This window comes from Schistocerca serialis, chromosome 4 (genome assembly GCF_023864345.2).
Source record: "Schistocerca serialis cubense isolate TAMUIC-IGC-003099 chromosome 4, iqSchSeri2.2, whole genome shotgun sequence".
Lineage (NCBI taxonomy): Eukaryota > Metazoa > Arthropoda > Insecta > Orthoptera > Acrididae > Schistocerca > Schistocerca serialis.
The window spans coordinates 354,876,600-355,020,778 of NC_064641.1; positions in this window are offsets into that span (position 1 = coordinate 354,876,600).

Genomic DNA, 144,179 nt, shown 5'->3' on the forward strand with positions numbered 1-144,179 from the left:
AGTCTGCGCGAAACGACAGGCCACCTGGGATATTTTTCTACGTGACTTCCAGGACAAGAGGAACGATTTGACACACGTTGTCACCAAAATAGCACCAATAACAGTTCTCAAGAACAGGTAACCGACAGATCTCATCCGTAAAGTTGAAAATTTTCCCCCTCGAACTCGAGAACAACACCAACGAGTTGTTGACCTTGCGATCAGGAGATTACGTGAGGCAAGAGAGAAACGGAAAGAGAGTTGGGATAGAAAAGCGTGCGAGAGAGAGTACCGAATTGGGCAAAAAGTGCTCGTTAGAACTTTCCGTCTATCTAACAAACAGAAACAGCTGTGCCACAAATTCTATCCCATCTATTATGGACCGGTCCGTGTCCGGAAAATCGCTCACTTGAACGCTCTGGAGCTAGAGACTCTGAAATCAGGGAAATCTCTTGACATCCACCATGTTTGTCATGTCAAGCCATTCGTAGAAGTGTACTAGTAGATTTATAGATCAGAGTAGGTGCAGTATGTAAAACGTCTCCATGGATAAACAGTTTAACGTGATTTAATGTTGATATTGTGTTGCTTAGCGTAATTTTCCACTTTCTGTATTTCGGTGTTATTTTGGTTGTTTGTCATTTCCATTAGTTTTCAGCATGAGTCCTTGTTGAACGTGGTCAAATGAGTTGCGTATTTGTGACATCTTCACGCCAAAACTTACTGAAAGGTGTCAGATTGAATTAAAATTCCATTGCCAGTTATATGTAATTCACCAGATGGAACTTTTTGTGGCATACCAAACCAAGCGCGTTGCAATACTGAGCGTTCCAAACAACTGAGTAATGCTATTATTTCTTTGGGCCTCACAATTGTTGTCCGATTTCCACAATTGAGCGTCGTACTCTGTCATGGCATTCTCGTAGAAGAGCCTTCACAATTACCGCCATGGTCGATGAATTTGTTTCTGTTTGGTTTCCGTGGTTTCTTGTACACTGTCCAAGGGACGCATCTACGTCACGTTACGTTTTTCGTGGTATCTAGACGGTAAATCGTGCCATAGAGCATGTGCGTTTCGACTTTCGGACGTGTTTCGTATGGTGTTAGCGGTCCACTCTTTGGGCGCGTGTTGACGCTAAGACTCATTGTGTTATGAGCATGTGAGTCTCGATTTTCGGATGTGTTTCGTATGGTGTTAGCGGTCCACGCTTTGGGCACGTGTCGACACTCAGACTGAGTGTGATATGAGCCATTGCCTGTCGTGCGATGTAGCCTATCTCGTGGTGGAATTTTGCCAGCACCATGTGAGCGCCGTCGGCGAAATACTGTGTATGGGGAATTAGCACTGACAATTGCAAGTCATGGTAGAGTGGTGAACCCCAGACCCGGATATAGGAAGCAGAAACGAAATGATGGACCATGGATGAGACTTAAATTAGAAAAATGTTTATACGTATACAGGGTGTTACAAAAAGGTACGGCCAAACTTTCAGGAAACATTTCTCACACACAAATAAAAAAAGATGTTATGTGGACATGTGTCCGGAAACGCTTAATTTCCATGTTAGAGCTCATTTTAGTTTGTTCTTCCACCTACGCTCAATGGAGCACGTTATCATGATTTCATACGGGATACTCTACTTGTGCTGCTAGAACATGTGCCTTTACAAGTGCGACACGACATGTGGTTCATGCACAATGGAACTCCTGCACATTTCAGTCGAAGTGTTCGTACCCTTCTCAACAACAGATTCGGTGACCGATGGATTGGTAGAGGCGGACCAATTCCATGGCCCGCCACGCTCTCCTGACCTGAACCCTCTTGACTTTCATTTATGGGGGCATTGGAAAGCTCTAGTCTACGCAACCCTGGTACCAAATGTTGAGACTCTTCGTGCTTGTATTGTGGACGGCTGTGATACAATACGCCATTCTCCAGGGCTGCATCAGCGCATCAGGGATTCCATGCGACGGAGGGTGGATGCATGTATCCTCGCTAACGGAGGACATTTTGAACATTTCCTGTAAAAAAGTGTTTGAAGTCATGCTGGTACGTTCTGTTGCTGTGTGTTTCCATTCCATGATTGATGTGATTTGAAGAGAAGTAAGAAAATGAGCTCTAACATGGAAAGTAAGCGTTTCCGGACACATGTCCACATAACATATTTTCTTTCTTTGTGTGTGAGGAATGTTTCCTGAAAGTTTGGCAGTACCTTTTTGTAACACCCTGTATAATGAAGATGCTTCTGATTCATTTCAGCAGCAGCGATCCCAACAGAGGAGACAGGAGGCATCATTGTAATATGTACAATTACGAGTACACAGTCATAAAATGCCACTTCGAAGTTTTCAGGCGAATCACCAGCACCTGAGTAAGTAGACGCACTTCCTGGCCACTTCAGTGTCAGCAAGCAACACCGATGGACATCGAAAAATAAAAGGGGAATATACAAGGAATCAAATGCATGAAAATTCGCTTCAGTAGTATTAGGAAAGGCATAGGGTAATACAATAAGTTAGTATTTAGTATTGAGAGAAGTCTGCACGCTGGTGGAGGTATAGAGATAGCGCCAGCATAAAAATTAGTGTGCATGACAGGAGTAGAACTAACCAAAAAGTAACAAAAACACATGAACACACAAACACAGACACCTCACACCATCCATACAACGGTAACAGGGCCCATCAGTCATTAAATTTATTTTTGGATTTGCGTCCTTGGTAACAAAACAAATAAATTAATATATAAATAAATAATTATATTAAGTAAAGGAAAAAAATTGCATTCACCATTACTTTCTCTTTTTATGTAAATGGATACATCGATGCAATGACATTTGTGAGAGAATATGGCACTCGATCACTCGTGAGCATTGTGCAGACTCTGACAGTGATGAGTGATAGAGCAGGGGTAAATCAATGAGCAGAGATCAGTTCATACTCCAGGACATTGTAAATTATTAGGTACATTAGACATCTCTGACCTCAGGATATGATGTGAATGGGTATATTTCTTGAGAGATAGAATCTTTATTACACATCATAGCTAGGAATAACATGCTCCAAGGCACAGGCGATTTAGATAAAGATCTGTAAGATTATTTCTGTTCGCTTGTTGCTGCGGGAAGCGACGCGGCTTTGGAGAAAAACATCTTCTCCCTCCGTGAAAACTTAAAAAGGCAAAAAATTGGCGGTTTCTTTTTTTTCTGAGTCACAGGTTTCTTAACTCTTGCGCTGGTTCGACATGTGTTTGTGCTGTCGTGTAGGATGGGATATTTAGCGCCTCTAAAGCCCTGTAACTGGCTCAAGGCGAAGTGAAGGCGGTATCGTTCGTGCACTTTGTGGAAAAACAGATTTTTTTATCTGGAGAGGTGCGAGGCTCTCAGCTTCTGGACTTCAGTCTGCAAGCAACTCCTGGTTAAAGCTATGGCATATGCGGTTGGTACTTGGGACTAGTCTTAAGACTGACTTCACTTGCGAGTAGTTAGACTGGAGAGTTTCCGGTGAAGTTCGTACTGTACCGACGGTGTGACTTTAAACGTATCGGACTACTAGTTTGCGAAGGGCACACTTATTAGTTTTTGGTTTACCGGTCTTGACGTTTGGCATCCTTATGCGCTCAGTCATATAAGTGAGCCAAACTGGTCCTTGGTATGACCAGCGAACGGGTGTGTCACACATTGAAATCTACCGTGATTCAGGACTCTAGTAGAGAGTAAATTGCGATGCGTCTGCCTGATCGCTAGATCGATGATTTTGCATTTCTTTCGTGGCCGCGATCGATTCACAGGTGCCACCTTTCGCGTCACCTCTTCCGCACACGACTCGCCAGCTGCAAGTTACATCACTGCACGAAGCAAACAAGGTAAATTACTGCTGCTCAAGCCTTGTGTGGGTGTAAAATTTTCAATCGCCAATTGCTCTCAGCTGCGCATATCGAGACTTCCGTAGATCATCAATCAAAGTCTGCTCAGCGTCAGAACAATTCAGATCGCGTTATACACATTTTTAGAGCCAGAGTACTTGACTCACTTTTTCCACCCAGGATCCTTGTCCATTGTGTTCTTAAACCATCTGTTAGTTGTTTACGATATTCTATCAGAATTTGTTTAACTTTAATTATGTCTTTGTTTTTATTTTTGGGAAAATAAATGTTGTCAGTAAACTAAATTTTGCTGACATTCTCAATCAAATCATCACTTTTACATAGTCACCTAAAGTGTTAACTATCATTGTGGCGTCCCATTCCAGGATAATTTTCATTGTGTACTATCCTGCCAGGATAACTTTCATTGAGTACGACCCTCCCAAGATAACTTTTCTTGGGTACGACTCTGCCAGGTTCTCAATCAGTCATTTTTATGCTGTCTACAAACGGGTTAACTTTCAATATATTGAGACTCTTATCTGGAAATAGGTCGTATATCATTTATTAACATTTTCATTTCATTTTGCAGCTACAGATTAATTATGCCGAATATTTTATTACTAACGTGTGCTGTTTGTGCATGTGTACGTTCCCTCATAGCACATAAACTTTCTGGTGTGAGAGAACGTTAATGTTCGTTTGCAGAATGAGTGACATGATAATGTTGTAAGAACCGCAAACCTGCACAATAAAACTGAGTTGTTGTTGTTGTTGTGGTCTTCAGTCCTGAGACTGGTTTGTTGCAGCTCTCCATGCTACCCTATCCTGTGCAAGCTTCTTCATCTCCCAGTACCTACTGCAATCTACATCCTTCTGAATCTGCTTAGTGTATTCATCTCTTGGTCTCCCTCTACGATTTTTACCCTCCACGCTGCCCTCCAATGCTAAATTTGTGATCCCTTGATGCCTCAAAACATGTCCTACCAACCGATCCCTTCTTCTAGTCAAGTTGTGCCACAAACTTCTCTTCTCCCCAATCCTATTCAATACCTCCTCATTAGTTACGTGATCTACCTACCTTATCTTCAGCATTCTTCTGTAGCACCACATTTCGAAAGCTTCTATTCTCTTCTTGTCCAAACTGGTTATCGTCCATGTTTCACTTCCATACATGGTTACACTCAATACAAATACTTTCAGAAACGACTTCCTGACACTTAAATCAATACTCAATGTTAACAAATTTCTCTTCTTCAGAAACGATTTCCTTGCCATTGCCAGTCTACATTTTATATAAAGTCGAAAGTTACGAATGCATGGAACAGAAGTGAAAATAAAGTCCTTGCAAAAGTGAAAGTAGGATAAGAGAAAACAGCAGTTTCTCAGAATGTGCAAACGTCTTTAGTCATAGAATAGGTCATTTCAGTAAGTGTAATCCCACTCTTCCACATTCCAAAAGAAATAAACTGTTGTTTTATTGAAGAAAAAATTGTAGCGTGGTTTCAGATACGATAACAAACGAAGAAATCAATATGACTGGGAGGGAAATTGAATGCCTGTGCTCCCTCACCGAGCCCAGTTTCCCGATCACATTAACTGCAAAGTATTATTATTCTGTCCTGTCTGTTTACTGTGAATTTTTCTACAACCTTTTTAGACTTTCTGTGACAATAATTTGACTAAACGGATAATAAAGCTTCCCGATACACACCCACGATTCGTTTTCCATCTGACACTCTGCTGTGTTCACACAGCTGACGCTTTCCGATGCAGTAGGTTTTCAGCCTTCGCGGTACATAAAACGAGAAGTGGTGATATGATTAAAAAGTCATAACTGAGACACACCGCGGACGGCCCGGACGGGCGGCGGTGACGCGGCTGGTGACCTGTGTCGCTGACCTTTGTCCAGAGGTGACGCCTCGGTAATTACAGCAGATGCGCAGCGCCTCGCCTCTGTTGAGTCGTTCGAGGCTTATCTCCCGCTGCCGTCAACACTTGTTTGATCAAAAGGCTTACGGGGCAAATAATCGACGGTGAAATTCAATCCACAGTGTCAGGTCCAATCAACCGCCACCAAGAGTACAAGAAGGCCCAAAACGTAATACACCGATACGAACTTGCAGTTCAGTTGAAACACATATCGTCCAACCTCCACCAGGAGTACAAGAAGGCCGAAAACGTAATTCACCGAAACGAACTTGCAGTTCAGTTGAAACACATATCGTGGATTTAATATTTCGATTTGATACTCCAATATGGCAGTGTATCATAAACACACAAGTAGCTTATAATATACATAAAAACCAAGATGATGCAAAAATAGTTGAAAATCGAGAAACTTAGACTGATTTTTATGAGAGTGTTAGGCATTGTTGCGAAGTTTCATGCTTTCGTTAGTGTCAGCGATAATTTTTTAAGCAATTTATTATTTTTATTGTGCGAACTAGTTATGAGCTCAATGAGATTCTCAAGGTCTAGGCAACGAAGCCAACCTGCAGCCGATCACGCTCCGCTGGTGCCTTTAATCAGGGGAAGAGAAAACAGATTTCGTGTGAAAATTTACTCACGTGGTTGCGTACGATACGAGTATTTCCCACAAACTGAATGCAAAGCCAACTTTAAAAATAATTCCATTATCTGTTGGAAATGGTACTTACCGTGAACGTGGAGGAAAGCCTGTTAACGACCTACTAGCAAATTTATAACTTTCTCATGGGTGTTGCATATCACACGTGTTAAGCAAGAGAGTGACAATGTGTCCCCAGAACAAGGCCCGGTTGAGGATGTGCTGTGGACGTTGACAATAGACAGACGAATTTTGTAAATGTTAAATGATGACTCATGACAGCGTAAAACTTTGCAATCTTATTTTTATTAAGCTAAGAGGTAGTCACTCGACGACTGTAAATTTGACAAAATGTTTAGCGTAGAAGGTGATGATGTGCATTAGAAGCAGCTTCAACATAGAAATGAATATATACACAGACATAGTATTTTTTATGTGAAACTTTTCGATGCTCTAGCTAGATAAGAAGAAAGCCAAGTTTATAATAAAAATATTTGTAAAGTATTAAACTTTGTTGGGACAAACTGAGGGACAAGGAGACAGGAAATGGATCGAAATGATTGTACCACAGGTACCTTTTACTGTTTTTTCTGAGCGGGCTTGTAATACGTATTCTGGTTGCTGAGTTCGGTGTGAGGAAGTGGTAGTTAACAGGAACTTACCTAACAGTCTTTCAGTATCATCATTATTATTTCATTTGCAAGTAGAATATCGTTAAATGAAGTGAAAAATATAACACTTGCGTTAAAGTGCTGTGGAATAGGTGACACATGCTGAAGTTCTCAGACGATACTGCTCTTCAGTACAGACAATGTGGGACAAATGTTTTCTTAATACAAAACTTGGATTAGATACAAACAAAACCAGCTGAGTGCTAAAGAATCTTACTAACGAGAATATATACTTTATTAATAACCAAATTGGGCAGGAAACACAATAATAGAATATCAGTGAAGTATAGAAGTTTATGTAAAAGAGTGACCAAACTGATGAAAGCATTTTTTAACAAAAGAGTTCCATAATTGGGAATGAAAAGTATAACTTTGCGTATTTTCTACAGTATTAATTTATTTTGTTAAATAGTCTCCTAGGTCTTAACACTATCGTTGTGAAAGAAGGTACAATATTCGTGAACAACGTTAACACTGTAGAATATAATTATATAACACTGTGCTTTTCATTTTGTAATTATGAAATGCTATACGAAGAACCGGCAGAAGTATCAACGGAAGAGTTTCACTTGTTTGAATAACTGACGTAGAAATGAAGAAGTTTCTGAAACAATACGTCTGCAATACAGTGCTGTGTGTGCGAAAACTTGGACGTGGCGAAAAAAGAAAATAAGAAGAGACTGAAAAGATTAGAACGCTACAGATGGATGGTAAGAAATTAATTGGCAGATGCAGAACAAAATGAACGAGTAACCGGAAACGCAAATGGAAATCTCATAGCAGAAACGGTGACGGGACAGATGCTACGTCAGGTAGCAAGAGAACTTTTGGTATCGAAAGCTGAGTGCCATAATGATATCGCGGAGTCGAGGGGAGTTAACGCTGGTTATCACACCCCAAAACGCTTAGACAATATGAAAATTTTTCATTTAGTAACCGAGTACCTAATAAACAAATACTCCGCTTTAACTTTTCTGCTGAACTTTTCAATGTTATAAAAATGTGTTTATGCAATACACAGTTGCAAAAGAGGATGACTTAATATTTCCGAAAGACAGCAGCCTTTCCAGTACTTGCACGAGCCACAGTCCGAATGATTGACTTACGTAGCTTTGTAACATTAGTCTGCACGGCCCCAATATGCGAACAGCTGAAAGCAAATGGAGAAATATTGCCGCTATGAACTGATGAGTCAAAACGTTATGATCATCTGCCAATTGGCGTCTTCCACCTCTTGGACGCAGCACAGCACCGATTCTGTGTGACCCGGATTCGACAAGCCCTCGGTAGGTTTCCGGAAGTATGTGGTACCATACATCAACGCAGAGGTTAGAAAAGTCCCATACATTACGGGTAGGTGGTTTTTGGGCACGGAGGTGGCGCCTCCCAACGTCCCACATGTGTTCCATGTGGTTCAAATTATGTGAATTTGGTGACAAGATATCAATGTGAGCTCACTATTAAGCTTCTCTAATCAATGCAGCACCATTATGGCCTCATAGCACGATAGTTTTCCTACTGGAAGAAGCCATCGCAGTCGTGGAAGACAGAAGGCATGAAGGGATGCAGTAGTCCGCAATAATATTCACGTAGGCCCCTCGTGTCATGGTTCCTTCGATTATTTATTTAACCTGATCTGATTGGGGACATGAGGCCTTCTTTTACTACTGACCAGGCTTTCTCTCTCTCTCTCTCTCTCTCTCTCTCTCTCTCTCTCTCTCTCACACACACACACACACACACACACACACACACACAGTACCTTTCTTACATTATAGTTACCTAAGAAATAACAAATAGTACAATAATAAAATGATTTGAGTGCCTTTACAGACAACGTGAATAAAAGTGCTAACTAAGAGCTAAGAAAGTTTATACTGGGAGTACTTTTATTGCTGCTGCTTGTAGTAGCAAAAGCAATAATAATAATGGGAGCGGAAGATGTAAAAGAATTTCTGATATAGCGAGTTCAGAGGAAGGAAAATTTACGGAGACTGCACCAACTTAGAACAATGGGTAATGAGGAAAATCTGTCTGAAAAGAAGGACGTAAGGGGAAACGATTGTGTGCAGAGACAATGGTAGTCATTTCGTTGCTTCAATAAATATGTCATTAACTCTCTTTTGAAACTAAAGATCCGGCCGCTGTGGCCGAGCGGTTCTAGGCGCTTTAGTCCGGAACTGCGCTGCTGCTACGGTCGCAGGTTCGAATCCTGCCTCGGGCATGGATGTGTGTGATGTCCTTAGGTTAGTTAGGTTTAAGTAGTTCTAAGTCTAGGGGACTGATGCCCTCACATATTAAGTCCCATAGTGCTTAGAGCATATGAATTGTTCAATTCTCCAGTACAATTAGGGAGGTTGTTCCAGAGTCCGTTTCCTGCCAATGAAAATGACTTCGAGAAAGTGGCTGAGCGATGAAGTAGGACAGAAAGGATTTTGTTCTGATGGGAACGGTTTTTTCTGCCATGTTGTTCACACAAGAGCGGTAAGGTCGAGGAGCGATATGAGGGACAATGTGACGTTGGTACGACAGAGGGCATGAAAATCTCTGTGCTTGTCTGCATGCATTCAGGATAGCTGTGCGTATGATGGTGAAATATGATCAAGGTGTTGTTCATGACAGATATGACGAAAATAGATATTCATGACCAGTTCCAGGTGCCATGTACTTTCCTGAGAAAGACCTTACATGATAACATCGCTGTAATCAACAGTCGGAAGTATAAGTGGTTGTACAAGTTTCTTTTTCAGATCAAGAGCGAAGATTTTTTGTATCTATGTAGGACACGAGAGATGCTGATGCCTCCTTGCACTCTGGAGTTAACGTGCTCAGTCCAGTTTTTCATCTACTCTTTGCTGAGGGACAGACGTTGATGTTCAACTCGTTTAGGATTAACGATAGGGATTTCTGGCTAACGAGCCTAGAGTTACCAATCAGTACTGCTTGGGCTTTTGATAGCTTGAGCTTTAACCTTCTGTTCTGGCACCATTTGATAGTGCTCACAGGTCGGTACTGAGTTCGTGATAGCGGTCTTAAAGTTTGTTGGTTTTACACTTAGATGCTGGAAGTCATCAGCGTCCATGTGGTATTTGCAGTACGTACCACAGGTCCCACGAAACCTGAGGTGAATGTCCCCCATAGCATAATACTCTCCACATCGGCCTCAGATAGTGACGGGATGCGTGTTTCGACTACTCGTTCGCCCAGATTACAGCGTATATGGACACCGTCATCAACCTGCTATAACAAGAAGCTTGATACATCCGATCGGTTCAAACTCGACGATTTCTTGTCGACTGCAATAGTACTGACTGTGCAGAGGCCCATTTTCGATGCAGTGCGTTGAACAGAATAGTTCCAAATAATTGTGCGTGGCAGCAGATCGTCGTAGATCCTGCTATGCAGTAGGAAAGCCAACATTTTGTCGGCTACACATTGTTTTAAAGTCCAAATCACTTTCCGTAGATTCTGAGGACAGTAGAACGCGATCAACATACCAGCCTCGCCGCTTCCGAAATGCTCGTTACTAGGCGACAGTCACAATAATGTGCCCTTTGTCAAAGTCTCTTATGTCAGTGGATTTCCCCATTTGCGGCCCGTATCATTCCTAGAATGATGTTCCATTCATATGTCCTCTGCATATACTTTCCTCCTCACGTGACGTGTCCACAACTCCAGCAATCAACATTCATTCTCGCTGTGGGCAGTGATGTTAATGATTTGGTTCGTCAGTGCGTTTCTGGAGGGCGCGCCACTCTAAAAAAATAGTTCAAATGGCTCTGAGCACTATGGGACTTAACATCTATGGTTATCAGTCCCCTAGAACTTAGAACTACTTAAACCTAACTAACCTAAGGACATCACACAACACCCAGTCATCACGAGGCAGAGAAAATCCCTGACCCCTCCGGGAAACGTGCCACTCTACTGTATGGTCTAAGGATAATGGGATCCTCTTGGATAAAATATTCAGCAGGTATTCAGTCTCCCCATTCGGATCTCTGGGTGGCAACAATACGGGAAAATGTAATCTTCAGACTGGAGTTACAAATGTTAAAGCCATTGATCGGATACATTGATTAGTAAATTTAAAAAGGTAAATTATAAAGTTGAAGTTAAAGTGGGTGAGAGGAAGAACAGGACTTTTCTCAAGTGTGTACAGGATAGTCAATAATTAATCAGATAGGAGTGATGAAGCATCTAATATAAACTACATTAAGAACTCATTTCATAGCCGAGATAGAAACAAAAATAACACCCTCCACAATAGTGCAAATTTACATACCAAGTAGCTACGCATATTGTGAATAGATTAAAAGAATTTGTGATCAAATAACAGAAATTATTCAAATTGTTAAGGATGACGAAAATTGAATTGTCATGAGTAACTGGAATTAGATAGTAAGAAAAAAGTAGTAAGAAAATATGGAGTAATGCGAAGCTGCTTCGCTCAATTTTTCAAAGAGCACCGTGTAATCATTATACATATTTGGTTCAAAAATGGTTCAAATGGTTCTGAGCACTATGCGACTTAACTTCTGAGGTCATCAGTCGCCTAGAACTTAGAACTAATTAAACCTAACTAACCGAAGGACATCACACACATCCATGCCCGAGGCAGGATTCGAACCTGCGAGCGTAGCGGTCGCTCGGCTCTAGACTGCAGCGCCCAGAACCGCACGGCCACTCCGGCCGGCTACATATTTGGTACAGAAATCTTTTCTTAAATGTGTTTGGTGTTTTGATCTCCACGTTATACAAAACACAGTTTCTTTCAATTTACACAGAAATCTTTCGACAGCTATGTGTTATCTTGTGTGGGTTAAATTTCTTTCTGTAAAGTATAATACAAAGTTTATGGTCGTTTATCTGTTGTAGGCCTCGGCTTTAATACCTGTTCATTTTGTTTGGTTTGTTTCGATTGCTCAACTGAAAATCACATTGCCAGCAAGAATGAAACTTTGGAGATCGGTACCTGTGCCCCTTTCGTCATTTTGATAGCATGTCATCTAAAACGCAGTAGAAATAAATTTGTGCATTTTTATGTACATTACTATACTTATATTTTTCGCCCTGTTGTGAATCTGTGGTGAATCTCTTTCTCTACTGCTATCGTGTACACCGTTTTCACGCCGATCAAAATTGACCAAACCTGAGGAAGGAATGCGATAGAAGATGAATGGGTGGCTTTGAGCCATGGTGTAGTACAGATAGCGGGGGAACAACTAGGGAAAGAGAGTAGACCGACTAGAAATGTATGATTAAGCCAAGACAAATTGAATTTAATTGACGAAAAGAGAAAATATTAAAATACAGCAAATGAACTAGTCGAAAGAAAAACAGATGAATTACGTTACTAGAAAGTTGGCTATAGCAGGATATAAAAGGTGTAAAATCATGCATAACTATGATAAAGACAGAAGCAGCCTACAGCAAAATTTTAAAAAGAGTAGTTTTAGAAGAGAGAAAAAAGGTCTGGATATCAAAAACTCAGATGACAAGCCAATATTAGCTAAAGAAGGAGAAGCTGAAAGTGGAAGAAATATGAAAAAGGGCAGTCAAATGAAAACGAGACAGGCGGATAAAACGAAAGTAAACTATTTATTTTTTCAAATGTAATCACCATAACTGTTAATACGGTTATCTCGCTGTGTGACTAGAACGTCAATGTCCACATGGAAAAATGTTCGTGGTTGTCTACTGTAACGGGACCTTCTAATGCTTACACCGACGTTGATCATTTTTAATTCTTACAACAAATGCGTCATTTATACCATACGACAATAGCTCACCTTCAGAACCTCGTGTTCAAAGAGATTGAATCAATAAATAAGTTGCAAATTGCGATACAGACTTCGAACCGCATGTACCAGCTCCAAAATTACTTTCTTTTTCAACATATTCCACTTTCAAACTGAAATACTGATCCCATACTTCAACAAGGCGCTAAAATACTGCCTCACAGAATTCTTGTGGCAGCGTTCGTATCTAACGAGTTTATTTGCTTCCTTAAATTTCTGCAACCCACAAGACCGATTTGTCCTGGGGACAGCGAAATATTCCTGAATGGAAAAATGAATATGTGAGAGAGAAAATGAGAACTGACGACTTCTCTTTCTTGTTTGTTTGTTTTGCACGTAACTAGAGCCGCACATCGTTCGAAGTTAGTCATTGTATATCCTTACAGAAAATACACTGCATTTTATAAGTAACAAAAATTAGTAGACCGCGTAACTTCTCCTCTTTTATGTAACCAGAGCAATTGCTTTTGATGCAAGTAGATCAAAACATAAAAAGTTATTATTCATATTTCTTTTGTTCTCAATAGAAAGTTATTCATCACGATCAAAGGCAAGATTTCCTTTTGTTGTTGGTAAGTTGGAAAGTTGTTTATGTAAACAGAAACATGTTTTATATAGCGTCGATGAAATATTGAAGAGATGTTTGATATGTTTGTGTTTTGCGTTTTTTTACATTTTAGCTTTCTTTGAGGAAATTGCTTTTTCTAGAGCTATATGATAAAATCTGTATTTTTTTTATTTGTACTACAGCATACCTCTGTTTCACGTTACAAATCAAGAATATACGAACAAAACCCGAATTAAACACTGGCAATTTCAATTTTGCTACAAAAGCTCTATTTTTTTAAGTGATATACGCGAGGGTAACTATGTAGAACAAAAATGTTTCATAGGTAGGTTAGACGGCCCTTTATGTATCTTCCCTCCGCTTCTAAGTCGTCTGGTGCTTATGGTTTCTAGAGGAATATAGCAACCGAAATGATATAACACCTGATAGGTACACAGCACGTCTAACATACAGGTAATGCAGTTACGATCTTAACTGACCAAAGCTGCTAGCAGAGCTATTCTAGTCTACGTTTACTTGTTACAGTCTACAGTACACTACAGTAGTCTTGCCACTGTAGCCATCGCTGGATGACCAGGGTGACCAGGATACTCCGTGTTTGTGACATGTTCTTTTCCTTTGCAGAATTCCTGTATCTGACTGAAGACAAATTTCCATGACATACCTTTCTAAACATATATGGGACGAATTTCGCTACGGACGTGCTCTGCAGACAGTCACTCGACTCACAGAAATCGCCTTGTTCTGGTCGGGTACACACTCATAGCACACGTGCCATCGCAGTGCGACTGCATATCATTAACCAATGGCCATGGAGTTCTGTGCATCGGCTACCTTCCACGTGACAGGTGGTGCCATCTTCTAGATAAGTATAGGCGAGAAATACAGAGCGTTATGCCGTGTTCTGGCGTTTGTGACTTATTTATTAACATACCCTCGCATTAAAAAGAGAGAAAGAGAGAGCTATTTTCCACTTACATTTAAACTTAATTTTCACTAAAGACTATTACAATGAATTCTGTCTACTCTCCCGCACTTTTAAGCAAAAAGGCTCTACAGCCTTTATTACACATTTCTCATTAAACTTTGTTATCGTGACTATTCTTTACAAAACAAGTGTTACAAAAGCATAGTAGCACACACTCCCTCTTGAAATGAATTTAAAATTAACATTTCCGCTTAATGCTTTTACATATTCTAGCATCACAGTGGCTTCTATGGCTTCTTGGATTCTATGTAGTATTTAATTCAATTTTCGTACTGTTTGGCACATATAAGGAGGACCTCTGCATCCTCTATAGTTATTCTCAGTTATCAGAGCACAAATATTTCTGCACTATTATTCCATCTAACTTTTTACCCAGTAGGACCTCTGTTAGCATACGTTGGAACGGCAGAAAAAATTGAGGCTTTCATATTTTCCTCATTCAAGGTATGGCATAATCTAAATAGTTCCTTAAATCTTAATTATAATCTAATGTCTCCTCTGTTCTCGAGTCTATAATTTACCAGCGTGAAGTAAACAAATGGATAAAACAGATATGCAATTTTCAAAGTGCTATTAAACAACTGTGGACCGAAAATTCTGTAACACCCGACCTGTCACTTATCAGGTTTTGGCGTGTGTTCAACCCCAGCTAATTGACTAACAGATACCCAGAGAGTGCAAAATTGCCGCAATATCGGATAACACAAAGAAAGTAATAAGGCCCTGTGACTCCTGATTGAACTATGGTGGCAATGTTGACATTAATTGATTCAGAATTGATCCCTTTTAATTAAAAAGGGGTGCACATTGATGTTATATTCAGCTATTGAACACCAGATGCAAATGTTGAACTTAAAATTAATTAAGAAAGTGACTTTTGACTTCAACTACTTGATTGAAAACCGATGCGGTCGATTAACACAAATTTATTTTAACTCACAACCTTCAGTCATCACACATTACATGACTCTCCTAACAGGCAGTGGCAATAAATTGCGTTTATGTGGAGTAAAGCGTGATAAATCAAAATTAATTCCTATCGACTGACCGAGGCGTAATGTGAAGTGCGAGAAGAATTCTACAATACATGGCCCATGAAACCCTCGTGGAAACTTTGCCGACATGATCCAACAAATTAATCAGTGGCCTAACTCAAGCCGGAGCGAGCGCAGTATCACCGAATTCAGCTTGGCGGGGCGTCGTCGTTGTGCGGACGTCGGCTTGCCTTGTGGTGCTGCAAGGCTGCACTCATCTATTCACTCGTAGCTATCTTGCTCAGTACATAGCTGAACGAAAACTTTCTATCCCCAAGCTCAATCGTTCCGTTTGCTAAGTCCTAAACTGCAGAGATGCTCACTCTCTCTCAGGAAAGCTGAGTAAAGAGCGCCATGTCCGCACTCTAGGCAAGCTGGGAACTGAAAACCTATACAGAGACTTATGCCAGTCCGCTCTTCGCCTCGCTTTCCCCTCCAGCAAAATGACCTATGCCAATTGCAGGGCAAGTCGCGTTAATTATGCGTTGCTTCCCAGCGCTGACCAATGCCTGCTGTGGAAAGTGAACAAATTCCCACAAAATTTCCCTTCCTCTCAACTTCTGCCATTTAGCTCCTCCCAGGCCACCCATCAAGGTTAGCATCTGCATAAAACACCAATTTTTCCGAAATTCTGACTTCCAGGAGAGTACTTCAAATTCCTTGGTCCTATTTTCCCATCAGAGGCCAGCATATTTCATTCTGTCGCTCTTCACCTGATTTATTTCAGACTCTGCGGACCTCGAATTCAGCGTGAAGTTGCTATAGTCACGAACACGCATTTTTCGGCCTGTGTTGACCGCTCCACCGTAGCTTTGCGCGGCTTTCTCGGATGTTTCACTCAAAACGCGACGACGCACATTTATCAACAGGCGTACAAGTTCTTCGTCTGCTTCCCGGTACACCAGCATGGCGTCAACCATCTCCTAACTGTCACTCATCATAAGGGAGCTGGATGCCGCGCCCCGTTACCGCTTTCTCAGAGTTTGAACTGCCCCAAGCTGCCTATTGTCGCTTCCCTTCGCTGATCCCCAGCCGCGCGCCGCCACCCGGCCGCGGTCAACTCTGAATACGTCCCTGGGATAAACTAACCTCCAGTAAATTGACGCGTTTCCACAAAGTTTTCATGCCGCATGAATTACTTTAAAACCATCACCCAACATTAATTATTCCAATACATCCATACTGTACCCTCTACAAGATGCATTGTGCCTTGTCAGCCATTTTTGTTCAGCCTTACTGTTAGCTCAACTTGAGTTCGGTGAACTTTAATGACTTCATGTAAGGGCATAGTTCTTGCCATCTTACAATTCCATTGCCACAATAACTGTGCAAGCTGTTGTTTGCTTTACTCATAAATATATATCAAAGTAGTGATTCTGAATGTTATTATTTTTGCTTAAAGAAAAGAATTATCTTCTCAATAACCTTCCAATTGTGAGCTACACCCTTAATTTTTATATATTATTGGTGAATTTACTGGTGGCTCTTTTGTTGGCTATGCTTGTGGCCACTTTCAGAACTCAAATTAATTACCATTAATTTAATAAGAATGACTCTTAAATTACTGGCATGGGGGGGGGGGGGGGGCGAGGGTTTGCAGTCTCGGCTCCACTAAACACATATACCTGTCCCAGCTTTTAACATGAGAATACATGGAGTTTCATAACCTCTCCATCATTTGTACAAAGGCTCCGTTTACAGGAGTCTCTCTTAAGTGGCTTTTCCACCCACTTTCTTCCAAGTGGCCAGCTTCACAATGGACTGCTGCCTGGCCAAAAAAGATGTTTTGTGAACCGGCGCCTTTGTGCCTGACCCTTAGCACAAGGAGGAGAGGGTTTCGACCAGAAGTCCCACTGCAGGTACGATCCAATGGGTTCTGCTTTTCCAGGGTCACTCGCAAATCCAGGTTGCTGCAAGCAATATTTATGGCCCCAGTTCACCTTTCTGCCTGTTCTCCGTGGGCTCCTCTATGGCCCCTCACTTACAAGTTCTTTCCCGGTTATACATGCAGTTATAGGATAATTCTGACTGCAATTCCCCTATGCAAAAAGGCATAAAAAGTATATACGAAGTGTAGTACTGAGGAACGCCGAGATTATGACCTAAAATATGAAAGTTAATCTGACTGATGTTGTTAAAGTGAGAGAGTGACATGCCATCCCTAGACATTACTTTGGCAATATAATAATAAGAAGAGGGTAAAACTGTAGGAGTAGACAGTGATTGCATTGATTCTTAAATGTAAACTGATTACTCGATAATATTGCACCTAGTATAAATTCAAGAATAGGGAAAGGTGACGGAGAGATTGAAAGACTGGTACTCTATTTAGTAGAGCAAGTTCACTTCTAATTTAGGCTGATGTTGGAAGAAAAAGGAACTGCTTTTGCGAGGCGGATACTCCTTGAGAAAGCATGTCACTCACGTACATGCATTCAGTGTATCATTACCGGCTTGTTTATGTCGATTGTTTTTCTTTTTCTTCTTGCGTCGACTCCAGTCAGCTCTGAACAACGTAAAACATTTGCTTAGAAGAACTTAGTAGAATCTTTCATTCTCTCGGTCTGCTATTTTCTTTTTATTCTCCTGCTCTGCTGTTTTTGGTGAAGCTTCTTTCATGACCCTTCTTTTTTTTCTTGAAAATCATTCATTCTTAATTTCACTCTGTTTTTAATATGTTCTTCAGTTGGATCGTCATACTCAGCATTATTAGTACAGTTCTTTCAGAAATGACACAACTTTACAGTTTGGCCAAAGATGAGAAAACTATACTCATTTTCTGAACATGTTTTGATGAACAATATTTAGATTAACATCTGTGAATAAAGTTAATTTCGTCTGGAAGAACTAGAGAGAGCAACTGCAGTGGTTAAAACACTGTAGTCGTTTCAAATGCTCGTAGGACTATTAAAGATTAAGTATTTTCCAATCCCAAAAAATCATTTCAGACAAATTGCGGAACAGTTCCTTCATGTGGTCATCGTTTGCAATTTGAGATTATGGGCCAGGTTTCTGAAGATCACGATGCTGATGAGATGTTACTCGCTGATATTCTTGGGAGAATTGTATATGAATATAAGGTCGTGGACCTCTTCAATAATGTTCAAGAAGATAAGTAACTGAGAAAATAACGTAAAATTGAAAAAGCGGGAGAAACGTTTCACAATTGGCATACACATTTGAATGTCTAGTGCCAACGTCAACCTCGACCCCATACTCGGCAGACTTCTGTGTAGCGCATAACAGAGGCTACTCCCATCGGCGCACTTGTTAGGGCTTCTTTTCATTCCGTTTCTGACATGGAGCTCATGAATAATGATATTTTAATGTATTATGTAGCACTTAAATGCTTAAAACTCAAAATATTCACAAATGCTGCAGGAAGAACAACTTGATGGCTCACAAGAACAGCAACAACAACAGCAGAAAATGCTGGGAAATTCTTATGATGGTCTCTAGTGTGCATTCCACCAAGTTCAAATGGTTCAAATGGCTCTGAGCACTATGGGACTTAACATCTGTGGTCATCAGTCCCCTAGAACTCAAAACTACTTAAACCTAACTAATCTAAGGACATCACACACGTCCATGCCCGAGGCAGGATTCGAACCTGCGATCGTAGCGGTCACGCGACTCCAGACTGAAGCGCCTAGAACCGCACGGCCACACCGGCCGGCTATTCCACCAAGTGCATCTAAATTAGGTCACTGGGTTGAAATAGTGGCCCGGAAACATAGTGCGTTCGCAAGTACTCTATCCTCCATCTATAAGTCCAGAGTTTTGTTAGCTGTTTTTTTTTTTTTCAACTTGATACACAGTATGTCTACATGCTTTTGCCCAATGATACATGTTTCAAGTTCCACGTTGACATGAGACATTTCTTTCTCTTTATCTAGTTTACTGAAGGTGTAAGTCTTTCTGTTTGTTTCAGCTACCCATTACACATTGGCAGTCACTACTGCTACATCTGTACTGCCTCGCTGTCTCCAATACCAGTTTTTATGTGAACATCCTCTAATACCAGGTTTTATCATTACTTCTGGATTTAGTATGTTTCTGTCGCATCTGACAAACTCTGTGTTTTCTTTATATTTATTACTTGTTAGGCTATCTACGCGAACATTTTCACAGTATTCGTGTAGATCTTGTAGTATCTTGGAATTGAAATTTCCAAGTACTGAACTATTTTCCAACATTTGTCCAGTTTTATTGTACACAGCAAAATATGTGGTAATAACTTCACTGAAGCAACTATCTCGTCTTTGTGTCGTGGTCGCTAACGCATGCTTCTGCGATGGCATTTCATTCAGAGGCAATCGATCCATCGAGGGTTACCATGTGATGCTGCCACTGGTAATCTGTACATTAGGCATCGACATGAAGCTGTGTGCCAGCACCATGACCAGCCCTCTGTCTATTCTCACTATCTATACTTAAACTACACAATACATATACTTACTGCATTAATCCGAAGGAGACAGTAAAACATCAAATAATTAATACATATACATTCGGAAGTAACACCGGTTAGATAGACACATACACTAACATTTGATTGATTCTGTATTGGTAATCGGTCCATTAGCCACACAAGCATTTTTCATACACAAATTTATCTAAAATGCACTCTGCGAATTTCAGATTTAATAAAACTACTGATCAGAGTAGTATAGCTTTGGTGATTCCCATACGTCTCGCCCCTGAGAGGAGCCACACCCCCTCCGACGTAACGTTGCAAGACTGCAGTAGCATACCCCCTAACATGTCATATGAAAATCCATTTTCTCCTTATCTATGACATGTTAAGCCATGCCTCTCCTCTCATCCTCTCCACCATTTCCTCATTCCCTCTCCAGTCCATTTGTGCTATTAAGAAATGTAAAAAAATGATGAAGGTGAACTGGCACAGTTGTTGTTTGTAAAGCTCTCCCCTCCTCTATCTTCCTATCAGAGCCTAACATTTTAGCCACCATTAAAAGGAAACAGCCAATTACAGCGTAGTATTTTAACAGCCATTAAAATGAAACAAAAGCGTAGCTCCAGAGCACCTGTCACAGTGGTATTCAAAAGTATCCGAACAATCTGAATCCAGGTGCACCACTAATCAAAAGTATGCAAATATCCTAAACTGTTTGCAACAATTGTGTTTGAGAATTTTACACACATAACATACAGCAAAAACACATCCACATGCACACCACAGACACTCACATACATGCACACACACACACACACACACACACACACACACACACACACACACACACACACACAACTTAAAAAGTATGTAACCTCAACCTGAATTGCACAAAATGGAGGTGTCACGTTTTTAAAAAAGCCTCATTCGCAAATATGTTTTCATTCTTAACCACAAAATATTGTTTGTGGGCTGTCTCACCAACCACATACATAAATGTAATTTGAAACCATGATTATAGCATTTTTATGGCATATGAAAATGAATATAAAATATACACTCCATAAGTAGTTAACAACAAATATTTCCCTGTTCAGTGCAATTAACGACTTAGAAATACGTAGTTACTGAAAATGTATTCTATAAGACTTGTAAATGCGAAATTCCTTTGCCCCTGTTGCTTGTCTTCTCCAGCTGATAAAAGTGCTCAAGTTCGGTCAGTGAACCTCACCAAGTGTAAGACACAAACCCCATAAATTTTCCACATCTAAGCTGTTCTATGATACTTGTCAAGTATCACAATAAGCTTCAAAGCCTAAAATGTCCGCAGAAATACGTTAGCAACCCAAAGAGATGCGATGTTTACGTCAAGTATTACAATGTTATTTACCAAAGTCAGATACCAGTTAATCTGATAATGTGTAATTTTAATCGGAGAAAACGTTGCTTGATTGGGGGGGGGGGGGGGTGGCAGGGGGTTGGTCATGAAATGTATCACATAACCTTTTTTACAAGTTTTTCAGTAATTTTTCAACTGAGCATGCATCAATTTAAAGGGAGGGGGCACAAGAAAATGTACCACTATAAAATATAATTGATGTATTAAGAGCCTGCAGAAATATCGCTTTTTATTTGAATTTGATCCAGGCTTGTTAGAGGTTAAGTACAAAGCGAACTGATGTCATATTTATCACCGGAACAATGGTGCCTAAGCTCTCTAAAGCGTTTATCAGTCAGAACTCTGATGTGGTGACTCTCTAAAACTTTATCCACACACACACACACGATGCAGTCAAATACCATTTTAAGATAGAATGAAGGAAGTGTTTTTGTTATGGTGTGTCATGTTAACTGCAGTATACAATGAGACTGCCGGCTCTGTTTATGCACAATATGGCCAAAGATAGTGATAGAGATGAAACATCACTAAAGATGAGTCAATAGCTACAAGGTAAACTTATTTAGTGAAACACATGCAGTTGACTGCTGTATTACTTATTAAAATTCATATGGCTTGCATATTTGCACGGCTTTAGGTTAAGCAGTTCTTGTTAGCAACCAAAGTTCTACTGCTATACCACACTTTACAAGCATAATGGACTTTCAAATTAAATATTTTCACATCAAAATTTCTTTACAACTTGTTCTATTATATTGGAAACAATTGTCCCTATATGTGTGTAGATATCAGTAATACTCCTTTTGTCTGTGAAGTCGTGTGTTTATTTATCTCGACTCAACTAAATATGACATACTAAGAGGTTCTATCGATGTGCAGATTAGAATAGGTTAGACTACATGTACTTTTCGTTCCAATTGATCCTTAATGAGTCGATCCTCTAGAATGTGTAACATGTCAGAAAACAAGAATACACAATAAATATTTACAAAAAAGAACAAATATGTTAAATACATCGCTTATTTATACATCACTTATTTATAATGGTCGCATTGCTCCACAAAATTTGTGCAGGAGTCAGATTGTACACAATATTCCCATTATGTGATATTATTAATAACATACACACACAGCAATTGATTCTGCTAAGAAATTCATCAATTAAGTAGGAGTCGGCCACCATTAAATCCTTTAGACTCTTCCAAAACTGAAATTTACTTTTAGTTACTCTTTGTATGGCTGCTGGTATGTTTATCGAAAATGTGTATTGCTGAAGAGCGCACACCTTCCTGAACCACAAAATAATCCCGTATGACACTATGGAATGAAAATAAGCATAATACGCTAGCTTTTATATTTTAATGTCACCTACAGTACATCTGACAGTATTTTCACAAGAAATAGAGATTTGCTTAGGCGTTTCAGGAGTTCAGTGGTGCTCCTCCCACTAAATTTATTATTAATCTGTAATCCCAAGAATTTATACTGTCAACTTCTTCTGTCTGCCTGTCGTCATATCTAGGCATATGCTGGCAGGAAATCTTTTACAGGTGTGAACTGCATCCAATATGTTTTCTCGAGGTTTAGTAATGGTGAACTGGCTATGAACCATTTAATAATGTCCATGAAAATTTCATTAGCATACATTTCAAGCGTTTTACTTGATTTATTACTTATTTCAATGCCTGTGTCATCTGCAAACAAAACAAACTTGTTTTTCACATAAAAAACAGTCCCAACCACATAAAAATATTTATTTACTTATTTTGCCAGTACAAAAAAAACACCTTTATTTGGTTGGGACTGTTCTACTAAATAAAATATTTTAACATATGCAGACTATCCAATAGAAAGAAGATAAAAATTTTCAAAAAATTTTCAAATTCAATTTCGGCATTTGGTAATGTTACACAAGAAAAAGTAAGTGTCCTAAGATGGAACCTTGGGAGACACCATATGTTATTGGTTCCCAGTTGGATGATGCCTGATACACGTCTCTTTCCTACTGACACCCATTGTTTTCTGTCAGAGATATAGGATCTGTACCATTTTGCAGCATTTCCTGTTACACAATAATACTCTAATTTCCTTGAAAGGATGTTGCAAATTACTCAGTCAAATGCCTTTGACAGATCACAAAATATACCAGTAGCCTGTACAGGCATTAGTAGGTCAAATCATGATTTCTACTATGTAACAAAAAAGCGAGGTTAGGCTTATCAACTCAAGATTATTCCAACAGTACATGGTTGGGCGCTTAAATCCGGACAAATTTCAATTTGAATTCCCTGGCACATCGTAGTTCCATCAGAGGTAGCAATTGGCGTAGTTGAAAGCCACAGGCATCAAGTAAACGGTCAGAATATCAAAATGGCCGAGATACTACGGACAACTGCGGAGTACAAGCGAAGAGCCGTGATTATCGAACGTCTTCGCTCTGGGCGATCTCCCACTGAAATAGTTCTATTTTTTGGGTACTCGAGATCAAATGTTTATGATATTGTGGCCAAGTACAATGCTTCGGAAATGCGTGGCACGAACTGCGGCAGTCATCGAAAATGCTCAGACGCTGATTTAGGAGGATCCGCGGCAATCGCTGAGGACATTGGCGTCAGTATTGAATGTCAGCGAGCGAACAATGCGTCGTATGGCAGAGGAGGACCTCATACGAGCCATTCAGTCCAAAACTGGCTCTCGGATAACGTTGTCATGTTCTGGTCAAAGAAGTTCTGACCCCCCAAATAGCCCGGATTTGAGCCCCCTTCACTGCTATGTTTGGAGCGTAGCCCAAAGAGTTACCAATAAGACGAGGCACACTAATGTCGCATCCCTGCGCACTGCTATGGAAGCAGCATTCGCTAATATGGATAGTTTTGTCTTAAAGAGTGCGTGCGATCGCTCCAGGACAAGACTGGACGTACGCATTGCGGCTGAAGGGGGTTACATCGAGTAAATTTACTCTTGAAAGACACCACTACTTATATGTAAAAGGGTTTTCATTTTAATTTGTATTTTGTTCTATTAAATCTGATTTAAAAAAGTTCCATTCCTTCGAATTTAAGCACCGCACCCTGTACAGCGGTTGTCAGATACTGGGAAAAACTATTCCTTTCATACCCTCTGTAATTTATTGTAATGTCGCTGCCTCATCAAAGTAAGCATTACAGAGAGAGAGAGAGAGAGAGAGAGAGAGAGAGAGAGAGAGAGAGAGAGAGAGAGAGGGGGGGGGAGTTACTGTGGTATATAAATCAGAAAGATAAAATTTACTGATTATGATAGTGATTTGGCTGATATGGTAATATTGACTGAAAACTATCTGACAAAGTTTGGATAGTTTTTCAATTTCACACCTGTGCATAGTATGTTGGTAGCTGTTCGTCGCCTTACCTTGTATGCTGTGTAGCAGACTTTAAAGCTGTGCGGATCAGCATAACGAAAAGGCGAGGGGTCTCGCTCGTTTTGTCCACGGCTGTACATAATGGATGTACGAGTACTGGTTGTACACTGGTGGTTGACGGCATATGGAAGTTTGGTTCAGGCTGTGAGTCGAGCTCGGATAACCAAATGGTAAGGCGACCACTCATTCCATTACTCAGCTGATGGTTCTCCATATTCGCAACTCCAAATAGATTTGATGTATTTCATGATGGCTCCGGTCGCCGCAGTGCCGGTTCCTAGGGACATTCATGCATGTGGGAAGGATATTCTAAATAATACAGTCACCGCAATATCTTACACTACGTGTCACTCCTAAAGTTACTTCTAAGACAAGCTTTGTGTGATTACAGTGCTCAAAGGCAACCTTCCTTCCTGTGTTCTACACTGAAAACAACGTGAAGCAAACATTGTATGTCGTACAATGGGAAGTGTGTTACATATTGCAGTGTTTGCTCTAGATAGTGTTTTTCCAATTTGTTTGGGTGATGACTTGTTCTGTGAATTTAATGTAACTAGATTCTTGCATTTCTTTGTTGAAACCACCACAAATTAGTGAATTTTAAATTCTTCAATTTTCTTTGAAGAGATTACTGTTAAAATTTAAAAAAATCCACATTCAGAATAATTTCTATCCACTGACTATGTTGCTATTCGTTATTCACATAGATACGCAATAATTTCAAACAGGTATGATGCGAATCCTTCAATAACTGATACAAAAGTGAACATATTAAACGAGGAATATTCGGAAATTAAGGGTCGATCGGTCGCGAAATGGAAACCCCAGTTAAAATCCGATGAAGATAGCACACTGTGTTGGGCACAGTGTCTCTAGTATGCCCGCCTATAGTGTCACGTGTCTCTTCTCCGTTCTGATTCACAGTGAGCGCGTAAATATGCCTAGAAAATAGTGCCTCCCATCACGTCTGTATGCCTGCCGTGAGATTTCTCCTGATTTCATGCAACCCCTCATAACGTAACTGTCATGCATTTTCATCTTTATCACAGTTCTCGGCAGCACACTGTAGGGGCAGTGAGTGCGATCCTGCAGCGTTTTCGATGGGCAATGTTAGATGACCCATCATACAGCCCGGACTTGGCTCTCTCTGATTTTCGTTTCTGCTAAAATGAACCTCTGTCTACGAAGGCAACATATTGGGACACATAAAGAGATGCAGTCCAGCGTAGAAAACGTCTGAAAACGCAGGAGGCTGCCTTCTATGACGAGGGTATTCGAAATTTGGGACACGGCTACGACAGATGTCTAAGTCGGAGCGACGACTACGTAAAGAAGTAGCTGCAAGGTGTAGCTAACTATCGACAGTAAAACAGTTTTGAATTTCACTGTGATTTCCATTTCGTGGCCAATCGTTCCTTATTTCCCGAACAGTCCTCGAGCAACAGATTTGTTGCAACGTTATACCTGCAGGTTCGACAACACATCATACGTTTCAGCGTAGGGGGTTGCCTATGAGCCAGGCGATCACGTCTCACCTAAAAGCAGATTTCCTGGTGTTCCAGTAGTCTGCCCTAGAAGCGTCGCCAAAGGTTGTGGGAACCTACTTGCTTCTCCGATACTCGTGACCGAAAATAGATCTCAAAGTATCCTGCGTTAGACAGAATTTAGGCCGGCGCACGGCCGTCCAGCTGCAATTCGTTCCGAGGTAGGACGCCATTTCAAACATCCAGGCTTACGCCGCCGCTACGTCCACCGTCGACCAGCCACCGCCATCTCTAAGAACAGTACCCTGAGTCGCTGCGACACCGCCAACAGAGCTGTCTTCGTGGTTGTGGATGTAGTAAAACTTGGCTTAATTTATTCTTGTTGTACACTGACAGTAGACTTTTCCAAGGGGAATTTAACTCCGCGCTTGGACGGAGGAACTTAGTTTTCTTGAACTTTAACTCTGTGCATAGATACAAGACTTAAGAACTGACAATCTGAACTGAACTTCGCTTCTAGACGGTCTCAGAGACACTAAGAATTTTCATTTGTGTGGCATACTTGTTTTCTAAAATACTTTCAACTTGTAAATCTTGAATTATTCTTTGACGGGACAGACAAACAGTGTTTCTTATTTCTGTAAATAAACTTTTTCAAGATTCTATGACTTTTTTGGGCCACCTACGGCAGATTCTTCAATAACATTAATTTTTTTCCCTATAAGATTTGGGTAGGACATCCACAACTTAAGTTCATAATAGATAATTAACCGATACTGATGTAAATAGTTTTTTTCCTTCAAAATCTCTACCAGTTTCGGACAACAATATGCCCATCTTTAGATTTACAAGGCTTCAAAAGGGAAAATAAGAGGTTGTATAACCAGACGGTAGCACCCTCATATTTGTAGTTAGACAGTGAATCTACACTATTATTAGAACAAACACGTGTTACGTCTCACACAATCTCTTATTGTAGCTTCATCATTCTTTCCTTCCCCAGTTCTGCACGCCTGAAGATGGGCTCGTAGCCCGAAATCGGTCTTATTTACAATTGAACGGGTTGAACATTTGACTCTGCGCTTTTCATTTCATCAATGTTCACTGAGACATTGCCAGTGCGATCACAGATCTCTTCTGGGCATTGGCCGTCAAAAAAAAAAAAAAAAAAAAAAAAAAAAAAAAAAAAAAAAAAAAAAAAAGGCTCTGAGCACTATGGGACTTAACATCTGAGGTCATCAGTCCCCTAGAACTTAGAACTACTTAAACCTAACTAAGCTAAGGACATCACACACATCCATGCCCGAGGCAGGATTCGAACCTGCGACCGCAGCAGTCGCGCGGTTCCGGACTGCAGCGCCTAGAACCGCGTGGCCACCGCGGTCAGCATTGCCGTCAGCTGACGCTTTGCTGCGTTCTGCTCTGTCACACGCGGCGTCCATAGATGATCACTGAGCCGCTTTGTCAGGAACTCGTGTGCTCGACATGCAACAAACAAAAAATACGTATTTTTTAATACATACATCAATACTGACGCATTTTACCTTCAAATAACTAATAGCCTCTTACGAGATGTCGCTCAGGCAACACAATGCGTTGTGTGCCATCAGTTTCACCATTATACACATAGATATTTTTTTCTTTGAGTTCAAGTACTGAACTTGAGCAATAAATGATTGTTCTACCCTGTTTTCTCCTTTACCTTGTTGATATGCTTTCAGTAATTTCATATAGTTGACATTTTCAGACAAATGCTTTCTTTTTGGTGTAGTCTTCAAGTTCTTTACTATGCTAGGTGAACAGTTAATAATTAATGACGTCTTAATTCGGTGATGAATATAGATGTTTCCGTTAATTGGTTTAAAAGAGTAAATTAAAGTTAAAACAATAGATATTTTTCGTATTTTGTTATTGGTTTTCCTGAGATATAACCAGATTGTTTTCCGATGAAGAAACAGTCTTCGTTGCAGGGAAGTAATTGTTATTTATTTCACAATGACGCATTTCACCTGATTCGGACACATTCAGATTGGTTGAATGTTATATGGTGTTAAGTACATGGGATACCGTGAATACAAAGCGTCCCAGCAGATAATTGCCCTTGTTAAATATTCGGAAACTTTGCACGGAGTCTTTTGTTGAAGCGTGCGACTTAGTGCAATGAATGCAAAGCAGGACCAAGTCTACAAAGACCTGTTACCATTAAAACATGTCGGAATCGTAGACAGAGTGTGCACACCGTGACCAGTACTATGTGCATAGCCCGAAAATGAGCAACTGCTCTTCCGACATGATCGTATGGTGACAGATCTGATAGATCTACGTAGGCATGACACTATTTTGCAGTGAGGGGACTACGTCGTATGTCTCAACAAGGACACCGCGCAATGCTTCCGAATATTTGTTGGGACGTTTTGTATGCTTAGTATTCCATGTACCTAACACCATCTAATTGTCAGTCATCCTGAAGGTGCATGAATGAGGCAAAATTCGTCAGTGTTAAATAAATGACAATTGCACATTGATTTACTGATGCATCGTATATCTACATATCATTTGAGGGGACTACGTCGTATGTCTCAACAAGGACAGCGCGCAATGCTTCCGAATATTTGTTGGGACGTTTTGTATGCTTAGTATTCCATGTACCTAACACCATCTAATTGTCAGTCATCCTGAAGGTGCATGAATGAGGCAAAATTCGTCAGTGTTAAATAAATGACAATTGCACATTGATTTACTGATGCATCGTATATTTACATATCATTTGTACAAACAGAAACATATATAAATGCAACTTCAGTTGTAAGGCTGAGAGAATGTGCAGTATGTCCGATACTTTATTATGTTTTTGCTATGATTTAGTTTGAGGGAGCTTTTGCTGTGTGGCTGGTCACTGGACAGTTTTGTTTTTCTGGGGAATTTATTGTTGGGTCATAAAATGTTTTCGGATTTCTAGCATATTTTGGGATTTTACCATTTTTTCTTTTTTTAAAAAAAGTCTGCTGATGGATGTAAGGGTTATTACTATCGACGGTTGCCTCACGTAGTCAGTTAGCAATCTCTGGAACTTTCGTTGCTGAGAGTGTCGTTTCCCTAGCTGAGAAGTGGTCTCGTTGTTCAACAGAGCCCGAGCACTACCGGTCAGGCTCCAGAATGCGAGGAAAGAGTCGGTGTTCAGATTTCGTCTGGAGCAGTCGAGTGCGGTTGATTTGCACCAAAATTGTACATAACTTTTGCAGCTGTGATGAAATATGAATCTGTAAGTTTCTTCGGCTGTCGGTAAAGCAACAGTACAAATTATTAGGTTTATTCATGGAGGGTGTGTGAAATTATACAATAAATCTATGTACAATCGGTATCGTCATTCTTACTCAGTAGCATCCTTTGGCGAGATATCTTATTATCCAAAAAATTTAAAGGCTACTGTGGATAGTTATGGTACGATAGGTTAATTTGGATGAGCTGTACAGTGATGGCAAACTGCAGTGAAGAAGTGGAACTAAAATTAGCTATCAGTATGAACAAAAGAGAGAGACATATTTTCATTAAGTTATCCATTTCACTGGTTGCCGAGATCAGCATTTGTGGAATATATTATTTAATTATTATTTATTAATATAACACGTACCTTCCGTTTAAGCAGCTCACTGAGGTAAATTCAAGATGACAAATAAGCTGGCCACACGCTGTGCGGCAACATGCAGTAAAACATGTTACTGGTTAATGGAAGTATGATGTGGCTTGAGTTTGGGCACCAAAACGAAGCAAAAGAAATTATTTGAAGTACCAAGGAAAGACAGATCCATCGTTTACAGGTTTCCGGCTATAAAACATACACAGGTGACATGAGGATGACCGAAGGCGCACCGGCAGGAGCATCGACAGTTACTGAAACTTTGGCCGCAGTTGCATGTAACAGATGCCAGAGGATGTGGATTTAGTGGATACAGCAAGTAGCTGGAAACACCAAGGAGATAAAAGTGCTGATTCTAAGGACAATAAGAAAAAATAATTGTATCTACTATCCCTTACCACATTTACTGAAAGAAAAAGTAGCTATGAAGTAGTGACAGGTGTAGAGGAAGCGTGGGCACAAACAGTGATGGGAAGCACTCGTCAAGTATTAGTAGTACATCCACCATATCAAGAGTTTACAGCCATACTCATCTACATCTGTATCTGCATAGATATTCCGCAAGACATCGTACAGTGTGTGGCGGACCGTACCCTATTCCACTACTAGTCATTTTTCTACCTGGTCCACTCGCATATAAAGCGAAGGAAAAACGACTGTCTATGTATCTCCGTATGAAAATTTCTCGTATCTTGTCTTCGTGGTTCTTAAGCGCAATGTACCTTGCTGGCAATAGAATCATTTGGTAGTCCGCTTTAGCTGCAGTTTCTCTAAATTTTCTCAATAGTATTCTTCGAAAATAACGTCGCCTTCCCTCCAAGGATTCCCATTTATGTTCCCGAAGATCTCCTTAACATTTACCTGTTGTTCGAATCTACAGGTATCAAATATGCCTCTAAATTGCTTCGATCTTCTCCTTTAGTCCGATCCGGTACGGATCCCAAACACTTGAGCGGTATTCAAGACTAGGGTTCACCAGCGTACTATATACATTCTCCCGTACAGATGAACCACACTTCCATAAAATTCCACCAATAAACTGAATTCGACCATTCGCCTTCCCTGCCATGGTCTTCACATGCTCGCTCCATTTCATATCGCTTTGCAACGCTACGCCCAGATATTTTGGCTTGACTTTGTCAAGCAGGATACTAGTAACACTGTATCCGAATATTACAAGTTTGTTCTTTCTACTCATCCGCATTAACTTACATTTTTATACATTTAGAACTAGCTGCCATACGTCATACCAAATAGAAATTTTGTCTAATTTCTCTTGTTTCTTCCCACAGTCACTTAACTTCCACACCTTACCGTACACCACAGTATCATCAGTAAACAGCCGCAGATTGCTTCCCACCCAGACCGCCAAATCATTTATGTATAGGGCCTATAGAGAACAACGCTTCCCTGAGGCACTCCTAATGATACGCTGTCTCTGATAAACACTCACCGTAGAGTACAACATCAAAGTTCTATTAACTGATAAGTATTCGAACCAGTCACTTATATGTGAACTTATTACATGTGCTTGTACCTTCAAATGCTTTCCGGAAACCTAGAAACATGGAATCGGGCCGTTTCTCTTCGTCCGTAGTTTGCAGTATACCACGTGAGAAAGAGGCAAGATGAGTTTCGGATGCTTTCTAAAACCATGCTGGACATAAACTTCTCAGTCTCAATAAAATTTATGGTATTCTAACTGAGAATATGTTCGAGGATTCCGCAAGGAACCGAAGGTAAGGATATTGGTCTGCAATTTGGCGGATCCGCTCATTTACCCTTCTTAGATACAGGAGTCACCTGCGCTTTTTTCAAGTCGCTTGTAACTTTGTGCTGGGCGAGAGATTAGCAATAAATGCATGTTAAGTAGGGGGCCAGTCCCGTAGAATATTCTTTGTAAAATCGAATTGGGATTCCACCCGAAACTGGTGACTTATTTGCTTTCAAATCTTTCCGTTGTTTCTCTATGCCACGGATGCATATGACTATGTCGTCCATACGGGAGCCTACCAGATGGTCATATGATGTATGTTGGTACGATTCTCCTGTTTGAAGGATTTCCTGAACGTGAATTTTAAAACTTCAGCTTTCGTTTTGGTATCTTCAACTGTCTCACCAGACTGGTCAATAAGGAACTGAATAGACGCCATAGATCCGCTTAGCGATTTTACATAGGAACACAATTTTCCTCGGATTCTCTTTCAAAACTTTTGCAAAGAAATGGCGGTGGTAGGTATTGTATGCTTTGCGCATTGATCTTTTCACAGACGCACGAATCTCTACTAACTTTTGCTTGTCGTCATTTATGCGTTCTCTTTTGAACCGAGAGTGCAACAGTCTCTGCTTCCTCAGCATCTTCCGAATTTCTTTATTAAACGATGGTGGGTCTTTTCCATGCTTTATAATCATACTAGGCCCATAACTCTCCAGACCACGATTTACAATCTGCTTGAATTTTACCCATAATCCTTCTTACTGAAACTAAGTGACATCAGTTCCCTTTCTAAGTGAGATGCTACCAACTGCTTATGTGATCTATCTAGCAGAAACACTCTTGCTTTCTTGCCTGATTTGTTAACTTTCGTAACCATTGTTGCTATAATGATATCATGTTCGCCATTCCCAATTTCTGTACTGACATTGTCGATAAGATCCGGACCATTTGTAGCCGCAAGGTCTAAGATATTTACACTGCATATGGGCTATCGAGCTAGCTATTAAAGACAGTTTTCAGAAAAGGTGTACAAAAGTGTTTCGCACAATTGTCTGTCTGTACCCCCATAAATGAATCCATGGACATCCTAGTCCATACTTGGTAGGTTAAAGTTGCCTTCAACCGTATTGCATGATCTTTGTATTTATGCACTACTGCCGGTAGACTTTCGTTGATCCCTTGCGACGTATCGATTGTCGAGTTTTCCTCAGAGTACCCCAACCTACCGTCCTGACTTAGAGGGCCCTCATGTGCAGTCCACAAGTACTCTGCAACCTGAGTAAGCTGTTTATCTCGAGTAGTGCACCCTTGACCTATCAAGGGGAGTCACACAACTCCCCACATGATAACGGAGGTTTGGAAACGTGTAGCGAAGACCGTCACAGAGCCGTCGAAGCCTTTGGTTGACACCCTCCACTCAAGTCCAGAGGACCCCTATCAACTATGGTAACAATGCTGAAAGCCGGCCGCTGTGGCCGAGCAGTTCTAGGCGCTTCAGTCTGGAACCGCGTGACCGCTACGGTCACAGGTTCTAATCCTGCCTTGGGTATGGATGTGTGTATTGTCCTTAGGTTAGTTAGGTTTAAGTAGTTCTAAGTTCTAGGGGACTGATGACCTCAGCAGTTAAGTTCCATAGTGCTCAGAGCCATTTGAACCATTTTTTGAACAATGCTGAAAATTGCGAGCACTGCCTGCACCCCGCTTGTGAGGCCAGTAGTCTTCACCACTTCCGCCAGCCTCCTGTATGAATTGAGGATGGCCTCAGAACCCATGCGACAGACGTCGTTGGTGCCGATAAGAGCCACACCTTGAAGACAACTAGTTCATAACTGTTTACCACTGATGAATCGTGTATGCGATTGGAGCGTCAGATAAGACCTGAAGATGGTGCACTGAAGCACCGAAACCGGTACCATATAATAATCAAATCGTAAGGACAGCTGAAGGTGTTCCATTTTATTACGTAAGTAAACGGTCCAAGTCCCTCAAACCCTCCAGTAATAATGATGGACATACAAAAACGCGACGCACGAGGTGTCCCACGCAAAGCGCCAGATTCTCCGTCACCGCTGCATCCCGAGGCAACAGCCTGTAGGCGACTGGCAGAAGCTAAAAGCGCATTCAGCTGTTCGCGAACTGTGACCAGCTCCTCCTGCGTCTGCACACAGCACACACACATCCCAATCGTCCTAGCAAGACTAATGAAGTAAACTATAAAGGCAGACTGAATCCCAGACATGCAAGTTGCTACCCTGATGTGCAACCTGTGGTGTCACCGCCAGACACCACACTTGCTAGGTGGTAGCTTTAAATCGGCCGCGGTCCACTAGTACATGTCGGGCCCGCGTGTCGCCACTGTGTGATCACAGACCGAGCGCCACCACAAGGCAGGTCTCGAGATACGGACTAGCACTCGCCCAGTTGTACGACGACTTTGCTAGCGACTACACTGACGAAGCCTTCCTCTCATTTGCCGAGAGACAGTTAGAATAGCCTTCAGCTAAGTCAATGGCTACGACCTAGCAAGGCGCCATTAACCATTTTAAGATAGAGTCTCACTTGTATCATCAAGGAATGCTGTAAACAAATGATGGATTAAAAGTTAAGTATTATAGCAGCTACGTACTTTTCTTGCTACCATTCATTACGTATCCTGTTTCAGACCCCTCTCTAGCCTACGTAAGATTAACACGTGCCTTTCGGCTACTTCAGTGTGGCGTAGCTGTCTTGTTACGCCACAACAGTTGGCGACGAGTCAACGGAAAGGGTCTTGATCTTTCTAATTTCTTACATTTACTTGTGTCATGGCTTCGCCAGATGTACTGTCCGAATTTTATCGCTTGCAGAATCAGCAGACGCAGGCGTTATTGGATGCCCTTGGACAGCTCGTCCAGGGTCAACGTGCACTGCACAACGATGCGGCCGCCGCCGCTTCATCGCTACTGCAGCCACAACATGCAGTTGCACCACCTTTCCGTAATTTTCAAGCAGAAGTGGAGTCCTGGACGGAGTGGTCACGCCAGTTTGGATTTCATCTCGCCGTCTACAGAATTCAAGGTAACGAGCGGCAGCCTCATTTATTGGCGTGTGTAGGGGTGCAAACTTACCGTGTGATAGTGAAATTATTTCCCCGGCGCGACGTAGCAACTCTGTCCTACGAAGAAATTTTGTCTGCTTTAGATGCCTATTTCAAGGAAACAGTTAATGTAGTTGCAAAAAGGTATACGTTCTTTCGTACAAAACGTACGGCCGGTCAAACTAATAGGGAGTGGGTTGCAACATTGCAAGGCCTTACAAGGGATTGTGCTTTTGAGTGTGAATGTGGACTCCCTTATTCAGATACAATGGTACGTGATGCAATAGCACAGAACGTTTCTGATGTTCGCATACGGGAACAGATATTGAAACTAGTTAATCCCTCCCTTCAGCAAGTGATAGACATATTAGATAGACAAGACATGCTTGACTTTGCTCAAGAGTCATTTGCAACTTCGCCAGCCGTGTGTAACATTAACCGGCCCACCGGGCGCGCTGCGCGGCCCAGTAAACTGCCCTCGCGCACGTCCGCACAGCTGCCGCCACGCTCTAAGCCAGGTGTGCCACGCCAGCACACAAATGCAGTGAAATCATGCCCGCGGTGTGCAACTAGACATTTGCGTGACAATTGCCCGTCACGCCACTCTATTTGCTTTTTCTGTAATAAGAAAGGACATGTTCAAAGTGTTTGCCAGAAAAAGCTCCGATCAGACACTCTTAATCGTTCCAGGCCCTTTGCTTTGCGCCGGAATCGAACCAAGGACACTCAGGCTCGTGGACCTTCGCCCATGGACATTCATGTAGTTAATTCCACTCCGTCCGGTGCCACTTTCTCTAACAGTGACTGTGTTCGTCCCACAAAAAGTGTGCGTCGACATCGCCGGAAATCACGTCAATTAGCAAGTGATGCTGTACCTGTATCAGTTCAAATTGCACGCGACAATCGCTTTTGTCGTCGGCAGGACAATAAACTTTTTGTAGATTTGGACTTTAATGGCAAAGTGATCCCATTCCAGCTCGATACCGGAGCTGCAGTTTCATTGCTCAATCACGACACGTACAAACAACTGGGCAAACCTCCGTTGCGTGCTTCAACTGTTAAGCTCACTACATATTCAGGACAGCAGATCCCTGTGTTAGGACAGTGCACTCTTCTTGCAACATACAAGGGACAAACAAAACTTGTGTCATTTTACGTTCTTCATTCTTCTACTGCAGTGAACTTGTTTGGTTTCGATTTACTTCAGTTGTTTAACATGTCTAATCAGTGAATCAGACTGTGCCTTCAGACAGTGTTTCTCGTCTGTGTGAAGAATTTGCAGACATTTTTGCACCAGGTCTTGGTTGCGCTAAAAACTATGAAGCACATTTGGAACTGAAAGTCAACGCGCAACCGAAATATTTCCGAGCGCACAATGTTCCCCACACATTGCGTGATGAGGTCGCACGAACTTTAAACGATTTAGCATCACAAGGTGTGAGTGAATGTGCGCCATGCCTCTTCCCTTTCAGCTCCGCTTCATCGCTTACGCCGTACAGGTGTTCTGTTCGTCTGGACGACGGAATGCGAACGCGCTTTTCGCCAGTTGAAATCGGCGTTGCTTTCTAATACTTGCCTTACGCCATTCAATCCCCAGAAACCCATTTTGTTGATGGTAGATGCATCGGATTTCGGGATCGGTGCTGTGCTTGCGCACAAAGTTGGCTCGCATGATCGCCCTATTGCCTTTGCGTCAAAATTGCTCTCGTCTGCGCAAAGAAATTACTCGCAGAGAGAGAAAGAAGCTTTGGCTCTCGTGTTTGGTGTTACAAAGTTCCATGATTTCTTGTATGGTCGTCACTTTACCATCATCACAGTCCACAAACCTTTGACGTCGCTTATTCATCCGAACAAGCCTGTACCTCCGCGTACAGCGCAGAAATTCATTCGCTGGTCTCTTTTCCTCTCGCAGTACCGCTACGATATCTTGTATCGGTCCACTGCTAAGCACGAAAACGCCTATGTGTTGTCCCGTTTGCCTGTTGCTGAGGATAAAGCATTCGATTCTTCCGAACTTGCTTGCATGTTCATTGATTCGGAAACCGATGAAGTGGTCGAATCGTTTCCGATTGATTTTCGTCGTGTAGCTACAGCCACAGCTGCTGACCCTGTCCTTGCTACCGTTTTGCGTTTTGTTGCTACGCAATGGCCTTTGTCAAAGTCACGGATCGAGGATCCGTTGGTTCGCCGATTTTTTGATCACAGGGAGAGACGTTTTGTATGACGTGGTGTTTTATTGTTGCGTTCCGATAATGATCAGTCCAGAGTCGTGGTCCCACATTCGTTACAGTTCTCTGTCTTACGGCTTCTTCACCAAGGACATTGGGGTATAGTGCGAACGAAACAACTTGCTCGTCGGCACTGTACTTGGTTCGGAATCGATGCTGCGATTATGAATATGTGTTCTTCTTGCATGGCGTGTGCCGACCAACAATCCGCACCGCCGCGGAAAGTCTTTGCATGGCCAAATGCCACTTCCCCTTGGCAACGTTTTCACATCGATTTTGCTGGTCCATTCTGGAATGCTCGATGGTTGGTTCTGGTAGATGCCTTCAGTAATTTTCCTTTTGCTGTCCGGATGTCTTCCACGACGTCCTCTGCCACCATCCAAGCGTTGTCTGCTATCTTTTGCATTGAAGGTCTTCTGCAGACTATTGTTTCCGACAATGGCTCACAATTCATGTCCGCGGAATTTTAGTCATTCTGCCAGGCCAATGGTATTCAACATCTGACATCCGCGCCGTTTTCGCCTCAGTCAAACGGTGCCGCTGAACGATTGGTCTGGACTTTCAAGTCACAGATGTTGAAGTTGAAAGAGTCGCATTCTCGGGAGGACGCGTTGTTGCTCTTTTTCTCTTCGTAACGCTCTCAGCCCCAACATGGTCGCTCGCCGGCTGAGTCGCTCCACGGTCGTCCTCATCGAACCTTGATGTCTTTGCTGCATCCGCCGCATCAGGTTCCTGTGCAGCGGCAGACTCCTGCTTTTGCTCCAGGCGACGTTGTATTCTATCGCAACTATCGAGGTTCACGGCGTTGGCTCGCAGGGCGCATTCTTCGCTGCCTCGGCCGCGCGATGTATTTGGTTTTGGGGGCCTCTGGTGAGGTGCGTCGGCGTCTCAATCAGCTGCGCCTCTGTCGTCGCACGGCTTCTGCCGCTCCCCGTCTGCTTTCAGCGACGGTGCCGTCCGGTCAGCGCCCTGGGGACCCATCTACTGGCTCGCCTCATCCCCAGGTGTTACCGACGATGCCTCCCATTTTGCCCCATGGCGACGCGCCGCCGCAGCCGCCGCCGCCGCCGCCTGTTCTCCCGCCGGCGCCGCCCGCATTCGACGCTTCGCTGCAGCCACCAAGCGCCTCCCTGGGTCACGCGCCGCCGATCGCTTCCCGTGACCAGCTGTCCTCCGCCATGGAACTCTTGCCCACTCCGGACTACATGGCGTCTTCGCGCGTCGGATACCCCGACGCAATGGAGGTCGGCCCTTCGGCCCCTCCTGTCTCTTTACGGGCGCATACACCGCATGTTGTCGTGCACCCTGGACTAGGTTTACAGGCGTTTCCTAGCTCCCCTCGGACCGAATGGCCGGGTGCGGGTGGCACAGCCTCGCCTGTTGTTAGGCTCCCCACCTCATCGCATACGTCAACATGGGGTCCTCCCCACGGCGGGCGGAAGCCTTATCACACGACCGTTCGCCGATTTGCGGGGGAGGAATGTGGTGTCACCGCCAGACACCACACTTGCTAGGTGGTAGCTTTAAATCGGCCGCGGTCTACTAGTACATGTCGGACCCGCGTGTCGCCACTGTGTGATCGCAGACCGAGCGCCACCACAAGGCAGGTCTCGAGATACGGACTAGCACTCGCCCAGTTGTACGACGACTTTGCTAGCGACTACACTGACGAAGCCTTCCTCTCATTTGCCGAGAGACAGTTAGAATAGCCTTCAGCTAAGTCAATGGCTACGAGCTAGCAAGGCGCCATTAACCATTTTAAGATAGAGTCTCACTTGTATCATCAAGGAATGCTGTAAACAAATGATGGATTAAAAGTTAAGTATTATAGCAGCTATGTACTTTTCTTGCTACCATTCATTACGTATCCTGTTTCAGACCCCTCTGTAGCCTACGTGAGATTAACGCGTGCCTTTCGGCTACTTCAGTGCGGCGTAGCTGTCTTGTTACGCCACAACACAACCAATGGACGCTGATGTGTTAATAAGCTACGAGGATGGCTGTTCAGCGAGCAACTACCGCGCTAGAAACTTAATGAATTTACTCTTACAACATCTTGAGATAAAACCCCTTAAATAGCACAACACTCAAGAAATTTAATAAATATACTACGAGGAAAAGACAGGGAAAGATAAGCACTTAACTTGCCGCCCTGCAGATGCGTAGCAGTCGAGCGCTGCGGCCTGCCTGACTGGCTTACAGATGTTGGTCCAGAAATTTTACCGGAAAAAAATAAGAACACAGGCAGATTACAACTAACGCCAGTTAGGAAAAAAATCCTTGCTTCTATTCCTGAAGTTAATGATAAAATATTGCACACCTCATGCAGGGACAAGGTTAAAATAGGTCCACACTTTTATATCTACATCCGTATTCTGCAAACACTGTACAATACACGATGACCGGAAGTTACATTAGGTGTCGGTGTTATCTCGTCAGTGTCAAGATTAGGCCGTAATATCACCCCTTGGACACGTGTGTGCCGTAGCTCCATGGGGATGAGCTACTAGGTGCCCCAAGGTGCTAATGAAACGTCACTTATAAAGTTTTATAATTCCATGAGTTCATCAGTGTTGTAGGAGGCTATCTTTAAATATAGTGTTCTAGCCTACATTGCACCCGTGGTCTAGAGGTAGCGTCTTTGATTAGTAATGAAAAGATCCTCGGTCCCGGGTTGGAATCCCGCTACTGCTTAAATTTTGATTAATAATCAGCACTGGCAGCCGAAGACCTCCGGCATAAGAAGTCACCCTCGTTCTGCCTACGGCCTTGTCAAAGAGGGCGGAGGAGCGTATAGAGGTTCAGGGCACTCTCTTGTCCTAGGGGTGGGAAACTGCCCATAAAGGCGGAAGAGTCAGCAGTGATCAACGGCATGAAGATGCACTAAAGATACGTAACGTGTATCACAGGACATGTGGCCTGTAATTGAGGAAGAGTCATGATGATCTTTCCATTGGAAACAGATTCCGGAATAGTCCTCTATTCGGATCTCCTGGAGGGGACTGTCAAGCGGGAGGTGACTATGAGAAAAACATTGAATAATCACCGAAAGGATTACGTTCTACGATTCGGGCGTGGAATGTCAGAAGCTTGAACATGGTACGGAAACTAGAAAACCTGAAAAAGGAAATGCAAAGGTTCAATCTAGATATAGTAGGGGTCAGTGAAGTGAAGTTATAGAAGACAAGGATTTCTGGTCAGATGAGTATAGGGTAATATCAACAGCAACAGAAAATGGTATAAGGGGAGTAGGATTCGTTACGAATAGGAAGGTAGGGCAGAGAGTGTGTTACTGTAAACAGTTCAGTGATAGGTTTGTTTTTATCAGAATCGACAGCAAGGCAACAGCCACAACGATGGCTCAGGAATATATGTCGACGTCGAAAGCTGAAGATGTAGAGATAGAGAAAGTATATGAGGATATTGACAAGGTAATACAGAACGTAAAGCGAAATAAGAAACTAATAGTCCTGAGAGACTGGAATGCCGCTGCAGCGCAAGGAGCAGAGGAAGTGGTTACACCGCCGGCCGAAGTGGCCGTGCGGTTAAAGGCGCTGCAATCTGGAACCGCAAGACCGCTACGGTGGCAGGCTCGAATCCTGCCTCGGGCATGGATGTTTGTGATGTCCTTAGGTTAGTTATGTTTAACTAGTTCTAAGTTCTAGGGGACTAATGACCTCAGCAGTTGAGTCCCATAGTGCTCAGAGCCATTTGAACCATTTTTTTTTTTTTTTTTTTGAAGTGGTTTCAGGAGAATGAGGGCTAGGGGCAAGGAATGAGAGAAGAGAATGACTAATCGAGTTTCTTAATAAATTTCAGGTGGTAACAGCGAAAACTCTGTTCAAGAAACGCAAGAGGAGGAGATATTCTTGGAAAAGGTCGGGTGATACTGGAAGGTTTCAGTTAGATTTCAACATGGCTGGGTAGAGATTCCGGAACCAATAATTGGATTGTAAGACGTACCTAGGAGCAGATGTAGAGTGAGATCACAGTGTAGTAGTGATGAAGAGTAGCCTGAAGTTTAAGAAATTAGTCAGGAAGAATCAATACGCAAAGAAGTTGGATACAGAAGTACAAATGAATGCCGAGGTACGCTTGAAGATCGCTAAGGTTGTAGATATATCAATAAGGAACAGCTCAGTAGGCAGTATAGTTGAAGAGGAATGGACACTTCTAAAAAGGGCAATCGCAACAGCTGGAAAGGAAACTGCCTGTGCAAAGAGAGTAACTGCGAAAAAACCATTGGAGACAGAAGAAATATTTCAGTTGATCGACGAAATAAGGAAATAACAAAAATTTTCAAGGAAATTCAGGAATACAGAAATACGATTCACTTAGGAATGAAATAAATATCAAATCCGGGGGAGGTAAGACGAAATGGCTGCATGAATCGAAAAAGGAATGCTTTTCGGAAGGACTGACTCAGCGTACAGGAAAGTCGAAACCAATTTCTCTGAAACTAAAAGCAGTGATGATAACATTAAGAGTGTCATGGAAATTCCACTGCTAAATGCAGAGGAGAGAGCGGATATGTGGAAAGAATACACTGAAGGCCGTTGTGAGGGGGGAGATTTGTCTGTTGTGACAGAAGAAGTAGCAGAAGTCGATTTAGAAGAGATGGGGGGTCCAATATTAGAATCAGGATTTAAAAGCGCTCTGGAAGACTTAAAATTAACTAAGGAACAAGTGATAGATAACATTCCATCAGGCTTTCTAAAATAATTGAGGGAAGTGACAACAAAACGAGTATTCACATTGGTTTGTAGAATGTATGAATCTGGAAACATACCATCTGACTTTCGGAAAAACCTCTTACACAATTTTCCGAAGAGAGCAAGAGCCGGTAAGTGCGAGAACTATGGCACAATCTGCTTAACAGCTCATACATTCAAGTAGCTGACAAGAATGACGCACAGAAGAACGGAAAAGAAAATTGAGGGTGTATTAGATGAGGATCAGTTTGTCTTTAGGAAAGGTAAAGGCGCCAGACAGGCAATTCTGACGTTGCGTTAGGCAATCGAAGCAAGACTAAAGAAATATCAAGACCTGGAAAAAGCCCTCGACAATGTAAAACGTTGTAAGATGTTCGAAATTCTCAGAAAAATAGGGGTAAGCTATACGGATAGACGGATAATATACAATCTGTACAAGTGCAAAGAGGGAATAACAAGAGTGGACTATCAAGAACAAAGTGCTCGGATTAAAAAGGGTGTAAGACAAGGATGTAGTCTTTCCCCCCTACTGTTCAATCTGTACATCGAAGAAGCAATTATGTTAGGGAAAGGTAGATGCAGGAGTGGAATTAAAGTTCAAGGTGGAAGGATATCGGTGATACGATTCGCTGATGACATTACTATCCTGAGTGGAAGTGAAGAAGAATTAGATGATTTGCTGAACGGAATGAACCATTTAATGAGTACAGAATATGGATTTAGAGTAAATCGAAGAAAGACGAAGGTAATGAGAAGTAACAGAAATGAGAACAGCGAGAAACTTAACATCAGGATTGATGGTCACGAAGTAGATGAAGTTATTGAATTCAGCTACATAGACTATAAAATAACCAATGACGGACGGAGCAAGGAGGACATCAAAAGCAGACTAGCAATGGCAAAAAGGGCATTCCTACTAGTATCAAAAATAGGTCTTAATTTGAGGAAGAAATTTCTGAGAACGTATATCTGCAGTACAGCGATGTATGGTAGTGAAACATGGAGTGTGGGAGAACCGGAACAGGAGAGGATATAAGTATTTGAGATTTGGTGCTACAGACGAATGTTGAAAATGAGGTGGACTGATATAGTAAGGAACACGCAGGTTCTGTGGAGAATCGGAGAGGAAAGAAATATGTAGAGAAGACTGATAAGGAAAAGGGACAGGATTATAGGACGTTTGTTAAGATATGGGGGAATGACTTTCACGGGAACTGTAGAAGGCAAAAACTGTAGAGTCAGACAGAGACTGGAATACAGCTTTGTATGTTAGTGAAACATGGACCATAGGAAATCAGGAAATAAGAAAATCGAGGCATCTGAAATGTGGTGCTACAGATGAATGGACAGATAGGTAAGGAATGAGACGGTTCTCCGCAGAATCGGGGAGGAAAGGAATATGTGGAAAACACTGACATGAAGGAGGGTCAGGATGGTACTACACTGACATCAGTAAAGACATCAGGGAATAGCTGCCATGGTTCTACAGGCGGCTGACTGTTCCAAAATACACCGTGGTTTCATTCACGGCTGACAGCAGTAGCGGCGGGCAGAAGGCTCTAGCCACGCCGGAATGGGCTTCACTTAATGTATGCCAGTAACGACATAATGTTTTCTCATAACAATTTCCAAAAGTAGTAAAATAATCACTGTTTGCTTCGAAAATATTAAAGAATCGGCTTCAGGATAACAGTTAATTAAAAATTAATTACAAGTTTAAAAAATATCAATCAGCTTTCAAAATATATCAATTTTTTTGGTTCAAATGGCTCTGAGCACTATGGGACTTAACAGCTATGGTCATCAGTCCCCTAGAACTTAGAACTACTTAAGCCTAACTAACCTAAGGACAACACACAACACCCAGTCATCACGAGGCAGAGAAAATCCCTGACCCCGCCGGGAATCGAACCCGGGACCCCGTGCTCGGGAAGCGAGAACGCTACCGCGAGACCATGAGCTGCGGACTCTACTTTTTTTTTTTTTTTTTTTTTTTGAAAAAGGTGCTTTCGATTATTGGTTAGATCTTCTCAGGGGATGGCCCTGAAGTAACCGTTTTAGGCTTATTTCCTTCGCAAAGAGATGAGTTACCACGTCATTGAGTAATTTTTACGATTTTATTAATTGCAAGCTAAAAAAATGACTTTGAAAAACTGGGCTATTTTTAACTATCTCGATTTTTATTTTATGGAAATGACTTATAAAGAAATAAATTGCTGACATTTTTTACGGATTTAGAAAATAATTTCTACGTCCTTCTGGAGCCGAGAAAACTTAAAAAAGTCTAGTGGACGCAATTAAGATTTTACAGCGATGGTTTTGATGGAGGTTAGAATATTTTTTTTAAAAAAAACTAGTATTCATTTCATAATTTTTGCAGTATCTTCTCCAAAATGCTTGGACAATTCTGCACTCGCTCTGCATATCGCAGCCAGCTCTCCACCGCGGCATGGGAAACAGCCTCTCTACAGTTAGCTGGCTGGCAGTTTTTTCTCGATCAGTTGCTCTAGCGATGATGTTTTTGAATTTCCAGCTGTCGAGAAGGATGGCCGCGCCCGCCTCCCGCGGATCTATCCTCCGTATCCCCAACACGGGGAATTGCTTCCAAGCACAGAGATAACTCCGTCGTCGAAGTCGTCGGTAGTAGGGTAAGCGGTAAGGTGGAGACGACACTGTATCATGAAGCAGTCTCCTCTCTTACGCTGCCACAGCAAGGAAAACTTTCACTGTTCACAAACCTCGACAGTCTACTTTCCTGCTGCCATTACACATATTACACAGTGGCAAAGAGGGCAAAACACCATATCAGTCGCTATTCACAGCATCTGTGGGCACCACTCAGTATTCTGGCTAGCCTACATCATATTCCATCAATTTGTGATCGACATCCTCACCATATTCTTTCTGTATCTTCTGCCGTCTGTATCTACATCTGCATGCGTCCTCATAAAGTCACCGTACGGTGCATGAAGGACTGGCGTCATGTGTCTACTGTTCATTTCCTTCCATATTTCCGAATGGAACAAGGGCTCAAATGGCTCTGAGCACTATGGGACTTAACATCTGAGGTCATCAGTCCCCTAGAACTTAGAACTACTTAAACCTAACTAACCTAAGGACATCACACACATCCATGCCCGAGGCAGGATTCGAACCTGCGACCGTAGCGTTCGCGAGGTTCCAGACTGAAGCGCCTAGAACCGCTCGGCTGGAACAAGGGAAAAACTACTTTCTGTATGCCTCTGCACAAGCCTTAATTTATCTCATTTTGTCTTTGAAGTACTCATGAGAAAATGAGCTGGTAGTAGTAGAATCAGTCGGGACTCTGCTGCAGCTGCAGTTTCTCTAAATTTTCTGAATAGTGTTTCACGAAAAGAACGTCGTCTTCACTCCAGAGATTTTCATTTGAGTTTAAGAAGCACCTCCAGAATACTTGTGTGTTGATCGAACCTACCGGTAACAAATCCAACAGCACATCTCTGACTTGCCTTCCTTTAAATAATGACTGGTGAGGGTGACAAACACTTGATCAGAACTCAGCACTGAGTCACACTTGTGTTCGATATGCGGTACGCGGTCTACTTTACAGATCAGCTACACTTTCCATAAATTCTCCTAATAAATCGAAGTTGACCATATGCCTTCCCTACTGATTTCCGTTCCATTTCATATCACTCCAAGTCTAGGAATATTGAACCTCTCTATTGCCCTTCAGTCATGATTCACAGGGTATCATGTGAGAAATGGGCGAGCTGAGTTTCACATGATCGATGCTTACTAAATCCGTGCTGATGTGTGGACAGAAGCTTTGCTCTCTCAAGGAAACTTATTATGTTGGGACGAGGACTCGTTAGGACAGGGGCGATACTCTTCGGCACTTCCTGCAACATTTCGCGCTTGCTCTGGAACATCTTTCTTTCCACATCATTTCACCGTATCTCCTGCTATAAGGATGAATGCAAATCAAATTCTAACTCTCGTGTTAATCGTTTTTAGATCAGTATTTTGCCAGGAACACATCAATTTCTGCGTTCGACCAATTTTCCTTTTCTTTCTTCAAAGATATCTTCAAGTTCTTTCTCACAGTTTAGCGATTTCTGATTAATTTCTTCTAAATAGTGCTTCTGTTTTTTTTGGTAAGTACAACCTTGCATTGCATTCCTTGCACTTCCTGCTTCAAGGTATGTTCTTTATCCATTGATAAAACATCTAAATCCAGACTGAGAATACTGAGAATTTTTCTGTCTGATTCAGTATCGCCGCCATCTGTGCTGATGCTATCCGCTCAGTTGCCTGTGACCGCAGTAGCAGACATTCTGAATGTATCATAAGATTGGAACTATGTACCTCTGTTAAGTCCGAGTTAGACATTAGTTTCACAAGTGACTCCGTTGGTATCGAACACTTGATGAAAAGAACAAAATAATGTGTTTTGCGTTTTTGCGTTTAGTTACATATGTCTCCAAGTTTCTGTTTTTGAAAGTAAATTGTATTTCTAAAAGGTTTCTGTTGATTCAGGCACCCTTCAATTTGATTACGAGCCGGTCGGTGTGGCCGAGCGGTTGTAGGCGCTCCAGTCTGGAACCGCGCGACCGCTACGGTCGCAGGCTCGAATCCTGCCTCGGGCATGGATGTGTGTGATGTCCTTAGCTTAGTTAGGTTTAAGTAGTTCTAAGTTCTAGGGGACTGATGACCTCAGATGTTAAGTCCCATAGTGCTCAGAGCCATTTGAACCATTCATGATCGATCCATTCACCATGTTTGCGCCCATCCGCACCGCGCTGCATTGTGTCGTGGTTGTAAAGATGGACCACGCCATGGGCGTCGGGAGTGAAGTTGCGCGTCATGCAGGCTATTGCGCACAGTTTGAGTCGTCACACGATGTCCTGTGGCTGTACGACAAGCATTATTCCACATGGTGGCGTTGCTGTCAGGGTTCCTCCGAGCCATAATCCGTAACTAGCGTTCATCCCCTGCAATAGTAGCCCTTGGGCGACCTGAGCGAGGCATTTCATCGACAGTTCCTGTCTCTCTGTATCTCCTCTACGTCCAAACAACATCGCTTTGGTTCAGTCCGAGACGCCTGGACACTTCCCTTGTTGAGCGCCCATCCTGGCACTAACTAACAATGCGGACACGATCGAATCGCGGTATTGACCGTCTAGGCATGGTTGAACTACAGACAACACAAACCGTATACCTTCTTCCTGGTGGAATGACTGGAAATGATCGGCTGTCGGAACCCCTCCGTCTAATAGGCGTTGCTCGTGCATGGTTGTTTACATCTTTGGGCGAATTTAGTGACATCTCTGAACAGTCAAAGGGACTGTGTCTGTGATACAGTATCCACAGTCAACGTTTATCTTCACGAGTTTTGGGAACTGGGGGGATACAAAACTTTATTTGATCTGTGTATTTCGTGATTAATGTTAGTGTGGATAATTAACTTTTGCTATGTCAGTACGATGTCTATGAGGAGTCACAGTTCTAGGTTAGGGTTAGTTTCATGATTTCATAAAAATAAGGTAAATCATGCTGCCGAACGACGAAGCTGCGCCTGTCGTGGTCTTATTTTATTCTTTTAAGGATGCGCGGTTTCGTCAGTCCATGTAAGAGAGATTGTAACCGCGATTTAATTTTTTGTTATCGTGTGTAAAATAGCAAGCGGCCGTTAGTAAGCTACAGAGGTTGTTTATCAATCAAGTCACACATGGATCTCTATAATGCTGATGCATAGCACCGTTGTACAGTACATGTATTGGTGTCTGTCGAACTATGCCAGGTTTTAGCCAGATGCTGACCGTCGATAAAGATAATTCTGTTTAAAAGACGCCATAGAAGTAGCCTCTAATTCTTTCATGTTTTGTATTGGCTTCTTGAATTCCTGCCAAATTGTCCCTTTACTCTCCTGGAACACTGATTTTATCACTTCCTCCCTCGCGAGTTTCTCGGGATTTTCCCTCAGTTCCAATTTTAATTATTCTTCAGAATGCTTTGTCTTCTTGAGTAGCACCACTATATCAGATAAACAGAGACGACTTCCTGTTAAGTGGGGCCTTTCTAGCTCTTCCCGTTTTCCCTTACGTGACTTGAGGTTTTTTCGCTCGCACTTAATTCCATGGTTAGATCAATGTATACGGATCTTCCCTTAGCCACCTCCTCAAATCCGGATTCCTCTTTATCGAGCCAACCTCCCAAAACACTATCTCGTGGAATTTGCTCTCTTACAGACGAAACGTTTGTAATTGAAGTTCAGAAGTACAGAAGACATATGAAACTGTCTTCATTCAGGCACATTTTGTCACACGCCTAATGGTTGAAAACCTTCGCCAAAGGTAGCAAAGTGAGATTACGCACAGTTGGCATTTTCGGGACAGCTGCTTTTTCAATATGCGACTGGTGATTGCTGTGCAGTGATGTGACGCCGAAACTGCGTCGCTACCCGTGCGTTGTCGTGTTTGGTCGTTTCGAACTACTGTAATCCACGACTTTCAACTAGCTCTATTGTGTGGCTGCCTTTTTGCCATGAATTTACGCAAGAGCTGATAGGCAGAAGTACATTAAATAAATTTGGTCTGGATGGGTGCATCACCACCTTTACTGAAAACCGATGCTAGTGAGTGCACGAATCGTGTATATCGGCTGGTGAAACACCACCGAAATAAACAAGGAATATGCGGCTACTCGTCAATTATGCAGACGGCTGCAGCCCAGAGAGATGACGCGCATGCAAATGGTAACGCCCTCCCTCTCTTCCATCTCCCAGGGACAACAAAGGGACTGACCGACCGCAGATCAACAGGTGTCAAAGCGGTCGCGGCAGATATTTGTCAAGCGGCGCGACAAACGCAATTAGCTACGGCCGCTGATCACGGGTAGCTAGAGCAGAGCCCGGCCGACCTCCCGGAGCGCGTGCGCGCGAGCATACACACACACACACACACACACACACACACACACACACAGTGGACGGGTTGGACGCGCTTGCGCAGTGGCTGACCTGCCACAGCTAAACTGCCTGTTGCGTCAGCAAGAAATTTTGCAGTCTATTGCGGTGTCGCTGTAGTTAACTCTTTTACTAACAGCTTACATGATCAAAGTGAAGAGTTGTCAGTTCAATATCTACGTCTACATCTAAAGACTACTCTGCAAAACGCTATGGTATTTATGGCAGAGGAAACTTTCCATTGTATCACTTCACGATGCATTCGCTTATAGCGCGGGGAAATAGTGATTACGTAAATACCTCTGCGCGCGCCGTAATTATTCTAACCTTGTCTTCTCAGTCTCTGCTAGAGTGATATGCAGAAGGTCGTATCATATTCTTGATTCACCACTTAATATTGATTCTTATTATGTAAATTGAAAGTGGGCATGGGAGAAAGGAAAGGAAAGGAAATGGAACTGAGATATCAACTGCATCAGGACTTTATGTGGAATCAGCGACGATGCGTGAAAATGTGTGCCGGACAAGGACTCGAACCTGGTATCTCCTGCTTACTAGGTGGTTTGTTAAGCACTGCACCACGCGGACAGAGTGTTCATCGCAAATGCGCGGACTATCTCGCCACAATCTCCAACCGACTTTCGTTCCCACCTAGCCCCACCTATCCACATTTAAGTTTTTAGATTCCTGCTGGAGGTCAAACATAAGTCTGCGTCTCCACTGATGGTTGTGGACTCGTTGGCCATCGGGGAAAATCAGTTATATGCATGTGTAGTGTCTGTTCTTTCAGACATTTCCAAAAGATCAATCACATGCGTTCATAAACGTAATATTCCTTCTTAATGATGTAAGTATGCTGTTGGTTGGTGTTTATCTTCAAGTATCTTCTGCCTCAGTTTTTCCTCCTTTCTGAATCAAACAAACCTGTCGCCATTCTTGATGCCAGCCTTTGTACGAGTTCAACCTTCTGTTTTAAGAGGTAAGTGTTGTACTTACAAGGGAACCTCCCCATCGCACCCCCCTCAGATTTAGTTATAATTTGGCACAGTGGATAGACCTTGAAAAACTGTACACAGATCAGTCGAGAAAACAGGAAGAAGTTGTGTGGAATTATGAAAAAATAAGCAAAATATACAAACTGAGTAGTCCATGGGCAACATATGCAACATCAAGGCATATGTAGATAAAGGAGCGTCGTGGTCTCGTGGTTGGCGTGAGCAGCTGCGGAGTGAAAGGTCCTTGGTTCAAGCCTACCCTTGAGCGAAAGTTTTACTTACTTTGTTTTTGCAAGTTATGATCTGTCCGTTCATTGACGTCTCTATTCACTGTCTGGTGAAAGGTCCTTGGTTCAAGCCTACCCTTGAGCGAAAATTTTACTTACTTTGTTTTTGCAAGTTATGATCTGTCCGTTCATTGACGTCTCTATTGACTGTAATAAGTTTAGGGCCTGTGTTTTGCGACGGCACCGCAAAACCGTGCGATTAGTAGACGAAAGGTCGTGCCTCTCCAATGGGATCCGAAAACATTTGATCCAGGAAAACACGTCTGATATATTCTATACAACACTGGCGACGGCATGTGCGTCACATGACAGGAATATGTTGTCGACCCACCTAACTTGCACACTTGGTGAATGGGTAAAAAGATTCTCCTACCTTGCCCGATTTAGGTTTTCTTGCGGATGTGATAATCACTCCCATAAAAGTGATGAAAACATAAGAGTGTGTCACATAAACTGCAACAAATGAATGCAACAGTTTCACAGTCGCACAGTTTTCTCTGTGCTCTGTCAAAACATATGTTTTTAACGTTTTCAAATTTTTCCATGTGTAGACCGTCAAATCCTGCATATGTCCAAGCAAATCTAAACACGTCCTGGAATTTTGGAGAGTGAAATTTATTATGTGTGAGTGCCTGAACTCTGATAATTGTCTGAAAATAAAAATTAAAACTTTTTACTGGACGGAAGACTTGAACCAATGGCCTCTAGGTGCGTAGCTGTTCACGCTAACCACGGAACCACGGCGGTGCTGGGCTTACACTGTCCTTGATGTTGCATATGTTACCCATGGACTACTCAGTTTGTATATTTTCCTTATTTTTTCATAGTTCCACACAACATCTTCCTGTTTTCTCGATTGATCTGTGTTCAGTTTTTCAAGGCCTATCGACTGTGCCAAACTATAACTAAATCTGAGGGGGGTGCAATGGGGAGGTTCCCTTGTTAGGAATACTTTCGAGTCTTTCGTCTCTAGCCACCACTTGTAATAAAAGTTTATTACATCTTCCTATTCCATATTTTAATGATAAAAATCACTTTTTAAGTCCCATATTGCTTATCGAGCATTAAAAAAAATTACTCTGAAAAATTGAGTACCATGCTGCAACATTGTCATATATGTAGGATCAAATATTCCATTGAAATTCAAAAGTTTTGAAAACGAGAAAATCTTTGCAATATAGTTATTGCGTATGTGCAACAATACTACTGTATTACACACCAATAGTGAATAGACCAAGTGAAATTAAATTAAGTAGAACTGTTACCACGATGTTAAGTTTGGTGACACCATTAGATAGTTGATGTCAGGATCTTGTTGGATTGTCACCGAGCAAGTGAGTTGGTGCATTGCTTACCACATTGGACTTGCATTTGGCAGACGAAAGTTCAAACTGCGTCTGGCCATCCAGATCCAGGCATTCTCCTGAAGTGATCTAGGGAAAAAGAATTACTTTTGCTGAGAGCCGTGTATATGGCTACAGAGGTACATCTTTCCCTAGATCACTTCAGGTGAATGCCGGGACGCTTTCCTTGGAGGGGTATGGCCGATTTCCTTCCCATCCTTGACACCGTCCGAGCATGTGCTCCATCTCCAATTACCCCAATGTTGATGAGACATTAAACCCAATCTTCCTTCCTTCTTCCTTGGACTGTCACACCTTGGCTATTGGTGAACAGTGGCTCAGTGGAACTGCCTGCTTGGCTCCCAAAGGCGCTAATAAAGCATCCTGAACAAATAAGCATTTATTGTTCCAAAATACCCAATTGTCTTCACTCATGACTGCCAGCAGGAACAGTGGGCAGAAGTGGCGCTCGCCATGCGGGAATGCAGTGACAATCACACGCCAAGCTGTCTCAACTGCTACAGTGCTGAAGGCGTGAACACAGCGTCTAGCGACGTCATGGGACACTGGTCACAGCTCCGCCAGTATTGCTACTATGCTTCTGGTGTTAGCGGCTCATGGCATGGTGTAACAAGGGCGTTCTTATTGTCATCGTAGATGGCACCTCAGTAAGCATTCATTGCATGGAGTGTACAAAGTCAGACTGATTCACATTGTGGTCTCCGACAGGAATAAGGCCTGCACCGTTGAAGGAAATGAGGACATGGTCGGTACAGCACGCTCCTCTATGAGGATGACTGTTCACTCCTCCCTTAACGTGTTGATCAGGCCGCCAGAGGGCCGTCTCCTGATGCCCACAGCTCCCTTGTAACAAATGACATCATGGTGGCTTTGAGTGGGAATGTCCTTGAGGCAGAACTTGCTGCTACATCAGGGATAAAAGATGGTCCTGATGAACGGAGGGGAGATCATCGCAGGTCCAACATCCAGGTGGGACAGCTGTGAACCCACTACAAGTAGATCAAGCCACTAGGTGGGAGTAAAGTACCTCACATGTGTTGTTATTGCAAGGCAATGGCAACTTGGCCTGCTTTCCACGACCAGTGAGCTTTATAGACACCCCAACTGTAGCTCAAAGGTGGCTCAGCTTTGCCTTTCAGAAGCAATGGCGGATGTATGTTGCTGTTTCAGTGCTCTGAATAAGTTCGTATGTGTGAATTATGCCTTCTTACTTCACTGTGTGCGTTCGACACATCCTACTCTCTCTGTCATGTCATTCAGTTGCACTGGCACTTTGGATGCACAGCTCTTATGGTCTTTAACAGTTAACTCTGTCTTGTGACCATATTACACGTAACATCAGCAGTAATTCCTTGTAATTCCATCCAGCTGTTGCATACTGACTTACTTTGTCCATATCATGCATTATCAGGGGAAACTTAAAAAATTCTAATCCGCTCCCTAACGTATTATTTCAGGGTACTTCAGAGAGAAGCTACTGTAAACACACACCTCTGTTTTCAAGATTTAAGTATAGGGAAAATTGTTAAGACATTATAGAAACTCAGTTCATTTGGAGATATCACATCGTGCATAGCAGAAGCCTTTCTTCTGTTTGAAGTTACAAGATAGTGCAAGATCGACGAAGTATGAATTAACTTCCACATATTATGTTATTAAATATACAATTTTATCCATCATAAAATTTGTAATTGGAAAATTAATATCTTCAGAATAGATGAAGTACATTATACAGCACCTGAATGTGTTGATCTCAAAATATTTACAAACGCTGCACAAAGCACCAACTCAAGGGTGAGTACAAAAATCGGTAGAAAACGCCAAAAACTGCTTTTGGTGGTCCCTAGCGTGCATTTCTTCCTGTGATTCTAAAATAAGTCTCTAGATCGAAACGACCAGTCCAGTCACAAATTTCGTTTGACACCTCGTATGACGGTAATGTCAATAACAAGCGTTAGTGTGATACTGAGTCAGAGGTTTTTAGAAAGTGAATAAGTCAGGAAATAATGCATTCATCTGTCTGCAGTGATCTATGGTTTTCCTGATGTTAGAACAGGGTTGGCTTGAATTTACATGACCAATGTTCGTGGAAGTTATGTTGGCATGGAATAGAAGATCATTCTGCCAAAGATGCGACATATGTTTGCTGTCAGAATATGTTTACCAATTTTACTACTGCTAGATGTGAAATATATTGGAAGATTATTTATTATTTTTTTTTAGGATAAGTGTTCAAGTTTTTTCAATAGTTGGCTTCAATATAATTTTACTTTTTTCCCCCAGTGAATACTATCTACTTTTGAAATATAATTTTGGGAGCTCTATGATCGCCAATCAACTGTTGCCATGACGTCGTCATTGGACTGTAAATTGACAACTTACTTTCACTTGAGAAAACATGGAATGATACGAAGAACACGGCAGACTTTTCAGTAAATTGTGGTGCGTGTGTCCCACGTTCCCCTTTGCAGATGTACCTCTGTAGACAGATACATTGTTCTCAGCAAACATAATTCTCTTACCTCTTGCGATCGGAGTCTTTTGTCACGCGTTTTCTTATCCAATAGGAAGAGAATATCTGCGCAGTACCCACCAAAAATTATTAAACACTTGTTAGGTAATAAATATGACTAACTTCTTTAGCATCCCAGTTAACTTTGGTCTTAGGTTTACTGAAGTACATATTCGCTTTCTGTTAGTGCAGTCGGTCACCATCTAGTTCTTTCACTCCTTTGTCATCGATTGTGTGAAGTGTTAGATTCAAATCTCACCCACAGTTAATGCTCACTCTTATTGTACAAAGCTATTTCATGGTTTATTCTTCATGCTGAATGAGAATCCTCTTTATTCTGGTATATCTACGGTCTCATGTTTTTCATAATCTTTTAATTACCAACTGGTCATTACCACATTTTATATATTCTCGATGTTTTCATCTGTGGATGCAGTGTCGGGCATTTTTCATTTGTATTAACGTAAGGGGAATTTTGATGACAAGGGAATCAACTATCAGTTTCTTCATTTTTGAAATCTTCACCTACCTTTGATAAATAATAGATGACATTAATCCGTCCAAAATAAACTGACAGAAAAAAATCGAAACACCAAAAACTAATTAATGTAGGATAATGAAATTTCGGGAATACATTTGTCTAGTTAACATATTTTAGTGGTTAACATTGCAAGACTACAGGTTAATGAAATTTCGAGATACACAATTTGAAAATGTTAAATTCTGGTAAATAGCAAGTATTGTAACCACCATAATGTTGAATACAAGTATGCAAACATGCATACATTATACTGTACAGGTGCAGGACGACAGTTTTTGGGATGGAGTTCCACCTTTGTTACACTTGGACTGACAATATAGGGACGGTTAATGCTGTTTGTGGATGACGCTGGAGTTGTTGACCGGTGATCTCCCGTTTGTACTCGATTGAAGACAGGTCTGGTGACTGAAAAGTATAAGGCATCATGTTGACACTCTGTAGAGTATGTAGGGTTGCAACAGCGGCATGTAACCGAGAATTATCTTGTTATAAAACGCCCCCTGGAATGCTGGTAAGGAATGGCAGCACAACAAGTAGAATCGAATCGCGAGACTGACGTACAGAATTGCAGTGAGGATGCGTGGAATAACGACGAGAGTGCTTCTGTCGTTGCACGAAGTCGCGCCGCAGACCATAACTCCAGGTGTAGTTCCAGTGTGTCTAACACGCAGACAGGTTGGTTGCAGGTTCTCAGCCGGCCTCCTTCTAGCCAACATACGGCCGTCACTGGCACTGACGCAGAACCGGCTTTCATCAGAAAACACAACCCTCCTCCAGTTGCAGTTGCAAATGGCGGTGGTTTGTGATCAGTGGAATGCACGCTACAGGGGTTCTGGCTCGGAGCTATTCTTGAAGTAACCGAATTGTTACAGTTCCTTGTGTCACTGTGGTGTCAACTGCTGCTGAAATTGCTGCTGCAGACGCAGTATGACGCGCCATAGCCATACGCCAAAACATGATGGATGGTGTTTCCTCTCGGTAGTGCCGTATGGCCGACAGTTGGTTCAAATGGCTCTAAGCACTGTGGGACTTGACATCTGAGGTCATCGGTCCCCTACATTTAGAACTACTTAAACCTAACTAACCTATGGACATCACACACGTTGATGTCCGAGGCAGGATTCGAACCTGCGACCGTAGCAGCCGGTGGTTCCGGACTGAAGCGCCTAGAACCGCTTGGCCACAGTGGCCGGCTGGCCGATAGAGCCCGGTCTTCTTGCGACTGTACATTTTGTGACCACCAATTCCAGGAATCATGTACAGTGGTAAGATTCCTGCCAAATCTTTCCGCAATATTGCATAAGAAACATTCAGTCTCTCGTAGCCGTAATACACGACCTCATTCAAACTCAGTGACGTGTTGATAATGGTGTCTTTGTCGCCTTAAACGCATTCTTGACTAACAACAAACGACCACATCCAATGTCAAAGATAACTATCGCTTACGACCTTTAGAGCGTGTATTTAAAGCAAACCTAAACTGCATACTCATAGGGGCTCTCCTAACACCACGCTTAGGCAACTGGTGCGAGATCTGAACAGACATCATCTATCACATGTAGAAACATGACTGCCAACAACCTGTTGTCGCAAAACTCCTACTTGGTGTTTCGATTTTTGTTTCTGTCACTGTATAAAAACAAAATTATGAATATCCTTAATTCCAGTTTAATAATCGGAGTAAAGGCTTAGGACATTAATACTGACTGGTTTGATGGGGCCCGCCATGAATAACCCTCTCATGCCTACCACTTCCTCTCAGAGTAGCATTTACTCAAAAAGTTGTCAATTTTTTTTTATTTATCCAACTCTCTGTCCTCCACTATAGGTTTTGCTGTCTACAGCTCCCTCAAGTACCTTTCAAGTTATAGCATGTTGTTCAAACACATGTTCTATCATCCAGTCCTTTCTTGTTGTCACTATTTTCCATACGTTTCTTTTTTCATCGATTATGCGAAGAAGCTCATTTCTTATGTTATCAGTCTACCTAATTTTCAAGATTCTTCTGTTGCATCACATCTCAAACGCTTCGATTTCCTTCTGGTCCGGTTTTCCCACAGTCCATAATTGACTACCATGCAATGCTGTGCTCCGAACATACATTTTCAGAAATGTCTTCCACAAGTTAAGGGCGATGTTTTTGATACTAGTTGACATCTCATGACCAGGAAAGTACTTTTTACCTGTGCTAGTCAGCTTCGTATGTCCTCCTTGATTCGTTTGTCATTTGTTATTTTGCTTCCAAGGCTGCAAGATTCCTTCTCTTCATCTTCTTTATGCTTTCCAATTTTGATGTTAAGTTCATCGTTAAGTTCATTTCTGGTATTCCTCATTAGTTTTGTCTTTCTCTTGTTTACTCTTAAAATGTAGTGGTTGTTTATTAGACTGTTGATTCCAGTCTTACCCACCTCACTTCCACTGATGACAGTGATGTCATCGTTGAGTATTATCTTCGATGTTCTTTCACACTATAACATAACGGGAGAGTTTATTTAAATTTAAATAAGTTATGTAAAGGATAGTATAATCAATTAGTGACGTAATCTCTTATTTTACACGACAAACTTAGGTGTGTTACTCAACAGTGATTATTTCTGCTATTCTAAGGTGAAAAGAATGAAATTAAGTTTCCTGTGCATCTGTAAACCAACAAAGCTATATTCATATAAGAGCCCTGAACATTTATTCAAACATATAAGAGGTAGGATCAAGAAAATCAAATGAACATCATTCTGTGCCATTAAGAGAAGCCGTCATCGTATACAACACCAATCTTCTTCTTCGTGTGGCTTCACAATCCTGCGTAAGTGTTTGCCTTCTTAACAGTATCGTTCCATTTTGTTCTCTCGCTAGCTTTCCATCTCCATCCTCTGATTCCTATGGCTCATTTTACTCTTCTTCCTGTCGGTTTCCCTTAGAAGACCTTCTTGGTTTTTGTGTCCTCCATCCTTAGGACATGTCCCAGCTAGGCTATTCTTTTACTTTTATGTAGTCTTACAATATCAGTTCCTTGTATGAGATGATCCAACTCATAAATGGTCTTTGCTCTCCAAGTATCATCACTGCTTCGGATCCCGCCATAAGTTTTCCGTAGGATTCTAAGTTGTTGTTCATCAGCTCTGGTTAACTTCTATGCTTCACATCCATATGTAGCAACTGGCATCATCATAAAGTTACATACTGTAATTTTGAGCTGTTGATTTACCATCCTAGATGTGGTTCGCTTTTCAAATGTATGATAAACACCTATTATTATTTAAAATGCGGGTTTTTATTTCAGTAAACATGGAATTTACTTTATTAATATTAGCCCCCAGATGCTGAAAATTAAAACCTACTTCTGACAAGTTATCCAGGTTCTTGTCCCTGGTCTATGGAATTTCAAATATTTAATTTTGGATTCCATAACTCCAGTCCCCTATGCTGTGTGGATTCTGTCGGTTCCGCCATTACTCCCTCCCATGACATCCTTCGTCTACTAATAACTGCAACGTCATCAACTTACGTAGCCAACTGTGTGATTCTTCTGCCTAAGTGTCCATATATTTGCAGTGTTCGTATAATTGATTCTAAGGTCAAATTGTTAAGCATTGTAGAAAGAACATAACCTTGTCTAGCTCCTTTACTGATGTGGAAACAGGCGGTTAATTTCCCATCCACTCTCACCATCGCCTTGGAAACTGCCGAGGTTGCCTTAATAACCGAAGTACATTTGGATGGTATACTAAGCAGTTTTATATCTTCTGACACCTCTTCACTATTAAGACTATCGAAGGCGTACAGCACCAATATTGTTGATACAGGTGTATGTATGGACCCCTGAAATGTATTCCATTATTCAGAATACATCATGTGCCAAAACCATGCATCTCACATAATATTGTAAACGAAACAATCCCAACAGCCGGCCACTGTGGCCGAGCGATTCTAGGCGCTTCAATCTGGAACCGCACAACCGTTACGGTCGCAGGTTCGAATCCTGCCTCGGGCATGGATGCGTGTGATGTCCTTAGGTTAGTTAGGTTTAAGTAGTTCTAAGTCTAGGGGACTGATGACCTCCGATGTTAAGTCCCATAGTACTTAGAGCCATTTGAACCATTTGAACCAGTCCCAACACACACACACCAGCTGTCAAATTCACTGGAGCCCAGGCTGTGGTTTGCATCCAATCAGAACAAAGAATATTTTGGACATATTTGTTTGTGCATCAAATTTTCTCACTTCAGATAGGTAATTGTTTATTACTAAACAAATCAAAATCTTCGAAACACGGAAAATGCTCTTAATGAAACGGAGCATGTGTGACTGGCGCCTTAAACTGTGACAGAAAAATTGTAGGGAAGGAAGTGGAACGATCAATACATGTATATGTTAGTATCGTTCCAGTGACAGTATTGTCATAGAAAGAAAAAAATTACAATAAGGTGAAATAGAAGAATTATACTGAGTCGATACGTACAGTTTATTCTGTGTCCTGATTTTACAGGATCATGAGATTTCTCAGGCTCATTGTTTTATATTAGTAATAAACGTCCTATTTCCAGAAGATAATTCACACTCGATTAGTTTCATTTCAAAATCTAGCATTTCATACATAATTCAAAATTAATACTCATCACAAATCTTATTACAATTTCTTGGTCAGATAAAGATGATGATGAGGTCCGATACTCCGAGGAGCGTAGTGAACGATGCGAGACACCCGCACCGCTGTACTAGGCAAGGCCCTAGTGGAGGTGGTTTGCCAATGCCTTCCTCCGACCACATAAAGATATGAAAAAAAATACATTTACTATGAACTCCACTGGGGTGTGTTTCTTAATAATTTTCATTTCTCGGCTATGGTTTCATTTGATTTAGGACTGTTTCTCACCAATATTTTGATTTCTGTACTACGTAATTTATTGTGATGTTTTTCTTTTCTGCCTATTGTCTTCGTTAGTATCTCTTCATTTTCTTCCCAGTTCAACTCTTCCCTAACTGGAATATACACTACTGGCCATTAAAATTGCTACACCACGAAGATGACGTGCTACAGACGCGAAATTTAACCGACAGGAAGAAGATGCTGGGATAGGCAAATGATTAGCTTTCCAGAGCATTCACACAAGGATGGCGCCGGTGGCGACACCTACAACGTGCTGACATGAGGAAAGTTTCCAATCGATTACTCATACACAAACAGCAGTTGACCGGCGTTGCCTATTGAAACGTTGTTGTGATGCCTCGTGTAAGGAGGAGAAATGCGTACCATCACGTTTCCGACTTTGATAAAGGTCGGATTGTAGCCTATCGTGACTGCGGTTTATCGTATCGCGACATTGCTGCTCGCGTTGGTCACGATCCAATGACTGTTAGCAGCAGAATATGGAATCGGTGGGTTCAGGAGTGTAATACGGAACGCCGTGCTGGATCCCAACAGCCTAGTATCACTAGCAGTCGAGATGACAGGCATCTTATCCGTATGGCTGTAACGGATCGTACAACCACGTCTAGATCCCTGGGTCAACAGATGGTGACGTTTGCAAGACAACAACCATCTGCACGAACAGTTCGACGACGTTTGCAGCAGCATGGACTATCAGCTCCGAGGCCATGGCTGCGATTACCCTTGACGCTGCATCACAGACTGGAGCGCCTGCGATGGTGTACTTAACGACGAACCTATGTGCACGAATAGAAAAACTTCATTTCTTCGGATGAATCCAGGTTCTGTTTAAAGCATCATGGTGGTCGCATCCGTGTTTGGCGACATCGCGGTGAACGCACATTGGAAGCGTGTATTCGTCATCGCCATACTGGCGTATCACCCGGCAAGATGATATGGTTACACGTCTTGGACACCTCTTGTTCGCACTGACGGCACCTTGAACAGTGGACGTTACATTTCAGATGTGTTACGACCTGTGGCTCTACCCTCCATTCGATCCCTGCGAAACTCTACATTTCAGCAGGATAATGCACGACCGCATGTTGCAGGTCCTGTACGGGCCTTTCTGGATACAGAAAATGTTCGCTTGCTGCCATGGCTAGCACATTCTCCAGATCTCTCACCAGTTGAAAACGTCTGGTCAATGGTGGCCGAGCAACTGGCTCGTCACCATACGCCAGTCACTACTCTTGATGAACTGTGGTATCGTGTTGAAGCTGCATGGGCAGCTGTACCTGTACACGCCATCCAAGCTCTGTTTGACTCAACGGCCAGGCGTATCAAGGCCGTTATTACGGCCAGAGGTAATTGTTCTGGGTACTGATTTCTCAGGATGTATGCACCCAAACTGCGTGAAAATGTAATCACATGTCAGTTCTAGTATATTTGTCCAATGAATACCCTTTTATCATCTACATTTCTTCTTGATGTAGCAATTTCAATGGCCAGTAGTGTATATCTTTTTTCCAGTAAGCTTACGCTTCTGTGTCACAGCATTATCTTACAAAGAGCGAACCCAGTTACAGCACGCTAAACACCGTTAAGTGCTTCTTCCGCATCTACCACAATGTATCCTCAAGAACTATGCCTATTGTAACAGTACTTCTGCACAGTCAGCCATTTTTGGACGCACACTACTCTTCTGAATTACTCAATGGGTTCTACGTGGAGATGTGTACTAGTTTTATTCCCTAATCTGACAGAACTTCTTCCTCTTTACTGGTAAAATATGGACTATTTCCAGACAATATTGATTTAGATATACTACACAAAACAGTCTCTTTCTGGTTTTCTAAGTATGGATTTATACACTGACCTTCCTAAAGAACATAACCTGATAACTTTTGGAAACACAAAACTATGTTAATACGAGGGTAATCCCAAAAGTATGGTCTCCTATTGTTTTATAAGTACATAGACCTGTTTAGTTCTACAATGGTTTACGTCAGTTTACAGCTTGAACATTTAGCTATTTTTCGACATAATCACCATTTCTGTCGATGCATTTTTTTAGACGCTGTGTCAGTTTTTGTATGCCCATGTCATACCAGCTCGCCGCCATGTGTTCAGAAACTTATGAACCTCTTCTTTCACCTCTTCGTCGGAGCTGTATCGCTTTCCGCCAAATGTTCTTTTAACCTGGGGAACAGGTGATAGTCACTGGGCGCCAAGTCCGAACTATATGGTGGGCGGGTGACTGTTCCACTGAAACTGTTGCAGGAGAGCAACGGTTGCCGAGCGATGTGTAGGCGAGCGTTTTCATGGAGAATGTGTACGTCGTTGCTCAACATTCGTCTTCTCCGGTTCTGAATTGCCCGTTTGAGTTTTTTCAGAGTCTCACAGTACGTGTCAGCGTTAATTGTGGTCCCAGCGATTCATCTCCGACGACAAGGTGAAAGAAGATGTTCATAACGTTCTGAACAGCATGGCGGCGAGCTGGTGTGACATGGGCATACAAAAACTGCCACAGCGTCTACAAAAATGCATCGACAGAAATGGTGATTATGCCGAAAAATAGCTAAATGTTCAAGCTGTAAACTGATGTAAACCATTGTAGAACTAAACTGGTCTATGTACTTATTAAAAAAATAGGAGACCTTACTTTTGGGATTACCCTCGTATAACGAAACCTTCCTCTCGTTTTTGGCGGTGTCCCACAAAAAATTTTCTATGAAAAGCTCTTTTAGTTAATATGGTTGGACATTTTCGGCTGGTGTGATTATTCGTCTTAACTTTCTAACATGTCACACACCCATATCCTTCGTAAAATCTTTTTACTGTACTGTCAAAATATCTAAATTTTCTTGCGCATGCATACCAGTAGTTTAAGTCTAACAGCCAATCATATCTCTATAAAACCATCTAGGTAACAAATCCTCCAAACATACATATATTAATCCAAGGACATCTTCAATATCACTAATGTTATCAGTCCAACCTCTTTTAAAGGTAGGCCTACTCTTGACAATCCATGTGGCATCCACGCCCGGGTTCCCGGATTCAATTCCCGGCGGGGTCAGGGATTTTCTCTGCCTCGTGATGACTGTGTGTTGTGTGATGTCCTTAGGTTAGTTGGGTTTAAGTAGTTCTAAATTCCAGGGGACGGATGACCATAGATGTTAAATCCCATAGTGCTGTAGTGCTCAGAGCCATTTGAACCATGTGGCATCTTGCTACATATTCCTTTAATATATTAGATCTCAAATTTAAACTATTGTACGAGGCCTGACCAAAAGTAATGGGATTTTTTAATTTCGCAGCTTTACACATCCGAATTTTTAAATTTGTTTATCTCGTTGGTACAGAAGTTGTTAATGTATGTTTGCTTTTTCAGTTGTTTTGAATTTTAATTTGTTGTTGACTGTCGAAAATGTTATACGTGTTGTCGAGTGCGTGGCGAATTATTACTTTCCAAAACGATGGATCAAAGAATTTGGACTAAATTTTACTTGAAGGATGGAATAAAAGTGCAGAACCGCATTCTACACTGAGGCGCTAAAGAAACTGTTATAGGCATGCGTATGGAAACGCATAGGCATAGGCAGGAAACGGCGCTGCAGTCGGCAACGAGTATATAAGACAAGTGTCTGGCGCAGTCGTTAGATCTGTTACCGCTGCTACAATGCCAGGTTATCAAGATTTAAGAGAGTTTGAATGTGGTGTTTTAATCGGCGCACTAGCGATGAGACACAGCATCTCCGAGATAGTGATAAAGTGGGGATTTTCCCATACGACCATTTCACGAGTGTACCGTGAATATCAGGGATCAGGTAAAACATCAAATTTCCAACGTCACTACGGTCGCAAAAAGATCCTGCAAGAACGGGACCAACGACGACTGAAGAGAACCATTCAACGTGACAGAAGTGCAACCCTTCCGCAAATTGCTGCAGAGTCCAATGCTGGGCCATCAGCAAGTGTCAGCGTACGAACCGTTCAACGAAACATCATCGATATGGGCTTTCAGAACCGAAAACACGTAGCTTGGTCCGACGAGTCTCATTTCAAATTGTATCGAACAGATGAACGTGTACGGGTATGGAGACGACCTCACGAATCAGTGGACCCTACATGGCAGCAGGGGACTGTTAAAACTGGTGGAGGCTCTGTAATGGTGTAGGGTGTGTGCGGTTGGAGTGGTATGGCACCCCTGATACGTCTATATAAGACTGGCAGGTGACACGTACATAAGCATCCTGCCTGATCACCTGCATCCATTTATGTCCATTGTGCATTCCGACGGACTTGGGTAGTTCCAGTAGGACAATGCGTTACCCCAGACATCCAGAATTGTTACTGATTGGCTCCAGAAACATTCTTCCGATTTTAAACACTTCCGCTGGCCACCAAACTCCCCAGACATGAACATTATTGAGCAAATCTGGGATGCCTTGCAACGTGATGTTCAAAAGAAATCTCCACCCCCTCGTACTCTTAAGGATTTATGGGCACCCCTGCAGGATTTATGGTCCAGCACTACTTCAGGTATTAGTCGAGTCCATGCTACGTCGTGTTGCGATACTTCTGCAAGCTCGTGGGGGCCCTACCGATATTTGGTAGTTGTACATTACTGTGGCGCTTCAGTGTAAGTGTTAACTGCGGTTTTTGGCGGATTTACTGTGAATAAGACAAGAGTTTATGAGTGGTATAAACGTTTCAAAGAGGGTCGAGAAGACGTTGAAGACGACGACGACTGCTCTGGACGCCCCAGCACATCTGACGACAGCCGGCCGCAGTGGCCGAGCGGTTAAAGGCGCTACAGTCTGGAACCGCACGACCGCTACGGTCGCAGGTTAGAATCCTGCCTCGGGCATGGATGTGTGTGATGTACTTAGGTTAATTAGGTTTAAGTAGTTCTAAGTTCTAGGGGACTTATGACCACGGCAGTTGAGTCCCATAGTGCTCAGAGCCATTTTTTGAACATCTGACGACAACGTTGAAGATGTAAAGGAAAACGTTCTGGGAAATAGCAGAATCACCATGAGAGCGGTTGCTGATGATATCGGCATATCTTTTGGCTCGTGCCAAACAATTTTTTCGAATGTTTTCGCCATGAAACGTGCAGCAGCAAAGTCTCTTCCGAAATTCTCGTATTTCGGCCAAAAACGTCGTCGTGTAGGCGTCACTCAGGAATTGTTGAATGAAATCGACAGCGATCCAGAACTTTTAAAGAAGGTTGTAACAGATGGCGAAACATGGGTATAAACTTGTGACCTCGAAACGATCAACAAGGAATACTACCTGGGAGTTATGCGCCGTTTGCGTGAAGCAATCCGAAGAAAATGATCAGAACTCTAGCAAAACTATTCGTGGAAACTGCATCACTATACTGTTTCCGCTCACACGACAATAATTGCTCGTGATTTTCTGCCAAAAAACAAAACCGTTATGTTGCTTCAGCCACCGTATTCGCTGTGCATGGCCCCATGCGACTTCTTTATTTTTCCGAGGCTGAAGAGAACTATAAAAGGACGTAGTTTTGCTATCATTGATGGGATAAAAACAGAATCGATGAAGGAGGTGAACACCATAGCGAAAAGGGAGTTGTAGAGTGCTTCCAGTATTGGAAAAAGCGCTGGCAAAAGTGTATTGCATCTCAGGGGGATTGCTTCGAACAGGGCAAAGTTGATAATGAATAAAAGTTCTTCACGAAAAACAAAAATTCTTGTTACTTTCTGATCACAACTCGTATGCTTATAATGTCCGCTAAGTTCTTCTCCCATGAAGTAATCCACATTTTTTCAGGAACACTAATGCTCAACTGCCATTGTGCACACGTATCATATACCACCAGGAATACAGTATAAATTTTTGGAAGCCTCAACTACAGCTATAGCTTCGCAGTCTGACACACTGTAATTACTTTCATATCTAGTCAAAGTGCAAATAGCAAATACAACCAATATCTTTGTCCTTTTCATCCCCAATATTCTGAAAGAGGATCACTCCTAAACCATCCTCACTGAAGCGTATTATGATACAGGGAACACTGTTTAAATCAGGATGAAGTAATATTCTATTTTCACATCTTCATTTAATTCCTCCTCCATTTAATTCCTGATATATGTTATTCCGTTCAAATTCGGAGCACTGAATACTTGCCATGGTACAAAAATTTCTATAAGTGCAACATATTCCTAGAAATAACTTCACCTGTTTTCTGTTCTTGGGTTTGGAACACTATGTAATCAAAAGTATCCAGACATCTGCCTGAAAATGACTTACAAGTTCGTGGCGCCGTCAATCGGGAATGCTGGAATTGAATATGGTCTTGGCCCACCATTAGCCTTAGCTCCCACTCTCGCAGCCATACTTTCAATCAGGTGCTGGAAGGTTTCTTGGGGAATGGCAGCCCATTCTCACGGCGTGCTGCACTGAGGAGAGGTATCGATGTCGGTCGGTGAGGTCTGGCACGAAGTCGGCGTTCCAAAACATCCCAAAGGTATTCTGTAGAATCCATCTCAGGACGCTGTGCAGGCCAGTCCATTACAGGGATGTTAGTCGTGTAACCACTCCGACACAGGACGTGCATTATGAGCAGGTACTCGATCGCGTTGAAAGATGCGATCGCCATCCCCGAATTGCCCTTCAACAGTGGGACGCAAAAAGGTGCTTAAAACATCAATGTAGGCCCGTGCTGTGATAGTACCACGCAAAACAACAGGAGGGGCAAGCCACCTCCATGATAAACACGACCACACCATAACACTGCCGCCTCCGAATTTTACTGTTGCCACACACACACTGGCAGATGACGTTCACCGGGCTTTCGCCATACTCACACCCTGCCATCGGATCGCCACACTGTGTACCGTGAATCGTCACTCGACACAACATTTCTCCACTGTTCAATCTTCCAATGTTTACGCTCCTTACACCAAGCGAGGCGTCATTTGGCATTTACCTGCATGATGTGTGCCTTATGAGCAGCCGCTCGACCATGAAATCCAAGTTGTCTCACCTCCCGCCTAAGTATCATAGTACTTGCAGCGCATCCTGATGCAGTTTGGAATTCGTGTGAGATGGTTTGGATAGATGTCTGCCTATTACACACTACGGCCCTCTTCAACTGTCGGCGGTCTCTGACAGTCAACAGAAGAAGTCGGCCTTTACGCTTTTGTGCTGTACGTGACCCTTCACGTTTCCACTTCACTGTCACATCGGAAATAGTTGACCTAGGAATGTTTAGGAGTGTGAAAATCTCGCGTACAGACGTATGACACAAGTGACACCCAATCACCTTACCACGTTCGAAGTCCATCCGATAACTGTCGTTCCAATTACTGAAATCCGCAGCTGAGATGGTCCCAGACCGAAATCGATAGTCTGTAATTAAATACTGTTACAGTTGTGTATTGCATAATACACTTCTTAATATTCGTTAATGCTGTACAACACCATCTACATAAAATACTTCTAATGAATTTTAGATTCAATATCATTGATTTTAGACTCAACAACATTGATTTTGATTTCAGTACCACTGATTTTAGATTCAACGTCTTTCACTTGGGCTGTGATCCTATCAGCTGCCTTTAATAATTTTTGTAACACTTCTCCCCATCATTATTTGTATTGGTTGCTGATGTTGAGCTGATTGCTGCCTGTGTGATGGTTCTCGTAGTGATCTGCCCTTGTTATCTTCGTGGTTGAGTGAATGACATTCTTCCGAAAGTCTGTTGGTATGTCTTCAGACTCATAGATTCTACAGATCACTTTTAATAGTGGCTTCGTTGCCACTTCCTCTAATGATTTTAGAGATTCTGAAGAGGAGTTATCTGTGCCTCCCGCCTTATTTGATCTCAAGCCATCCAAAGCTCTGTTAAACTCTGACTCTAATAGTGGATCCTCTACGTCTTCCATCTCGACTCCCATTTCTTCCTCCCTCACGTCCTCAGTTAGGTCTTCTTACACACGCGGGCTTCCGATTTACTCTTTTCATTTATCTATTTTTTTCTCTGGGCTTAGCAGCGGTATTCTTCTTGCACCTAATGTCGACACCTTTGCTTTTAATGTCACCGAATGCTGTTTTGTCATTTCTACGTTCTGAATCAGTATTTCGGGCGACCATTTATTTTTCAGGTACTTTGGCTTCAGTACATTTCCTATTTATTTCGTTCTTAAAAGTGTTTCGTTGCTGAATTCATATATGTTTTTGAATATTTTTGTACTTTGTTTTTCTTTTGTCAGTTGGAGTACCTCTCCTTTCATCCAAGATTTCTTCACAGCTACTTTTTTTTTTTTTTTTTTTTTTTTGTACCTATACTTGTCTGTCATACTCCGGTCATTTCCCTTTTCAGCAATGTCCACTCCGTTACAGCTGAACTTGCTGTTGTGATATTAAGTATTGCAGTGTCTGCAGTCTCGTATAATTTCATCAGTTCTCAGTATTTTAGTACCCTAACTGTATGAATATCAAGATCTCAGGTAGCGAGCCAGTACGAAGCAAATAAGGCAAAGCTGTAAGACAGAAGGTATACGTGCAGGATCCATACAATTGGCACAAACTTGATGACAAATTATAGAAAGTGAAGAGGAAGTAAGTGAAGACGAGGTAGGAGACATGATACCACAACAAGAGTTTGATAGAATACTGAAAGACATAAGCAAAAACAAGTCCACTGGAGTAGCCGGCACTATCTCAGAATTATTGAGATCCTTGGAAGAATCAGCCGTAATAGAACTATTCCACCTTACGTGCAGGTGAAGTGCCCTAAGCCTTAGAAAGAAAATGTATTCATACTGATTTCATTTTGATAAGTCATGGCTGGAAAATATTGCCAGCGCTATTTACAGAAGAATGGAAAAACTGGTAAAAGCCAACCTAGGGTACGATCAGTTCGTGTTCCGTAGAAATGTAGAAACACCCGAGGCTATATTGACCATACATCTTACGTTAGAAGAGAGACTGAAAAAAAGGGCAAACCTACGTTTTACATTTTAGAGAAAGCTTTTGACAATGTTGACTGAAATATTCTCTTTGAAATATTGAATGTAGACTGGGTAAAACACAGGTAGCGAAAAGCTATTTACAACTTGTACAAAAACCAGACTGCAATTATAAGAGTCAGAATACGTGAAAGCGAAAGCACGAGACACAGCTGCATCCTATTCCCGATGTTATTCAATCTGTACACTCGGCACGCAGTAAAGAAAACCAGGGATAAGTTTTTAAAGGGAAATAAAATTCAAAGAAAATAAATAAAAACTTGGAGCAAATTTGTCAAATAAAGACATGGTTGAAGACCGTGACTGTCATGTGGAATAAACTGTTGGTTGTATACAACAACCAGCCAGTCTATGGCTGGATGCTCTACACCATCAACAGCTTATTGAAAACTTCGAGGTTTGCGATTACACTGTATTATGTCAGAGACGGCAAAGGATTGCGAAGAGAATTTGACGGTATGAATAGTGTATTGAAGAGTCCAATTAAACACCCACTCCTGAGCAAATTAGATTAGGAAACGAGAAAGTAAACATAGTAAATGAGTTTTGCTACTTGGATAGCCAAATAAATGACGATGGCCGTAGTAGACAGGGTATAACATGGAGACTGTCATTATCAAGAAAAGCGTTTCTCAGAAATAGAAACTGATTAACATCCAATACAAATTTAAATGTTAAGAAGTTATTTCTGGCTGTATTTTTCTGCAGTGTAGCCTTGTGAAATGTGGGTGTTAAGGAACTCAGAGGAAGAGAGTACAAGCTTTTAAAATGTGCCGCAATAGAAGAACATTGAAGATTAGGTGGGTGGACTGAATAACTAACTACGAGATATTGAATCAAACTGGGAAAAGAGGCATTTATGGAACAACTTGACTAAAAGGAGAGGCCACTTGATAAGACAAGTCCTTAGGTATCAAAGAATAGTTCATTTTATCATGGAGGAAAGTGTGTGTGTATGAGGGGAGGAAGTAAGGAAAGGGGAGGCTAAAAACTGCGGTGTGAGACTTAGGCACTAATATAATAAGCAGGTTCAGATGGACGTAGGCCGCAGTAATAATGGAAAAACGGAAAGGCTTGCACACAATTGACTTGGATTGAGAGCTAGATCAAACCAGTCTTTGAACTAAAGATGACCACAACAGGTACTCTTTGGTACAAAATGTTATGGTGAGTTGAGAAGTATACATATATATGTGATACAGATGCAGCGGTAATTGCAAAATCTTTTTATTCAGTATTGGTGCCTGTATTCGTAAATAATGGCTGGACGACTTCTGTCTCATTGAAGGTTTATTTTTCGGGTGGATTTCGAAGAACTGGGTAATGAGTCATCAATGAAATGCCAGCTTCGCTTTGCTGCAGTGAAATCATCGACATATATCTACTTTTGAGCTTACAGTATCAAAAAGACTGACATGTTACCCGAAGTAGAAGAGGAAGAGTCTTATCCAACTGTAAGTCACAGTAGGATGCAGCAGACTTGTAGCAAAGAAACAAAATGCTGGTCGGTATTAAAAGAGAGTAGGAAGAAAAGAGTCCTGCTGCTAGGTGTTAGCTATGGGAAGAGTGCAGGCCAGATGGCACAGAGAAATTGGAAACAGGGTATAAGAGCTCAAATATGATGAAAGATGGCAGAGGACATACGGTATCTCAGAAAAGAGTTTCACAAGAGGGTTCAGGTTATTATAGTAGGTGGAGCAAGGAACAGCCTGGCTAAAGATGGAAATTACAGCGTTAGGAGTGACCTGCATGAAGCTGGGTAGCAACTATGCGCACAAAGGTGAGTTTGTGGAGACCCTGCAGCTCCATAACCAGCCCTGGGCTACAAACAGTGTGATCACAGCTTTCAGCAGGCTGCTGTTGGTGATCAGAAATGAAATTGTATTGCTGCAGTTGGGAAATGGGGATATACTAGACACGGCCTACACCTGAAGAAGAGAAGGAAAGGTATATTGGCTGAGCTTCTCACAGAAAATGTATGCAGGCCACCATCACACTCTGAAAGGTACTTGTGGTTACTGCAATCAGATACAGACTTTTTAGTTTAGAATCAGCATTCAGGAACCCTGCTAGGAAGGAAGGTAAATAAAGAGAAGAGTCACACAAAATACTTAAGAATGCACAGAAAAGTAACGTAAGAATATTAGAAGAGTCGGTAATTAGGTAGAAGAGCTTTCTGATCGTTTAAAAAATTTAGAGAGCTCCGAGAAGATAAGCATCATGTGCCTATTGGACCACCAAATAACCACACAGATAGATAAGTTACATATGAAAGATTATACACTAGCATCTTATTCATATAGAACTAATATGGGAAAAGGCGATGTTATTACATATATTAATACAGAAAACAAGTTCAAAATTTTGAGGCGGATAGATTTTGTAGCGATCAGCAGATAGAAGTGGATGCTTGTGAATTAATACTAGAAAATAGTTTATTTTTAATTGTAACTGTATATAGATTCCCACAGGATTATTTTAAACTATTTGAGAAATTCAAATTCGTTACTGTGCCAGCTATCAGACAGCAGCAAGCAGTTAATAGTCTATGGTGATTGAAATGTTGATTTGCTAAAGGATTATGATAGCAAAAACGATCTGGCAACCTATTTTGGAGCCTACATTTTAATCTGAGTCATTAACTTTCCAACATAGGTGGATATAGACAGTAGGACTTTCATAGATAGTGTTATCTTGGATGAAGCTCAAAGCAAGGAAGTAAGTGTATGCCGAGTAACAAATGTTCGCTCTGATCATGATGCTCAATCAGCATAGATGAGATAGTGCTTTACAGTGTGGATACTTCCAGTGGATGTCTGTCAGAATAATTATTGACTTCAGAAAACATTTTTAAGAGTAGTTAATAGGAGATAACCTGGGATGAAATTGATAATGAAACAAATGCCCACATAAAATTTAATCTATTCCGTTATAAATTGACATCGTTATTTGAAAGTAGATTTCTGTATCAGCTAATAAGGAAGAATATTACTGGCCACATAAAAGACCATAGATCACTAGAGTGATTAAAGCACATTGTGAAAGGGAAAGGGAATTATATCCGTTGTGAAGGACAAGGAAAGATCCTGCAGTAGTTACAAACTAAAAAACGTACGCAAAATTACTAAGAAACATTATTAAAAAATCAAGGAACACGTCACCAATCAGAAATTCTTAAGGCTATGTGGAATGTAGTGATACCTGAGACAGGACAATTGGCCAAAGAACAGGATAACATCACTGTTCACTTGAATGGAAGGGCAATAAATGAGTCTCATATAATAAATGTGTTTAATTATTGTTTCTTAAATATAGTAGAAAGTATAGGGACAAACAGTTCAAGAGAAAAAGCACAGCAATATGTTGACAAAGCAATTCTCATAAACTTGTCATTTGACTGTCCAACCAACTTCTTCTTCTGAAATTAATAAAATTATATATACCCTCAAAAACAAAAGCTCATATTCATTTGATGATGTTTCTACTAGAGTATTAAAGAACTATTCCCATATAACAAGCTATGTCTTATCAGGAGTATGTAATGCATCACTTACTCAAGATATTTTTCAACAGAGATTGGAAAATACCATTATTAAACTCCTCTACAAGAAAACTGATAGGAGACATATAAATAGCCACCGACCTGTCTCTCTGCTGCCATTATTGTTCAAAATTATTGAGAAGCTGATGTATTCTAGAGTAGTATCTCGAATGAGCAACAGTAACATCCTCAGCAAAACGCAATTTGGATTTCAGAAGAGTTACCATACTGAGAATGTTATTTACACAATCATTCGCCAAATTTTAGATGCTTTAAGTATGAAATTCCATTGACTGGTAGTTCCTGTCATCTATCTAAGGCATTTGACTGTTGTAACCACAATAGTCTTCTAGACAAAATCAGGTTTTAATGAACTGATGGTATAGCCAAACCATGGCTGGTGTCATATCTAACCAAAAAATGCAGAAACGTGTGCTTAGTAACTTAACCAATACAGTCAGAGACGTTTTCTCTAACTGTGGAGAAATCAAATATGAAGTTCCCAAAGGCTCAGTCTAAGACCTGCCATTGTTCCTCGTGTTTGTAAACAATCTTCCCTCTAATATACAACAAGGGCAATGGCTCCTTTTGCGGATGGTACTAGGATTGCAATCAATCCAAGCATACATGCAGCAGCAGAAGACATGGTAAACAATGTTCTTGACAATGTCGTTGGTTTCTGAGAAAGTTCTCACTCTCAATTTAAAAAAAAACACAACCTAATTAATTCGTCACATCTAGAGATACTACACCAATGACATCACGTCATAAGAAAATAATAAATAGGGTGAAAACTTCAAAATTTTTGGGTGGCCATATTGGCGAGAATTTAAACTGGAAAAATCTCTTTTTAGGACTCCTAGAGCAACGTAGTTCAGCAACATTTACAATTAAATCACTGCGGATCTTAGACAGGGTACATCAATAAGGTGACATATTTTGCGTATTTTCGTTCAATAATGTCGTATATAATAATGTTCTAGGGTAAGTCATGCTTAGGAAAGAACTCTTCAGCGCTCAAAAAGTCCTGTAACAATAATATGTGATGCCCACCATGCTCGTCTGGTAGATGTCTTTTTAAGGATTTGGGCATTCTAATTACTGCTTCACAGTATATTTATTCCCTCATGAAATAATCAACTGCAGTTTAAAAGGAACAATGACTTACACAATTATAATATCAGAAGGAATATGCCATCTATTACTTCACATTAAGGGGTGCCCAATACTGCAACTGAAACCATTGATAACGTTCCTGGTGAAATAAATTGTCTGACAGGCAGGTAAGTATTAAAACAAACTGAAGAATTTTGTCCCTGATAGATTCTATTCCATAGAAAAATTTCTTTGATTGTAACATGTAAAAGGTGAGAGGTAGGAATTGTTAGCTCACAATAATAATAAGATTAAAAACATAAAACTTTTAAATGTTTAGCATGGAGCCATATTTAAAAATTAGTTAGCGATACGAAAGTAAAATGTCTCGTTCCACATCATTACGATTTTTCATGCAAATGATCCGTGGAACATGAAACTAATTTACTGACTAACAGTGCTTTTGTAATGTATATTTTCGTCGTTTCTGTTTGAGTTTACCACATATTTCCAATGCTGAAAGCACGTCTGTGGTTACATGTCGTATGTAGCCCAACGGCAAAATTTAGCTACTTAAGTGTCGTTGTAGTTATGTACGCTGCCTTTTCAAGTTTGTAGCTGTAACGTCAAATAGTGTGCCCAAAAGGGAATGTAGCTTTTTCCTTCCATCGCTGACGTGAGACATTTTTAATTGGCATTCTGTATTGACAATTTGATGTGTCTCTGATATTAGGCAAGAAGCCAATTTCGCGAACTGACTCTGAGATGGAGTTGATATCAATGAAGTTTTGTTGTTCAGGTACGTAATCTAAGTAAATTGTCAACAGGGAGATCAGTGGAATAATTCTATTTATGCGAACTTTTAAATTACCCTTGTTTTGTGTATTTTGTCCAAATGAATAAAAATGAATAAAGTGCTATAGTAAAATTCGTTGGCCGGGACGAATTTAAACTAATATTGATGACGATTTGAAGGGAGTCTGCTTCTCCAGTTACTGCCGTCGCGAAATGGGCCGGTGGTGACAAACGTGGCGAATGTCTCTAGTATGTGATCCACTGAATGATCATTTCAAAACTACAACCATAAACATACACATGGTGAACTTTCATTGGATGTTACTGGATGATCGACAGCTTAATGTGTGTGAAATATCTTATGTTTTAAGTGAAAACAAAGCGTATAGTACAGTTCACATCAAGAAATGACTACGAGAAATCTCGTGTAAGAGCTGTGCAGCATTATTGAAAGATGGCCACAAGCAAAAACGGAATGTAGTTCTCAATAATGTTTATACTATTTTAAAGAGGATCTGTCAGTTTTGTGAGCTGTTTAGTTACTACGGATAAAATGTTGGTCGACAGCACATCACAGACCAAGCATCAATAAAATGTGTAGATGGTAACCGATAACCGTGCAGGAAGAATGGTCTTTTCGTTTTACCAGAAAGGATATATTTGCTGATAAATAAAAGTGCGTCTTCTTACTGATACTTTCTAAAAGGTAAAAGAGTAACTGCTGATTGCTTCGAAACAAACGGAGGAAAAAAATCCTATTAAGGTGTTCGCAGCCAAAAACAAAATAAACCTGCTCAAAAAGGTGTTTGAGTACTGGGAAGGCTGAAGGATTGGCATAAGACTTTTGTAAGGTGCACTTATTCACCACGTGTAACATCTCCTGCCTGTCACAGTTACAACGCTGGGCTCTGTCAGTCCTATGAATTTTACATTCACTTTGTGGACGGTATGCTCTTAGTGTGAAGAAAGTTGTGCACCGTGCGTTGGTGCGCAATGACACTATATCGAAAATTCTTCTGACAGGAAGAGAAAGTTTCACATTTGCGACATACTTCATGCACATGCTATAGTTGTAAGGGCATATTAGACATTGTTTACCATTAGAATCAGTTATTTCATTCCTGGAGATAGACTGAGGAAGAACAGTGCATATTTAAAATTTTGACCATGGCTGTTAACAGCAACTGTAAACCGATAGTCTTGGAAAACATGAAAGAATCAGCCAACCATTTGCGTGACATAGGTTTATTAGAACCTTTTCAACACAGTATGCACCAAGTCTAACATCCTCCTTCTGAAGAATATAATTTTATAACTATAGAAACATACGTCCAGGGTTCTGACAATATGCTACGCAACGATTTGGCTGACTCTTTCTCATTCGTGTAGGTCTCAGATGAATGCTGTGGTAACGTGGATAACACGTAAATGCCACGTCATGAATGCAGAACTGCTTCCGCAACAGCGTCGGTTTTGTGATACAATCCCACGACCCGCACAAAGAGGTTGAAGCATGTGCCGGTATTCGTGGTACCTGCTCTCCTGTGGTTTGCCGAGAGTAACTCGACCCCTGAGGTGGAACAACACCCGCAGTCTATTGTTAACGCGCAGGCCTCGCGGTGGGCGATCGATGTGTACTGCGTTAGCTTCGCAGCTAGCACAATAGCGTTACCTGTGCTAACGAGGATACGCTCGCCGGCAGTGACATAACGTTCCGTAGAACAAGGGCGCCTTTCTGACTGCAAATATGTTTCCTTTTTGGGTCATCTGTCTTTTGGCTGGTTGAATGCGGCCCGCCACGACTTCCTCTTCTGTGGCAGCCTTCCAGTCTCAGAGTAGCACTTGTATTAGGTCAGGATTTTATAGAAGTTCTCTTAATTACGGAAATCTAAGATACCACCTGATTTTTTTAAACCATGTTTCTATTTCCGTTGTAAAGTGTCTATTCACGTTTTTTGTTAATTACGACGCTCACTAGCTCTCGGGCGAAGCTTTGGCTTATATATATGTTTTGCTCATTATACTTCGATAGTTCCACACGCTACCACGTTATACCAGGAAAATTAGTTTCCCTAAGAATGTCACTAAAGACTCGTAAAGCACAGCCTCATTTTCATTTCTTTTTTGTACACTCGTTTTAACATCATACAACGAAGGCTTTCACGACCGGATGACATAGCAGCTGGTAAACCTTTCGGGATGTGAGGTCGTGGTCCAAGAAACTCTTCTGTTCCTGACGCTTCGTCCAGCACTGCGCTGGACATCCTCAGAGGCGCTCCTCCACTGAGTCTTGCCGACTGACCGGTCGGACGTACGAGAGCGACATATATACTGTAGTAAAAGGGGGGCGTGGTCGAAGTAACACGTGATGAGCAGAGATAATCCTTGTCAAAGGTAAAACTTAACTATCGATTGTCGTCTTGTCAAAGATAAAATTGGCTAGCGACTCTATAGAGCTATTGTCCATATGACGATAAATTTCACTGCCTCCTCTTTCTTATTAAAATTATCCTGTTGCATATAAATTTCAATGGCTTCTCTACATAGTCGTGGATAATAATCTGACATTGTAGATAAAACTTCTGTTTCAGAAAACTTCATTTCGTGCTTTCCTGACTGAAGAGCATGCACTACTACAGCAGATTTCTCTATTTTTTCCTAGTCGGCAAAGACTCTTGTGCTCTTTTAGCCATGTATATACGTTCCCGTTGGTGGTTCCAATTTAAACTTTACCACACGTGTACGGAATTTTATATACACCACATGTGGAAAGAGGAGGGCGTTTATACTTCACAGACTTATTTTCTTTGTTGGTCTAAAGATTGGTCTGACGTCATGTTTCTGTAAAATCTTACCTATCTGATCCGTTACTTTTTTATTAAAAAGGAGAGAAACTGTATTTTTCCGTCGTTGTGGTTCATCCTTGTTATTCAGTCTTCTGTTCCTTGGTCGCAAAATTCTCTTTACCTCTTTCCCTGAGTAGCCATTTTTCTTGAAGGCCAGCTTCAGATGTTTTATTTCAGCGTCCAGCAGGCCTCTAAGAAAAATAGCTACTCAGGGAAAGAAGTAAAGAGAACAGAAGACCGAAGGACAAGGATCAACCACAACGATGGAAAAATACTGTTTCTCTCCCTTTTATTAAAAAGTAACGGATCAGATCGGTAAGATTTTACAGAAACATGACGTCAGACCGGTCTTTATTCCGGCAAATAATGTCGACATGTGTATACAAAATTCCGTGTACGTGTGGTAAAGTTTATATTGGAACTACGAAGAGGAGCGTAAATACACGGCTAAAAGAACACGAAAGTCTTTGCCGACTAGGAAAAATAGAGAAATCAGCTGTAGCAGAGCATATTCTTCAGTCAGGAAAGCACGAAGTGAAGTTTTCTGAAACAGAAATTTTATCCACAACGTAGACAATTTTATCTTTGACAAGGCGACAACCGATAGTTAAGTGTTATCTTTGACAAGGATTATCTCCGCTCATCACGTTTTACTTCGACCACGCCCCCCTTTCCTGGACGTCAGACCGGTAAGTAGGCAAGACTCAGCGGGGGAGCGCCTCTGAAGATGTCCAGCGCAGTTCTGGACGAACCGTCAGGAACAGAAGAGTTTCTTGGACCACGACCTCACATACCAAAAGGTTTACCAGCAGCTACGTTTTAACAGCATTTGTGAGAAATATCAACAATTTTTTTTTTATTAACTGGCCAACTGGTATTATGTTACATGAATGTCTTGGCATAGCAATCGTAGTTTTACAACATTGTTACTTTCATATATACATTTTACTGTGATAATAACTGCAAAGATTTTCTAGTTGTAACAAATATTTAATATTTTGGAATTATGTCAAATTTTAAAAACGGAAGTTCATGAACTTCTATTTTGACTTATATAAAATGTTACGTATGGTTACAGAACGAAGCATATTTGACATACATTGCAATTTTTGGGGCAAAGTCGTCGCTAGTACCTCTACCTTGCTCGCGAACTGTTCGAGACTCATTACCATGACTACTTAGAACAAAGAGGTACTCTGAACTAAGTTTTTACTATGCAAACTGTGGTGGTGGTGGTGGTGGTGGTGGTTAATGTTTAACGTCCCGTCGACAACGAGGTCATTAGAGACGGATGCAAACTGTAACTTTAACTGTTGTTGAATATTTTTTTGAGGTGTCAACCGAATTGGAAGAACTACAAATAATTTTTTTGGTAAGGTTATGCAGACATCACTACTCTTGATGCAAAAGCCAACTATAAATTAAGTACAAACTTTCCAATCGTTATAAAGTTTCCTTTTAACTACTTACTACAAATATTGCTGTTGAAGTGATAAACACTAATACGGCTCAAAAATGGCTCTGAGCACTATGCGACTTAACTCCTGAGGTCATCAGTCGCCTAGAACTTAGAACTAATTAAACCTAACTAACCTAAGGACATCACACACATCCATGCCCGAGGCAGGATTCGAACCTGCGACCGTGGCGGTTGCTCGGTTCCAGACTGTAGCGCCTAGAACCGCACGGATACACCGGCCGGCACTAATATGCGATAAAGACAGACTAATATACTTTTTCGCTGTGTTAAGAGGTACTTTATACACGTTTACCCATCGTCCTCAATTCTTTGTGGGATACATTCCAGTCTCTGTCATCCATTGCAATTTTTGCCACCTAAAGTTCCCACTAGTACCATGTACATTATTGTCTGACGCCTTATCACATGTCTTAACATACAGTCCCTTTCTTCTTTTCAGCTTTTCCCACCTTTTTCCTTCCTAGCTGATTCTGCGGAGAATCTCGTTTCTTATTACTCCACCAAATTTTCAAAGCCATTCTTTAACGCAATAGCTGAAACGATTTGACTTCCTTTGTTACCAGTTTTCCCAGAGACCTTGATTCACTTTGATATAATACTGTGCTCCGAACGTACATTCTCAGAAATTTTTCCTCAAATTTTGGTGTTTGGTTGATACTAGCAGACTCTTTTTGGCCAAGAAAGCCCTCCTTGCTTGTGGCTGATTTTTGTGTCCTTGTTTCGTCTACTAAAAGTTATTTTGCGTCCAAGACATCAGGCTTCTTTCACTTCGTCTACATCGTGGTTGCCAATTTTGATGTAAGCGTCACTGCTAGTCTCATTTTCCCTACTTCTCATTAATCATTTCTTCAACTTACTCTCAAAGCATATTCTGTGCCCATTCCCACCGAATAGGTCTTCTAATTCTTCTTTACTTTCACTAACGATCATCAGCGAATCTATCATTGGTATCTATTCGCTTCGGAAGCGTTCTTTCATTTTCACCACTGCTTCTTTGCTCTATGGCGTGAACAGCAGGGGCGAAAGACTATTCTGATATTACAACCGTCCTTCTTCGTCTTAAACGTATTGTATAATAGCAGTCTTTCTTTTCTCCTTGCACCTCTTTTTCTGAGAATTTCGAACATCTTACAACATTTTACGTCTAAGATGGGAAATCCTATGAAAGTGTAATGACATTTTGAAAGTCTCGCTTCTATTGTCAAGCTCATCAGTCTTCCCTTTACGTTTCCTACACCTAAAATGATCATCATTTAGCAGATCCTTAATTTTCGTATCCATTCTTCTGTATATTATTGACAGCAGCTTGGAAGCGTAAGTTGTTAAGCTGATGGGCGATTGTTTTTGCTGTCATCTCCCGTTTGTATATTTTTGTAAAAGTATAATGATAGGTCTCCAGTCTCATAGATTTTACTCACCAACTTATATAGTCGTTATGGTGTCACCTACCCAGTGGGTGAACTGGCAATTGATTCGGGAACAGTTAAATGGCATGAAACTTTGATTTCGCACACTAAAGACGCTCAGTTAAATTTTCGGGAATCTGCCAGAACTTTATTACACAGATTAACAATCTTAACTGCATTATTATTATTATTAGTTTATTTCATGTTTTGTACAATTTCGATTGTTTGTTTCACTGACAAGATGAATTTATCACCAGAACGTTAAAATGAAAACCTTTGGTGTAGCCTATTACCATTTATCCAGACGAATACAACTTTTCATCATGCATGTTTAATTTATTGATTACCCAACTTGTATTTTCATTTAATTCGCAAAACTTGGTGATGTCTCATAATTCAGGCGGCAGGTTCACATACGAAACAAATATTTTGCAGCGAGTTTAGCTGTTGGGCTTAAAGTAGATCATACACGACTCGTCCCTATGACAACAGCGAGCAACTATTTCAAAACTGAGTTATACATTTGCCCACTCGTGAGCCATAATTGGTATGTCTCTTCTGGGACAGACGATTGTGAGAATAAATCATACCATCGCAACTGGGGTTTGTCCAAGATTGAACTCGTAAGCGAGATTATTCATCCGGAGACACACAAATAACGTAGGTCCTGAATCATGACGTTACTGGACAACGAAAATCTGCTCTATAAATATCAAAATGGATTCCGCAAACAGATCGTACGAAACGCAGTTCGCCCTGATCCTCCATGAAATACTTGATGCTGCAGGTAACGGCGCTCAGGTTGATGCCGTATTCCTTGACTATTGGAAGGTATTTGACTCCGTCTCCACATTGCTGTTTAGTGCAAAACAAATGGGGTTTTCGAGTACCGGACTAGATTTGCGACTTGATTCAAGACTTTCTTGCAGATAGAACTCAACACGTCACTCGCTAACGAAAGAAACTCGACAGATATAAAGGTTATTTCCGGAGAACCCCCATGAAGTGTCATAAGATTTTTACTGCTTATAGTGTGTACAAATTATCTAGTAGAAAGCGTCAGATGCTCTCTAGGATTGTTCGCTAATACTGTGGTTGTCTGTAACTAAGCAGCAACGCCGGACGACAGTATAGACTTTCAGAATGACATACAGAGGATTGATGAATGGTGCAGGCTCTGGCAGTCGACCCTGAACGTAAATAAAAATAACATATTGTTCATACATATAAGAGAAGTCCTTTACTGTACAACCACACTATTGATGACAAACAGCTTAAAACAGTATCTACCGTAAAATATCTAGGAGTAATAGTCTAGAGCGCGCATAATGGGATTGACCACATAAGACAAATAGAAGGGGAAACAAATCCCGGTCTGAGATCCGTAGGAAGAATCTTAAGACACTGTAAGCCGCTTACAGCAGATTCTTGAATATTGTTCATCAGTATGGGATCCTTAACAGGTAGCATTGATTGAAGAGGTAAAAGAGATCGAACGAAGAGATGCGTCTTCGGTCAAGGGGCCGTTTAGTTGGGGCGAGAGCCAAACAACAAACTCCGGTGGCAGATGTTACAAGAGAAGCGTTGTGCACCACGGAGGAGTTTTCTATCAAAATTTTTAGAGCGCTTCCCGGAAGAATCGGACAACATATTATTCCTCTCACATACATCTCGCGAAATGTTCACGATGAGAAAACTCGAGAAATTAGAGCCATTACAGAGGCTTGCCAACTATCATTGTTCCCACGCGCCACGCGCGAGTGTAACAGGGTAGAGGAGATCAGGAGGTTAGTGGCACCAGAAGTACCCTCCACCACACACCATTAAGTGGGTTGCGGAGTATGACGCAGATATTGTTACGTTTCATAGATCCCCTTGTAACTGGTTTGGTACACCGATTCGAAATTCGGAGGAAAGCAAGGGTACCCGATCCCAATAGCACCGTGCCTAGTGAAGCACTGTGTTGTTCAAACCAATCTTAGATGGTTCAAATGGCTCTAAGCACTACGGGACTTCACATCTGAGGTCATCAGTCCCCTAGACTTAGAACTACCTAAAACTAACTAACCTAAGTACATCAGACACATCCATGCCCGAGGCAGCATACGAACCTGCGACCGTAGCAGCAGCGCGGTTCCGGGCTGAAGCGCCTAGAACCGTTTGGCCACAGCGGCCGGCCAAATCTTAGAGTTAATGACACCTTCCCTTACATAAATTAGTGTCACAAAATGTTTCGTGTCTGCGAATATTCAGTAGGCAGCAGGACTGCTGATTGTCGTCACAAATTGAAACAGATTGTTTCTTTCTTTCATGTTTCGTTGTTTCTTGTATTGAGGTGTGAAGATATTGTTTATTTTTTCTGTTTTGGTAGCTTTCTCAGTTATTTAACATGTGTACTGATGAATTCATATTTCTACGACAAATTGTTCACAGGTGAGGGCAGGTTCAAATGGTTCAAATGGCTCTGAGCACTATGGGACTTCACTTCTGAGGTCATCAGTCCCCTAGAACTTAGAACTACTTAGATCTATCTAACCTAAGGACATCACACACATCCATGCCCGAGACAGGATTCGAACCTGCGACCGTAGCGGTCGCGCTTCCAGACTGTAGCGCCGAGAACCGCTCGGCCACCCTGTTCGGCGGTGAGGGCAGATACAGTATTATTGCATAAAACATTACCACCAGCTGCAGCTAAGTTTTGGGTTAGTACAGTGATGTGGGTAAAAACACGGCCTCAGATGTAAAAAACATATTTTACTCAATGTTACTGTAGTTATTAGTGGATGGTCTGTAACACCTCCAAGTTGACAACAATAAAATAAACAAAAGTTACAGAAAATGTTCTTTAGCACGCAAACAAAACACTGCTGAATATTGTACCAAAAATTATGTTTGGAATAATAAGGTGTCGACTGAGGTGTTGCTATGAACCGTGGGACCTGTCCCTGAAATAGACTCTTGGGTTTCGGGAACGTAATAGCGTAAATGACATACTTACTGCAGCATACGACTCAATGCAAGTTGATGTTCTTGTAGCAAAGTTTACTTACATAATTTAATGTACACCGATATCGTTGTTACACACCAAATATTATATCTCAAAGTCAAGAAAACGTAGCTGCTGCGTGTGTTTATGTAAAACACTTGCAGTACGTTGGCGAAACACGCGATAAACCTTAAACATAATGCCAGCAAAGCCGGGAAAAAAGAAAAATGTAGTGGAACTTTTTTCTTAGATATGGAGTTATGCGCCTCAATTAGCAAATAACAGTGAACCCACGATTCTTTAAAGAATCTGACTCCCTTGCCTAAAGCCGCTTCAAACGTCTGATTGCTTTACAAATGTGTTGCTGTGTTGAACATCTGTCGTTATGCATTTAAGCGAGAAAAAATTTAGAAAAGATTGGAAATTATGGCTGAAGTCTGTGGGCTTCCACAACAGGTGTCAATTCCAGATAAATAATTTTTGGTATTAGTTCATTACTAAAACGACTAAATTGCCGATGTCTCGACCGACTTGCTACCGTCTTCTTCAGGGCTGTATACTAGTATACTAGTGAATATGTATACTAGTGAATATCTTCCTTTATATACCGTTATTTTACATTATCTGGTAGCTATCGACGACATATATCTGAATTGTCATTGGACAGTTTGAAACTGCTGTTATGCAGGGGTGGCTGTACGGTACGCTATTGCCTGTGCCACCATGGTGACTGGCTGGAAGGCAACTCTTGTAGGTGATTGCCAGAAGGTTGCGTACCGACTGGCTGTTGGCTGTGGCACTCTGGTAAGTGTGAAGGCAATAGCAAATTGGCGGCGGCTTGTATTGCGTTTTCTGCAGTGAAGCATTAAGGCCTCAAGGCAGTTGTTTCGTGGCCGCCCTACACACTGCCAAACACAAGTGGCGCTGCAGGGCTGCAGTCGCCGACAGCCAGGCGGCAGATAACTTGTAGCCATCCGCCCTGTTCATGTTGCTGGGGAGTTTAAATATGTCAATATACTCTCTTCTTTTCGGTTGTTGCATCCACAGCTGCCGAGTTAGCACGCGAGTTTCTTGAAAACTGACTTGACGGCCACGTTCTTGGTGGTGTTCTGCTACAGCTGACTTGTTGTCCCAATCGTACATAACTTTCATGCTCCGAAACGCAAGTGCTAATGGATTTCCCAGTTTCACCAACATAGACTTCACCGCATTCACACCGCAGTTCGTAGACACCTGCAGTATGGAGCGCATCCACGGGACCCTTAGTGGGCCTCAACAAATCTTGTATCTTGCGGCCACTTTGAAATATAAATCCGATTCCTGTGCGACGCAGCACCTTGTCTACACGATCGTTGACGCCTCTCACGTAAGGTAAGCGAGCAACAGGAAGTGTATCTTCTGTACCTTTGTTTTGTCTTCGCTGTACTTCATAGCTCGGTGTATGCTTGTCTCCGTTCACCTGGAAAGTTGTCTTGAGCTCGTTGAGATCCCGTTGTATATGGTTGGCGTCCCTAATCCGGTGAATTTTTGTGCTTGTTGGTGGCGCGAGTCCACGTGTACGCATCAGCTGATATGCGTCGCTTTCCTGTAGACTTTATGGTCTATTTTGCTGCTAGATGTTCTGTAGACCTCTACATCCAGGAAGGAATCATCCGTTGCTTTCCATTTCTAGCATGAACTGCATGTTCATGTATTAGTCGTTGACGTGCTAATGAAATCTGCGTAGTTCTGTTTCTCCATGCGCCATGTGACGAACGTGTCTTCCACGCACCTCAGCCATCGGCACTGGCGCAATGGTGTGGTGGAACTGGGAGACCTGTTAGCACTCGCGGTTCTGCGCAAGAAAGTTTTGTCCTCAAGGGTTCAGCATTCGTTTGATGGGTACGAGCTTGGCGACTTCAGAATGCAGACCTGGATCGCAAGGATAGTGAAAACCTCTAAAAAAAAATCGTCAATCTTGAGGTGTGCTGTGTGCCCATGAGATGCATGGTTGCTGAGGTGGAACAGTCTTTAGAGGGCAACCTCTGAGGAACCTGCCGCACGTCAGTTGCTTAGGGCTTACTCAGGCATGTGGGACTCTGTCTGGGCAGACTATTTGTTTCCATAACTGCTCGTGGAATCACTATGGTACCCAGAACTTCTCATGCACTTCCTCCGGATGGTTCTGGTGATCCGTTCGGTAGTACTTGCACCCATCTTCCAAAGCAAGCACAGGAGAATGGCCCTGCTGAGCGATCTTCCTATAAAGTTCAGGTATTTATCGTGACAGAGCGCATACAGCATGTCAAAATGTGTTTCTTGTGATCAGGAGGGAAGAAGGTGTATTTGAGAAGGTATCACTCTTCTGTATCTAGGAAGGCCTTAACGGTTTGAATGGAAACCTCAGATTTGTTAAACGGTTGCATAATAGGACATTGCTGGTCGAAACAACGACATCACAGCAAGTTAAAAACCTTCCGAAGTCCAAATTTTGGGGTGAGTCTCCTGTTGCATTTAATCAGCACCGTATACGTATCTACAGTTAAAGAGAGGTCCCACGCAGTGACATGGATTCAGACGCTTCAGAGCTACAGGAGGAATAGGTTGACGAAGGGGTCATTGAGATGAATCAAGTAATTCGTCGTCTGTATGGAAAACTGAAAATATGAGACTCATGTACATTGACGTTCGATTCGCCGGCTCTGCAATATTGTGTTAAAGCTGGATTCTTACGACTGAAAGTTAGAGCATACTTCTCCAAACCTAGGAGGTTTTCCAAGTTCCGGAAATTCGGGTGCAATACTCTCGGGTGTAATGGACGAGCTACGTGTGGTAAGTATGGTGTGGCCGCCCATCCTGACGGAACTACGTGTACATCCTCTGACCTTTGAGTAAATTTTTCTGATCGACATCCACCTTGGACCAGAGAGTGTGCGGTGTACGAGGAAGAAAACAAAATCCAGAAGTTAAAGGTGACTAAACGCGTTTCTTGCTCTGAAGCGAGGAAGATGTACAAATCCCTTTAACCCCCAACGTTTTCCACTTCATCTGGCGCAGTACTCGCGAAGAAGTCTGCGACTGCGAGTGTTACCATCCAGACGTCACCAATGGACCTGCATACCAATAAATCCTCTTGCATGCGCACGTGTGGCATCGACAGTTCATATGGAACTGTTTCTGTCTCCATGCAGACTCCTACAGTGACCACTGATTCCACTCCTGATGTTTCTGTCTCCGCAAGAACTCCAACGGTGACTCCTGCTTTCGCTCCTGCTACTTACGCTACTTCGGCAAGGCAAATGCAGCACACTGAATTGACACAGGCTACCTCGGTGTCGTCGAATCTGAAGGAGAAGACTAAGCTCGTCAGATCGAGGAACACTAACAAGGGAACCTCCCCATCGCACCTCCCTCAGATTTAGTTATAAGTTGGCACAGTGGATAGGCCTTGAAAAACTGAACACAGATCAATCGAGAAAACAGGAAGAAGTTTTGTGGAACTATGAAAAAATAAGCAAAATATAAAACTGAGTAGTCCATGCGCAAGATATGCAACACAAGGAGAGGGTGAGCTCAGGAGCGCCGTTGTCCCGTGGTTAGTGTGAGCAGCTGCGGAACGAGAGGTCCTTGCTTCAAGTCTTACCTCGGTGTAGTCCGCCCCGGTAGCTGAGTGGTCAGCGTGACAGACTGTCAATCCTAAGGGCCCAGGTTCGATTCCCGGCTGGGTCGGAAATTTTTCTTCGCACAGGGACTGGGTGTTGTGTTGTTCTAATCATCATCATTTCATCCCCACCGACGCGCAGGTCGCCGAAGTGGCGTCAAATCGAAAGAGCTGCACCAGGCGAACGGTCTACCCGACGGGGAGGCCCTAGCCACACGATATTTCCATTTTATACCTCGAGTGAAAAGTTTATTTGCTTTATTTTCAGTTTATGTGACAAACTATTATGTTTTCATCACTTTTTTGGGAGTGATTATCATATCCACAAGAAAACCTAAAGCGGGCAAGGTAGAAGAACCTTTTTACCCATTCGCCAAGTGTACAAGTTAGGTGGGTCGACAACATATTCCTGTCATGTGACGCACATGCCGTCATCAGTTCAAAATGGTTCAAATGGCTCTGAGCACTATGGGACTCAACTGCTGTGGTCATAAGTCCCCTAGAACTTAGAACTACTTAAACCTAACTAACCTAAGGACATCACACACATCCATGCCCGAGGCAGGATTCGAACCTGCGACCGTAGCGGTCGTGCGGTTCCAGACTGTAGCGCCTTTAACCGCTCGGCCACTCCGGCCGGCCCGTCATCAGTGTCGTATAGAATATATCAGCCGTGTTTTCCTGTGGAGGAATCGGTTGACCTATGACCTTACGATCAAATGTTTTCGGTTCCCATTGGAGAGGCACATCATTTCGTCAACTAATCGCACGATTTTGCCGTACGGTCGCAAAACACAGACACTAAACTTACTACAGTGAACAGAGACGTCAATGAACGAACGGACAGAAGGTAACTTTGCGAAAATAAACTTTCCACCTAAGGGAAGACTTGAACCAAGGACCTGTCGCTCCGCAGCTGCTCATGCTAACCAGGGGACCACGATGCTCCTAAGCTCACACTCTCCTTCATGTTGCCTATCTTGCGCATGGACTACACAGTTTGTATATTTTGCTTACTTTTTTCATAGTTCCACCCAACTTCTTCCTATTTTCTCGATTGATCTGTGTTCAGTTTTTCAAAGCCTATCCACTGTGCCAACTTATAACTAAATCTGAGGGGTGTGCGATGGGGAGGTTCCCTTGTAAGAGGATGACGACTCGGGCTTGGACTCAGAATTTTGCTTCGATGAACCCTTCACTCCATTCAATTCTCCTCCTTCTGAAGTGGATTCTCCAACACGCAGAGGAGCAAGAGGAAAAAATACACCTCCCCCTCTCGGATAAATGTCTTCCGTGCTTCAATGGAAAATGAACGGGTACAGTACATACATGAAATAGCTGAGGCTGTTGGCACAGGAGAGCCCCCTCTGTCTGTGTCTGCAGGAAACGCTTTTTTTAATACTTAGTGATACCCCTATATTCAGGTGATACAGCCCTCATCGGAAAGATGACCTCAATGGAGACTTGGCTAAAGATGGAGTGGCTCTCTTTGTGAATAACATATACCACTCTACTTCTGTCTCCCTCAGAACAGCTATTCGGACAGTTGCTGTCACGGTGCATATTCCATTTGTTGTTACCATCTGTAGTATGTGCTACCATCCAACGAAAGTTTAGGTCTTTCTCACCTGATTCCACAACTCCCTCCACCCTTCCTTTTTGAATAATCTTTTAATGCACACATTTTGCTATGGAGATCTCCATCAACGTGTCCCATAGATCGGGTTGTAGTAATCCTTGTTTTGTCAGAGGAGTTATACCTTCTTAATGCTGGTGGTAACACACAGTTTAGCACTGCCACGTGATCATTCTAGGCCATAGACTTGGATTTGTTTTGTGTTCTCCTGCCCTTGTCGACGCTACTCACCGGGAAGTGGTCAATAACTTACATTCCAGTGACCGCTTCCCTATCTGGATTCAGCCTCGGATGGAGTTGTCCCTGAAAGGAAACCGCAGCGGTGGATTCTTTGCAGGGTGAACTGGACGCTTACAGTCAGTTGCGTGTTTTTTAACCCTAGGATGCATGGTGCCGAAAACACACATGAATGCATATGCAGACCCTCCAAAGCCCTGCCCTAATTTAAAATTTTCCTCTTTTCATATAATCATTCTTTGGAGTTAATTTTATTTCTGTCCAATTTATTGTCATAATGAAAGATTCCTAAGTTACAGTAACAGGATCTTATGGGCGTGATTAACATTTTATAATTTTTTTAAAAAAACTCTAAGAGTGAATTTTTATTACTTACATCCATTTACATACAACATATACAAATAATTTTATTAATTCACTTATAAGTTGCAGTTTACATTTTATAACATTTATTACCACCAATTTATTCAATTAAAACATACTCATTATTCACAATATTATGTATATAGGCAATATTTTGACAAAAGTTATTATTCACTGTTCATATAAAATTGCATTTTTCTTAGTTTTCAACATTTGACAAACTAGCAGAAAGGACGCCAAACGTTGGTTTTACACTTAATGCATGTCATAGCAATTTTCCTGTGTTTATTATATGGACAATAAGTGCATCTTCTTCTTTTTCCTGAAACAGGTAGTTGGTTCGGCAATATGACATCTTTTTGAACACCATATCTTTGCATGGCATCAACGGTTTTCTTTGGAAGATTAGGGATCTGAATACGAAGTCCCATTAGTGGTCTTACCATTTCCTCTGCTTCATCTCTTAGGAACAAACACCTTTTATCACTTCTTCCACTATGGTATATCAGATGTTGGGCGGAAAATAAAATTTCATTGTTCGTTGCTGTGACGTCCATCATATTCATCCATAATTCAAATGGCCATCTTCTTGTTCGTCTCTTGCAAGTGCTATAACGAATTTTCTTGTCCATTTGATCTACTCCGCCCTTCGTAGAGTTATAGAACTTTATTATATCTGGTTTCTTTTTTGCATGAGTTTCATCAATGTTTCTGTCGTGATACATTGTGCTAATGAGAGCTACATTTTCTTTTGGGAACATAATTCACCATTGTAATGTCACCACTAAATGCAAACAAAGAGGAATGAATCGCTCTTGAGGCAGATGGTTTCATTACATTAGGAATTTCTGGTTTATTTACTTTGATTGTTCCCACCACTGTAATTTGCTTCTGAAGCATCTCTTCTGCCAGCTGCACACTAGTAAAGAAATTGTCAACAGTTTTTGATAATCCTTCAATGCTTTTAGCAAGATCTTTCACCACATTCAATCCAAGATTTTTCTGAATAGGTTCATGGGGCTTCCTTTCCTTGTAAACAATTCCGTCTAAAGCATATGCAGATGTAGCATCACATAATCAAAATATTTTTATGGCATACTTGGCTGATTTAGAGGGCATATACTGGGTGAAGCTGCATCTTCCACGGAATGGGACTAGCTGTTCGTCAACTGTGAGCGAATCATTGGGAATCATTCTATTTCTACACTTGTCAAGAAATAGTTCCCATACATAGCGAACAGCTGAAAGTTTGTCATCTGCAGATCGAGCTTCACGGGTACGCCTGTCATCAAATCTAAGCATTCTCCTTATATCCTCGAATATATTTACGGACATGGTGGCCTTATATGCAGGATTTGCCTTTTCATCCAAGAATAATTCTCTAATAAGGACATCCCAACTCTTCTCAACATCAGAAAGCAGTAAAAGGCCAAGTAAACCCTCCATTTCAGCAAGCGAAACGTTTTTCCACGTTTCACCACGTAAAGCAGCCACTCTTCTGCCTTCAATATTTGTGCAGTTAATGATTGCCTCTAGTATTTCCTGGCAGAAGAAATAGTCCCAGGCATCCTTAGGTTTACAGGTTTTCAAACCACGGGCTGGACTAGGTGCCTTCTTTACGATATTATGGGCAGACGTACGAAAAGTTGCAGGAGGCTGTAATTTCCAAATCGTTCCATTCCGACTAATTTATGTGTGGTCTTCTATACCTTTTTGTGGTGGTTCTCCATTTTCAGACTCTGATGAAGTAATATTATCGGAAGGACTGTCATCTGCCTCATTATTCACATCTGCAGGTTCATTGGCTGATTCTTCACAACTTGCATCTTCAAAAATATTTCCTTCCTCGCAAGAATCATCTTCTTCAAAGCACTGAGCCACAACGCTTTCAAAATTAGCTGCATTTGAACGTACTGACTCTCTTGCTTTACATGTCGAAGCCATAGCAAACTAATGGAGTCATACTCGTAACAATATGGGCCTTGCAGCAACAAACAAACTACAATAACAATGAGGTTGACAAGAGCAGCACAGGATAACAACACTATGCAATAATAAAACATTTGATAGCAAAAGATCAATAATACACCGACATCACCAATATGTGAAAGTAGTGTGTATTATTTGTTAGTTATACTTTTACTACTACAGCTACTGCTGCTGTTGGCACTCCTGTTGCTGGAAATACCACTACAGTTATTGTTGAATTATTAGTCCCAAACAAATGTTGAAGACAATATAGGCTAAAGAACATTTATAAATCTGTGAGGGCTTCTGAAGCCCTGCTTATGCATTCACGGTGTATGGGTAAACGTATTGAATTATACAAAAAAATTAAAAAGGTATCTCGGTCAGACTTGATAGGAGGAATATCACAGTATTAGTGAAAGAGTACTGGAAAGCAGTTTGAAATCAAACAAAAAATTGCAGAATTTTTTTAAAAATGAAGACATACAAGGGCCTCAGAGGCCCTGTATATGCATCCTAGGGTTATTAAAGTCGAGATAGTGTGCAGGACTGGATGGATCACGTTATTAATGTGAAACGAGTATCTCTCCGCCGCCCCCAAGAGTCGGATGGAGCTGCGACGGTTTAAATGTCAGGCTTCCGCTGTGAGACGAGCAGCCTTCCGAGTAGCGAGGGCAAAGGCACGACGGACAGTCAGCGAGAACAAGAAGAGATCTTGGCAGATGTTTCTGGACTCTACCAATCGTTCCACTTGCTCTTCGAAAGTATGGGTAGCCTTACAGAGGACGTCTGGCAAAAGTGCCAGACGATCTGTAACTTCTGCACTGCGCCTGGGGACACAGCGAATGCCATGGCGAATTACTGCCACGGCAAACCAAGATCCAGCTTTCCGCCACTATCGGGTATTGGTGGAGAGAGATGGTTGAAATTTTAATTCGACCGAAACCGAGGGCTACAATTGCCGGTTTTTCATGCGGGAGCTTGAGTGTGCCCTGTCTTGAGTGAGGAGACTGCCCTGGGTAAAGATCGAGTCCCTTACAGCATGTTACAGTACCTTCATCAGGATTCAAAGGAAATGCTCTTGACTCTTTTTTAATGCGATTTGATTGACCAGGGACTTTCTCTAATAGTGGAGTGCGGCGACTTTCGTGGAAGGAAATGTTGCCCAGTAGTTACCGAAGCGTGGCCCTTACTAGCTGGATAGGAAAGAGAGTAGAATGCCTAGTCAACTGCAGTCTGGTTTGGGTCCTAGAATCGCAGGACCGACGTCGTTGCGCCTCACTCTACCAGGGGCGGAAATCCAACAATTTTTCCTATGGAGACATCAACTCATAGGTGTCTTGTTTGATACTGGGAGGGCCTGTGAGCCTGTGGGGCTTCAGAGGACTATTACCAATTTTCATATGGTCCTTCCTTTCCACACGATCTTTTCTATGTCGGGTCGATGATGCTCTTTCCTAGTGATTCGAATAAGAAAATGGATTCCCTCAAGAAATTATTTTATGTGTAACTCTGTTCGCTATTGCCATCAATGGCATTATGTTCACAAATAAGTCTCGTGTTCGATGTTCATTGTTTCTGTACGGCTTTGCCACCTTCTGCTCGTCTTTCAACTTTACGACGTCCGTTCGTTACTTGTTCATATCTCCCTTTTAATCCGCCTCTTCTTAGAATGAGGGCGGTGTTCGTATTCTTACAAGTTCAGTGAAGTTTTAGGGGTCTTACTTTCGATGAATACCTGAGGTGGTTACCGCCTCTGAAGGCTATTAAGGCCAAAGGTTTAAAGGCATTGAATACTTTACAAATGCATCCGCTACAGGCCCCGGCGAGTAGACCGAAGACGTTTGCTTCAGTTTTACAAGGAGTTTGTGCGATACCACCTTGACTACGATTGCACATCATTGATGCTGTTCATCATGGGGGTATTCGGCTGGCGACAAGAGCTAATAGGACGAGTCCAATTCCTAGCCTCTGTGTTGAAGCTGGTGAACCACTACCAGTCATCTGGAGGCGGGTCCTCCTGGTCTACCATGTGTGTAGCCTACTGTCCATGCCACAATCACCGGTATTTCATACTGTTGCTCTCCCTCCACTGAACCGACTTCTTAGAAATAAGTCACGAGTAACGAAGCCATCTGGCATTCGCGTATGGCAGGTATTGGTGACTCTTGGTGCAGACGATATTTCTGTGCTTCATCGCCGTTAGAGTCATTCGCCGCCCTAATTAATACGGAGACTCAGAATTATTTTAGATCCCATGCCTCTGTTTCTAAATAGATGTTTGACGGCATTTTAGCCGAGCACTGTGACTGTGCTTTTGTTCATGCTGATGAGCCTAAGCAGGATAATTAATCGGCTGTGGTGTACTATTTCCAGACTGTGTCGTCAAGATTCGCCTACCTGGTACGTTTACAGTCAATGACATTGAATTATATGCGATCTTGAGTGAACTCGAGAAGATGCAGTGCCTTACTGCTACAAATTCCTCATCTGCACCTGCTCCGTAAGTGCCGTTCAGGCTATAGATCATATGTACTCAGCCGAAAAGTACTTCCAGTTGATTTATGCCACCCTTTTCCACTTACGGAGGCAGGGAAAGGATGTATCGTTCTATTGGGTACTAGGGCACGTGAGCATTCAGAGTAATGAAGTAGCAGATATAGCAGCTAAGGATGCCTGTTTGGATGTAAAAAATTCTGAATGTGCTTCCGCTATTCGTGGAGCTACCTCGCTGTTGAGACAACATCATGCTTCTGTAGGAGGAGGAGTGGTTAGAAATGTAGAACAACAAGCTGAGGCCTGTAAAAATAACGACATCCTTCTTTTGCTGTTTTGTGTGACAGTGTGTGTGAGAGAGTCATGTGATGGCTGTGGATTCCGTTTTTTAATTTACTCAGTCTGGAACCACGCGACCGCTACGGTCGCAGGTTCGAATCCTGCCTCGGGCATCGATGTGCGTGATGTCCTTAGATTATTTAGGTTTAAGTAGTTCTAAGCACTAGGGGACTGATGACCTCTGTTAAGTCCCATACAGCTCAAAGCCATTTGAACCATTTTTTTAATTTAGATTCTGTTGCATGCTTCTCACGATTAATAAGCACAGTGTACTCTTTTAGTTGACTAAAGGCGCTGATGGCCTCGCTGTTGAGCTCCCTGTTCATACCACTGTAACCTCCCCCTCACTTATCGACCTTAATGACAGTGAAAAATTAAACCGCGTGTACCTAATGGAAATTTGGGAAAAGCAATCGTCACCGAAGTTTATCTGTCGGTAAAGAGGGAGGAAAGGGTTACATCTAAATGAAAGGAAAAATGCAAATTGAATTGGTGGAAATTAATTTTGAGAAAAGGGTAAAATTAATAAAGAAATTAAATGTGCGGTCGTCACGTTAACAATTAATTGGCGTTAATTAGATATTTGAGATTTGGGGAAAATTACGGTCGCCAGTCCTATGGACAACTACTATAATAACTGAAAAAGAAAGGTTATTGCACATATAATTAGCACTAAAAGCGTGCCAACTGAAGGTTGACACGTGTTGTGTGAAAACTGAAAGTTTGTCAGAAGTAATAAATTTCGCTACACTCTGACTTTATTCAGCAAAAGAATTAATAAAACCAGAAAATTGAAAGTTAATTTAGTGACTGAAATTAATAGTGAGATTTGTTTCTGAAGCACTACGAAATTCAATAAAATAAGGTTAGTCTTGGGCTACCTCAACAATCATTTCAAAAGCTACTTGAATCTACGCAATTTAGAAATAAGAGATTTAACTTTGAACTTGAATTAAATGATTCTGAATAATTAACAATAGTAACATTTAGTACGTATCAAAGCTGAGCTGCAGTCAAAGGTAAGCTAAAATATGCTAACAAAACTCGCACTCTTAATTTGTGCTTGTGTAATCTAAATATTGTAACTGAACTTTGAAATTAAAGCAGTGAAATGGAATGATATTACTTTAATGCTGGCGTTTGAATTTCAACGACACTCGGGTTCATTCCGGAAAAGGAAGGGACCCTCCATGGTAATGCAATCGGGACAATGAGCAACAAAGGTTCATGCTAAGATGCTGTAATTTGCTAATGGAATAGTTTGAAAAGCTGAGGTCTGCCATACAGTTCTAAAACTTTACGTTGTTCCAGTCTTCCTTGTTGGTTGATTGAAGGTTTGAAGCCGTCGATCGAGGAGGTGGCGACAGTCACTCATTGTCGGCCGTCGCTGTTGCAGAAGCTGGATGGTGGCGCGCCTCCTTCTCGACACGGTCACCAGGCGAAACGGGCTCTTGATGTGCGCCAGCTAATGCTTCCCGTCCGCGACACCGTGTCAGAAACTATCATAGGAAGTCGAACGCAATTACATGCTGCCAAAGCCCGAAAGCGCGACAACTCGCGGGAGCGTCACACAAGACACCTGCTCCACTGCACTACTCCAGCCAGACTCCCTTTGCCCGCGCTCCATGCGGCAGAGTTAACACTACCAAAGATCTTAAACACTTTGGTTCTCCACACGACCTATCGATGTAATCGTTCGATAGCATAGTACTCCCTAGGCCAGACCCAGCGTAAAAATACAAATAATCTTTACAAAACAAACCAATTATACATCGACATAAATGCATATATATACAAATAGTAAAACAATTACAATATACAAAGACACAGAAACGTCATATCTTCAGGTAACAAAATAAGGAAAAAAATTTGTAGTAGAATAGATGGAAATAGGAGGATATGCATTTCCGGCGTTACACCACCACCATGAATGTTACTTCGACTAGTACAGATCAACAGGTCAGTTGCAGCAGAACGCTACTAGGATTGTGGCCGTGCTATCACTTATCAAGAACCTCGAGTGTTTTCTCGGCAGCAGTGGATGTAGCAACGGAAAATAACAACATGAACGGGGAGGACTGTAACAAGTTCCCTCCGGCCTGACTGCCAGCGATTCCAGTCCGGCGCGCCGCGGCGGCGCCAGTTGACCTGAGTCTTGCAGTGCAGACTGTGGTCGCGGAACCACTGCCGTGGGGCCTTAGCGCCTCCCTGCAGGAAGACACTATAGAAACTACCATTTTGCTATTGCCTTCCAATCACCAGAGAGAGAGAGCTTGCCTGTGAATCACTTACCAGAGTGGCACCGGCAACACGACCAGTCACCTACAAGAGCTGCCTTCCAATCAGTCTCCAGAGTAGCATAGGCGACAGCGTACGGTACGGTCACCCTTCCGTTACAACCTCTTCAAACTGTCCAATGACGTCTCAGACATGTGATGTCGGTAGTCACCAGATAACCGAAAATGAAAGTGTATAAGGGAAGACATTCACTAATATACAGCAATGAACCACCTCGAAGAGGACCGCAGCCAGGCGGTCGAGACGTCGGCAATTTAGCTATTTTAGTAGTTAGAAAGACATGGCCCAATACCCATAATTATTTAATCCAAAATTCTTAAAATTGTTCAACCATCAAGTGGTGTCATTATGAAATAGTGGATGAAGATAGTCTGGATAATTTGCTTCCCATTTTAAGCAATGACAAGTTTTTCACGAATCTCAATATTTGTGACCTGAACTAGGTGTCGTACAACAATATAATTTGGCAGGTAATTTCAGTGACAGAGTTGTCTGCGAAGTGTGCAGTGAATACAGTTAGTGGCTATGAAGTAATAATTTAAAACATAATGTCTGATGTTGAAGTTCTGTAGTGCGCTACTTTACGCAGACTTTTGTTGTTCGCGAATCCAAATAAGTATGGCCTCATATCTTCGAATCTACGTGTATTACAATGATTCAATTTTGTGCGTAGATTCGATACTGTCTGCCAACTGTGTTGCGAATGGAGTCAGTAGTAAAGAAGTAATGTCATGTCTGAAGCTGAGGTTTTACTCGTGAGCAGTGAAAATGTAGTAAACGACTAACTTTTTGTGAGGGGTGCCGACGAGAAAAAGTTACGTAATGCTTTGAAACTAAGTGTATAGTTTGTTGGAAGTCGTTAATCCTCCCATCCTCAGATACTGAATGAATATAGTTCGTGAATTTGAGCGCCGTCAATTACACTGCTTCGAGACAAACAGTCAGTTTGTAACTGTAATACTTCTCTTATTCAACTAAACTTTTAACACAAGATTATACCGCTTAATGAGCAATTATGACAGAATTTTAAATTAATAAGTTAGACCCATAACATTTCCTTGTTCAAGGATAGTCGGCTACTAATATGGATTCCGTAGTTATATGAAAAGTAGGTTGAAATTTAAGAGACAGTCAGGAAAAATAAATGCGCACTGAAGTAGAGTACAGAAGTACTAATAAATAAAGAGATGCAATTGAAGTTCTCTGGGGCTATAGAAACTGTGATTATGAGTAGTTCAGTTGGCAATACAGTTGAGGAGGAATGGACATCTCTAAAGAGGACAGTCACACAGCTTCGAAAGAACATCGTAGGTACAAGGAAGACAATTGCGAAGAAAACATGGGCCACAGATGAAGTACTTCAGCTGATTGACGAAAGAAGGAAGCAAAACAATGTTCAGAACTACTAGTCACTTAGGAATGGAATAAATAGGAAACGCAGGGAAGCAGAGGCGAAATGGTTGCTTGAGAAGTATGAAGAAATTAAAAACGAATTGACTCAGCATATAGCACTGACTCAGCATATAGAAAAATCAAAGCAGCCTTCGGTGACATTAAAATCAAGCGTGGTAACATTTAGAACGCGATGGGAATTCCACTGTTAAACGCAGAGGAGAGAGCGGATGGATAGAAAGAGTACATTGAAAGCCTCAGTGATGATGTGATAGAGTAAGAAACAAAAGTCTATAGAGAAGAGATGGTGGATCCAGCATTGGAATCAGGATTTAAAAGAGCTACGGAAGACTTAAAATCAAATGAGGTACAAGGTATAGATAACATTCCATCAGAATTTCTAAAATCGTTGGGGAAAGTGGCAACAAAACGACTACTCACGTTGGTGCGTAGAAAGTATGAATCTGGCGGCATAGTATCTGACTTTCGGAAACACATCATCCACAAAATTACGAAGACAGAAACAGCCGAATAGTTTGAGAACTATCAATCAGCTTAACATTTCATACATCCAAACTGCTTACAAGGATAACATACAGAAGAATGGAAAAGAAAACTGAGGATCTGTTAGATGGCGATCAATTGTTTGTTAGGAAAGGTAAAGGCAGCAGTAAGGCAGCTATGACGTTCTATATCTACATCTACATGGATAATCTGCGTATTACATTTAAGTACCTGGCAGATGGTTCATCGAACCACTTCACAATTCTCTATTATTCCAATCTCGTATAGCGCGCGGAAAGAACGAACACATATATCTTTCCGTACGACCTCTGAATTCCCTTATTTTATCATGGTGGTCGTTTCTCCCTATGTAGGTCGGTGTCAACAAAATATTTCGTATTCGGAGGAAAAAGTCGGTAATAGGAATTTCGTGAGAAGATTCCGTCGCAACGAGAAACACCTTTGTTTTAATTATGTCCACCCCAAACACATTGCCGGCCGTTGTGGCTGTGCGGTTCTAGGCGCTTCAGTCTGGAACCGTGTGACCGCTACGGTCGCAGGTTCGAATCCTGCCTCGGGCATGGATGTATGTGATGTCCTTAGGTTAGTTAGGTTTAAGTAGTTCTAAGTTCTAAGGGACTGATGACCACAGATGTTAAGTCCCATAGTGCTCAGAGCCATTTGAACCATTTTGAACGAAACACATTATCATTTCAGTGACACTCTCTCCCATATTTCAGGATAATACAAAACGTTCTGCCCTTCTTTGATCTTTTTCGATGTACTGGTTCAATCCTATCTGGTAAGGATCCCACACCGCGCAGCGGTAGTCTAGAAGAGGACAAACGTCAGTGTCCTTAGTAGACCTGTCACATTTTCTAAGCGTCCTGCCAATAAAACGCAGTCTTTGGTTAGACTTCCCCACAACATTTTCTATGTGTTCCTTCCAACTGAAGTTGTTCGTAATTGTAATTCCTTGGTATTTAGTTGAATTTACAGCCTTTAGATTTGACTGATTTATCGTGTAACCCAACTTTAAGGAATTCCTTTTAGCACTCGTGTGGATGTCCCCACACTTTTCATTATTTAGTATCAATTGCCAATTTTCGCACCGTAAAAATATCTTTTCTAAATAGTTTTGCAATTTGTTTTGATCTTCTGATGACGATAAACGACAGCGTCATCTGCAAACAACCTAAGAGGACTGTTCAGATTGTCTTCTAAATCATTTATATACATAAGGAGCAGCAAAGGGCCTATAACACTATTCCAGCCATCTTTATTCCAGAGGAATAATACATACATAAATATACATGGCACATTAGGTAAGTCGGTGTTGTGTACCTCGCCATGTCCACCACCGGAGTGGGGGCTTACAGGGCGAAACACGAAGATAAATTATGTATAAATAAAGGAAGAAAACATATATGAAAGACAAAGAAAGACAAAGAAGAATAAAGACGGTATTGCTCCTGCTGATAGGCCCTAGGAGTCAGGGCAGAAGAATAACCAGCATCCTAGCCGACGCCGGCTCGTGGCATCAGCCTTTGCGCCGTCATCCGCTCCTAGATGCGGTAACTGGTGCAGCAGCTCCGCAGTACTCTGGTGCTGAGTACCGCCAGTTCTCGGGGTCGGAAGCCTAAGTCGAAAACGTCCCTCGCCGACGCAGGAGACCATGTGCCGCTCCAATTCAACGTTGCGGTGGACACAGTCACCTCCTCGACGTCACGGTGCAGGTTGGAGATGGCACGCCGTATGGACGGCGTGTCGTGAAACGCCAGAAATAAGCTCTGTTTTACTCGATGTCTTTCCGTCAGTAACTACGAACTATGACCTCTCTGACAGGAAATCACTAATCCAGGCACATAACTGAGACAATTTTCCACAAACACACAATTTCACTACATGCCGCTTGTGTGGTACAGCGTCAAAAGCCTTCCGAAAATCTAGAAATTCGGAATCAATCTGAAATCGTTTGTAAATAGCACTCAACACTTCATGCGAATAAAGAGCTAGTTGTGCTTCACAAGAACGATGTTTTCTAAATCCATGTTGACTGTGTGTCAATAGACCGTTTTCTTCGAGATAATTCATAATATCCGAACGCAAGATATGTTCCAGAATCCTGCTGCACATCGACGTTAAAGATATGAACCTGTAATTTAGTGGATTACTCCTACTATCTTTCTTGGATTTTGGTGTGACCTGAGCAACTTACCAGACTTTGAGTAATGATCTTTCGTCGAGGGAACGGTTGTATATGATTGTTAAGAATGGAGCTATTGCATCAGCATACTCTGAAACGAACCTAATTGGTATACAGTCTGGACCGGAAGACTTGTGATTTAAGTTGCTTCACTACTCCGAAGATATTTACTTCTATGCTTCTCATGTTGGCAGCTGTTCTTGATTCGAATTCTGGAATATTTACTTCGTCTTCTTTTGTGAAGGAAATTCGGAAGGCTATGTTTAACAGCTCTGCTTTGGAAGCACTGTCTTCAATAGTATCTCCATTGCTATCACGCAGAGAAGACATTGATTGATTGTGTCTCGCTGCTTGCATACTTTACATACGACCAGAATCTCTTTTGATTTTCTGTCAGACTCGAGAAAAGTTTCGTTATGGAAACTGTTATAAGCATCCCGCATTTAATTTCGCGCTAATTTTGTGCTTCTATAAAAAAATCGCTAATCTTGGGAATTTTGCGTCTGTTTCAATTTGACATGTTTTTTCCGTTGTTTCTGCAACGGTATTCTGACCCGTTTTGTTTACCAAGGAGAATCAGCTCCATCGTTTGTTAATTTATTTGGTATAAATCTCTCAGTCTCTGCCAATACTATTTCATTGAATTCAAGCCACATCTGGTCTACATTTATATTGTTAATCTAGAAGGAGTGGAGATTGTCTCTCAGGAAGGCGTCAAGTGAATTTGCTGTTGATAATGAAAGAAAAATCAAGACAGAGTCACTGGATTTGTCGACCTGAAAAAAGCATTCAATAATGTAAAATGGTGCAAGGTGTTGAAAAAGAGAGGTAAGCTATAGGGAGAGATGGGTAACATACAACATGTACAAGGGTCAAGAGGGAATAACAAGAATGGACGACCAAGAACGAAGTGGTCAGATTAAAGTGGGTGTAAGATAGGAGTGCCCTCTTTCGCTCCTCCTTTTCAGTCTACACATCGAAGAAGCAGTGAAGGAAATAAAAGAAAGGTTTAAGAGGTGGATTAAAATTCAGCGTGAAAGGCTATCAATGATAGGGTTTGTTGATAAAGTTGCTATCGCAATGAAAGTGAAGAACGACTGCAGAATGTGCTGAACAGTATGAACAGTTTAATTAGTACAGAATATAGATTGAGAGTAAATCGAGGAAAGGCCAGTGTTACGGGGAGTAGCAGAAATGAGAACACCAAGGAACTTAACAGTGCAGTTGAGGATCAAGAAGTGGACGAAGTTAAGGAATTCTGCTACCTAGGCAACAAAATAACCTATGGTGGATGGAGCAAGGAGGACATGGAAATTAGACTGGAAGTGGCAAAAAAGACCATTGTTGGCCAAGAGAAGTCTACTACTATCAAACATAGATGTATAATGTAATAGCCTATCAATATTACAAAAATCTGTAACAGGAGTTACTTAGGAAGCAGACCAAAGCCTGGACCAGAAACCATATTACATATTTCTACTGCTTTTGTTTTGAGTAGACTTCGTATTCAACACGATGGCATTTTAAGAGTGTCATTTGTGCCTAGAGGCTGTGCAAGCAACACTGGCTACTACATGTATGTTTCGAAATGAAACTTTTAATGAAGCAAACATGATTTCCCGAAAACAAATTTATAGATATCATACAAGAGTTGGCAGAGTGCTTTACTTCTAGATAATATTGCTCCACCGGCGAACAGTTTGTAACCACAAGAACCCACCTCTCCATAACAAGACCTGATTTACTTCTTCTGGTCCTTGAACCAGTAATACCGTTCTGCGTGTTCTGTATTCTCCTATCGATTACGTTGAATCTCCCTGTCGATGTGGATTATTATTTGCGTTAGTCCCACTGTTAGGAAAAAAGCCTGAAAGTGGTCGTACTGCATAATTTTATGTCCGTACCAATCATTTCTAAGAGATTTACATTGTTCAGAACTATGGAAATGCTGCCTTGACTTTCGGGCAATAACAATTGTACCTCAGTTATGTAGCTGAAGCAAACAGGTAGCAATACGCTCTCACATCCACCGTCTTTGCATAGTAATTGTGAAGAAGAATGCGAATCAATCGTCACTTTAATCACAAGGAACATCGCAAACTTAGTTTGTGGCAATCTTGAAACCAGTCGCCAGTCCTGCTACGACATTTACTCCTTTCGTTTCGTTTCTCTACAGTATGTGCCAAATGTATCAACGTTCTGCAATGATACGGAACTCTTGTTTTTCAGTTACGTTATTACAGTGAAGCATTTATTCCAATTTAGCGCCACTATGACACTTCAAATGAAAAATAGGTCTTTCATATTAGCATGTACTCTTTAACTTCCATTTGTTGCATTACTACACTTCGAAATTTTTTTACACGATATAAAAATCTGAAATGGAACACAGTAACATTGGAAACGAAGCCGTCAGCTACAACATTCAGTATACAGTGTGGTCCATTGATAGTGACCGTGCCAAATATCTCACGAAATAAGCGTCAAAACGAAAAAACTACAAAGAACGATACTCGTCCAGCTTGAAGGGGGAAACCAGATGGCGCTATGCATGGCCCGCTACATGGTGCTGCCACAGGTCAAAGGGATACCACCCGTTTTTTTCTTTAAAATAGGAATCACCATTTTCATTACATATTCGTGTATCTTGTTGTTGTTGTTGTGGTCTTCAGTCCTGAGACTGGTTTTATGCAGCTGTCCATTCTACTCTATCCTGTGCAAGCATCTTCATCTCCCAGTACCTACTGCAACCTACATCGTTCTGAATCTGTAAAGAAATATGAATGTTTTAGTTGGACCACTTTTTTCGCTTTGTGATACATGGCGCTGTAATAGTCACAAGCATATGGCTCACAATTTTAGACGAACAGTTGGTAACAGGTAGACTTTTTAAATTAAAATACAGAACGTAGGTGCGTTTGAACATTTTATTTCGGTTGTTCCAATGTGATACATGTACCTTTGTGAACTTATCGTTTCTGAGAACGCATGGTGTTACAGCGTGATTATCTATAAATACCACATTAATGCAATAAATGCTCAAAATGATGTCCGTCACCTCAATGCATTTGGCAGTACGTCTAACGACATTCCTCTCAACAGCGAGTAGTTCGCCTTCCGTAATGTTCGCACATGCATTGACAATGTGCAGACACATGTTGTCAGGCGTTGTCGGTGGATCACAATAGCAAACATCCTTCAACTTTCCCCGCAGAAGGAAATCCGGGGACGTCAGGTATGGTGCTCCGACGACCAATCCACCTGTCATGAAATATGCTGTTCAATACAGCTTCAACCGCACGGGAGCTATGTGCCGGACATCCATCATGTTGGAAGTACATCGCCAATCTGTCATGCAGTGAAACATCTTGTAGTAACATCGGTAGAACATTACGTAGGATATCAGCATATATTGCACCATTTAGGTTGCCATCGATAAAATGGGGGCCAATTATCCATCCTCCCACAATGCCGCACCATACATTAACCTGCCAAGGTCACTGATGTTCCACTTGTCGCAGCCATCGTAGATTTTCCGTTGCCCAATAGTGCATATTATGCCGGTTTACGTTACCGCTGTTGGTGAATGACGCTTAGTCTCTAAACAGAACGGGTGCAAAAAATCTGTGATCGTCCCGTAATTTCACTTGTGCCCAGTGGCAGAACTGTGCACGACGTCCGAAGTCGTCGCCATGCAATTCCTGGTGCATAGAAATATGTTACGGGTGCAATCGATGTTGATGTAGCATTCTCAACACCGACGTTTTTGAGATTCCCGATTCCCGCGCAATTTGTCTGCTACTGATGTACGGATTAGCTAAAGCACCTACTTGGGCATCATCATTTGTTGCCGGTCGTGGTTGACGTTTCACATGTGGCTTAACACTTCCTGTTTCCTTAAATAACGTAACTGTCCGGCGAACGGTCCGGACACTTGGATGATGTGGTCCAGGATACCGAGCAGCATACATAGCACACGCCCGTCGGGCATTTTGATAACAATAGCCATACATCAATACGATATCGACCTTTTCCGCAATTGGTAAACGGTCCATTTTAACACGGGTAATGTATCACGAAGCAAATACCGTTCACACTGGCCGAATGTTACGTGATACCACGTACTTATACGTTGATGACTATACAGCGCCATCTATCACAAAGCGAAAAAAGTGGTCCAACTAAAACATTCATATTTCTTTGCATATTACACGAATATGTAATAAAAAATGGGGGTTCCTATTCTTAAAAAAACGCAGTTGATATCCGTTTGACCTATGGCAGCGCCATCTAGAGGGGCCAACCATAGCGCCATCTGGTTTCCCCCTTCAAGCTGGACGAGTTTCGTTCTTTGTAGTTTTTTCGTTTGATGCTTATTTCGTGAGATATTTGGCCCGGTCACTATCAGTGGACCACCCTGTATACTGGAAAGAATAATCATGAAAGATACGTCACACATAAAACACTTTTAGTTAATCTACGAATATTAAATCTCATTTTCAAATTCTTTTCCTAGAGTTTAAAATCAATTAAATATTTTCTAACAGCAAGAAATAGTGTCTTGTATGACAAAAATGCGCCTAACGATTTTCTTTACTGCCTTTTTTTTAATGGCTAATCTATTTATATTAGTCACAAAATTGTAATTCGATAGTTTAATAACAGTTTTGTACATTTTTTGTGAATTTATTCTAACGATACGAAAATGCATATCTGACGATACCGATCAGCAACCTATCCCAGGTGATGCGACGTTGATCAGTGAGTGCTTGCACAAGAATTTGAAATGGCACTTGCCAATCATTGAGAAATATAACACAGAGCTATGCACATACAAGTCTAGTAATCTTTAGTTTGCGTAAAGGTGGAGAGACGCTGCTTCGAGTACGAAATAGACTGAACACGTACGCTTGATAGCACAACGATTGGCTGACGGGGATCGCAACTAGAGTTAATGTCCGGTATAGCACTGACGTAAATGGAAAGCAACATGTTATATTTTCCTGTTTACCTTGTGAAAAAGCAGACGAGGAAATATTACTTCAGAAATTACACGAAACTGAACTTGTCAGTGCAGTGGCCGACCGCTGTGGCCGAACGGTTCTAGGCGCTTCAGTCGGGAACCGCGCTGCTGCTACGGTCGCTGGTTCGAATCCTGCCTCGGGCATGGATGTGTGTGATGTACTTAGGTTAGTTAGGTTTAGTTTGAGGGAACTGATGACCTCAGATGTTAAGTCCCGTTGTGCTTAGAGCCATTTGAACCATTTTTCAGTGCAGTGACGCGTACGCGTACTTTCAAAAGGCCGCGCATGTGGCTTTGCTACTACGCAGAGGGCGCCTCAGGCTTCTGTGTATATGTGTGTGTGTGTGTGTGTGTGTGTGTGTGTGAGAGAGAGAGAGAGAGATAGAGAGAGAGAGAGAGAGCACCGTGAGAGCCCGCCACGGTTCCCAGTCTATGTAAGCCTAGCCGAGCTACGTTCGGTCTCAGTTCTCAGTGTGTCTTGCTACAGCTGTCTGTGTACGTACTTGTTTCCTACTGGATGTTACTTAATGCTTCCGTAGAATAAAGTTGTGTTCAGTCTTCTGGTCGTGTGGTGCTTATAACTAATTATAACAGTCATCATTGCAGATCTGTTCCAAAAAGACACAAAATCTTTCCTGCAAATTGTATGTGCCGGTAATATCTATAGATACTGTTGTGTCGGTAGCTGGGCCGACACCGTGAAGTTGAGATGGCTGAAAAGGCAAGCTAGACTAACGCAGACGGGTGTGAAGTACTGGAACAGGATACGTAATTAATGTTAGGAAGAAAAGTACGGAGCAGGTTTAATACTTAACTTTACTCAATCATGGTGGTACATCGATCTTGACGATACACAGGAGACTTTAAGTACAATCACTGTATGGCTAATGGCGCCTTGCTAGTTCGTAGCCATTAACTTAGCTGATGGCTATTCTGTCTCTCGGCTAATGAGAGAGAAAGGCTTCGTACATCTGGTCGGTAGCTAGGTTCTCGTACAACTGGGGCGAGTGCTCTCTCGTATCACGAGACCTGCCTTGGTGGTGGCGCTAGGTCTGCGATTACACAGTGGCGACACGCGGGTCCGACATGTACTACATGGACCGCGGCCGATTTAATCTACCACCTAGCAAGTGTGGTGTCTGGCGGTGACACCACATTCCTCCCCCGCAAATCGGCGAACGGTCGTGTGATAAGGCTATTGCGTAGCAACAAAACGTAAAACAGTAGCAAGGACAGGGTCAGCAGCTGTGGCTGTAGCGACACGACGAAAATCAATCGGAAACGATTCGACCACTTCATCGGTTTCCGAATCAATGAACATGCAAGCAAGTTCGGAAGAATCGAATGCTTGATCCTCAGCAACAGGCAAACGGGACAACGCATCGGCGTTTCCGTGCTTAGCAGTGGACCGATACAAGATATCGTAGCGGTACTGCGAGAGGAAAATAGACCAGCGAATGAATTTCTGCGCTGTACGTGGAGGTACAGGCTTGGTCGGATGAAAAAGCGATGTCAAAGGTTTGTGGTCTGTGATGATGGTAAAGTGACGACCATACAAGAAATCATGGAACTTAGTAACACCAAACACGAGAGCCAAAGCTTCTTTCTCTATCTGTGAATAATTTCTTTGCGCAGACGAGAGCAATTTGGACGCAAAGGCAATAGGGCGATCATGGGAGCCAACTTTGTGCGCAAGCACAGCACCGATCCCGAAATCCGATGCATCTACCATCAACAAAAGGGGTTTCTGAGGATCGAATGGCGTAAGGCAAGTATTAGAAAGCAACGCCGATTTCAACTGGCGAAAGGCGCGTTCGCATTCCGTCGTCCAGAGAAACGGAACACCTGTACGGCGTAAGCGATGAAGCGGAGCTGAAATGGAAGAGGCATTGCGCACATATTTATTGTAATAATTAATTTTACCCAACACACTCTTTAGCTGTTTCACATTTTGAGGGGAAGGCAATTCTTGTATGGCACGGAGGTGCTCTGGACTCGGATGTATGCCTTGGGCATTAATGACATGTTCCAGGTATGGTAAGTCACGAGCAAAAAACACACTTTTGTCCTTCCTCAAGCGAAGACCATTTTGCCGCAAGACCTGAAATAACGTTCGTAAGTTCGCAAGATGATCTTCTTCTGTCTGTCCGGAGATCACTATATCGTCCAGATAGTTTGCTGCAGTAGGGACCGACGCACAAATAGTTTGTAAATATTGCTGAAACAAGGCAGGGGCGGATGCACACCCGAAAGGCAGTCTTTTGAAGCGGTACAATCCAAGATGCGTGTTAACCACCAATACGCGCTGGGATTCGTCGTCCACCGGTATTTGCAAGTACGCATCGGCTAGGTCCAACTTTGAAAAATATTTTCCCGGGCACAGTTTAGCAAAAAGATCTTCCGGGCGGGGCAAAGGAAAAGTAGCAGTCACTAGCTGTGGATTCACTGTGGCCTTGAAGTCCACGCAAAGTCTCAATTTTCCGGAAGGTTTTGGCAAAATTACTAAGGGTGAGGCCCAGAGAGAAGCTTGCACACGTTCAATTACACCCTGTGATTCGAGATCGTGTAACGTTCTTGCGACCTCATCACGCAATGCGTGGGGAACATTGCGCGCCCTGAAAAATTTCGGTTGCGCGTTTACCTTCAGTTCTAAATGTGCTTCATAGTTTTTAGCGCAACCTAAGCCCGGTGCAAAAATGTCTGCAAATTCGTCACACAGCCGAGAAACACTGTCTGTAGGCACAGTCTGATTCACTGATAGGACCTGATTTACAATAGACATGTTAAACAACTGAAATAAATCTAGACCAAACAAGTTCACTGCAGAAGAAGAACGAAGAACGTAAAATGACACAAGTTTTGTTTGTCCCTTGTATGTTGCAAGAAGGCTGCACTGTCCTAACACAGGAATTTTCTGTCCGGAATATGTAGTTAGCTTAACATTTGCGGAACGCAACGAAGGTTTGCCCAGTTGTTTGTACGTGTCGTGATTGAGCAAAGAAACTGCAGCTCCGGTATCGAGCTGGAATGGTATTACTTTGCCTTCAAAGTCTAAGTCCACAAAAAGTTTATTGTTCTGCTGACGACAAGAGCGACTGTTTTGTGCAATTGGAACAGACACTGGTACAGAATCACTTGCTAATTGACGTGATTTCCGGCGACGTCGACGCACAGTTTTTGTGGGACGAACACAGTTACTGTTAGAGAAAGTATCACTGGACGAAGCGGAATTAACGACATGAATGTCCATAGGCGAAGGTCCACGAGCCTGAGTGTCCTTGGTTCGATTCCGGCGCGAAGCAAAGGGCCTGGAATGATTGTGATTGTCTGATCTGAGCTTTTTCTGGCAAACACTTTGAACATGTCCTTTCTTATTGCAGAAAAAGCAAATAGCTTGGCGTGACGGGCAATGTTCACGCGAATGTCTAGTAGCACACCGCGGGCACGATTTCACTACATTTGTGGGCTGGCGCGGCACACGTGGCGTAGCGCGCGGCGGCAGCTGTGCGGACGTGCGCGAGGCCCTGTTACCGGGCCGCGCAGCGCGTCCAGCAGGCCGGTTAATGTTACACACGGCTGGCGAAGTTTCAAAAGATTCCTGAGCACAGTCAAGGGTGTCCTGTCTATCCAATATGTCTATTACTTGTTGAAGGGAGGGATTAACTAGTTTCAAAATTTGCTCCCGTATGCGAACATCAGAAACGTTCTGTGCAATTGCATCACGCACCATTGTATCTGAATAAGAAAGACCACAGTCACATTCAAAGGCACAGTCCCTAGTAAGTCCTTGCAATGTTGCTACCCACTCCCTATTAGTTTGACCGGCCGTACGTTTTGTACGAAAGAACGTATACCGTTTTGCAACCACATTAACTGTTTCTTTGAAATAGGCATCTAATTCAGACAAAATTTCCTCGTAGGACAGAGTTGCTACGTCGCGTCGGGGAAACAATTTCACTATCACACGGTATGTGGACACACCGACACAAGAAAGCAAAAACGGCTGCCGCTCATTACCTTGAATTCTGTAGGCTGCTAGATGAAAGTTGAACTGGCGAGACCACTCGTGCCAGGTCTCATCGGCTGCCACGTATGGTCGAAAGGGAGGTGCAACAGCGTTTAGTGGCAGCGGTAGCGAAGAAGCGGCGGCGGCCGCATCGGTTTGAATGGTACATTGACCCTGGACGAGCTGTCCAAGGGCATCCAGTAACGCCTGCGTCTGCTGATTCTGCAAGCGATAAAATTCGGACAGTACATCTGGAGAATGTGGCGAAGCCATGACACAATTAAATGTAAGCAATCAGAAAGAACTCTTTTCCCTCGTCACCAATGTTGTGTCGGTAGCTGGGCCGACACCGTGAAGTTGAGATGGCTGAAAAGGCAAGCTAGACTAACGCAGACGGGCGTGAAGTACTGGAACAGGATACGTAATTAATGTTAGGAAGAAAAGTACGGAGCAGGTTTAATACTTAACTTTACTCAATCATGGTGGTACATCGATCTTGACGATACACAGGAGACTTTAAGTACAATCACTGTATGGCTAATGGCGCCTTGCTAGTTCGTAGCCATTAACTTAGCTGATGGCTATTCTGTCTCTCGGCTAATGAGAGAGAAAGGCTTCGTACATCTGGTCGGTAGCTAGGTTCTCGTACAACTGGGGCGAGTGCTCTCTCGTATCACGAGACCTGCCTTGGTGGTGGCGCTAGGTCTGCGATTACACAGTGGCGACACGCGGGTCCGACATGTACTACATGGACCGCGGCCGATTTAATCTACCACCTAGCAAGTGTGGTGTCTGGCGGTGACACCACAGATACAGTGCCTGTTGAATGAATAGATATAAGTTCGTAAATGACCACTGTACCTCAATAAACAACGAGCGAGCTTTATTTGTAAAATGTCTCATAATCGAAGCCCAGTAATCTTCTTTCTTTTTTCACCATAAGATACTCATTCTTCTGGTTCAACAATTTGATGTCTATGAAGTTCTCTACATGTGAAACACATTTCGATGCTTTGCTGCTATTTTCCCAAAGAAGAGACGACGGAGTTTCGACTATAAATCAATGAGAATCGCTTATGGTGGAAAATGTCCTTCCAGGAGTCAAAAAATTAAATTTACTATCTCTGTTTGACGCAGCATGTGAAAATTTTACGCACAGTTCCTCTGATATTACATGGTAAGAAAATGAGAATCCCTCTAGGAGAGTTATGCCTGCTAGCGGACCATTCGTTATATTGTAGTCAATGAAAGTACACAAGCAAGGTCAAATACCTACACCACATCGTTCTCGATAGAGTCACATAATTCAAGCGCCGTGCCTCATCGTCAACAGGCTATTCGTGACCGCGTAATTGCTCTAGTAGGAGAAGGGCGTTTGACAGCGTAACAGACCGGGATACTGTATGACATTCCTGAACGCACTGCTCGACGTTGTATAAAATGTTATCGAGATACTGGGGAATCCCGTAGGAGTGTGGGTACTAGACTTTTGTGTGTAACAACACCGGTGCCGGACAATTAACATGTCAACATGTCAAGGCACAATCTTTTTTTAAATAAGGTGCAGTTGAGCTACACTAATCTGTTTCCCGGGTCGGTGCATACCGCTCGGAGCCGTCTTCGTAAGGTCGGAGTACTTACAAGGGAACCTCCCCATCGCACCCTCCTCAGATTTAGATATAAGTTGGCACAGTGGATAGGCCTTGAAAAACTGAACACAGATCAATCGAGAAAACAAGAAGAAGTTGTATGGAACTATGAAAAAAGTAAGCAAAATATACAAACTGAGTAGTCCATGTGCACGATAGGCAACATCAAAGACAACGTGAGCGTGGGAGCGCCGTGGTCCCGTGGTTAGCATGAGTCGCTGTAGAGCTAGAGGTCCTTGATTCAAGTCTTCGCTCGAGTGAAAATTTTACTTTCTTTATTTTCGCAAAGTTATGATTCGTCCGTTCGTTCGCTGACGTCTCTGTTCACTGTAATAAGTTTAGCGCCTGTGTTTTGCGACCGCACCGCAAAACCGTGCGATTGTTATTGAAATCGCGAGCTATATTTGCTGGATTCATATTGCCCACGGAATATATCTCACGTATTTAATGCACTCTCGTCCAAAGTAGTGAACAGTCAACTGCCAGCCAGGGAGCCTCGTTTGCAGGAATACTCTCTCTTCCGTGCGCTGTAGTCGACTGACGTGTGTTTCGATGTTTGTTTAGGTGTGGCGTCCCCATACCACGGCGCAGTTACCTCGTATCGGACGACGGACGGATAATAATTGTCTGAAAGTAAAAAATTAAAATTTCAGTCGATGGACGACTTGAACCAAGGACCTCTCGTTCCGCAGCCGCTCACGCTAACCACGGGACCACGGTGCTCCAGAGCTCATATTGTTCTTGATGTTACCTATGTTGCACATTGACTACTCAGTTTGTATATTTTGCTTATTTTTTCATAGTTCCATACAACTTCTTGCTGTTTTCTCGATTGATCTGGATTCAGTTTTTCAAGGCCTATCCACTGTGCCAACTTATAACTGAATCTGAGGGGGGTGCGTTGGGGAGGTTCCCTTGTTAGCAAAAGTGACGCCATCGAAGAGAGGCTCCGTGATGATCGTCGACTCTGCCGACTGGCATTTGGCGAGGGCAGTGTCGGCCGTGAGTGGCGGAATGCAATATTTTCCGATGAATCGGTGTTGTCCTCGGCGAATAATAGTGTAGTATGAGTATACAGGACGCAAGGTGCCCTTTTCAGCACCAAATATATCCACGACTTATCTCGCAGTGCCCGAATGTCTGTGGCAGTTTCGGGCTGGCTGTGTTCCTGTAGACTTGGAATGCTTCACAGCATAGATAGTCAATTTGGTGCTGTCAATTATACCCATGTAATGAGTAATGTTATGGTACCATCATTCCGCTAACTGTACCCCGAGAGAGTAATCTGTTTCCAGCAGGACCGGTATTCTATACACATGTCAGCGATGGTGTAGGAGTGGTTTTGCAGGACTAAATGAGATTTCCCTTCTCGACTGGCCTTCTCCTCCGCCTGATCTAAACCCTACTAAAAAATGTTTGGGCAGAGGAAACTCGCCTGACCCTGCACCAAGAACCCTTGATGAGCTTTGGACCATAAACCTAGTTGCCTGGAAGGAGATGGCAGAAAATGAGGGATTTATCACTCACTACATAGACTCCCTTTCACGGAGATTGCGTGCAATCATTGAAGTTGAAGGCCTTTGGACGAGATACTAATTGATAAAGAAGTCACATCATCTGTTGTTTCGAGGGCCGAAAATACGTTAATATGAACCGTAAACTGTTGCTTCTGTTGATTCTGTGATTTCTCCTTATTAAACAAATTTACTGAGTAACACACACACACACACACACACACACACACACACACACACACACACACACACACACCAACCCACCCACCCACCCACACACACTCACACACACATTAAGCCAGGTACGGGGTGTTCAAAACGTCTCTGCGCAGAGTCGCATGATTATTATCCGCGCGTGCCGTATGCCGCAGAGAATACACCGAAATGAAACTCAGTGAAATATAAGTTATTAATTTACTGAATATTCATTTTTACTTACAAATTTTCTCATTAAATGTTGAAAGTGTCCCTCCTGTTGTTGAATACACAATTCAATTCGTCTAATCATGTTTCCAAGCACAAGCTGTACCATTTCTTCTGGAACAGAAGCAGTGAAAGTGGATATCGCAGTTTGCAATTCATCGATGGATTTTGGACGGTATTTATAGATAGTTGTTTTCGCTGCACCCCAGAAGAAAAATTCATGTGGTGTTAGGTCAGGCGATCGTGGAGGCCAAAGTCCTTGTGAAATTCTGCGATCACCAAAAACATCAGCAAGCAGTGACATTGAAACGCATGCTGTATGCGCGGTTGCACCACCTTGTTGAATATAACGTTCAGTATTTCACTTCAACACAAGTTCTCCTATCAATGGGTACAGAATATCACTGCAGTGTCGTTGTGCGTTTATTGTTTCGTTCAAAAATATGGGAACCACAATTCTACATCTAGAAATTCTAATCCAAACTTCTATTTTCACGGAATGAAGTGGTTTCTCATGAATACACAATGGATTTGCAGTACTCAACACACGAGATTTTTGCGAGTTCATGTACATTTTGTTGGAGGAAATTTTTTAACCATTGACAATAATGCAGTCTCTTGCCATGATCAGTATTTTTCAGTTCTTACACGACTGTCACTTTGTATGGGAAAAGTTCTAATTTTTTCCTTACAGCTGTGTGGGCCGTTCTGATACTAACATCGATTTCCTGGGCGAGTTTTCTTACTGACTTGTTCTAACTCATGGACATTTTATCGGAAATATCAAGTAGTTTTTCCTCAGATAAGACCCTTAGGACGACCACTTCTCGGTGCATCTGTCACTGAACCCGTACTTCGAAATCTGTTAATCAAATCTCGCACAGTATCGTGATATGGGAGTGTTGTCTCCGGGAAAACGAAATTAAATGTTTGACGAACTGAAACTGTGTATTTACCGACAGCTTTGAACACTTGTTCGACTAAAAACACACGTTCTTCAATGGTTAGCATTTTAACAGTGACAAAAACGAAACAAACGAACGAAGGAACTAAACTTAAACGTTCACGTCAACACGTAACGACACACACCAACGATACTACTAACGCTGGCTGAGATAAATGAAACAGTGGAATGTCGGGAAAGTCCACTTGAAGGGAAGTAACCCAGGTAGGCGAACTATCATACGGCACGCGCGGCTAACGATCATACGGCACTGCGGAGAGACTTTTTAAACACCCCGTAGAAACCAAATCTTGTCATGGGGCAATTGCATACTAGGCCGCCGACTATACCACAGTGCTACACGTACATTGTGCTGCAGCTACCGAGATTTATATATTTCTATAACTGTCAAACAACATATTCTATAACGCATTGTGCACATCACAATAGTCAATATAGTCGATCCTCTAAAGCTGTATCATTTCTGCAGAGTGCGTTCAATCCTTCTAGCTAATTACTTCTATTCTCCCTTCCCTTTTATTACGAGGAGGTGGGATCTATTAATTTCTGCAGCAGTGCTCTTTTTGGCTGGTTTGCACAACATAGAAGCTTACCTAAAAGAATTGGGAAGGATCATAAATTTGTCTGGGACTGAAAGCTGTTCGCCCTAGCAGGCAGGAGACAATGAATTCACGGTGCCCCATCTCACCATATCAGGCGATGTGGAGTGGCCTATCAGTAATGGACACACTGACTGGCTCTACGTCTAGACAGCTGATATAAGCCTATATTTCATAATTATGAACTTCTTTTCAATTTTTTGAACATTTAAATACTTATTTCAATGGATAATTCATGTGTTTGATTTTTATAATAAACTAAATTTTTATAATATCTGCTAGTTTCGTTTTTAGATAGGTGAGACCATTCATTAATATATGCATGTGTGATCTGGTAACCATAGTTTCATGCTTAATTCGGCTACCCATAATAGTTTTCTTTCAATAAGATGAATAGATCCTCCCTTATGGTGGTGAGGCTCGGTCGGCAGGAGCCTTGATGACAAGTATGCTTGACCGAATGTTCTTACAAAGTCCAGCATTGGGCCACAGTCACTTATGAATGCTCTACAAACCAAAATATTGCCTGATTGAACTAGGCAGCCACAGGGAGGCCCATAATGATACCCCTTTCAAACTCTGTCAGGTGCTGATAACGTTGTGTCATGACATCTGTGTCCTTAACAGTGATTACTAAATGTGTGTCACTGTTCATGCTCTTTACATATATATCAGGCCTGATAAAAACTCTCAAAACAAATAACAATAATGCACCCTGGTGGCTATTCTACTTGTCACAGAGAACTGCAACTCTGTCATTTACATATCCACCGATGGGGTGAACTTGTACGAACTTACATGCGTTCCCTTTTTATTTTCAGGCAGTATTATTTATTTATCATGTGACACTATTACATATTACATTAACGAACACGAACCAATCATAACAATCATAAAGAAATATTTAGATTACAAACGTAGTTATATGGAACCATCAGTCATATTAAGGGAGCCTGCAAATTGTTTCGTGTAGGCCCTTTGCGGACGTGTCTGCATTATATGTTGGCCTTTCTGCTCCACTTTAGAGACGTGTTTGCTTCCTCTTTCAACAATGAGTCCCCACATTTATTAAAGTTGGTTCTAATTCGCGTTAGAATTACTCAGGGTTTAGCTGAGAGGACAAAGACAGTAGGTTTTTCAAACCAGCGTCGGTATTTGCATATCAGGCTTTTCCTATAGCTTAACGTTCTATCTAATGTTACTCAGATGGGAGCTTTTTGTGATTTAATATGACATTCATGGAAGGAATTTTAAGCCCCTTGCTTGCAAGTTTATTGTTCAGGTGAAAGAATGAAATCTCTGGCTTAGCTAAACTGGGCTGGAGCCTCCATTTACGGAAGTTATCTGTACCAACCAAATCATTTGTTGGAATATCCTCCGTTTTCTTAATTTCTTTGTTTTGTGTAGCAAGCGCTCAATCGTCAGTCTCCAAATTTTAGAGATGTTACAAAATGTCAGCAATGTATATGTATTTGCTAAAGAGCATAGGAGGAAAGACAAAGCCTTGAGGAAGACCTTTATTCAATTTCCTTTTCTTACCCCATGTATTCTCAATAATCATTTAAATGTTCTACTGCTGTGCATGTTTGAAAACATGTTTTCAAACTGTCTTGCAATCACGTGACAGGGAATAACGTGATGGAATCTACAAATTAATCAATGTCTCCTTTTCTTATTCCACGTATTTTCAGTAAAAATCTGAATGTTCTACTGCTAAGCATGTATTCCAGCTGTCTTATAATGAGAGGACAGAAAATAATACGAAGAAACCTACAAATTACACACTCTCCTATGCTGCTGTTGAAAATACTACAAATGATTTCAATTGCCTTTAAAAAACACCTTCATTATAATTGATTAAAAAGAGAATATGGGGTAAGCAGCTTCTATCTGATTTAAATTTGAGTTCATATTTGTTGTGATCGGTTTTGGTCAGATCAACAAGATCAGACCTTCAGTTACACTAGGTAATTTAGCGTTACCCACGGTTTACCACGAGGAGGCGAATTGGCTGTATACCTCCTTCAGGTGGAGTATTTATACCAAGTGACAGCAGAAGAACCATTAGTCTTGTCATCTGAAATTGTCGAGTTGTTTATGGTTGTTGTGAGCATATTCGTGCATTCATGCACACACAAGGAGTGCTTCAGTACACCAAGTAGAAATATTATCTAAGTATTTTTGGATAAAAATAGTATCTGGTAGTAAATAGTATGAGCAGAAACAGTATCTAAGTATTTCTGAGTTTCCTAACAATGTTTCAGGGACTGCAAGGGAATCAGCAAACAAAATGCTCGAGCTACTAGCAATCTCTCATAATTATACAGGCTTTTTAGGAGAAACGGTAAACGTTTTATGAGGTGCTGTATAGACTAGTACGAATAAACATTTCATATAACGTGTATCCAATTTTTATTTGTCACAGAGATGCAGCTGTTGGGAGGTGCAAACAAATACTCACAAGGCAAATGGTTAAGTTCAAAGTCGATTTTCGTAAATTACAGATCCACCTTCAATGAACTTTCAAATTATTTTGATGACAATTCGACTTGTAGCTCTTCTGAGGTCGTCTTGGTGTTCTTTCATGGAGGTAGTGCTATACATAATCCGAACCGTCAATTCGTCTGTTTCTACGTTTTCCTAGTAGACCTTGCCTTTCAGTCACCCCCGTGGGAAAAAAAGGTATAGGGATTCGGGACCTTGTTGGTCAAGAAACATGATAATTGCTACCCATTTATCTTCTGGGGAAAGTTAGGTTTAGATGATGTGTCACCCGAAGACTAGAATATGAGCGGGACCAGTCGTATTGCAAGAACTTGCCTGTCCTAGTAGCCGCAGGAAACTCTACCAGTAATGCTAGATGCTCGTTTTCAAGAAAACCTAGATAACGTGACTGGAAGACGCTGCGGTAACACAACAGGTGTGATAAACTGATTAAAAAATGGTTCAAATGGCTCTGAGCACTATGGGACTCAACTGCGGAGGTCATTAGTCCCCTAGAACTTAGAACTAGTTAAACCTAACTAACCTAAGGACATCACAAACATCCATGCCCGAGGCAGGATTCGAACCTGCGACCGTAGCGGTCTTGCGGTTCCAGACTGCAGCGTCTTTAACCGCACGGCCACTTCGGCCGGCGATAAACTGATTATCTGTCATAATCAAGCACACATTTACACAGAAGCGTTCATGAAACTGTTTTTCCACAAAGGCGCGTCAGACCACTGCTGTGAGTAAATGAGTGTTATTGATACCGGCTGAGGGAATGTAGCTTCATGAAAAGCAGTAGTAATGGACTCACTCGGCAATTTGCAATTACTCAGCGACAAAATACCAATCCAACAAAATTGTAAAAACCGTCAAAGTTACACAGGGGCTTGTCTTTATTAACTGATGGCTAGTTATGAACCTTTTCAGTCCATTGTCAAGTCGTCCTCTTTAGCCATAGAACAACAACATAAATCACAGAAAAACACCCATTACGTGTCAACGATGACTACTTTGTTGGTGCGGGCACGCGCGCGCGCGCGTGCGTGCGTGCGTGCGTGCGTGCGTGTGTGTGTGTGTGTGTGTGTGTGTTTGTGCGTGTGTCTGACTGCAACATATTGTTTACGAAACGATCGTGCTGTGCTGCATGCAGCCAGCGCAAAATATTAAGCGAAAGGTAAAATATTTATTTATTTATTTGCTGCCATTTACAAAAGACCTGCCGCATTGTTACTAAGTCAGCTCGTGCTTCCACAATACGAAATTGTACATGTACAGAATATGATATTCACATTTTTTCTTATTTTTAAAAAATATCAATAATATTGCAGCTTTAAATACTTATAAACTTGAAAGTTATTAAAGGAAAATTTTACAATTAGCGATTTATGAATGAAAGATAGGAATTTATGAAGAAAGACGTGTCATAGCCGTCAGACAAATTATGAATTCGGAATTTTTTTTAAATAAAGAAGATTCTTACGTTTAAGGTGGATGGATACAAAATACTAAATATTTATGAAATTAACAGAATGTTGGAAAATCAAATTATAGACTATAACCATATTTTTAGGAAGAATAAAAACAGAAGATAGGAAATATGATAGTGGAAGAATGTCGTTTCACCAAATGTGTATGACTGTGAGTGTCTTGGAATTGTTCATCAAGCCAACGACCGCCAACCACAGCTCTTCATCTAAATCTACTAAATTAACTAACAAAATTATTTCGTTTTATGTGACAGCTTCTTGTTTTCTTTGTGATTTATTTAAATTAAATTTCCTGTTTTCTTTGTCATTCAATTTCTTCTTGATTGTTAATTAAATGATATGGAAAATTTTTAATTTCGTGGAACTGAAGAAGGAAAGTAATAATACATTAAAGCCCATTTGATGTTTCTATATACCTTCATCCCTAAAACGTAAAGTAATTTCTACTACTTCTGGAATTCCTTACAGCTCTCTTCCTTCTAAATATTACATGGCAAGGAAATCTGACATTTCATTGAAATCCAATCGCTTGTCATCTGCAGAAACTGAAATTCGTGTTTCTATTTCAGTAAAATTGGAGAAATAAAACAAATTTCTTCTCCTTCGCTGTGGCATATTTTATTCCACTAGCTATATCCTAGTTCGAAATCGTGAAGTAGCATAATCTCTCTCCATTACAGGTAAAAGGAGACGATTTAACAATCTATACCCTAGTCTTAATATCTCAGATGAAACTGTACCATGCTCTTGCGTAGTTTAAATTTGTCATGACAATTTCATTTGTTTTCATTGATGCTGCCGTACGCCGGCAAGTGGCGTGTTCTACTTAAATCGTTTATATGAAAATTATGATATTCTATTACTAACGTTGTCCTCTAATTTGTTATCATTTTAATCAGAACGCTACGCCAAACAAGTAGTCCTGCTGTAGATACTTAATGCTACCTGTATGAAGCAGGGGACACTGGGTGCAGTTTATCCAACTGCTATTGGGGGCCATCGTATTTGGCTACTCAGCGAAATAGGCAGAGGAAAAGAGGTGGCATACTTATTATTATTATTATTATTATTATTATTGTGCCAATAATACCAGAGAAGGAAAGTTGCTACTCACCATATAGCGGAGATGCTGAGTCGCGATAAGTACAATAAAAAGATTCACACACAGAGGTAGTTTGCTGGTCGTTGTTTGTGTTTCTCCCACACCGTAGCCGCGTATTTACTTCCTCTGTGGTGAGAAGCCGCGAAGCTAGAAAATTGTGGCCATCTTCTCTATTGAAATTACATTAATCGTTAGAAATCTCAAAAGGCTTTCGGGATTTACCTTCTATAAATGTTGATTTCCTTGAGTAGCACTCGTACGTTGTTGAAATCTGTATGTTGGAAAGTTCTCTTGATGTTGCGCTACTGAAGATTTCGCATTTTATTTTACCCAGTTTGGCCTCCGTGCTGTTTAATACGTTCTTGTACTGCCCTTCCACTTTCGCCTGTATACACGCTGCCACGGCTACACGTTACTTCATAGATTCTTGCAGTGTTCTACGTTCTACGTCGGAAAAATCCTGTTTATGCTTCCAGTAACTATGGAAACGATGGGTAACTTAGAAGAGTGTTAAGGTCCCTCCTCGTTCATCTTATTAGCACAATTAATAATATTTCATTTGAAAACCCTACGTATGGGTACGTAGACCATTAGAGCCCTTTCTTTTGTATGTCCATCCTTTTAGCAGGAGGTCTCTGGGACGACGGCTATTTACTATCGTGACAAGTAAATAAAAACACCTACAACCGTCCTTATGATTTTATTTTATTTTGTCGCTACCAGTTTCAACGCTTCAGTGCACCATCTTCAGGCTGTTTTTGATGCGGTACAGGTTGATATGATCCCCATGCATATAAAATCTGTTGCCAGCATTACTAGATACGCAAATAATGTGTGAGCACTCCAACCATTAACTGCCAACCGAGCTGATGGTTGGAGTGCTCACACATAATCTGCGTATCTAGTAATGCTGGCAACAGATTTTATATGCATGGGGATCATATCAACCTGTACCGCATCAAAAACAGTCTGAAGATGGTGCACTGAAGCGTTGAAACTGGTAGCGACAAAATAAAATAAAATTACAAGGACGGCTGTAGGTGTTTTTATTTACTTGTCACATTAGAGCCCTTGGCCTTCAGTGTATTCTTTAAGAAATTCAGTTTCGTCTGCAAGCTGTTGTGGTCACTGATGCAAAAGATAAATAAAGACAGAGTGTTAAGTACTGCATGCTTCTGGGATGGTGGCAGAAAGTGGAATCTATATACAAGAGATGGAGAAAAAGAAACACCAAAAATACGACAATTACCAACAATAATACCAAATCTATATACAAGAGATGGAGAAAAAGAAACACCAAAAATACGACAATTACCAACAATAATACCATTGCTATTCAAAACAATTTTCAGTCCTCTAGAAATGGATAAATACAGGTCCGACATGGTTTAAAAGGAAATTTTACACCATTCTCCCTTCAAAACTGTGGCGAGTTCCTGTACCGATGGTGCAGGTGGATAGCAATCACACGCTTTTCTCTCCAAGGGAGTACACAAAAGCTCGATAACAGTAACGTCTATTGACTGGTGGATAGAGGAGACGCGACAGTTTGTCCTGGTACTCACAAAATCAGTTCTGGATGATGCGAGCTGAATGAACAGAGGTCCTGTCGTTTTGGAACACACATCACCATCAGAGAGCAAACACTGTGTCGTGCGATGTACCAAAATGGTCATATAAGCCTTGGCAGTAATGGGACTTTGCAGAGTACCCATGGGCCCATGGAATACAATAATACGGCTACCCTAATCACCGCCGAACCTCCGCCATGCTTCACTCTTGGGACGTAAACTCGACCAGAAGTTGGAAACAGTGTGAGACCAAATGACATTCTTCCATTTCTCCATAGTCCAGGTTTCACGGCTTCGGCACCATGTTTTCCCCATGTTTTCCTGTGACGGCTATTTTGATCCTCGATGTGTGGTTCTAGTCTTACAGTACGCCCTGCAATCCCCTGCCTCTGCAGCTCTCTTAGTGTTGTTTCGGTGCTGATAGGGTCGCGATTGCGAAATTCAGTTCTTCAGTAACTTTTGCAGTACCGAGTGAGGTGGCGTAGTGGTTAGCACACTGGACTCGCATTCGGGAGGACGACGGTTCAAACCAACACCGACTCAAAGGAAGGCCCCGGCGCTTGTTGGTGACGTTACGTCAGCTAGGCACGGCGAACGCCAGGCCTGTTGCAGGCAGAAAGGCCTGGGCACGCTTATCACTATAAATCTCTTATTTTTGGACAAACTCTTTGGTATTGTTTTGGATTCTGTAGTTTTATTTAGATGAAAGATTTTCTTACTATCGTAAAGCTACAAATGAAGATCATAGTTATGTATTACCGAATCCTGTCGAAACAAACGTAGATCAATATGAGAAGATGCTTTGCCCCATTGCAAGCTTCGGACATTTTACATTCAAGACAGTATATTTACTTGATCCATTTTGTTACCGAAACTAACCCCAACCCCCTTACAATGAACTCTTTTCTTTTATTTATTTATGTTTTTATTTTCGTTTGACATCGCCACTGGAAATGTGAACTAACTTACATGTGCAAATGTCCAACTGTTGCCAGTCATTACATTACAGTCGTTTTCAACGAAAGGAATTCTAAACAGGAAACAAAATACCTTCATACATCGAAAATACTGCTGAGCTTAAGCTTTTTTAAACATGCACATTAGAAAAGATAAAGATTCCCCTCTTGCAACTGAAAGGAGAAACTTTATAAGATAAAAAAAAATTATTTGATAAAACAAGTATCTCTCTTTTGCCTCTTCTTCTGTCCCCCACCCCCTCCCCCAACGTGTACAATCGCAAGATATTTCATTAACATTCAGTGCTCCTCACCCCATAGTCAACCAAGATATCTAAAGAAGAGCGCCAATATGTTCACAGTTTCTTGTAAAAGCAACCCAGTACAAACGTATTTTACTCAGATTTGCAAATAAGGTAAAGAAGCACGAATTCTGTTGCTGCTGGACCATGAAGTTGGTTTTGTATGTCAATCCTTAAAACAGGTTGAAATTTGAGTTCAGGAGTACACTATTTGTTAAGAAGTGTAATGAATTGCACAATTAATTGATTGTAGAAATCTCTCAGAACAATGTGTGTTGGTCAACTACCGCCAATAGTTTCACATTTTCCTGTGTCAGAGAGGGAGACACCACCATTATGAGTATGCCTGCAACAGACCTGGCGTTGGCCGTGCCTATCTGACGTGACGTCACGAACAAGCGCCGAGGCCTTCCTTTGAGTCGGTGTTGTTCAAACCTGCGTCCGGCCATCCTGATTTAGGTTTTCCGTGATTTCCCTAAATCTCTCCAGGCAAATGCAGGGACGGCTCCTTTGAAATGGCACGGCCGACTTCCTTCCCCATCCTTCCTTAATCCGGTGTGACCGATGAACTCGCTTTTTTGGTCCCCTTTTCCAATTCAGTCAACCAACGAACTTTTGCAGCTCTAATACTCTTATATTTCGCCACAATCTTTTTCAATGGCCTTCTGCCACAATCACTCAACCCAGTCGTCCGCTTTGTGAACTTACTGAATGACGTTTCTCCGCTTTCCGTGTATGCGATATCAATCTTCTGTACGTTCCTCCTCTTGAAACACCACTCAGTTCGTTTACCTTTTTTCAGAAGCACCCACCATACGAGCAGCAACAGTTTTTCCGAGTTAGAATTCACTTAATTGGGACATAATGCTTTCACAAAACGCAAAACACTGTTCTGACGACAGCTGCCACTTGCAACGAATCGAGGACGTGGCGTAGGAGCCGTTCATGGTCGAAGTCTAGTAATTCCCGTCGTGAGGCCATAATAACATCGGAAACCTTTTCACATGAATCTCCAGAGTACAAATGACAGCTCCGCCAATGCACTGCCCTTTAATGCCTTGTGTACCAGATACTATGTGCATATCGCTAATCCATGACTTCTGTCACCCCAGTGTATGTCCTAGACCTACAGTATTTTTAACGTCGGACGCAACAGTTAGTGGTCACTGTGTGAGAAATTCTCATTAAATTAATAATCAGTTAAAAATAAATTACCTGTCATAGGACAGAAATACCTACAAAACTTATTAATGTGAAGATGTTAACATAGGGCTTACATTCAGTAAGATTGGCCATTTTAAATAATCTGTCGCTGTCAGCATATCTTTCAGAAACCATTGAAAGGTATGTGCTAAGGTCTGATCAGGGTAGATTCAGAATATAAAGTCGATAGTTGCCAACCGGAAGGTGGAATGAGTATAATATCTTTGATGGTTAAGGGAGCCGAACGCGCGCAGTAAGAAAACTAGGTGGTCGCAGCTAGGTGCCCGGAGGAAGAAGACGTCTGGTGACAGCTTTAAGGTAGGATTCGCGCTACGCAGTTTTCAGGTTGTACACTGAGCAAACTTTAGCTCTTTAATGGGAGAAGCTATAAAATGTTTTCAAAATGGTGTTTGTTATATAATGATCAAAATTAGGATTTGTATGTGCAAGTTATGACGCAGAAAACGTTTTGTAAAATTTTTTGTTAGAGTGATTCGTGCTACAAAAATGTTGGAAATGGTAGTTTTAGTATATGACTTATATATACAGGGTGTTACAAAAAGGTATGGCCAAACTTTCAGGAAACATTCCTCACACACAAAGAAAGAAAATATGTTATGTGGACATGTGTCTGGAAACGATTACTTTCCATGTTAGAGCTCATTTTATTACTTCTCTTCAAATCACATTAATCATGGAATGGAAACACACAGCAACAGAACGTACCAGCGTGACTTGAAACACTTTGTTACAGGAAATGTTCAAAATGTCCTCCGTTAGCGAGGATACAGGCATCCACCCTCCGTCGCATGGAATCCCTGATGCGCTGATGCAGCCCTGGAGAATGGCGTATTGTATCACAGCCGTCCACAATACGAGCATGAAGAGTCTCTACATTTGGTACCAGGGTTGCGTAGACAAGAGCTTTCAAATGCCCCCATAAATGAAAGTCAAGAGGGTTGAGGTCAGGAGAGCGTGGAGGCCATGGAATTGGTCCGCCTCTACCAATCCATCGGTCACCGAATCTGTTGTTGAGAAGCGTACGAACACTTCGACTGAAATGTGCAGGAGCTCCATCGTGCATGAAACACATGTTGTGTCGTACTTGTAAAGGCACATGTTCTAGCATCACAGGTAGAGTATCCCGTATGAAATCATGGCGGTGAATCGAGCAAGTACAGTACGTACTGATGAAACTAAAACGAGCTCTAACATGGAAATTAAGCGTTTCTGGGCACATGTCCATATAACATCTTTTCTTTATTTGTATTGAGGAATGTTTCCTGAAAGTTTGGCCGTACCTTTTTGTAATACCCTGTATATGTCATATATATGTGCAGTTCATGGTTTGAAATCGATTTTGGCATAACTAAATTTATCAGAGCAAAGTTATTTCAAATAAATAATTTTATGCCGTTACACAACTGGTGTTATTCAAGTCAATATATAATTTCATTAAGTAAACATGAGGGCGAAAAGTTAATTTTTCAGTACCATCTTAATGCCATTGCACAGACGGCATTATTCTCTTAAACTTGATTGCTGCGTCAGATACATGTCTCATTACTGGCGAAATGGAGGAGTGCACGAAACAAGTTCGACGACGCAGTCAGATGCAGGTTTGTTGAATAATTATTTTGGAACAATTTTTATCTTTGATACTTTCACTAATTAAAAAGGGAACACTTTTCGATTAGATACTTTCACTTTTAAAGATGATTCTGGACATGATACTTTCACCCTACGTAGTCATAAGAGCAGAAGCTTGAACAGATCACCCTACATCTCTAAATACACTACTGTCCATTAAAATTGCTACACCAATAAGAAATGCAGATGTTAAACGGGTAATCGTTGGACAAATACATTATACTATAACAGACATGTGATTACATGTTCACGCAATTTGGGTGCATAGATCCTGAGAAATCAGTACCCAGAACAACCAGCCTTGATGCGCCTGGGCATTGAGTCAAACAGAGCTTGAATGGCGTGTACAGGTACAGCTGCCCATGCAGCTTCAACGCGATACCACAGTTCATCAAGAGTAATTAGTAGCGTACTGTGACGAGCAAGTTGCTTTGCCACCATTGTCCAGACGTTTTCAATTGCTGAGAGATCTGGAGAATGTGCTGGCCAGGGTAGCAGTCGAACATTTTCTCTATCCAGAAAGGCCCGCACAGGACCTGCAACATACGGTCGTGCCTTATCCTGCTGAAATGTAGGGTTTCGCAGGGATCGAATGGAGGGTAGAGCCACGGGTCGTAACACATCTGAAATGTAACGTCCACTGTTCAAAGTGCCCTCAATGCGAACAAGAGGTGACCGAGACGTGTAACCAGTGGCACCCCATACCATCACGCTGGGTGATACGCCAGTATGGCGATGACGAATACACGCTTCCAATGTGCGTTCACCGCGATGTCACCAAACACGGATGCGACCATCACGATGCTGTAAACAGAACCAGGATTCATCCAAAATATGACGTTTTGCCATTCGTGCACCCAGGTTCGTCGTTGAGTACACCATCGCAGGCGCTCCTGCCTGTGATGCAGCGTCAAGGGCAACCGCAGCCACGGTCTCCGAGCTGATAGTCCATGCTGCTGCAAACGTCATCGAACTGTTCCTGCAGATGGTTGTTGTCTTGCAAACGTCCCCATCTGTTGACTCAGAGATCGAGACGTGCCTGCAGGATCCGTTACAGCCATGCGGATAAGATGCCTGTCATCTCGACTGCTAGTGATACGTGGCCGTTGGGATCCAGCAGGGCGTTCCGTATTACCCTCCTGAACCCACCGATTCCATATTCTGCTAACAGTGATTGGATCTCGAACAACGCGTGCAGCAATGTCGCGATACGATAAACCGCAGTCACGATAGGCTACAATCCGACCTTTATCAAAGTCGGAAACGTGATGATACGCATTTCTCCTCCTTACACGAGGCATCACAACAACGTTTCACCAGACAACGCGGGTCAACTGCTCCTTGTGTATGAGAAATCGGTTGGTAACTTTCCTCATGTCAGCACGTTGTAGGTGTCGCCACCGGCGCCAACCTTGTGTGAATGCTCTGAAAAACTAATCATTTGCATATCACAGCATCTTCTTCCTGTCGGTTAAATTTAATGTCTGTAGCACGTCATCTTCGTGGTGTAACGATTTTAATGGCCAGTAGCGTATTTTAATTTTAATGTAGGCCACCGATGACTGCAGACTTGAATGAGTGCAGTCAGCAGTTCAACACTTGCTCGTCCATTCTCCGTATGCGTCTTCGCAGCCATCGCTCATTCCTGTCATCTGTGTTCATCTGTGTCCCGTGGTGCTCCACAGTTACCGCGGCGCCTGTTGTGGGTAGCGCCACTTTGCCGTACATTTGTGCAACACGTCACAAAGAGACGCACGCCATAAGGCGAGTGTAACTGCGACCACATTTAACAGGACCGCAAGACAAGCAGCCTCACTGTCTGCAGTAGCACGGGGACTCTTGGAGATGTAGTCTCTTTGTCCGACGACCAGAACGTTGTGTTCCGTTGACAACCACACACCGGCAACGCCGTTTCAGATGGTGCCAAACGTTTAGTGGGTGATCTAACGAGGAGTGGGGTCACCTGCTCTTCTCAGAATTGTGCAGATTGCGAGAGGGGAGAACACTTTGTGCACCCAGAAACGTCGTCTAACGAGACCGTTCTATTGCTCCAGGTATTATGGTGAGGGGTAGCGTTACATTTGATAGCGGTACACTCCGTCAATGTTATTGTAACACTTTACTCCTTTCCTATGTGCGTAGTTTCAGGGGTGCTTTTGGCCATGACTTCACTCTTCTGGATGACAATGCGCGAACGCATGGAAGAGTGCAAGGGGACGAGCTCTTAGATCGAGAGAATATTCGGAGAATGGACGGGCCTGGCGTTCCCTAGACTTAAACGCCAACCAGCACGCGTTGGAAAGACGTATTGTAGCACCTCCACATGCACCAACGACCATCTAACAGTTGTCAACCACACTGGTAGAGGAATGGAACGCCCTGCTACAACAACTCATTACTAACCTTGTGGTCATCACGGGAACACGTTGCAGACTATTCATTGCCATCTGTGGTGATTAAGAACCATGCCCCTCCGTTGTTAAGTCCGGGACCACCATCATAAATAGCCTTAAATTCAGTGTAATTACTGTCTTCGAATTAAATTTCCATTTCTGTTCGTCTCGTTGCGTCTTTCTTTCAGTTATATTCTGTACTACACTGTAGCAGCTGTTTCCAAGTTTGGTCCAAGTTCCATCCAGCTAAGTTATTTGGCAGTGACAAGTCCCGTGAAAGTTACTTTCGTTCTTAAGTTTTGCACACCAATGTAACATGCTGTAAGTAATATGTTGTGCAAAAAATATCTGGTAATATCAATAATTTATGATACAAAGTGAAATAGCCAGGTATGTTTGCTCGCGGGTGGAGCAACGGCCACAATACGTCTCACACTTGGAGTACTAAATGGCTGGTAAGTGGAAGTTAACGTCAGTAAAAATAGTTTGATGCCACTACTTGAGTAGTTCTATGGTCTAAGACATCTGAATAAAGTGATGTATCTTGACACACCGAAAGTCTGAATGCGGACGTAGGTAAATGATGGGAACCATAGGTAGGTCTTGAGATCCTTAGCAGATATGTGGTGTGAAGCATACTAATTGAAAAAAAACGAATTCGCATTCTTTATCAAATTTTGTTTTATTTGTACAGACAATCGGTTTAGGCTTTATAGTCATCATCAACATGTACAAGAGAAAAATGGAAATATTTGAAAGTTTCACACAGATAGATAGCCTCTCCGTAACTGAGGAACAGTCAAAAAACCCTATTTCATGGGGTAAGCCTCATATACAACACCATGTAGATTAAGCAAAATATACTTAAGGGGAGAGTGCTACAAGGAAGAGACTTGAGGCGAGCAATGGCTTTGCATCACAGCTATTACCATTCTGTTGCAAAGCTATGTCTCCAACAACCTACCCTACAGAAAAATTTCTGCTTGAGATTTTGGGAAGAACGAAGTGTTTCTTATGCGTATACAGACAGATTACTAACAACACTAACGTTTGCTACATTTTACACAGCTCATTGTCGAAAATGGAATAACGAAATGGTGAAGCAATTATCGCATGTAAGAAGAAAGGTAAAACTAATGGCTCAAAGCTGTAAGATACCAGAAATAGACAGGTGAAGACAAAAATAGTTTTACTTCACAGAAGAGCTGCACCAAATACTATCATTGGAGGAGAAAGCTTCTGACATCGTTTGTTTTGGGCACAAGATTATGTGGGTGTGGAACATCAACTATGAGAAAACTGCCTGAATAAAGAACTAGATGGATATGAAACGTAATGCTATAGTATGACTTTTGAGACAAGGTCTATAGAACCCATCACCTGAACGTACTATGGCATCTGGGAGTAGTTTATCCTGCACTGCGAAGTAAGAACGGAGAAGAAATAGTAGCGATAATGAAGACAGTAATATGTAAAATAAAATTTCAAGAATGTCGCTTTTTTGAGATTTGTGTTATTTGATCCTTCAAATAATGGATATGGGGCTTTTGATCATTGTTTCGCCATTCTCGTTCGCTTCTTACGATTGAGCGATTATATGTAACATTTAGCTTCATTTTAATTTTGCACCGTCAAGTACGTTATTTATCACTTTTAACGAACGGCAGGATAATAAACTTATGTTTTCAGCTCTTACCCACGACACAAACACGAAAAAAGAAATTCGAAAGGGGTTTTTTTAGTGGACACAATGCAGCTGTACATCTTTTGAATCTCATTTATACTTTCGTTCGTGAACGCGCTTTCGAAATAAAACTCTGCAAGGCAAATGAAGATCAAAGGCAGCGCAGCTGAACTGCATGTTACTTTCCGCGCGGTGCGACATGTCCACGCTTTACAGTTTCATATGCGTAATTCTCTTGCCAGGCAAAAGCATCGCTCCCCCTTTCATATCGTTTCTCGTTTTTGCTCGGCGCTCTCTGCACTATTTTTCCACTTTTTGTACCCCCCTCCCCCCACCCCCTCTCCTCCACACCCTGGACCGTCGCCCCTCGGGCGGAACGGTGTTATGCCGCAATTCGTCCGGTGAGCGATAGGTCAGCTGGGGTGCGCTCTGACCTTTTGACCTGGGAGTTAATTAAAATTCTTTTACTGTCCGTGCGTCACCAGATAATTTCGAGGCTTGCCCACTTGGAACTTTTGGATGACGGAGAAATTCCTTTGAAATGTCGGGTAATACATACAAATTGATTCGTATCACTCATCTACTGCCCTTCTCTTCGTCTCCCACTTACCTACCTAACTGTCTGTATACCTCTCGTTCCCTCCCTTGTCTACCACAAAGCTAAGGGGAACCAGATTTTTGTCAACAAACGTATATTAGATACTATACGTTCATGTACGAATTCTAAGATCTTCTGGTTGCCGCCAGTTATTCGTTTGATTTCACGTTTATTAGTTGTTGCTTTACCATTTGGGACTGTTTAGCTTGCACTATCGGCCAGCGTCAAACATGAACTTCTTCACGTCAGATGTGAAGGTGGTTTATACGTGCTGCGTAGTTTAGTACACGGTAACTGCTTTCTTATTGTACCATGAAAATAACACAGTAATACACAGTCGCAGATTTTAAAACGTTCAAAAAAGGAAGTAAACATGCTACATTGTTTTATTTTCTATAGTTTTATTTGCTTGTTACCATAAACTAAACGTTTCAGTTAAGGTTTTGATGGTGTTCAGGACAAGCTTTCGCATGATGTTTTTATGGTTCCGTAACTCAAAGCTGAAAACGGAACAATTAGATGGTCATTTTGTTATCCGTCTGTCTTTGTGGCCGACAGTTAAGAAACCTTATTCTCAGGAACCGGTAGACAAACAAAGTTGAAATTTATCCTATAGAAGACAAGGATTTATGGTCAGACGAGTATAGAGCAATATCAACAACAACAGAAAACTTATAACTGAAGTAGGATTCGTTATGAAGGAAAGGCAGAGAGTGTGTGACTGCGAACAATTCAGTGACAGGGTTGTTCTTATCAGAGTCGACAGCAAACCAGCACCGACACCTATAGTTCAGTTATACATCCCGATGTCGCAAGCTGAAGATGAAGATATGGAGAAAGTATATGAAGATCTTGAACGGTTAATACATTACATGAAGGGAGATCAGAATCTAATAGTAACGCGGGTTTGGAAGGAGCAAAAGAAATGGTTACAGGACAATATGAGCTAGGGACAAGGAAGGAGAGATGAGAAAGAGCTATTGAGTTCTATAGTAAATTTCGGCCAGTAATAGCGAATACTCTGTTCAAGAACCACAAGAGGAGGAGGTATACTTGGAAAAGATTTAAGTTAGATTGCATCGTGGTAAAGTAGAAATTCCGAAATCACTCACTGAATTGTACGGCGCATCCCGGAGCAGATATAGACTTAGGTCACAATGTAGTAGTGATGAAGAGTAGACTCAAGTTTGAGAAATTAATCACGAAGTATCAATATGCACAGAAGTGGGATACGAAAGTACTAAGAAATGACGAGATACGCTTGAAGTTCGCTAGGGATATAGATACTGCACTAAGCGATAGCTCTGTAGGCAGTACAGATGAAAAGGATTGGAAATCTCTAAAAAAGGGCGATCATAGAAGTTGGAAAGAAAACCAGAGGTACAAAGAATGTAACTGCGAAGAAGCCAATGTCAACAGAAGAAATATTTCAGTTGATCGATGAAAGAAGGAAGTACAAAAATATTCAGGGAAATTCACGAATACAGAAACACAAGTCACTGAGGAATGAAATGAACAGGAATTGCAGGGAAGCTAAGACCAAATTTCTGCATGAAAAATATGAAGAAATCGAAGAAGGAATGATTGTCGGAAGGACTGTCATAGCATACAGAAAAGTCGAAACAACCTTCGGTGAAATTAAAAACAAGCATGGTAACATTAAGAGTGCAACGGAATTCCACTGTTAAACGCAGAGGAGAGCGGATAGATGAAAAATGGTTCAAATGGCTCTGAGCACTATGGGACTTAACAGCTGTGGTCATCAGTCCCCTAGAACGTAGAACTACTTAAACCTAACTAACCTAAGGACATCACACACATCCATGCCCGAGGCAGGATTCGAACCTGCGACCGCAGCAGTCGCGCGGTTCCGGACTGCGCGCCTAGAACCGGATAGATGGAAAGTTTACGTTGAAGGCCTCACTGAGGGTGAAGATTTGTCTGATGTGAAGGCCTCTATGATGTGACAGAAGAAGGAACAGGAGTCGATTTAGAAGAGGTGGGGGATCCAGTATTAGAATCAGAATTTAAAAGAGCTTTGGAGGGCTTAAGATCAAATAAGGCAGAAAGTATTGACAACATTCCATCAGTATTTCTAAAATCATTAGCGGAAGTGGCAACTAAGCTACTAATCATGTTGATGTGTAGAATATATCAGTCTGGCGGCATACCATCTGACTTCCAGAAAAATATCATCCACACAATTCCGAAGACTGCATGAGCTGACAAGTGCAGGAATTATCACACAATCAGCTAAGCAGCTCATGCGTCAATGTTGCTGACACGAATAAATATACAGTTGAATAGAAAAGAAAATTGAGGATGTGTTAGATGACTATCAGGTTGGCTTTAGGAACCGTAAAGTCACGAGAGAGGCCATTCTGACGTTTCGGTTGATAATGGAAGCAAAACTAAAGAAAAATCAAGACACGTTCATAGGACTTTTCGACCTGGAAAAAGCGTTCGACAATATAAAATGGTGCAAGATATTCGAAATTCTGAGTAAAATAGGAGTAAGTTATAGCAGATGAAACCCAGCTCCGGATGTAGTGTAATATACCGTACTGGATGCTAGTACAGTGTTCTACCACTCCCTTACTTTGCTCGGTATTGAGGCAATTAAAGAATTATTCTGCAATATCTGTCGTTGCAGATGCGGAACCTTTCCACATCCATGACAAGGGAAGTCATGCCAGTAGTAACACGTTTTTTGGAAGCTAGCGATTCCGGAACATGAAAACTCTGAAGTAAATGTGGTCAGAGCCTAAATCCGTCGACGTTGAGGTAGGTAGGGAAAGCGTGGCAAGGCAATGTAGATTTTCACTATAGTTATTCCGTATGCCTGCTATTATTATTATTATTATTATTATTACTCCCCGTGTGGAGTTGCTAGTCTCCCATCGGGCGCCTCCCCAGGTGGCGGATAGGGGAATGCCCACCAGATATGGAGGGTACCGGGGAAATAAAATACCCGGGGTGGACCAAAACTAGCAACTACTGCCTTGTAGTTTAGGTATTGGATTACCAAAGGCTAAAGGAAGAAAACCTTGAGCAAAAATTACCTGGTCCTCCAGGTTGGGGGTTAATGCGATGGGCCAACTCCCCATTCATTGGAAAAACCTCACTGGTTAAAAAGCCTATAAGATTACAGCAGGACGGATATAATAGGAGACGAAAAAGGCTAAGAAAACGGACTGTCTTAATTGGTGTATGGAATATACAAGGATTACAAAATAAAGTAGGAGAAGTGATTAAAGAAATGGAGGCTAGAAATCAAGATATTATTATACTCCCAGAAACTAAGAAAAAAGGACGAGGTATTGAAAGAATAGGATCATATACACATTTCTATAGTGGTGTCCCAAAAAATCAAAGAGCAAAACGGGGGATATCGATATTGATGAAAAACAAATTCAAAAGAATGGTCACAAACTGGGAACCTATTGATGAAAATCTGATTAAAATTAATATTGATATTCATGGTTTCAAAATTACTATTATAGGAGTATATGGAATAAGCGAAGATGAACCAATTTGTAAAAAGGATGATTTATATAATAATTTAAATGGAATCATAGAGGATATCGGGAAAACCAGGGAGATTATTATTGCAGGGGATTTTAACAGTAGAACTGGAAGTAAAATTGGAAATAAAATTATAGGACCATTTGGAGAAAATGTTATAAATGATAATGGTGATAGACTTATTGATATCTGTGAACAAAATTCATTGAAAATATTAAATGGCTTTTATCAACATAAAGAAATACATAAATACACATGGCATAAAGATACATTGAACCAAAAATCAATAATAGACTATATTATAATTAAACAGCAAACGAGGATAAAAATACATGACATAAGAATATATAGAGGGGTAACTCTTAGCGATCATTATTTGGTAAATTCCAAATTTTTATTCCCCTTCAGAGAAAAAAGCACTGAAGAAAATCGAAATTGTCCTATAGAAAATATACAAACAGAAACCAAAATTCCTAAATATAATTTGAATAGTTTTGAGAATGAAAGCACAATATTTTTATATCAAAAGAGATTAGATGAAAAACTGGTAGAAACAGAGTTTGATAATACAGAAGATCAATATCATTATATTGTAAATAAACTACATGAAGCCACCAAGGAAGCTTTAGGAGAAACAGAAGAAACACGTACAAACCATCCATTATACTACTGGAATGAAGAAATTAAAAAGGAAGTGAAATTAAAGAAAGAAAAATATTTAAAATGGTTAAATACCAGAAATCTTCAAGATAAAATAGAGCTTAATGCACAACAAGCGAAAATCCGGAAAAAGGTTGCAGAAGCAAAAAACAAAGTTGGGGAACAGTCATGTCAAAAAATTGAATCCTATATTGGTGGTAAAAGAAACACAGAAACATGGAAAACTATAAAACATTTAAGAAGGAATTCCAAAGAAACAACACATATTAAATATATTACTCATGACTCTTGGGAAAAATATTTTAAAAGTTTATTAACAGAAAACAGGGAAGAATACTTGGGAAACGCTGAATATAATGAAATGATAGATCTACAAGCAGAGAATTACATCCGTTTGGAAATAGAGACAGTAAAAACTGCAATAAAATATTTAAAGAATGGAAGGGCTACAGGCATTGGAGGTATTCCTGCAGAATTATTAAAATTAGGAACAAAGAAATTAATGGAATTGTTAAGAAACCTTTTCGAAAGGTGTTTAAATGGGGAAGATGTCCCAAATGATTTGAAAGTAGGATATATTTCAGTGATACATAAAAAAGGAGCGAAAGATGAGTGTAAAAATTATAGGGGAATAACAGTGACCAATACCTTCAGTAGATTATATGGAAGAATTATTAAATATTTGTTAGAACAAGAATACAAAGAAAAGGAGGCTGAAGAACAAGCAGGTTTTAGAGCTGGAAGATCAACAATTGATCATATCTTTTGCCTACAACAAATTATTGAAAAAAAAATGGTTCAGGCACAACCTATACATTTAGTATTCATAGATATAGAAAAAGCCTATGATAGTGTGCCTTTATCCAGTTTATGGAAAGCTTTAATATCAATAGGAATAAATCCAAGAATAATTAAAGCAATTCAAAATTTATATAAAAATTCTATTTCAAAAATAAAAATTGGTAAATATCTATCACATGGATTCCAAGTCACAAAAGGATTACGTCAAGGATGTAGCATCTCACCTACATTATATAAAATATATACAGAAGTAACTTTACAGAATTGGAAGAAAAAATGTCACACTATGGGAATACCAATAAATGATAGAACAATATACTCGTTACAATTTGCAGATGACCAACTGATTATAGCCCAAGACTATGAGGACATAGAGTATATGACCAGAAAATTGATTCAAGAATATAAAAAATCAGGTCTAAATGTAAACATGAATAAAACAAAGTACATGGTAATTGGTGGAGTGAATGGAGACTTAATATTAGAAGAAGGGATGGGAACAATAACAGCTACTGAGGAATATAAATATTTAGGTGTGAAAATTACAAATGATGGGAAACAGGACAAAGAAATTAGATAAAGAATAAATTCTGGAAAGACGACAATCTCTTTATTGAATGGAATTCTCTGGGACAAACACATAACAACTGATAACAAAATAAGGTTTTTGAAAACAATAGTTAGGAGCATTATTACATATGGTTCAGAAGTGTGGACAACAAAATGGCAACTGAAATCAAAATTATTAGCCACAGAAATGGATTTCTGGAGACGTTCAGCAAGAATATCAAGACGAGAAAGAATAAGAAATGAAGTAATCAGAAACAAGGTGAAATGTAAAAATTCAATTATTGATTTCATCGAGCACAAACAACTTAAATGGTTGGGACACATCAGACGAATGGAACAGGAAAGGCTACCAAAATGCATAATCGACTGGGTACCAATTATAAGAAGAAAAAGGGGACGACCACCTGATACATGGATACAGGGAGTTCAGTCAGCAATGAGGAAGAACAACATTCCTGAAGATTTATGGACAAATAGAGAAGAGTGGAGAACAATAATTAGTGACGTACTGTAATCTAGAATAGGTGCTGGAAAAATGTACTCACATTGTAAACCCAGAATAATAATAATTATTATTACTCTTGTCATTAGCTTTTCATATATGCGCCAGCAATTATACTTAGTCCAAGATGTTTGCGTAACTGAGGCGCAAGTAACCTTGAGGCACGGAGATACCTAGTATTGTTATGTTTAGTAAGAAATTTTCATATTAAATAATTAAAGGGTTGATGCAAGGATATGCATGAAGGCCCAAATCTACTCTGGTTTAAATAAAATTAAATGAATAAAAATACTTACACATCTCCTAACATAGCTTAGGAACTGACATGAATTCCGTACCGGAGATGTCTCAAATGAAGACGTTATGTTGCTACATGTTATGTGAAATCGTAACTCTTGCGTATTTCATAGGTATCATTGACAGACAGTTTAGAAAGGGGCTTAAAGAGTTAGTTACCAATAACTACATTCTGAAAGTCTTCCGAGTGGCATTCGTAAGAACTCTCTTACAGAATTTCTTGACTTAAAACAGGTGACGTTAGTTTACCAGAGAGGTTAAATTAGAACAACCAAAACATTGTGTTTATGGCTGTCGTTTAATAATAGAGGGTTACCGCTCAATGGACCGGTTGTAATGCGTTCTGATTTCTTCTGAGGCTCCAACGCTACACAGCAATGTCCGAGTCATGCTCTGAAAGTACGGTGTGCGGAGTCCTGACCAGATTCCGTAATTTACTTTTTCTCAGAGTTCCCTGAATCAGTGCACCTGGATGTTGCGACTGTTACACAGGACATCAGTCTCATCTTTGTTGTCCATTAGTGATGTTAATTTCTCCCTTTCCCTCCTCCGCACACAATCGTCAACTCAAAGTAATTACTTTTTGCAGTCAGATAGGGTTCTCGGAGAAATGTCGCTGGTAACATGATAAGCTGTAAGGAATTACCACCATCCTCCTACGGCCTGTTCTCCTGACTGTATCAGAGTGGATTACGCTATCATTCTCTGTGCTGACTTTAGTATTCCCTTTCAGCGTTGATATGGAGTGGGCTTGGAAAGGTTCCCTTTAGTATTGTTAAAATATAAACAATTGAAATAGATAAATACTATCTACTTCCTGAATGTACCTTATTCCTTATGAAGCATTTGGCATTGGAAATGAAACCCGAATTATTAATTCACTGAATGAAACATACTACAGAATAAGCCAAAGAGATGTGTAATCTGCTGTATGGAAGTAAGACACGATTCAAACAAAATCGGAAGACAAAGAAGACTTCAAAGAGCAGAATTGGCATTTTTCAGAAGAACAGCATCGTGCTCAAGAATACGTCTTCATAAATGCTGCAAATGAGATAATCCGCAACGAAACACAATTAAAATGACACTTTCTTGAAATCCCGTAATTCCCAAGCACTGTGACGCTTAAGTTTGAAATTCGGTTCAAGGGTCCGTACAACCTTATTTTATAATGGTGCAAAAGTGTGGCGCCCTCGGGCTCGACCGCGCGTCAAATAGCAAGCTGTCAACACAGGCAAAAAAAAAAAAAAAAAAAAAAAAAAAGCCATAGCTCATAAGTTCATGTGACACGAGAGGGCCGCAGGAGGTGGCATCAAGGGCGCCAGTGAAACCACTCCTTTCTCTGGGACGTTGATTCCCACACATTTGGCGACCCAAAACGACAATTTTCAGTTCGATGGGCAACAGGAAGACGTTCTTCACAACCTTCGACACTGCTGGGACCTTCGGGCGTTTCAACCCTTCTCTAAGGAAACTGTGAAGCTGTACACTCATCGAAAATGATCGCTCCAGTTTGGAGCGCAGCGCAACAGCAAATTTTGCTCTGTTATACATGTTGCAACCACTAGGGACAGTCCCACGCAATTTCAGTGTGATCCGAACCAGCAAAAGGTGTTTATGTTTTTTCATCCCTCCTACTTTCGCTCGCGTCCTCCTGTGGGGCGTGATCACAGTGGTTCTGGAGGGGGGGGGGGGGAGAGGAGGATGGGGCTGTAGGGGCGACATTGACACAGTCGTGAATAAATGATCTTTCGAAGACTACCTAGTCTGGAAAAGTCATCGGTGCCTATTCGCCTTTGTTGAGCACCTTAAAACTGTATCTGTACAGAGAGACCCGTGAGGAGAGACCCAGGCGCCTGCAGGCAGGATTTGCTGCTGCTCTTGCGCCTGATAGCAGGCAATTTGCAGTTAGAGGGAGTCGAATGAGTTGCCGGTCTGCAAGCGGCTAGGATTTCGTTTGTATCTACAGGTAGTATAGGTAGATTTTTAAAATTTTCAGTGAAGGTGGGCAAGTGTCACCGAGCGTTTTGTCGATCTGGAGGCGTCTTAGGGGGACTTTCTGCCAATTTGTTGAAGCATATGTCAATGTCTCAAACTACATGATCACGCTACAGTAGAACACAAAACAGGAGTGCTGAGAAAGCATAAGCACCCTTTGCTACTTCGGTTCATTTGCATATTTCGTCGAATATTTCTGAACGATCCCAAGGGGCTCCAACCTGTACACAAGAGCAAAAACTGCGGTCGAGCTGCGCTCCAAATGGGCGCTATCGTTTTCGATGGAATGCAGCCCCACAGTGTACTTAGACAAGCTAAATGTTCAAATGTCTGTGAAATCTTATGGGCCTTAACTGCTGTCATCAGTCGCTAAGCTTACACACTACTTAACCTAAATTACCCTAAGGACAAACACACACACCCTTGCCCGAGGGAGGACTCGAACCTCCGCCGGGACCAGCCGCACAGTCCATGACTGCAGCGCCCAAGACCGCTCGGCTAATCCCGCGTGGCACTTAGACAAGCGTTGTAACACTCGAGCAATTATCAAAGAGTGTGGAGAACGTATCCCTGTTGTCCATCGCACTGCAAACTGTTTTGGACGGCGAAAAGTGTGGGAATCTACGTCACAGGGCTAAAATTGATTCACTGATGCCCTTTACGCCGCCCCCTGCGGCCTTTTCGTGCTGATCCTGAGTCGAGGTTCTGACTTCCATCAGAGAGGCTTCAAGAGAAGTGGTGAAACGTGGGAAAGAGCAGGTGTGGCGACCTTCGTATTGTGTAACACATCTACAGTGGCGTTGGTCAGAATTGTGTTGAAGTTTAGTGTCAATGAGACATCATCAACCCACAATACAACTCACATGAACTTCTGAACTGTGGTCTTCTTTGGCATTTTTCGACACCTTGCTGTTTGAAGCGTAGTCGATCCCGAGGGTGACGTCACAGGGTGCCAAGATTTTGCACCGTTACAGGGGATGGTCGTACGCGTACCTCTGAGCCGCATTTAAATCTTAGACGTGGCGATGCGTAGGAATTACGTGGTTTAAAAAAAGTGTTCATTTAATAATGTGGTACAGTGTATTTCAAATACAAAATACCAGCAAAAATTTATACTAGATTTCGATTACATTTTATTGCAGATCTTGTATTTTAAGGAAATATGCCTAATTCTTAAATGGATGATGTACGAGGTGAGGCTAGAAAAAAACCGGACTGATGCTGGAAAAAACATTTATTTACAATTATTTACAATTTCATGTTATCTCCTTCAATGTACTCTCCTCCTCGGTCTCTACACCGCTCCATACGAATTTTCCACTGTTCATAGCAATGCTGCAGATCATTTTCGGTAAGTCCATACATTACTTCCGTCGCTTTTTCTTTTACTGCTTCAACAGGCTCAAATCTAGTTCCTTTCAAAGCTGACTTGACTTTAGGGAAAAGAAAAAAGTCACAGGGGGCCAAATCAGGTGAGTAGGGTGGATGATCTAAGATGGGAATGTTGTGTTTTGCCAAAAACGTCTTCACTGACAACGCACCGTGAGCTGGGGCATTGTCTTGGTGAAGGATCCATGACTTTTTTCTCCACAAATCGTTCCGTTTTCTCCGTACTCGCTCACGTAGGGCAGCCAGGACGCTAATGTAGTAATGCTGATTCACTGTTTGTCCCTCTGGTACCCAATCAATGTGCACAATCCCTTTGATGTAAAAAAAAAAACAATCATCATTGCCTTGAATTTCGATTTTGACATTCGTGCTTTTTTTTCGTCGTGGAGAACCAGGAGTTTTCCAATGCATCGATTGGCGTTTAGTTTCGGGATCGTAAGTAAAAAACCACGATTCATCGCAAGTAATAACATTTTGTAAGAAGGTGGGATCACTTTCAATGTTTTCCAGGATGTCAGAACAAATCATTCTTCGGCGTTCCTTCTGTTCAATTATGAGACACTTTGGTACCATTTTTGAACACACCTTGTTCATGTTGAAACTTTCATGAAGAATCTGCCTAACACTTTCCTTGTCAACTCCTGTTAACTCAGACACTGCTCTGATTGTTAAACGGCGATCTTGTCGAACAAGTTTACCGATTTTTTCAATGTTTGCATCAGTTTTTGCTGACAATGGTCTGCCAGTGCGAGTGTCATCACTGGTGTCTTCGCGGCCATCTTTAAATCGTTTAAACCACTCAAACACTTGTGTTTGCGATAAACAATCATCGCCGTACACTTGTTGTAACATTACAAACGTTTCACTTGCAGATTTTCCTAGTTTGAAACAAAATTTGATGTTAGCACGCAGTTCTTTCTGTACACTCAACATTTTCCGACGCACAGACAAAACGTCAACTACTTAAAACAGACGCCACGGGCAGACTGAGTGCAGGAGGCAGATGAAACTCGAGCAGTAGGCGGAGCGAGAGTCACGTGACAGGCCACGGGACTTTCAGCCTTATTGCATTCGTTTTATTGTTTCACCAGTACTAGTCCGGTTTTTTTCTAGCCACACATCGTATAGTGGTATAAGTCAACGATAACGTACTAGAGATTAAATGTTCTGTCCTCCACAGCCTATTTTAGCTGCGGTTTGTTTGCTCTTACAGTGTACCCTCCATTACTCCAGCTGGCACCAAATGAACTACTGCTGACTTTCATAAGCACATGTCTGATATCACCTTAACCTTTCATTTCTGTACATAATTATTAGTCATACATTTCTCTCCTCAGAACTTAGTTCATTATTGGAGCCACAGTATTATTCAGCTTTAAACTAGAAATGTCTTCGAGAATGTTGACATAGAAATATTTCTTTGTACGCAAAGTAATTACTTTTTGTAGTTAGAAAACGTACTCGGAAAAATGTCGCTGGTAACATGATAATCTATAGCGAATTACCACCAGCCTCCTATGGGCTATTCTTCTGATTGTATCAGAGTGGATTACGCTAAATTTCTCTGTGCTGACTTTAGTACTCCCTTGCAGCGTTGATATGGAGTGCGACAGCGGTACAGTGAAAACACTGGCGACTGATGGGCTACTACTCTGCTCGCGCCGCCATCGACACACCACGTCTCACATCTGTATTTAGAGAGACTAAGTACAGAGATTATAGGCTCTCGGGATGTACCAAGCTGGTCACGAGTAAAGAGGATAGCCGACTCTACAGACGCCAGTGATAGGTTTACCGGGCTGCCTGTCGTTACCGCCTAAAGCGAAACAGTGTACATCGGATTTCAGAATAGGTTTTGTGATTAGGTTTCGCTTAAGACTCTGTGCAGCTTGCTTATCGACATTTTTCTCTTCTGCTGTCGACTGAAGTTATGACTTTCGTATAGTGGCTAGCTCACTGCGACCTACGCACCAGATATTTCTATCAAATGTAATATCTAGCATCCAGCGGATCACTGTTCTTGATTTAAATAAACTAGATTAGATGATGACATTACACATACTGTTCTATAAGTCGTAAACGATCACTGAGGTGAGCTTGCTGTTTCATATAAATGACAGTTGAATTACTACATTCAACTAATGTTCTTGTTCTTACTGTTTAAGCATGCTTCTGAGAGAGCAAGATACCTTCTTCAGGTTCAGTGAAACGGATGTAAGTTAACAGTTTTTCTCTACTAATATACATCCAACATCACGTCTTTGTCAACTGTCCCCTGATTGTTAAAAGTTATGTACAAACGTTACAATATGGTCACAATGTGATTTTGTCTTATAGTGCACGTGCAGCTCTACATGCAGAACAGTATCATGTGGTTGAAAGCAATAATTAGTAACGACCACAAAGTTCCGAAACAAGCAGGTGCAGACAGCTGTGAATATTACCTAACTATCACTTTAGTAAGTCATACTTGCAATATGCAGAGACGAATAGGTTATACACGACTGGAAAAACTAGTAACAACTGGGCTCAGGGAAGATAAGTTAGGATTATGCAAACAAATGTATGTGAACCCTTATGGGACTTAACTGCTAAGGTCATCAGTCCCTATGCTTACACACTATTTAACCTAAATTATCCTAAGGACAAACACACACACCCATGCCCGAGGGAGGACTCGAACCTCGCCGCACGGGATTAGCCGAGCGGTCTAGGGCGCTGCAGTCATTGACTGTGGGGCTGGTCCCGGCGGAGGTTCGAGTCCTCCCTTGGGCATGTGTGTGTGTGTGTGTGTGTTTGTCTTAGGATAATTTAGGTTAAGTGGTGAGTAAGCTTAGGGACTGATGACCTTAGCAGTTGATTCCCATAAGATTTCACACACATTTGATCATTTGAACTCGAACCTCCGCCGCGACCAGCCAGATTATGCAAACAGCCGCATCACGTGAAGCCATATTGACCACACGTACTATCTTAGAAGACAGGTTAAAGGAAGAAATACCTCCGTATATAGTATTTGTAACTGTATTTCAAAAGTCTCATTATGATGTCTCCATTAGCAAAAGACTGGTACGCCTACCGCTGGGAGGGCACTGCCAAGTAGGAGGCGATTGAATAACGAACCAAAGGGCAACGTTCTAGCAACCTTCTACGATTGGGTGCGTGAAATGTCAGAAGATTGAACGTGGTAGAGAAGCTAAAACGTCTGGAAAGCGAAATACAAAGGCTCATCCTAAGTATAGTTGAGATCCGCGAAGTAAAATGGAAAGAAGATAAGGACATTTGGTCAGATGAGTGTAGGGAAATATCAACAGCAGTAGGAAATGGCATAAAGGAAATAGGAATCGTTACGAACAGAAAGGTAGTGCAGAGTGTGAACTACTGCTAACAGTTCAGTGGTACGATTGTTCTCATCAGAATCAACAGCAATCCAACACCGACAACAACAGTTCAGGCACACAGGCCGACGTGGCAAGCAGCAGATGAAGACACAGTGAAAGTATATGACTGACGGGTATTTATTACGTAAAGGGAGATGAAAATCTAATAGCCATAGGGGATTGGAAGGCGGCTGTAGAGTAAGGAGTAGAAGAAAGAGTTACGGGAGAACATGAGCTTGGTACTCGTAATGAGATATGAGGAAGAATAATTGAATTCTGCAATAAATTTCAGCCAGTAACAGCGATCATTGTGTTCTAAAATCGCAAGTAAATTAGGTATTCTTGGAAAAGTCCGGCACATACGGGAACATTTCAGTTAGATAACACCATGATCACATAGAGATTCCGAAATCAGACACTGGATTGTAAGGCGTACCCTGGAGCAGATATAGATTCAGATCATAATTATGTTATTATAAAGAGTACGCTGAACCTTAAGACTAATTGGGGAGAATAATTGCGCAAAGAAATGTGATACGTAAGCACTAAAGAATGAAGAGATGCGCTTGATGTTCTCTGAGCCTATAGATGCTACTGTAATGAATAGATCAGTAGGCAGTTCAATTTAAGAAAATTTAAGAAGAAAGGATATCTCTAAAAGGGGCAGAGCAGTTGGAAAGAAAAACACAGGTACTAGGAACGTAACTGCCAAGAAACAACGGATAACAGAAGAAATAGGTTAGTTGATCGACGAAAGAAGGAAGTACAAAAATGTTCAGTCTAATTCAGATTCAGGAATACAGAAATACAAGCCACTTAGAAATGAAATAAATAAGAAGCGCAGGGAAGCTAAGGCGAAATGGCTGCACGAAAAATGTGAATAAATAGAAAAAGAACCGATTGTCGTAAGAAGGGGGGGGGGGGGGCATATGAAGAGTTAGAGGGAATCCCGCTGTTAAATGCAGAGGAGAGAGCGAATAGGTGGAAGCAGTACACTGAAGGCCTGTATGATGGGGAGAACATGTCTGATGACATGAGATGACAGAAGAAGAAACAAGACTCAATACGGAATATACAGGGGATCCAGAATTAGTATAGAATTTAAAAGAGCTTTGGAAGACTGAAGATAAAAAAGGCAGAAGGGGTAGATAACATTTCAACGGAATTTCTAAAATAATAGGGGGAAGTGCAGAAATGTCATCCACACAGATCCGAAGATTGCAAGAGCTGACAAGTGCGAGAATTATCGCACTATCAGCTTAAGGGCTCAGGCTTCCAAGTTGTTGTTAAAAGTAATATACAAAAAAAAAGGAAAGAAAACTGACGATTTGTTGGTTGACGATCAGTTGGCTTTATGAAATGTAATGGCACCAGAGATGCAGGTCTGAAATTTTGGTTGATTATGGAAACAGTCCTGGAGAAAAATCAGGATACGTTCGTAGAATCTGTGTACCTGAAAAAAGCGTTAGACAGTGTAAATTGGTGCAAGACGTTCGAAATTCTGAGTAAAATAGGACAAGCTATATGGAAAAACGGGTAGTATATAATATGAATAAGAACTAAGAGGGAATAATAAGAGTGGAAGACCAAGTGCGGAGTTCACGGATTAAAAAGGATGTAAGACAGGCACATAGTTTTTCGCCCCTTTTGTTCAATGTATATATCGAAGAAGCAATACGGAAATAAAAGAAAGTTTCAAGGGTGGGACTAAAATTCAAAGTGAAAGGATGTCAATGATAAGATTAGCTGGTGACATTGCTATCCGTAGTGAAAGTGAAGAAGAATCATAGGATCTGTTGAATGGAATGGTCTAATAAGTACAGAATATGGATTAACAGTAAATCGAGGAAAGAGGAAGTGATGATAAGTAGCAGTAATGAGAACATTGAGAAACTTAACATCAGAATTAATGATTACAAAATAGATGAAGTTAAGGTATCCTGCTACCTAGGCAGCAAAATATCCCACGATGGATGGAGGATGGAGGATATAAAGAGCAGACTAGCACAGGCAAAAAAGGCGTTCGTGGCCAAGATAAGTCCATTAGTATCAGATTTAAAAAAAATACAGACCTTAATTTGTAGAAGAAATTTCTGAAAATATACGTTTGGAGCACAGCACTGTTATGTAGGAAACATGAACTGTG